Source organism: Diadema antillarum, unplaced genomic scaffold (genome assembly GCF_040938485.1).
Source record: "Diadema antillarum isolate AM-2024a unplaced genomic scaffold, OU_Dant_1.0 scf00000139, whole genome shotgun sequence".
Classification (NCBI taxonomy): Eukaryota; Metazoa; Echinodermata; class Echinoidea; order Diadematoida; family Diadematidae; genus Diadema; species Diadema antillarum.
In genome coordinates, this window is record NW_027271028.1 from 3,651,697 (window position 1) to 3,795,875 (window position 144,179).

Below are 144,179 nucleotides of genomic sequence, written 5' to 3' on the forward strand. Positions count from 1 at the left end.
GAATGTGCTGTTGACGAAATAGGTGCCGCTGGCCACATTGTTGTACTCTAATCTGAGAGTTAGGTCTTCGTCAGGTACATGAAACAGAAAGGAAATGAGAACATTTTTATTGTGCTTATTATGATATCATCCCCAATACGGAAAGCATCTATAATCATTATTGTATAGAAAAGCGATAATTTGTTAATTATAGGCCAATATATCATAAGTGTTTGCCAATACATACATACATACATACATACATGGTCCTATGGATGATATTCAATTCAATTCAATTGTTTCGTTCTTTTTTTCCAACAAAACATAACACAAAATAAGTCAGGATTATATCATAGGCATACATTCGACTGTGCACAGGGTGAATGATCTATAAATATCAAATTATGACATTTTATAAAAATGGTGTATGTAGTGAAAACAAGTCTATATATATATATATATATATATATATATATATGTATGTATTATGTATATATATATATATATATATATATATATATATATATATAGGTATAGAGATGGATATGATTATGAAGTCTCTAACGCATCAATCCTCATTATGCTATATGCGCTCGGTAATATACGGCTCCTCCATAATATAGGAAAAATTTTCCGATCATATAATTATGTACACGCAAATTGTATTGCGTTATCGTCGGTAATATGTTACTTATTCGCGGGGCAGAAATGCCAGGCCAGATGAAGTACGTGCAAACACCATCATAAAGCCAGTGGAAGAGAGAGAGAGGAAAAAAAAATGATGAGACATATTTAACCAGGCCTGTTTGTGCTGCGGGGATGCAATAAAAATACACATATCTATTTGAATCGAGACTTTTTTTCCCCGCTCGTAAATGCAAACACTCCAGCTCGCATTATCGAACCAGGGTCAAAGACCACAGCAGTGCCCTATCATGCACTTTTTCACCCGCTTTGTGTGCCCTTCATAACCTTTTGCAGCTAGAGCTGAAGGGGGGCACAATAAATATCAGTGCGCTCCCATTGTTCACCGCGCCGCTGTGTATACCTGTATCCGCCGCGCTTTTGTCATCGATTTTTTTGTGTGTGTGTATTTTTCCTTTGCGCCGTCTTCGTCGAACCTGGGCCTGCAAACAAATTGCACCACGCTAGCCTGATTTCCGTCTATAGAAAATTACATTGCTGAATGTCAAGTGTGTGATGATTAACGAGCGCCATCGGTGGCTTTGTTGTGACGCCACTTGCCAGTATGTGTGTGTGTGTGTGTGTGTGTGTGTGTGTGTGTGTGTGTGTGTGTGTGTGAGGTTGGGATTGCAAATGGGAAAAGTGTGTATGTATATACATGCATATGTTCGGGTGTGTGAGCATGTGTATAAAAATCAATCGCATTAATAAGCGTATGTAGAGATCATGGTTGTACTGATTGTGGCCAACGGCCTTTTTGTATGGTTCAGTACAATGTATAATTTAAATCCAGAAGACGATTATATTGCGTTTGACTTCAAAAAGTGTAAACGTACAAATACGTTATTTTCTTAGGTTAGGTATAGAATATTATTTTCGCTGTCGAGTTAAAAAGGCATGATTATTGGTTAGGTATTTCATGAACTGCGCATGAATCCGAAAATAGGCTTTCGAATGTTAGCAAATGTATACAGAAAAAAAAAGAGTATACCAAGTCACCCGAAGGGTTTTTTTTTTTCAATTTTATCTAAAAAGGTACATGATTATATTACTCTTGACATTCGGACTGAAAGCGCCAGTGAATATATAAGTCTCTCACATCATGAGTTGTTGATATTGCATATGCATATTCATGGTTGTGGAAACTTTAACGTGATGACGTTTGAACGCCGTCAATTCTCGAAAGAGAAGAACATGACGTCACAAGCGTAAAACACACTATTGTTTTGTGACTGCCATGTCAGTGCCTATGCCTTTGTCTTCTCGAAGGGCGGCGTGTTTTGGTCTTTGATTGGCTCATCAAACCGTGATGTCATGGCACATTCTTCAAGAAAAAGAACAATTGTAATGTCTATTTCTTTCTCTGTTTTGGTAGTAATTCATTTAAAGTCTTATTCTTCATCCTGGTTTGTAACAATCTTAAGCAACAGAGTGAAAGTCGTGGGACCAGAGCGGTTGCTGGAAGGGTCCCAAATGACGCCATGTCAAAATTACCTCATTACTTGTCCGATTTGCCTTAAACTCCACTTTATGTGTTGCTTTGAGTTTCTTACAACGACTTCTGCCTTTGAACTAGAATCTCCCTTTGATTACCGATCCACACCAATTTAAATGTCAAATAAATTGAGTTACACATACCTACCACTGCTAAAGTGATTTCTCCTTCTTCGTGTTTTCGCAGATGCGTGTGGACTCTCAGATGCCGCCCATATTGAAGCTCTTCAGGAGAAGTCGCAGTGTGCTCTGGAGGAATACGTCCGAAGTCAGTACCCGAACCAGCCGAACCGCTTCGGCAAGCTCCTCCTCCGACTCCCCTCCCTTCGGACAGTCTCGTCGCATGTCATCGAACAATTATTCTTCGTTCGGCTCGTCGGCAAGACCCCGATCGAAACTCTCATTCGCGATATGCTGCTCTCGGGCAGTTCCTTTAGCTGGCCCTACATGACCATGCAATGACAATGATGGAAGCAGGGAGCAGCGAACGTGGTGAAAAAAAGAAAATAACAGTTTGTACTGACAGAATCTACTGTACACATGCCAAAAAGTAAATTCATCTATCGTGACTTTGTACGCCCGGCAGAGTGGGGCCGAGTGTTCAAAGTAGAAGTATAACTTGTGTGTATGCGGCCGCGGAGATGAAGAGAACTATCTGACGTAGGCGAAGTTCATTTGCATATTTCCGAGATGACAGTACTGGTGGTAGTCACCATGGTAACGAATTGCAGAGGACATTATATAATACACACCAGAAGAGTTATAAATGAAAGACGTCTCCCCTTGCCGTGTCTGTCCTCTTCATAACTCAAGTGGACAGTCAAAATCAGAGACGGGACATTGGAACGATTAACGTTCAGAGCAGTTGTTTTTATAGTTGTTATAGATCGATTACTATTACCACTTAGTGTTCCGTTAGAGGACCCAGTAATACATTGTACCAAGGACGGATGAAGACTCGCCGAAGATTTGCCCGTGACCTGTGCTGTTACCAGAGGATACGGGACACGGGGAGATCAAGCATTGTTATCTGGCAGAACGCCCGAAAAGAAGAAAAAATGAAACTCGCCCGTCTGATCTTGTTCCTGTATCTCTGTCTTTTCTCTATCTCTCCTTCTATTTCCCTCTTCCACTCTTCCCCGTGGGATGGATAAGATATCTCTCGCCTGACCCAATATTTACTAGCATTATTTCACTCCCCAGATTTGTATCATACGTGTGCATTCCATACTGATTTTACTCTGTTTCTCTCTTTTTTTTATGATATTAGCTGTATTACATATTTTGTAACTCAATAGTAGTATAGGTTGTATGAACGTGTCGAAAAACGAAACTAAGCAACGTACACAAGCTGCCAACAAGTTCATAGTCGTGTGATTTTTTTTTTACAAACTTATGGGGTAAAATATGTTCAAGAGGTCACAAGTCCTAGGAACAAGATCAATTCATGTGGATTCGACATTAAAACCAATCAGGCTGGCGGGGTCGTCCAGTCTCTGTGTTTGTGCACGATTTGAAAACGAACGAACAATCAAACGATGACGATGTATGCTCTAAAGTTCTTCGAGAGTCAGTGAAGTTGTAAAAGAACAAGTTAGGGACGACATGGGAATGATACAAGTAAAATATATATATATATTTATCCAATAAGCAGTGCAGGGGCTCCTATAACGTGTTTTCCAATGACCTCCTCTTAAATTCCCAACCCCTATTCCCAGAATACTGCCACCGTTGAAAACTTTTGGATTAATCAAAAAAGAATGATGTGTCAAACAGGACCAAATCTTTTGACGACAAAGAATTCGACGCGTCAATGTTAACCTTCAATGTTAACTGATGTAACATCGGATGGCACACATCTCAGAGACGTGTCTTTAAATTATCCCTCCAGTGTGGAACCATCCAATACAGAAAACACGTGTCTACACTTTAAATGTCTAAGTACTCACGTTTAATCTCCATGGTAAATAGTTCTGCCATCAAGATTAGGCTAATAGACGTTAATATCAAAGACATGTCACCACTTTTTGTTCTAGTGAACATAGTACACGATAAGCGTCGGAAAACGGTCAGAAACACAATCCATGAAATCCGTTCCCTTTCAATATGTTGTAAAACGTTAGAAAACACTGTTGGTAAATGCAACGTTGACTTTTTAAACATTGTGTATTTAGTGCATTCGTTGTCGTTCAACTTGTTTGTTTTTTTTTATTTGTGTCTTCGTATAGAATATACTTTGAGAAAGGTTTGTTACGTTTTGACTGATTCTAAACTGGCATGATGTTAGTGCCCGCGTCTGCCAGTGCATCTCACCGCAAGTATTCTGCCAATGAAATTACTCGTTTTGCAGCTCGTCTGCAAGCCACGTCCACCGGTATGTTGCGTGGCGATGTAGTCACGTGACCAAGGCGTGTGTATGAAGCCTAAAAACGGGGGAAACAGTCATATTATCAATCATTACATGGTTTTTCTGCATAGTTGAGTGTAGCATGTACATGAATTTTAACAGTTCAAAGTGGTATAGTCTTACGCTTATACTTCGACCGAATCGTGATTCTGTGTAAACAAAACATGTTTCGTTCTTTTAAACAACAAAAATTGCCTCTTAGTACCCAAACTTCTTTTTGTTTTTTCGTGATTCCATATTCTCACAGCTATGACGATACTACTTCTGGTATTTTTTTTTTTAATTGAATGGATATAAAGCTAGGAATTTTTGCCCATCGCGACGTCCCGGTCTCTCTAACAGGCTTGACAAAGACTTTAATGACAATATCGAGAGAGTATGCATCAACGGCATTCACAGGAAATTTTGTATGTAGATTTTTGACTCTAGTATTTGTAAAGCGAGCGTGTACCCCCAAAATGCTGCAGCGTGTTTTGTATTAAGCTTCAAGCTCCCGTATGCGTGATGCAAACGTTTTTTCCACAATATTTAGTGTCGTTTTATATAGATAGATAATCGTATACGTTTGTTATATGAATGATTCACATGGACGTAGCTCAAATTTTTGAGTTACATATTTGTTACTTGTAAATAGATTATGATTGTCATTTTCGTGTGTACTGAAATATATTAGAAAAAATGAAATACTTAAGATACTCAAAGTTTGTTTGAAGTACTATCTATCTATATATAATGTTCATCATGCAATTGTTACAGGAAAAAAAGAAAAATCATTCAAGTACCTTCAACCGTTGCTGCCGTTTTGAAGACCTTTTATGATGATAGTGTGAAACAATTGCCAAATGTAAGGTCCGTTACGCACTGAGGCATGTTAACGCCCAAACAATCACTTTCTTAATCCTGCCAAAGAATTGTTTTTTGTGCCCCTCTCATTTCAAATTACATGAAAAAAAAAAAAAGAATATAAATAATTATGTATATGTCCCGAGAGCTGTTCGTTGCCGTTGAGATACCGCAGAAATCGTTTTGTTTTTAAAGCGAACGATGGAAACCCATATTGAGCCGTTACCTCAGTGCGGACGTAGGAGGAGACAAGGCTCTGTTGCAATATATTTGCTGACTACTAGTATCTCTCAGTTTGCGACTGCGCATTAAATCTCAACATTTCTTTCTGTTCTTCCCTGTTGAAACACTCGACTTGAAATCAACCTAATCTCCTGGGAGCACCTTCCAAGCTGAGAATGAAAAGAAAAAACAAACAAACGATAATATGCTCTCTACGAAAACGAGCAGGTTTCTGGAGTTTAAAATTCCAAAAGTGACTCAAGCCCAGTGCATGGCTCTCGTCGCGTTTGATACAGACTTTCATCATGTGCTATTGTTCAGTAATTCCTGATGTTTCAACGGTCGATAATGATAATGAATTTATGGCAAAATGGTGACATTTTTTTGCGATATATTTTGTCTATCTATCTGTTCCATGCCTGCTGCCTTTGTAGAACGCTTGTATCACGTGTGGATCAATGTTCTCAGTACTTGCCAAAAGTTAGATTAATGCCTGCAGTTGACAAGTGCCACGCCCATCGTTGAAGTTAACAAGTCTTATGATTATCACGTATGGCAAGGCTCTTCTTTTTGGAACACTGTGCAGCTCTTCTCCTGCCTTTTGAAATCGTACTTGAACAGGTTTCTTGTGATGTAGTATTCATGGCTGACCAATGACAAGAAGAAATGCGCGTTTACGATGATTATTACAGTTATTATTGTTGTTATTTTTTTGTTACTCGTATGATGTAATGATTGTTATTTTGAGGCATATGAAAACCGATGTGGTTTACCGCTTTGTCTCTGTGGTTTCACTCTGATGCGGGTACTGTTGAAGAGAAAGAAAGAGTCTAGGTGCGAACCGCACGCATACATAAATGTCACACACACATGCACACACAGACATACACATACCACTCCACACATTTCGCACGCGCGCACATATTACACTGACACAAGCTTCGCATCACTGAATGCGCACGCACGTAGTCCCACGTTTGATGGTAGCGATTATGTGAACCTACTGTCGGACAGGAATCAGTTGTGTGATAGTGATATTCGTCAGTTAACATTCGTTTCCACAAAAACAGTTTCCATGCTTCTTGATCATAACCAGACAAGGCGGGCAGTGTTGATAAAGTTTATCAGTCTCGAAAACAAACAGTGAATTTATCGGTCTTTTGATGATGATGATAATAATAATAGTTGATATTTCTAGAGCGCCTTTTCCACTTGACACAAAGCGCTTTTAAGTCCCGCTGCTCCTCCCCTAGACCACAGCGATCCGACAAATGACATGAATTTTTCCAAAGTATATTATGTGCGTGTTGAGTATTACTATTTATGCAGCTGGATTTATTCATTGCATTCATGCCGTCTCTTGCAAAACTTTTTTTTTTTTTTTTTTTTTTTTTTTTTTTTAGGGGATGGGAAATTACTAGTACATGTGTAATAGATATGGCAGAATAACATTGGTTGGATTATGTTACATTTTTCCTTATAACTTCATTGCGGTTTGTCTTCGTGAATTGCAGTTTCAATCTGGGTCTTTGTTCATATCGCTGTAAACGCCACCGGTTTGGTTTGGTACACTCTCTCAAGAATCTACATCGGTATAAATCCCAAATGATAAAATCAGCTCTAAATGCAGGCTTTCAGCAAGCAGACTGGGTGTAGTCGTAGAATATCTCACAAAAAAAAAAAATTGTCGTGATTGTTATTATTCCCGAGCATTGCTTCTGCAGAGCAGTGTTGATCTTGTCATATTGTTGGTCATACTTCTTATACTTGGTTAATTGTAACTGTTTTTGTATGATTTTGTGTCACGTAATCGTAGATTTCATGCAGCGTATGTGTATTAGTGCTGTTTCTTTTTCCTTGTGTCTATTCTGCGCCCCTAAATACCAGTGTGTGTTGGTTTTTATCTGTGCAAGAAATGTGTAGGAAATGTGTCAGCTGGGAGTGAACTTTCCAAGTTGCATATGACGTATTGTTGTCGCGTTTTTTTTTTTTTCCTTTTTTTTTTAAAACAACCAAAGTGCTCAGTGCAAACCCAGTGACTGAAGTTTTGTCCTCAGAAGACGCCCCAACGGCCACCAACCCACATGTATCCCGTCCTTACAGGCACTTTTTTTTAACAGAACTGACAGAAGACTTTAATACTACATGCAAGAAAACAAAAATAACAATAAACATGTTTGTAATCTTCATCAAACCCTGGAACAGTCTGTATAAAACCCTTTTGGCATGGGTCATGCAATGACAAATCAGTTTTCTAGGTGTGTTTTTTTTCTGCACCTCCTGCGTTTAGTCTCTCTCTCTTTCTGCTTTCATATAAGACGCACTGTGTTAATATCACTCATGCTTGTCCGGTACGCTCAGTAACATAACAGTATCGTCCTTAAGACAAGCAATGAAACCCTACTGCCTATGTAATGTGTCAATCAGGCGAAACAATACTAGTATGAAAAATACTCCCAACATATTTGAATCAAGTTACTTGTAAACGCCACTTTTCATATTTCTTCTTATACAAAACAAGGTTTCTTGTTTTTGCTCTACCAATGCATAAGACAAAGATTCAGCAAGTAAAAGATAATGCAGAGGCTTTATACTCCTTGATACTGTTGGTAACACATACTTAGAAAAAAATTAACATGTGTGCAATAACACAAACGTAAATGTAGGCTTCTCTAGAACTGAGCACTAATTAACTTTCATGGCTAAATGACAACAGTAGGTCATAACTCAAATGATCATACAAGCGGATGAAATTTGACATATCAGAACTTATATGCAAGTACTAATTAACTGCTTGGTGTCCTTTTCATGTTTTAGTTTTCGCCGGTTTATTCACGGTTTCTCTACGAAGAGGGAGAAAACACAGAGAGACCATAAAAAAACTTTTTTTTTCTTCGCACAGCTAAACAGCTATACTTTCTTCTTTCTTTCTGAAGAAAGTACCAGGAGCCCTGTATTAAAATTGAAATAGAGAAAAAAAAAGGAATGTGTTCTGTTCTTAAACAATTGACATGTCTCTGGTTCTTCTTGTGTTTTTTCACACTAAGCACTTTGCGAAAAAAAAAAAGAAACCCAAGAGACTGAAATGTGTTTGTGTGTGTACATTTGACTTTACCATGCACCTTATCACACAATACACCTGTATACAACAACATACCTGCATTCTATTTAAGAGTTGGGCAACCTGATTTATTATTATTATTATCTACTAACTGATCATCATTTAGAAAGAGACAATTGAAGATGAAGAGATTCAGCATCATAAGTTTCGCATCCACGTGCACAAAGCACGTGCACAAAGCACGACCACACACACACACACACACACACACACACACACACACACACACACACACACACACACACACACACACACACACACACACACACACACACACACACGTACGCACGCACCATATAGGCCTACTTACATGTAAGTACATGCACCAACGTCACACACGAATAACGTCTGTCGTGCAGGACTAATGTTAACTGTTATAATTATAATAATAATGATTATTATTATTATCATTATTATTGCGCATCGATGATGGTAATATACCAAAATTTGAAACAAACCATGGCTCATACAAGTCAAGATATGACTTCCATATTTTCCATTCCTTTAAAGCCCCCCCCCCCCCCCTCCCTGAAAAAGAAAGCAATTTCCTCCTATCATAACTGAGACTGCTGTGATTTTCTCGTTGAAGAGAATCAGACACATATTCTCAAAAGTGACATGGTTCATTCAATCATTTTTGTTACCACCAGTTATGCACAGATAAATTCCAACAACTCTTTTCAAAACAGACACCCCCCCCCCGTATTATGTGTATTCGAGTCCGCTAGATAGTCTCAACGCTGTAGCACTTGGTACTGCAATTAAACTTCCCAAATCCCCGTGAAAAAGGCCGCCCATTCCGCTCGTGTTCTGCCAGTATTTTGATTGTAGACTGACTGTTAAACTATAGTGACGAGTCTTGTCTTCATTGAACTGTCCTGTGTCCAAGACACGACGTTGTTGACGTAAAAAAAATATTGAGAAAGTAAGAAAAAATAAAAAAAGTATTTGTACATGAAATAACTTGTGTAGTGAATTTGTTGTGTCTTAATTACAAGTATGGTCTTTGAGAGAATGGTGTGAAACGCTTGTTGTTGTGACATGTTTTCATTTTTTTGAAGACATGAAAAGATGGTACTATCGTCGCATCACTCACAACTTTGCTCGACTATTTCTTAAGCAGAATCACTCTTTAAAAAACATTCAATTCAAAAGAAACAATACAAATCCCCGAGCTAGAGAATAGTCAAACTTTGACGGAGAGATAACATTTATTGAGATGTCCTCTGTAATTCCCCATGAAGCAACGTATTTATAAGCCTACATTATATTCGGAATGGTATCTTCGTGTATGTCGAAATAGGAAATATATATATATATGTGTGTGTGTGTGTGTGTGTGTGTGTGTGTGTGTGTGTATGTATGAGCGAGTGTGTGTGATTTTTTCTTACTTTTTTCCGAGGATGGATTACGTCGATGCAGTTTTAGATGCAGCGATAGATTAAATGACTGTATTATGAGATAAAAGAGATGAAGCAAAAAAGAGAAATTTATTCATTCAATCTTATTTTCATTTCCAAACTATAAACCGGTATATCACAAGAGACGAAATAATAGAACATTCCATGTAACATAATATCATAATACAAAAACACATCTTGTTTCATTGTCAGCAAAAGTATAAGAATAGAAATAGATAAGGGCAAATATAGTTTCGTTCTTTTCAATCTTATACACGTACCTTCAACGTTCATGAACATGAAAAATTCGTTTCAAAATTAGTCTGCCTGCTTTCGGCATCCATTTTTTTTTTTTTGGTAAATTGCAATTGTAGTTCGTTCAAAGGCATAATTTACCATTTGCAGATGAAACAAAAACCCTGCATTAGTGCTTCAAAATAGTTCTAAAATGTGAGTTTATAGGGATAGAAACAACCAATGTAAAATTTGTTAACTATTGTTAAATATACAAAATGTGAACAGTAGTTATAATAAAATGATTTCAGACTAAACCGTCTACAGTTATGGTTTAATGAGAGAAATAGTGATAGCTCCTTAAATTTTAGGTTTTATTGCAAAAAAAAATTATATGGTAGGATGTTTTGTGATACAACTGATCTACACATATGCATCAAAAGTGATATATTGAACATTTTTTAAATCACTGCTCCCAAAAGTAAACAGGACCTTCAAACATGGAGCGATAAAATCACTTTCTTGAGACTGAGAGCTCTGGAGAGCTCTGAAGATAATTATTATCATCATCCAACAGCTTTGTTGAGTTGACTTATTACCTACTTAATGTTTTAATAAAAATCACAGATAAAAAAAAGAACTGAGAAAGGAGAGAGACACAAATAAATGTTCACATATTATTTGAGATGAGATTATAGCAGAACACTACGAAAAGAAAGGCTCAGGAAGTGGGTTTATGAGTGGAGACATAGACCCCATTTACAGTGCAAGGCTCGGCCGCGGCTCGGCCCAGCCCCGCACTGTAAACGGGGTCCAAGCCTACAAATATCAATACCCAGACAGTGAACCCAACAGATACAGTAGTGCTACTAAACAAAATAAAGACCCTCAACGTGTGCAGGATCAGTTTATGATTTATTCTGACGTACATCAACAAATACAACGTGAAAGGGGTGTGTGTGCAGATATTCTAACATATCATGCTTCGACAATTTAAACCCTACCAGTCATTCGCCCCCCTCCCCCCAAGAAAGAAAGAAATGGAAAAACAAGAAAAGCAGTAAACTAGTCTTCAACTGGAGGAGACCCGTCTATAAATTTCTCTGTCTCAGAAATAAGTTTGCCATTGATTTCATGCGTTGAAATACTGCAAAGTCGACTTCCGTTATAAAGGAGTCCTCCGGACCGGCAGTTTTCTTTCGTTTTATCGAAATTTTGTTATAGCCGTACAAAAAGTATATGAGGATATAGTTAAAGATATTTGAGGACCGGAATTTTTAATTCGTTATAACGAGAGTTTCGTTATACCCTTGTACCTTATAACGGGAGTGCACTGTATTGGGCGTTCTTGCCGATATCCAGTTAACGATTATATCGTTTTACAAGGATTACTCATAATTTCGTTGTTTGATGTAGCGCAGGGCTGTAGCGATACATGACATTTTCAAAGACAATCGATTACTCTATGCTGGCATTCTATAATAGATGGCTTAAAGGGGTGGTATAGTATTGATCGAGGTGAGCATTCAACTTTAAAATTTTTGCAAGATACTTAGAAACCACTTTCTGAAATGTTAAAGAGCAAAATCTAAAGAGCAATTCAAAGTCTATTTGATGAAAATCAGTTTGGAAATGGCTGAGATATCCAAAACAAAGTAAAACAAAGCGATCCTAATAAAAGGTGGGTCCCACCAGACCTTTTATTACGATCGCTTTGTTTTAGATACATCAGCCATTTTCAAACCGATTTTCATCAAATAAACTTTGAATTCCTCTTAGAATTACTATATTACTTTTGTATGCTGATTCGTAATTCATGAGGTTTATCATTATCTAAAAAAGAATCATCAATAAAGGTTGTAATCCTGAAACCCAATTTCAACGAAATTGTACTGTCCCTTTAAATGTTGATGGAGACTCCCTAATCACACACACACACACGTCACATCCACACGCCACACACACACACGCTACACACACACACACACACACACACACGTGCGATCACTTGTTATCATTAACAGCTATTTAGGACCAGTCGAAAGCATGGCAAATTGTTGTGGAAAAGTTGAAGTTTTATCCTTTTTTGTTGTTGTTTTATCCTTTTTTGGTGTTGTTTAACCTGGATGAATGAAATTGTCAGTGTTTCTAGGTGCAAACATGGTTAAAAAATATTGATGACAGTGATATAATAATACTGCATCCACTACTCCAAAATAGCATAATATCAATATGAACATTCTTATTTATTGTCATGGTGTTGGTTGTTGGATCGCATAAAGTTGATTACGAGCAATCACTAACTGCATGCCCACACACATTCTATGTCGCGACATTCTCTGGTGTACGCTAATAGTATAGTGACCGTCATTATAAACCGACTCGTAGGGGGGCTTTGACATAACACTTCATTGACGTGGACATGAACCTCGTTATACCAATCACCTAGTCTGCCCATGCAGGCGAGTTTCAAACAGGGATCGTCTTTCCGCCGTATCCAGACCGCCATCATATCTCTACAATGCCCGCTAGAAGGCTTCATACCTACATTTGTATAATCAAATGTATTACGAGCTATCAAGTCGATGGTGATGGGAAGATGGAGGGTAGGGAAATAATGCCATTAATGAAAATGATATCTTTTAGTATTGCAGCCTTTCTTGCAAAAAACTTTTTTTTTTCAAATCGAAAGATATTTTGACTGAAAAGAATACCCTAAATCCAAAACATCAAACGCCAAACCACAAAACCTTGTGCGCACTTTAAAAGAAAGTAGGGTCATTTGCGAGTTAGGGATCTAGAAGATTTGTATTTATCTTTTTTTATTTTATTTATTTAATTTTTTTGCAGCGTGTGAAAGCAGTGATTTAAAAATCGTAATGTAATGCATACAGTCAGTGTACATGTCACTGTTTTCCTACGACAGGCAAACACACAACTTCGCAATTATATGAAAAATGTTAGCATTGATCATCTCAAAATGGTATGAATAACCATTTGGGAAGCCCGACTGCACTGTTGCCTCTGCAACAGTCAGTCGACACAAAGCAGTCGAATAAATTTAATGTGACTTGACGGCAATTGTTTCGAAGTCACTTATCACGAACTCAATCAAAGAAAACCACAGAACAACCGTTACTTGAGTCACGAATCAAGAGTCAGAAATCGTTTCTCTTGCGTCTTTTTATTTTCCATTTTTGTTCCATTCACAATAAAGCCACGCAGATGTAAACCACCTGCAAATAAATCTTTATTGATGTGATGGTATTTCATGTCCTGTCTTTCCTAGTCGCCATGGTGTTTGGACACTTAAAATAATGGGCTTTTTCTTTTCATGCATGATGAGTACGACAAACAATGTGTTCATCTGTCTATCTTCCCATGACACCATAGCTGACATATTATAGGATCACTAGATAAATGTGCGGTCACTTGTAAAATTATGATCTGTTTGATAGCTTGTGGTAAACAACCATGCGACAACGGAGCGGGTGATGTACTGTGAAGATACAAGTAAAACAAAAAACACGCAAAAAAGGAAAAAAAAACACATAGGTCCTATAGGCGTACTCTTCTTAAGGATAATAGAAAGATGGTCGGGTCTTCGCCAAATATTTTTGGCGAAGATATTTTTTTAAAATCTGCAATATAACTCTGGGAGCATCTTGGTAATGAATAAGAGGAAATTGTCAAGAAAGTGGAAATAATTTACAAATCGACGTCTAACTCGGAGAGGATGATCAGCCGGTTGAAAGATTCTTGAAAAGTATTCAAAACGAGAAGAAACGAATTTGACACGGAGAATAATGGTCACATGTTACTCGGATTCCGAACGCTACTCAAACAGCCTGTTATAATATTAAGAGTTAATTGCAGACTCGAGACTATTTAACTATAATCATAAAAACATTCTTGATAGCTCAGCTTTATTCCAAACATTGTTGTTAAAGTCACCCTTCCTAGGGCTAGGTCATAGGAGTTACGACGGTAGCGCGCGTTTGTGCACAATTTTGCGTACGCGCCTGTAAACTAGAATCGGTTTAGTCCGGAGCGGCGTTTGTGGTGTGTGCCGATATCGTCTTGATGATATTGGTATCACTGTTTAGCTGAAAGTATCACCCCGTGGACCACGTTAGGCCCACATAAGTCATAGTCAATTAGGTCAAACTGCAGTTTGCGTTGTCACGTAGCCATGATTGATACGGGACGATGAAGGTGGAGAGTGAGACCAGATCTTTCAGACGATTTGCGAATATAGGATGATTCACGATAGTATCAGCGCTTGTTTCCATGTATCAAATGCAGCTCATCCCCCTCCCCTAACTTTCTCTCTCTCCCTCTGTCTGTCTCTCTGCTGGCAGATTTGACTTTTGAGACACCGTTGTGGCAGAGAGTTTCAGCCTTCCACAATAAATGATTATGGTTATAACCCCGCCCAGTTTGTCCTCGAAGTGATGGCTGACTATAGCCCGGAATTATAGTTACATAAAAAAAATATGTCTATCTTCTTTGCCTTTTCCTCCTTGCCGCCTGCTGATATTCACTCGAGCTCTAATTTCTCATCAATTGGTAATGGAGTTGGCAAATACTAGCTAGGATAAGCTTTGTCACAAAATTAGACATCACTTTTATTTGGCAGATGAGTCCGAAGCTCTGGTACTGGTATACAAGGAGCAAGTCTGAAGAGCAAGACTCGGCCCGGGCCCGCGAATTCAAACGGGAATGATCTATCACATTAATGCCTACCAGCGTGCTATCGCAGGAATGCGTCAGGCATCCCGGGGCGAGACAGGTCTCGACATTAACGCGATAGCACTCTGAACTCTCCCCTCCGACTCGTCGCTTATACAACGTGCCGTCTGCAGATAGCTGGATGGCGGGAAAGAAAAACAGACAACATACTGGCACGAGTTGCAACCTGAGTCGATCGGGGAAGGAGGAGGTAACGGGCGTAGGTCGACGAAAGGCCGGGGAGGAGGAGGAGAACTTAGCAGGGGGAGATGGGAGAGGGAGGTTGCATTACTGGATCCTTAAAGAAACAGTTGGACGGTTACAGTTGTTATTCCGAAGGTCCGTAAATCCGAAAATGAAAAAAGGTTCGTTAATCGAAGGTTCGGTAATTCGAAAACGGGATAACGAACCTTCGGAATGACGAACCTTGTTTCACATTTGAATGAACGAACCTTCGGAATAACGAAAATCACCCAGTGTGACACAATGTGTCTACATTACACCAGAGATTGTAAATAAAGACATACCTTTTCCGTCAGTGTTTCCACACTGTCGAAAATGTCCAAATCGTCACACCGTGACCACGATTTCTCCACTTTGTCACGCTTTCATGATAAAATAGGGAATCCACATCGTCACGCCAAGGTGTGACGACGATGTTTTCACACTATCACACTGTGAGAACAGTGTGTATAGTGTGTCCACACTGTCACGCTGTGAGAACAGTGTGTGAAGTGTGTCCCCACTGTCACGCCGTGAGACCCAACCTCCACTTGTTACGCCTCGAGATGTGGGTGTCAATACTGACATTGATATCTGTTTCGTTCGATGGTCACAATGAAGTGAATAGTAACATACTGTCTCCTTGAGCCTCCACAGTGTTGAATCATGGTGTGTAAATCGTTGACATTGTAAAGATATATTCTCTTTCGCTGATACTGCGAATTTTGCGAATCACTGTTGAGACGCTAATGCAAAAATATTGTAAACCGACAGGCATTGGTGTCAACTAGCGAAAACGTCATTTCTGCAATATGTCTATAACGGCTTTTACAGTATAAACATTGGAAGAGTGGGTGTTCTGAGTTATTTTTCAGAATCCATAAAATCCTTGCTGAAAGGTTTCATTCAGAAATTTAGGTAGACCAAGCAGACATGTCAGATGTTACCGTAGCAAATGTGATGACCATTAGATAATATCGTAGCATAATATGGGGACAAGGGATGTAATTTCTCTTTCGCAGCTCCCCATCTAGCTATAAAACATGGTACTTTTTGCAGCGTTAAGCAAAGTGTTCTTCGAAGACCGAAACTAGCTTCATGAGTAAGCTTACTACATGTAGCATATCATTCAACGTCTTCATTGGCGATCGCCTTTTGAAAATTCGACATCAGGCATTTCGCCCTGATTGTATTAAAGCTTGGTAAGCAAAACATTTCACGTCCATTGTCTTCCTCGACCCCACGCGCAACGAAGCCATTGATATCGGAATCATCATCATTGACGCTGATGTCAACATCGGTATCATTATCGGACGACATCACGATTCAGCGTGGTGTGGTCGTACGTGATATCATTACCATCGAAATCACAATTCGATGTGATCAACAAAAGGTCCCGAGACCGTTATGCCGCTAAGAGCATTACGCTCATCGTCACTGTCAACTGTCATTTCTATTGCATTTCTTTTATTACTTTCAATCTCGTTTGTTTGTTTTATTTCTCATTCAAGCTATTATGCATCTTTTATTCTCTTTAGTACGTCCTATAATCCGTCTTTGTTTCGTATTTCTGATGCTTTTCGTCACCATGCGCCTAAACTCTCCATATCATCGTCAGTCACAGTTTGACAGCATCCCCCTCACGACCAAAGATTGAAGTCCTCCATCTCATCCTCTCTCAGCATCGCTCCCTCTCTCCCCTCCCTGTCTCTCCTTCTCTTTCTCTACCTATCTATCTATCTTTCTCTCTCTCTCTCTCCGACCAACATATGCTACGTGTCATCAAATGACATATTTCCACACGCGAAACATGAGCTGTCCGTGATAGATAGCGCACCGGGAATGAATTTGTCAATGACAGATCACGTGCATCCACGGGAGTGCCGAGGGGAAAAACTCGGCAGACGCGTCCCTGGGATTACAAGAAAACTCCCCTCACCTTGGAATCACCCAAAGCAAATCATCATCAGCATCATCATCTTCATCGTCGTCATCATCACCGCTAAGATGCGGGTCGTGCCTCCCGGTATCCATCACCGGCACACCCTTCGTGGAGGCGCCCTGGTGATGAAGATCACCACAAGTAAACTTTGGTATTTGGGATGGTATCCATTAGAGGATTTTTTTTCTTCTTAAAAACAAAAGTATGACAACTCAGCGCAAGTAGAAGGATTAGGGAACTACTCTGTGAAATTTTGAAGAAAATTGGACAACCCTCTCCAGAGTTAGGCATTTTCAAAATATTGCTGGTTATTCCGCGCGTTGTAACAATATGATGTCACTGTTATCACTGTCATCAGTATTGACTTTCCCTATATAGTTTCCTACTTTCATATCCTTATACAGCCATTGTATAGATATGTTAAACATTACAACGTCAGTTTTAATATATATATATATATATATATATATATGTGTGTGTGTGTGTGTGTGTGTGTGTGTGTTTGTGTGTGTGTGTGTGTGTGTGTGTGTGTGTGTGTGTGTGTGTCCGATTAGAAAGTACGATGAGAAAAATGAGACATAGTACTTCTGTGGCTGACACACGCAGACTAAAGGTCGATGGCTTGGGCATGTAACAAACACATGGACATATCAATTATCATTACTCCCTTTGACGTACCCAGCGATGACATCGAATGTTACCAGCGTGAACGAAAATGTGACCTTTTGATCCACGAATGACACCGCATACTTCCCAGACTTCACGCGGCCATCCGCGCCTGGCATCGGGGCCTACTTGTTGGGTGCGAGGCGGCCGCAGACACTACCCGACAGGAGGGGGAGAAGAAAGGAAATTTAAAAAAAATGGAAGAAAAGTACATCAAGGTAAACAAAAACAAAAACAACGTGAAGATGACGAAGAAAAAAGAAGGAACTGTGGAGGAGAAGAAGGAAAGAAGAAATGGAAGAAAGAGACGAGGAGCAGAAGGCGGAGTGATGGGGAAGAAGAAGGTGCAAAAGAAGAAACAGGACCAGAAGAAAACGGCAAACAAGAAAAACGATTTTGAGGGGCATGAAAGTGGAGAGGAAAGGTCGGGGTCTAAGAAGAATTAAAAGAGGGAGGAGGAGTAGACGACAAAGAAATAGAAGAAGAAAAAGAAGAAAAAAGTTAAGGAATTGGACTGAGGAGTCAGAGGTAAAAGAAGAGGAGAGTATGTCGTAAAAGAATGTAACAACTTTTTAACTGTATTCGTCGGAGCATCCCAGTCATAAACCAGACAAAGTAAAAAAAATAAAAAAATAAAACCAATTAACTATGTAGACTTTCCATGTGTAACTAACTAACTACCTAACTAACTAACTAACTAACTAACTAACTAACTATCTATCTATCTAACTAACTAACTATCTAACTAACTAACTAACTACCTGACTGACTAAAACTTGATATTGAATATAAAGAATTTTCTATAGTTGGTAAGCTGTAGACCTGAATACCTTATGGAGATTATTCTTGAGAACATTTTGGTATTACAGCAAGACATTTATATTCCCAGGTCATGTACACGCCACTTACATCCACGCTTAGCCTGGACAGTACATGTAGTTTCAGTGTCTTATTGGTGCATGCATGTCAGAAGGGCAGGCTTGAAACCACTGAGAGCGACAATTGCTTTATTTTTACGGTTGTCAGGTTATATTCCACAAGTTTGCTCTTTTCCAGAGTATTCTTGGTACACGTATACCTACAACTCTTTCACACTGTCGCGGCCAGACTTGCAAATTTCCACTCCGAAATGTAAAATTTAAAAATCTCGCCCGTTCGAACGCAACTCATTGTGGGATATTACGATGTATTTAAATGGTTAATCGACCAAATGGACACCATCCACTGTCTGTTATCACTCGTCTTATTTTGTTTGACGTACACTGCAACCTCTACATAGCACTTTTCTCACCTGAATATGGGAGGCGTATCTGATTGTATTGTCAAAATATAGATCTTCTCCTTCCCACGCTGTGCATAGGTTTTGGACTACCCAGTAACAACAATTACAGCAACAAAGGGGAAAAAACGCGCGAGAACGTTATCCTAAACCATGTTGCCAAAATTAGCAATCGAATGAAAGCTCTCCTGACCTTCGTATTCACGTACAATGTTGAACAATGAACAATGATAATTATGATCGACTGTTTCAGAGCTTCGGCAACTTCTAAATGGCAACAGCGCATTCAGCGCGCCATCTACGGCGAAACAGAAATATTCCATAGTTGGGAAATAACACCAATCTCTATAGATATTTCCATGTAGAGATCAATGGGAAATAATCATTTAAAGGAGTCGTGTATGTGTTCACTGATCATTGTTGTGCAGTCATGAAGGTATATTACTCATTATCCCATAATTAAAGTATGGATCAATGAATGATCAATTTCATACAGATCGGCCGCATGACACACACACACACACACAAACACTAGTAGTTTTTGGATAGGCCTACTCACCGCTTGTTTTGTAAAAAAAAAAAAATATTTAAACAAATCAGTATGCAAGGGATCGCACAGAAATAAGATTCAGTTTTACTCGATTTCAAACTTCACCCATTAGCTTCCAAGGTATGGGCTAATACTAATAGATGACGGAAGTAAATTCTAATGTCGGTATGGTTCTTTATTCTGATACTAACCACATATAGATGCATTTACTGCAATCTTATAATAATGTTTTGAAGAATCGGCCAATAAATACATAAATAAATAAATAGATAGATAAATAAATAAATAAATAAATAAATAAATAAATAAATAAATAAATAAATAAATAAATAAACCAACAACGAAAGACCAGGCCACTGTACAAGCAGAACAAACGCATCGTACAAAGTGGCGTAAATAGTCAAGTTTGACTGAGAAGCGCCAAAAACTCAACAACAAAAACAACAATCGACCAACATCCAACTCCCACATGGAGACGCTGTGTCTTATCATAATGAGCTCCCTGATGGAGACACTTAATATTATGAGCTCCCTCTTGAGACGTTTTCATTAGCATAATACTATACAAGTAAATGTTTGAGATTCACAATAATCATCTCATTTGATGTCGGTATTGTCTGGGGCAAATCATTATCATTTTTTTTTTAATAAGGCCCCATTTTTAATTTTAAACCACAACAGCAGCAACAACAACAACATTGAGCGTACATCGACAAACTTGGGCTTCCAGTTGATTTGAGGGTTGTTGTTGTTTTTTTTAACGAAAAGGCATGATTATGATTTTGACTCTTCATTCCATTTCCACATCGGCCATGGTTTGAGCTTTAAAGGGATGGTATAGTATTGGTTAAGTTGAGGATTCAGCTTTTAACTTTTTGCGAAATACTTAGAAACCATTTTTTATGAAATGGTAAAGAGCATACAATTCGAAGAGGATTTATTTGATGAAAATCAGTTTTGAAATGGCTGAGATTTCTGAAAACAAAGTAAAACAAATCCATCCTAATAAAAGGTGGGTTCCACATTTTGTTCAGTTCACTTTCTTTGGGATATCTCAGCTATTTCAAAACCAATTTTCATCAAATAAACTTTGGATTATAAATTATGCTCTTTCATATTTCGTAAGAGGTTTCTCATCCCCTAAAAAAAAATCATCATCAAAAAAAGTTGTAAACATGAAGCCCAATCTCAACCGAAACTGTCTCATCCCTTTAATCGCGAAATATTGCCTGACCATAGCGACTTGATCACTTCCGTTCTTGACAGAGATTAAGTGTATAATCAATTATATGTGCACTCATTATATCCCCCTTTTTTCGGGGGGGGGGGGGTCAAATGTAATGAGAATAAGCTAATCGAATCAAGCTTTTATTTTGGTTGTAATTGTCGCTATTGCTGGTGTGTGAGGGAAGTGTGTGGATCGAGAAGTGGAACGGAGGCAACAACTAAAAATGTTTGTGATGCGCTTTTTTTTTTCTCAGGACTTTATTTTCCCCTCGATCAAGAACGGAAACACGGGCACTCTGGCCTTTGTAGTCTCGAGTTTCGAACAGGTAAACATTTTTAGCACCGTCGGGCGGAAATGTCACGGACCTCGCGCGTTCAATGCCAGCCAAACGTATAGTAAAGACAAGTAGAAGAGGAGAAAAAATATAGTCATTGATTTTTGTCTCTTCTTCAGGTCTCTCAAAAGCTTAAACGATTTTTTTTCGTCATGCCAGGAGTACTTTTGGGTAGAGGTGGAGGTTGGGGCATTAACATGTTTAGGCACTGCAGTGAGCAACAAATACTAGTACATTTAAAAGAAACATCATGGGAGGGGACAAGAAAGGGAACGGGACCCTGGCTGACTAAAAATAGTACGGATTTCACTCACAACAATAGTGCAGGTGGATTGGCAGATGAGTGGATAGGTAAACAAGGTAGAAGAGAAGAGGCTGGTCAATTTACCGCGATTGGGGGGGGGGGGGGAGGAGGGAGAGGGAGAGGGGGAGGGGATGGGGTTGGGATGGGGTCTGATAACATGGGAAGAGTGAAAAAATGTCTTTGAAAAGCCTACAGTGTGTGTGTGTGTGTGTGTGTGTGTGTGTGTGCGCGCGCGCGCGTGTGTGTGTGTGTATGTACGTGCATGAAAAAATATGTACGTAGCTCATTGATGTTTGCTTGTTGTTATACTATCAGATCTGTGGCCTCAGAAAAGAGGTGCTGATTACCTATTTTGAATGTACTTCACTGAAACAAATAAATGGGTTCTCTATTCTTAATTCTTTTGCAATCATAGCAATGAACAAAACAAAAACTGCCGTATTTTTTCAGAAAAGAATAATTTGGATGAACGTTCCCTATCCCCATAGAATAATAAAAAAATTAAGAACGATTGATATCTGATAAAATGAAGCACGAAGAGTGCGAATCAAGACATAAATTATGCTTAAGATATATCGTCATAATTACCGGAAGTGTAGAATAATAAATTTTAAAGAATATGACAGAGGAGCAAAACCTCTTGAGCAAACAAAGGAAGACTCCTCAATAGAAATTGATAATGCTTTAAATTACACATACACACGCGCACTCAAACATAATGAGCATGCAAGTGTGCAATGAGCTCATAGGCATTGAAAGAAGAAAACGTCTTTATCTTAGGGTATAAAAAGAAATGGCGTGGATAGATTGATATGGAATAAGCGCTTAGAAATTCGGGGGAGCAACATCAGTTCCGTAATTAATGTCATATTATGCTTGAAGATTCCACATAGAAAAAGTATGGCGTTGTTTCATCGGATAAAGCTCCTATTCCGCGGCTTAATGCTGCAGAGATGAAAGGAGCAGAGCGAGCTCAAAAAATTTGCGACCGGAGAATCCGACGAGGCATCCAAACACAACTTGGCTCGGGAATGTCGCCGGGACGACATCCGAGCCGCACGCGGCTCTTTCCTCTTCCCAACCTCCGACAACTATCCCCCGTGCCCCGGTGACGCGTGTTTGTGCGAGGGGCGGCGCGACCTGCGAGATCGCGTTACCAAGGTCTAGGTCTCGGCCGCGCTTTTCGTCTCGCGCCGATCGATACGGGCTCGGCTTCCGCTCCGCTCGCCCGGCTCGAGTGACGACGGGCTCACACTCGGGCTTTGCGCACCTTAAGCGCATTTGTCACCCCCTTCCCCTCTTCCCCTTCTCCTCTCCAATGCTCCCCCCCCCCCTCCTTTGCTTGACCTCCACCCCTCCTCCTTTCTCTAACTTTCTACCTGCCTTCTCAACTCTCTCCATTTTTCTCTCTCTGTTTGATTTCTCCCCTTCGCCTATTCTTTCCGTCCTTCCTTCTCTCTTGATCTTACCCCTCTTTCTGACCTCTACTCCTCTTTAACCAATCCTCTCCATTTCCTTTCTCTCACGCTCTATATTATTTCTATACAGTTCGCTTTTCTTCGACCTTTCTCGATCGAGATATAGAATGTACGTATGATGCGAGAATTGCATGCATGTATACTTGACCGTGATAGGGTGTGTTTGATGGTACGGAGCTACCGAAAAAGCCTTCACATTAAATCTGTATCATACATGCATAATTATGTTTGTGTCTTGCATGCATGAGATTGCACTGGATTGAAAAACATGAATGCATCTAACAAAGACTGATTAATGCTGCCCTCTAAAGTTCGTATCGGCTAAATTCTACTTATTAGTTTTGCTATTGCCGGGCTGATTTCTTTGTGACAGTAGACCAATTCATTGTACGAGCGAGAGCCTGGTTAATGTTTCGATTAAATCGTTGATCAAAGTGTCACTTTTGACTTCTTCAGAATTGGATTAAAAATGACAGCCATGCAGAATTACAAGCGATACAACCTAGGGTTAGTCTCCAAGCGTTCATTGTAGGGATCATTGTGGCACATAATATTTCTAGTTGCAGTTACAATCATTTCTGGTCATCTGGTTTCGAATCCATTACAATTTATTCCTCTTTAAAAAAAATCATTTCATCCTAGGAGATCACCACTAACAAACATGTCTAATAAAGCTGATGTTGTGCTGCCCAACCTTTTTTGAACCATAGTCAACTTTTGAAGCTCGTGATGAATTCGTCGATTTTGCTACACAAGCATGCATGGTTTTACTTACCTTCATTCTATTCCGTTTACGTTTGTAGGCATAGAATGTTATAAAACATGTTTTCTTTATCCCTTATGTATAATGTTAAAAAAAGAAAACAAAGATAATGTCTAAACAACCACCCCCGCCGTCTAATACCAATATGTGCTTGATTTCTTTCTAGTTTCTTTCGTTTCCTCTCCACACTTCTCTGACCCCAACCCAACTCGATCCTAACTGAGCCACAATTCTTGTGTTACTCCATTGATTCTCTTTGCGATTCTACTCATCTTTACTCAACTCGGAAATCCTTACAATACATTTATCAATCTTTTTATGCTTGTTTTTATACCTTGCCCTCATTTATTTTTATACCTCTGTAAACTCAAAGCTTATCCTACAAGCGTTTACTGATTAATCGTTCCAGTAATTGTCAGAACGGGAATAAACTGAAACAACAAAAAAAGTGATAATAGGTAAAAGAAACAAACAGCAAAACAAATATATTCTAAAAACCTTCGACGGTGCGCTGTTACGAAAACTGCCTGACCCCAACGTGCCCCCGAGACAAATTTGACAAATGTGTTGTAATGAGTGTGCAGCTCCCCCACCCCCAGCACCCCCTCCTTCTCCTCTTCCTCCTCCATCTCCAAAGGTCGGATTATCGGCACGAAGTGTAACGACCGTGACATCGGCCTCATCAACGGGGATCGTGCCCTCGCACCCCGATGTCATCGATGTCACATTGGTCGATTTATTTACCTAGTCTGCTCATTCAGACACGCTCGCAATTTGAAAGCAGGGTTTCCGGAGGTTTTCCAGTGCATAGCTCATGATGTGCAAGAGATGCGCTCATGCATACACATATTCGCAAACTGCTCTTTATCTTAACTTTGTTAAGAGTAGCTGGACATGTATTCTGTATGTACTCTGAATGGAGTAAATCGATGAGTTTATACGATTAATAATCATTCAATTTCATAATATGTCGTTATCGAAATACCTCGAAATTTCGATTTTGGTAGCATTCCTTAGAAGTCTTGTATTATGTATTTTTTTAATGAAACTTTCATCATTTTGACGTCATTTAACGTCATTCAAGGAGACATTGTAAACGTGACTATGCCAGTAGCCATCCATCGTTTTGTCTTTTAAATAAAATATACGCACTCATTTGTTAATTGTTGTTTTCGTGACAACGGGGATGGTGGGCGCAATTACTTACGGTGTGAAATTCACTTGCGTCATGCAATAAGTATAATGTGAAGCGACGTCAACATGCCAAATGCAATGTATGTTTCGGTTGTTTTTTTTTCTTTTTGTGTGTGTGTGATTTTTAGCTCTAGGAAAAAGAAATACATTGTCCAGAGACAATCAAACATAAAACCCCGAACCTCCCCAAGCTATATCCGCGCGGACGAATGGACATAAAAGAGACGAAGAGAGAAACTCTGCACACACACACACACACACACACACACACTCTCTCTCTCTCTCTCTCTCTCTCTATATATATATATATATATATATATATATAATGTGTGTGTGTGTTCGAGTATGTGTGATTGAGTGATATAAGAGAAAGAGAAAGAAAGTGTATATATATATATATATGTTTGTGAGAGAAAGATATCAGAGAGAAAGCGTGTGTATGCGTGTAAGTTGTATGTAAGAATAATGTGTGTTGTGATAGATATGAGAAGAGATATTAGAAGAGAGAGAAAGAGTGTGTGTGTGTGTGTGTGTGTTTGTGCATATGGGCGAGAGACATAGTGAGGTAGGGAGATGGAGAGAGAGAGAGAGAGAGAGAGAGAGAGAATGTCTGATCACATTTATTAACACTACTAGTAGTTCCATATCTACTGCTGATGTGTTTGGTCAAATGTACACAGTATGCACAAGTATAACATGAATACTTCCATTACTGATGAGGCGAGACAATGATCACCAAGTGGCTACCTGTGCATGGCGCACCCATTCAGATAAATCAAACCAGCAAACAATCCCGAACATGGCGAAACCGCGAACTATCTTTTTTTTCCCCTACACAACTGGCGTCCACTTCAAAACGTTCTTCGCTCTGCATACAAGGTATACTAGTAGTTCATCAGTTTTACTTCCTTATTTTCATATAGTCATGGACAAACTTTTTTTCTACTGAATTTCCTGAACTTCCTTATGTTTTGATAGAAAGAAAATGAGTTCATATACGCACGAGCATTTTCACACACCACAAACATAAAACCATTTCGTTCACACGTATACAATACACACATTTTTTACACACCCACACGCACGTCTTCCATCTGTAAATCCCCTACCTCATGCGACCTCCCCAAGTACGCCCTCACTACACACAAACAAATAGAAACACAAACAACAGACTGTCACACACATACGGTTCGATAGTCCGTCTTTCCGTCGTTGTTGACAAGAAGTAAATTCCTGAGGGGTTTGCGGCATCTTTCCGTTCCCTCTGGTTCTCTCGTCGACTACCTGCGAAAACCCCGCGGCCGGCTAACCGCAAGTAATGGCGTGCGATACAGCCCGTGTCAACATCGACCCTTTATTTTTCGCCCACACCACAGTCAAGTTCCGAGGCGATAAAGTGACATGCGTCAAGTTAACCTTCCTATGGGCACGCGGTGAAATATTCCGGTGGGATAGTGGAAGGCGCCTGGCAATTAACACAACTGTAATTCCCACAAACCACCCCTGGTCAGTAGAAGTACCGAGGTTGAGGAATCCGAACAAGAAATGGGAAAGAAAAAGTCAACCGGCAGTTCTTTTTTCCCTCTCTGAGGTATGATTAATAGTTTCGGGCATTACTGAATAGATTACTTCGTTATCTTTTTCGCCATGATGGGACGAACAGTATAAAGATAAAGTAATTGTGGTTTTCATGGGCCGAAGCAAGTTGAGCTGCCTTCGGTGTAGTTTGCATTTACCTGGACATCAATGTGATGATAGTGAAATTGTGAAAAAGCGGCAGAGAGAGAGAAAAAAAAATATTTGCGCTGAACGCACCCCATCTTTCTTTATGTGTGTGTGCGTGTGTGTGTGTGTGTGTGTGTGTGTGTGTGTGTGTGTGTGTGTGTGTGTGTGTGTACCAACTCTGTAACTCAAACGTACGATCAAATCAATACTAGCCTATGCAGAGTCCACAACACGCAGAAAAGATTTTTGACAAATGACTACAATTTGATCCGTTTCTTTGCGTCTGGCATAGTTTCTCGGTGAGCAACTCGATTAAAAAAAGCAATCAAACGCAGGCGATTTGTTCAGTGAGTTCATTTACACTACCCATGGCGAGATCTTGCTTGTGAAATATGTTTAAGTTGTCTCTTTGTTCAGTTCATTTTGACGGTACAACGATTTAGCAACGTAGAGGTCGCTCCGCTGATCGAGATCGACGATGTACGGTTTGTTTTGGTTTGTACAACAAACAAACACACTAATCATAAATCACAGACTCTAAATGATATATTTCTATGAAACAGATATGATATTGACGCACAAAAATAATATAATTGAAAAAAACAAGTCTGATCTTTTTTTAACTGTGATTATTTGAAGACAAACGTATCACTTTTCTTGATTTTTTAGTTTACCTTTCATTTATAGTTCATATTTTTTTTTTAATCAGTAGACAGAGGAAAGGAAAAGAAAACATATCTAAACACCTGTTTGAATGTACAAGTATGTGTAAGTATGTTTCATGTATAACGATTGAGATTCCTATATAAGTGTAGAAAATCTAAATAGAGCAATGCAACATGACTTTTTCGTATTCTTAGATAACTGTAGATTTGCGCATTTTAAATGGACAATGATTTATGAGTTATACTAACTAATTCTTACAACCGTAGATCAACCTGCAATGTTCAGCTGTAAGAACTCTTATTCAGCAAGAATGCTTGTTCGCTTAGAAGTGTGTGAGCGTCGGAATGCTGCAGCAAAACACACTGAAAAACACATCAAATATGAAGTTACGATGCCCATCTAAATCGAGTTACTGTACAGAATGGCAAAGCCGCCATTTCCAAGTAAAAAAAAAGAATCTTGCGAAATCGTATTAGAGAGGAATGAAATAATCGTATTGACGTAAACGTTCAACCGAGGTAATATCAGATATGCAATAGGAACGTTATCGTTTGGTGATTATTATACAGTCTGCGGATAAGGGGATGAAAACAAGGAATGATTTAAGTGGGCACCATCGTGAGTCATCCGCTTTGCTTTTTATATCAGTAAAAAGACACTTTGTTAAAAACACATTTGTAGAATAGAATAATCAGTAACATTTTTAGATTATAATTGTGCTTGTAATTCATTGTAAATCACACATACCTTCCGCAAAGGACTTGTTAAAATAAAGTGTTTGTCCACTTTTTCTTCTTTTGAAGCTCAATAGAATGGCATACATTTTGAAGGTTAATGTGAGGTATTATTTTTTATTTACCGGCCTATAACATGATTATGTAAGTCAACTTAAATGCAGTAGATTACAAGACATCACCAAATTTTCTTCATTTCAAAGCTGGTTATAATTGGTTATAGCACAAATGACTCTTTAAAGGGTTGATTTGGTTGCTAGATCAAAAACAAACGTAAAAACATGAAAGATATGTTAACATTTTATAAACTGAACACAACCGAAGAACAGCCAGATGAAAGTTTCGTTAACTCATCTATTGTACATGTGATAATCACAACTGTCGCTTTTATGCAAACACATATAATACATCATCGTTGTTTTCATTTCTGATTAGATACGACGAAACTGTTGCTACTCTGTCTATTCCCTTTTTGTGTTAAAGGTTGCACGTATTAAACATAAAGCAAGGGCGTCACCTAATATATTGACGTCCAGTATTACTTATCCTCAAATATCTGTAACATAAAGCAAAATAAAAACAACCCTACAATCATGAACCTTTTAGAGAAATTTGATCCTTTTAAGACCCCACTTGATTTCTCTTCAATGATCGAGATAAGATCGAGATCTTATATTGTCATGTTCATAATTCATAAAGAACAGAATTGATTTCAAGATCTTACTGCTCACTTTTAAGGCCATTCATTGTCTGGCCCCAGGATACCTGTCTTCCCTAATTGAGCGACGGCAGCCTCGCCCTGGCCTTCGTTCATCTGGCCTTACTCTCCAGGTGCCCATCACACATCTCAAGGGATACGGAGACCGGGCGTTTTCCTCTATTGCTCCTCGCCTATGGAACTCCCTCCCATCTTTCCTCCGTGAAATTGACAAACTGGATCACTTCAAAGCCTCACTCAAGACTCACATTTTTCACCAGACATTAAGCTAACTGTCTTGGAGGAGTCTGCGCCTTTGAATGTTTCTGTGACAGATATATGGCGCCATACAAATGCTGTGGATCATCATCATCATAATGTATATACTTTGAATTAATTCTATTTGTAAGACAGTATGCTAAGCTTATGCGTCGTGTAATGTTATTTTCTAAATATTTTATGTATTCTTTTGCTATGTGCGATTTGGACAAAGGTAGAAATAAAAAAGCAAACCAAAGATATAATTCATAATCATGTTGTATGGTGAATATGTCGCACCTAAACCATGGATCAAAAGAAAACGAGAACATCAAAGATTCTACCAAAGGTCAAAATACATTTCCCACCTACTTTGTGAGGTCGTGTTTATATGTGTTATTTCGGTTGAACCCTCAAAACGCATAATAGGTATAGTAATAGTTCCAGTAGCACAAACAATGCCAACAGTCTCAGTGTGGTTTGTTCCTTTACACAGTAATAGCACTTGGCACGTCTACCCCCTTCCCTCCCCCCCCCCCTTTCGGAGGTTGCGATTTGCAATGAAAACACCGAGAAAAATCCGATAAAAGGCTAGCACGACCTGCCCCTGGAGATGTCGACTGTGTAAATGACGTCATCAAAGAACCGTCAAAAAAAGTGACTGAATACCTTGGAAACTGTTGCCTTATCGTCTGTTGCCCGGTTGACTTGGTGAGCGGCACATTGTGTTGAAAAGCGGTAGATAGAATTATAAAATAACAAGAAAAATAGAACGCGAACCGCAGACTTATAGGAATCTTCAATGAGTGTAAGATCAGATGTCAGGGAAACTTCTTTTAAAATTCATGTCTAAATGTAGGCCTATATCAAAGATATATATAAGGTTTTTCATGTCCTCCTGGCAACGATACCCTGATGGAACAGTGTTTCCTTATACTTTATCAAAAGTCCTGTAATTAAACAACACGCATCATGCACCCGCGCACACACACGCATAGTATACGTATTTATGTATGTATGAATGTATGTACGTATGTATATATATATATATATATATATATATATATATATATATATACACGATGTATTACATTCAAATGATACATGCATGAATATGCTTGCATAGGTATTGCTTGGAAATATCTTGCTCGATATGACTGATTGACCTACTGACTCTATCCCTTTCATCGTGTATACTTTTTATTGTGTCTTTTCTTTATAGAATAATTTCTATACCGTATCTTATCTCAAGTGTATAGCACAATGTAACCTGCACATTCTAGATTTGTTTTAAAATAAATTTTCTGTCTAAGTAGTCAGATGCGAGGATGTGAAAGTAAGTATAACGTTTCCTTGTCTTTTAGTTACGTTTCGTTTTGTCGTCAAAGTTTTCTGTATCATAAATACTTTGCGTTTCTTGATCATTAATTTTTGTGTACATAATTAATGATCAATGACCTAGCTCAGATAGCAGTACGTTGTATCACGAATGGCGAACAACAGCAACTCAACGCAAAACGCCTTACGATGCATAGATAATGCGGTTCACAAATGCGTACACTGCAAAGAGTCCGGTGTTAAATAGTGAACACCGAGCTGGTGTTAAATTTTCGGTGCTCATTTATGGTGTAAAATTAACACCTCCGGGTGTCATTTCCAAATTTTAAACTGTTTTTTGAAGACTTTCTTAGTAATTGCACTTCTTGTTGATTTTTAATTTAAACAAGACGATCAAGAATTTTACATCAAAATACTAGATTTTTGAAAAAATGTGAAAATAAATTTACACCAAAGTAACACCAGCTGGTGTGGTCTCTTATTGAAGCTGGACGGGTGTTAAACCATTGATATTAACACCAACAAATATCAAATCAACACCATGTGGTGTCATTTTTTAATTAACACCAGTACAGTGTCAAAATAACACCAGGTACAGTGTCAAATTAACACCACGAAGTGTCAGGTGAACACTTTTCAACACCATCACAGTGCATTTTTAACACCTGTAGGTGTGGTCCTTTACTGAAGTTTGATCGGTGTTAGATTTAACACCCGTGGTGTTAAATCTAACACCGATGTTTTTACAGTGTATGACACCTACACTTTCACTCTTCAATTAGTGTACACATCAGTGTACTATCTTATCAGTAGCAGTTTAAATCCATTAAAAAGAGTACGGTCTGCTTAATGACAAAGGATCATCGTACGAGATATGAGTTTTTGACTGCCATCGGCAAAGTAGTTCCAAATTCGTTGTTATCACATGCAGCTTGCCAGGCTAAAAAAAGTAAAGTATGAAGAAAATCTCCATCAAGCAGAGAATCCTTTGATTCTTCGCCGATCCTTAGTATATCACATCGGGAAATCACTCAATTCAATAGATATATATACTCTTGGACTGGGATATCCCTTATTGTTCTGAAAACTCCAGTCCGAAAGACTTTTTATTTATCATTGTTGTTGATTTACGCCCCGCGCCATGAATATAAATTAATCTACAACGACTCTTGTAACGACTCTCATAATGTTCCTCGTTACTGTTTTAAATATTTCGTCAGCATGACAATCAACTGAAATAAATTCAATGTATTTTCAACCAGATTCCATTTTGCTCTGTGACACAATGTCCTCCCCCCCCCCCCCCCCCGTTCTGGGCAATGCTGTTTGATGAGAGTTATATCAAGATAATTTAAACACACATGCAATATTATGAAAAACGAACAAACTAAATGTTATAAGCACAAATACATACACACTTTCATGGTGTATGTGGTTTTTCATGCGTTGTGCTTAAGCATCGTGATCATCCTGATATATAATGTCCGATATATCCAGATAAATCTATAGTTACTATGCACATCAAAGAGTCATTTAATTAATCTATGCCCTGGAATGCGCCGTAGGGAGTACAAAAAGATCTCAAACTTGTTAAATCATGCGATTCTTACACCACAAATTGATATGCGCTTTAATGATTTTGATTATTGTCTTCCACTCACTTGGCTGAGGGGAAAACTTGAATCAACAACCACACACTTCAGTTTTGGCGCCTATAAATGGTAGAACTTTAGGGGAATCAGATTCCTCGATCTCCATTTTTATTTTTGCTGGAATCTCCTATAGATGGAGTTCATGCGCATGGTCCACAACGAAACGTATAATAGCGTAAAACGTCCTGATATGCGAAACAGTTTATTTTTCCTGTCCACACTCCGTTTTCTCTGGCTGAAATTTCCTACCCATTGGCATCAAAAATTCATACTTTAATTTTCAGGGTAGGAGATCACCAATTAGGCTGACTGCGTAGAATAATGAGACTACTAACACATTTTTTTTTTTCAATAGTATAGCTGACGACTTTGAGAATTTCAGGTCACATTTCCTTCATTTTCATGGCTTAGGGATCAAAACTTTGCTCGAATTTCATTTTGATCATTGTGATGTCATCCGGTTATTTTGGTTTAGAACGTTTGAGTTTTATTGTCCTTGTTCTTATTTATCCGTTTTGTGTCCTTTTATATGAGTCCAACAGGTGTATCAGAGAAGTGAAGGGCAACGTTCTCTGTTAGCAGGATGTGATCACAAGGACAGGATAATTATCATTTAATCAGATTGAGCCATTTTCTTCATGCATCTTTACGGGGGCTTTCTTGACTCTGTGAGACCATTATCACAGCGAAGTCTGAAAAGCTCGTGTGAGAAATTGTCATGACTTTTTCGATGACTCTCTCTTTCCATGTTATTCTCTAAAGAGGTGTATTGGTCTGATCGGGGTCTAGTAAAAACCGCATGCAGACTCACATTCGGGTTTGGTTTTTGTTTTTGTTTTGTTTTATAGTCACGATTCATTGCTGGCGATGTCACACGCTCAACGATGCTACTCCTGATAGCTACCGCAAAACAAGGTGGTCGCGTAATGTATTTTCATGCTATTTTCCGAGAGCTATAATCATGATCGTATGGCAATGGTTGTTGTCATAACATTATACGACCACACACACACATACATACATGTACACACACAGGTGCAATGCGAGGGCAGTATTTACGGCAGCTCTTGTCATCATAATGAGGCTGTTCTGATGTGTCTGTCAGGAGTCTAAATTTGGAGCTCTCTGATTTGCATGAGTGCAGATTCCTATGAGACATTCTGTGTGTAATTACTGATGGTCTTATTAATGTTTGGTGTATGATTGACTAACCTACATACGGCTCATTGGATAGAGTGGGTTGACCTAGATATAAACCACGTCTCATATACAGATTATCCCGTGAGCGAACAAGTTGCCCAAAAGAGCATGGTGTCATGCAAGACTACAAATCTTTGCCCAGAGGAAAATGTCTTCCCGAACCATCCGTCTTGCTTTTCAAATAATGCCTTAATAAGACGGTTCCGCCACCAAAGTCTGGCCCATGTTCATGATAAGGATGCCGAGAAAAGTTTAATATCTCCGTATATACGTATAACAAGTCCCCGAAACCAATGCACTTTTCAGGGGACAGTACAGTGGGTACACCTACCCAATTGGAGCTGGATGAAACCTGTATTTGCTTGGGGAATCAGCTCCGACTCCCAGTCTTATTCGCTGCTAACTATTGCCCGCGTGTTGACTGAGCCAAGCAAACGTCGGTCGTTTTGTACCCGGCACGTCTCGCGTTAAAATTTCATCGGAGACCCACTTTTCGCGGCAATGCCAGCCCCTTTGGCTGCCTGCAGCCGAAATCACGAGCTATAGGTCGAATTCTTCACAAAATATCCGGCATTTACCTGCTTCTGTAAACAGGCGTTTGCCAAACACACCGTTTTGCCTCCCATCCTCTCAGAACTCACGCTGTGAGTTGCACTTAATTGTAGCTCTGACTCCTCGCATCCTTTCTGTGAACGGCCGCACCATCCACTCTCCCCTCCATGTCTCTCTCTTTCTCTCCTTCTATATATTTCTCTCCTTCTATATATTTCTCTCCCTCTCTGATACCTCATTTTCTCTCTCCATATTTCTTGCAACGTCAATCAGTTATACCTGTCTCCCTGGGATATCTCTACATTATGAGCATAAAATGCACATCATTCCAACTTCCACATCTCATAATTATCCGTAGAGTCACAATTCGACAATAAGATCTATGAATGACTGTAGATAAAAACAAAAGATGTCATTCTTGAATTCGTATTTTCTTTTCTCTTTTTTTACGTTCAAAATGATGATATTCCCAGTGAGAAGTGTCTGGGGTCAAATTCGGTAAAATATACGATCCTGCTATATGTGATAAGCTCTTCTTGATTTTCATCTCTTCTTTTTTTATGCACATCTGCCTTACCCCATTAGTTTTCTCCAATAGCTCCTGTCTGTGCTCTGCGGTGATCTTTGCAGACGACTGTGTGTGATTGTACAATACACAGCGCTGTTCAGCTTTCAAACCAAGATTGTGAATTACCAGAGACATATTTCTCTTCCATTTGGGCATCGTTTTGTTTTGTTTTTCATATTAACATAATAAGAGCCGTGTATCTATCGAGAACACTTCGCAGAGACGAAGAGTGGTGATGGGGCGGCGGGCTACCGCACGAGCCTCAGCATTATCCCCTAGACGCCACGGTCTCTCGCGGGGTCTAGCGGCCCTCGACATAGATGCACAAAAAAGAGGCTGAAAATATTGCACAAAAGTCTCACCAGGCAGCCCGAAAATGCCATTAATCACGATACTTTGAAATCCGAGCCATCCCCCTTGCGACAGCATCAGCCTCAGCAAACACAACCATAAAATACCCGACGATTTCGGGGGGCCCCCAACGTTTTCCTGATAAAAGGGCGCGCAGTTCTGTTCAAAAACGAAACCCGAGAGTTGAGGCAGGCGCGAACACGATCTCCCGAACCAATCGTATCTTTTGAAGAAAGTTGAAGGCCATGCAAATGATCAAATAGAAATGAGAGAGTCGGAAGAGAGAGCGGGAGAGAAGCACAAAAAGCCAGAGGTTGTTTAAATTAAAGAATTATTTGATCTTGCTCGAGATCTCTTGACATTTTGGTCCGCCATTTTGTTCAAATACTCCTCGGTGTTACGGAGAGGTCAAGCCACTTTCAGCATCAGACAAATAACTTTGGTCAGTTTATGGAGAGTTCCCTGCTCGCGCATTAACATTGGAAATGATCAATTTGTATCTAGGATTTGCAGCAAGCGAGTGCTCAGAGAGAGAAGGAAGAAAGTGCACTTCAAGGTCCCAGACAGGATTGGAATTAAGGTTTCTCAAGATGATTATTACGAGGTTGCATGATGTTGATGAGTGCAGCGATGAATTCCATGAAAATGAGGGCAATAAAATGTTGATGGTAATAACACGTGGTCGTAATTTGATGATGACAATGATTATAGTGATATTGTTATAATTGTCATCGTATTTATTGTGATTCATAATATGAGGATGATTAGGAGAAGACGAACCATGATATTAATGATAATCATCATAGTAAGGGTATATTAGTAGTTAGAGTAGTAGTAGTAGTAGAAGTAGTAGTAGGTAAGCACCTTGGAAATAGAAGTGATAATTATGAAAATATGTTTTTATCATGATATTATGAACTATAAGTTTATGATAATGCCACAATTTTCACTTTACTTTTATTGAAACATCGTTGTTCTGTCTAGACTTTTGACTTGACTGATTTTAAAGCGTGTTTGCGATGACGAAAGAAGTGAAATCCCTTGTAACAAGAGGTGATCTGCATAACAACTCATCACCCATCGACAAACGATATGTTTTTTTTCCCTTTACAATTCATGTTTTATTGTTTTTAAAAGACAAAGATCACAAGAGTAGATATGAATATATTGGCACGTATAACTTGAGTTTGCTAGAGTGGAAAGGCATGGAGATCTGTGATGTTTTAATCGAGGGGTGTCATAAATATTTAATCTATATCACAAAGGGTCATCTGAGAAGAACATTAGAATATCCATTCATTCATTCATTCATTCATTCATTCATCCATTCATTCATTTTCACATCTCCAAAGAAACAGAAATTATTTTTTCACATAAAAAAACGACAAGATATTAACATTATAATGTACAATTAGTTCTCTCAAAACGTAATGAAACATAAAATATGTTGCTTCACGTACTCAACACGGCTACACAAGGCCAACATTGAGAGGCCAATCCTATAAATTCTACCCACATTGAATTAGATCGAATCATTACGTTGAACAATCACGAACCAAGAATTGAAGAGCCCTACTCTTAGACAAACAAACAAACAAACAAACAAACAAACAGACAACGTTCTGTTGTCACTAAATATAGCTAAGTCACTTTCGTTTTTAAACATTTTCAACTATATCTCGGGGAGGAAACAAAACTACAAATGAAAAAAAAAGAATATAACAGCAACAATTATACACAAAACAAAAACACCCCTAATCAAATGCAACCGAAATTATTTGACGCCAAAAAGAAATTATTCTATAGGAAAAGTGTTTTTGTTTTCACCTACACTAAAGTAATGGACAAGGAAGTGACGTCACGTACTGCAACGCGTAATCAAATAAACTACCATCAGATAGATTCTTGGCGTCATCAAAATAATCCAGTTTACTATCAATTTCCCACAGCACAGGACTACACACGCCATACACTAAAAGTAATGTGGAATTCGTTTAAAACTCAATATACATAAGCAATCAAACAGAAAAGGAAAATATAAAAAAGAAAGAAAGAAGTGCGACAATCCTCTGCAAGAGGGATGCACTAACTTGGAAGAAGAAGAAGAAGAAGAAGAAGAAGAAGAAGAAGAAGAAGAAGAAGGAAAGAAACTTAGTCTTTAAGAAGTCTTTGAACATGTACCTTGCTTTCTTCTTCTTCTTCTTCTTCTTCTTCTTCTTTTCTTTCTTGTTATTTTTAATTCTTTTTTGTGTGTATAGTTTGTGCGTCATTCTTGTATCAACTTTATTCACACTGTTACAGTTATATCAGTGCATCCCAGCACAAGTTTCAGTAACTTCTCGAGACATGCTCTCGTTATCACATCACTGTGTAGCTACCATGTTCCATGTCAATGTACCCAGGCTGAATTTTGTTATTGATACGACTGGAATGAATCTAAATGTAAATGTAGGCCTAATGTATAGGCTATGGTGTGAGAAAGAAAGAACGTCGAAAGCAAAAAGGAGCCTGAAAAGTAAAGGAAAGACGTTCAAACACAACCACAACCACCACCACCACCACAACAACAACAACAACAACAACAACAACAACAACAACAACAACAACAACAACAACAACAGCAACAACAACAACAACTGACGACGACGACGACGACGACGACGACGACGACGACGACGACGACGACGACGAAAACAACAACATCAACAACAACAGGAGACACGAGGATTGTTCCATAACGTGTCAGCCCTTCCGAATCCAAATCACTCGCATACAATCCGGGTATACCCGTACCGTACTAGGCATATACCCGAACCATATCCGTACCGTACCGCATGCGTAACCGGCTGGGTCGCTGGCTGCTTTGACAGCATTTTCTTGTGCAGATGAAGACGTGATGTGGCTGGTGGGTGTATTGCGCTGTTGCTGGAGTTGGTATGTTTAAACACGAGAGTAAGTAGCATCTGCACCATTCCATTCATACATGCTGGCGTAATGACTCAGCCCAAAATGGTTAATGATAAATAGAGAAAAGCAGAGCAAGTAGAAGTTCAAGATGTTACCCACTTAGCCTAACCCCGTTGGGTCACCCTTGCTCAGTCCCATATACTGAATTTAATGCTGGACGTACAAACAAGGGTACCGACCTGTATACCCACTGATGAGCTCTGTGTAGCCATCATATTCATAGGAAGATAAATTAGTGTAGGCCTACGGCACGTACTCGAGGACGAAGTTATGAATAAATCAACGTTAATCTTCAATCTGACACACCAGTATTGTATGTTCTGCAATACAACTTGATAAATGTAAATTAAATTTTACAAAGTTTTTTTTTTTTTTTTTTTTTTTTTGCTTATTTGCACAGGATCTGCAGAAGGGAGAAGGGAATTTTAAATGAGGCTCACTGACGCGATATTGAAAATATGTGGACCACCACGTTAATGTGTTCGTAGAGAATTCTAACATTAGGGCCTAATAATTGTGATAGATTTTATAGAAGCCAACCCAGTAATTACTAGAGTTAGGGGTGTACAAATATAGTATTAGTAAATAGATCTACCGTAGTTACGGGTAAACTCGGCCTAGTGGGTAAACTCGGCCCCCAGCGTGCGCATTACGAGTGGCCGAGTTTACCCATAACTATGGTACTCGTAGCTCATTAATGCTCCCTGGTCTTACTTGAATTCTTGTTCTTGTGATATCAACTGCATTTGCAAGCTATTTCATTTCCAGGCCATGGATTTTGAATTTTTTTTTCACATTGTTTTTCAGATCACCAGATTGGATTTCACTCACCTCAGCTTATTGTATTGGGCAAAGTGTTAATGAGACCCCCACTTTGTGAGTAGGAGTGAGGAATACTCTGCAAGAATGGCTGCTAGTGACAGCAAGGAAATGAAAGTGGCACTGAAGCAAGCCAAGGAGGCTGTGAAGGGAAAGAAATATGAACAGGCACTGGAACACTTAAAGGTTTGTGGATCAGTTGTGTGATCAAGATTTACTTGATTTATTTCTGATAATTTCCTCACAACAAAAATGCTCAGTGACTTTTAATATTGCAGGTTTGAAAAAAAAAAATTGCATTTCAGGATATCATTATTTGTACTAATTTTTCCCCCACCAGATTTGGCAAGTGAATCCATACAAAGGCTGCCCCAGGTGGAACAAAAAAAGAAAAATGCAAACAACACAGATCAGATCATCATCTTTTGTGCATACTCAATGCACTGTAAACAGCAACTGCTACACAGATTGCATAATTTCATACTTTAACCTGTCTGCATCATCTGATATTTGAGACAAATCTCTTTATTTTGTGAAGATGAGATCGATGCACTGTAGGATGACTAATGGTATGCACAACTGGATGAGAATTTCTATGTTTACTTGTCTGTTGCAAATTGATTTTTCTTTTTCTCGATGAGCAGGCTGTTTAGAGTGTTGCACCCAGCATTAGTATTTCTTCATTGTAGTCATGTGAATCAATTATTGCTGCTTATGAGGCTCTGTGTAACACTGTTTGAATGCACACTGGCTACTTTTGTTGTTGTTGAGCATATAATTATATGATTTTCTGTCTCTTAGACATGTCATACTTTTTATGATACATTCAGGTTCATTGTCATACATGTAGTTACCCAAACACGTCTTCTATGTTTTCTAGTTCTCTTGAGTAGGTAAACCATGCTCCTTTACTATCAATACAATGTTTTGTTGTTGTTTGTTTGAACTTTGCATGTGTAGGTGGTACTGAGCCATGATCCCAGTCATTACAATGCCTTGATCCTTGTTGGCAAGTCAAGCACTGAAGTGGGACTTGGCACGGAGGCGGAGCAAGCATTCAGGAAAGCAACGGAGGTTGATCCGGGTCAACTTTTGGCTTGGCAGGTCAGGGAGAGAGTCTTTGTGAAAGGGACACTGAAATTAAATTAAAAAGGATATTTTTTTTTTTCAGCCAACACATTCTTTTATTTGTGCTGTCTGTGGCATCAATTAGTGAACTTATCATGCATTAGTTTTTGATCAATTATTTATATAAACAGGCATTGAGGTATCATATCTTCTTGACGAGGTGAGGTTCTGTATACTGCTGTTAGATACAGAGTTAAAGAAAAAGAAGGGATAGAATTTGTGCAGAACTTCTCAATTTCTCTGAGGGAACCAGAAACAAAGTTTTCTATTAGGAAATCATTTGTACATCATCCATAGTGCTTATTAAGACAAAACAGTTTTTATATTTGGGGGAAAATGTAAAGAAAGGTCAGTGTAGGGGAGTATCTTATGACTACCAAGCATATTTCATCTTCCCTGTGATCTAGTAATTTATTGAATAGTTCTATAGAGTTGTAAATAAAGTGTATGTCACATCAGTTTTGCAATTAATCACATGATACTGCATACAGTACATGATGCTGTACATTTCATGTCTATTCCTATCACAGCTATCAGTGAGGGAGAGAAAAAAAATGATGAAAGAACTCCTTAAATTGTAATCGCAAGTTTCTGTGGTGTGCCACATTAATGTGGAAAGACAACAAGATATGACAATATCAAGTATGATATTCTAAGAGGTAGGAAGTGATGCGTTTCTCTCTATTTCTACCCATGGCTTTGTTGTAGGGGTTGTCGCAGCTCTATGAAAAATACAGCACTGATGTGAACCAGAGGCAGCTGCTTGGTGTCTATCAGCGCCTCATGACATTATTCCAGGATGACGCAAAAGTCCTACAGGTTGCTGAGAAGCTCTCTACCTTGCATGAAAAGCTTGACCAGCCAGTAGAGGTAAGATGTATCTTTCACATTAAACCTAACGTAACTGCTTGAGTTTTTGTACAAAATATGTGCAATTCTAAAAATGACCACCATCCGCTATGTCAGCAAGCCATGTTGATATTCATGGATGAAGGTGAAAAGGACATAGAGAAAGAGATAGACAGACTGACAACTAGACAGATACAGAGATAGATAGATGAATAGATATAGACAGATAAAAAAGAAATGGATAGATTGATTGATTGATTGATATAAAGCTGAATGGATAAATAGATATGTAGATCGATTTATAGGTGAATAAAAAGTTGCTAAATGTAGAATTAGATCAATAGATCAATAGAAAGATGAATATATAAATCTAAAGATAGGTGTAGATTTGATAGATGGAAACAGAAATAATTCCCAGAATTAGGGATGAGTGGAATTAGATGAAGGGATGAAATGAGTTGAAATGTAGGAAAGTAGGAGGGAGGGAGGAAGGAGTGAGGATTTCATGAAATAACAAGAGAGGAGTTGAATAAAGGAGACTGCAAGGCTTGGGTGTTGCTGTACATTATGTAATGTGTATGTTTGTGTATTTGTTTGTTCATTTCCATCTGAGAAGATGGCTGGATAGCCCATATTCAGCTACACTAAGCTGGTCTTCCATGGGGTCCAGTTGGATGTGAGGTGGGACCACTTCACCGGGTTAAACACCCTGCTCTTTGCGATGAATCAATGAAGTGGGATCTTTTACGTGCATGAGTTGTGTCTCTCTCATACATGGGACCTCCATTTATGTTCTATCCGAGGGACAGAGTGTTTTGCCTCTTGCTAGAGGGGACGGTATGATTACACACAACATTGCTCAGTCCAGACTCGGGTTTGAACCTGAGCCCTTAGGATCGTGAGGCAGATGCACTTACCGACTGAGCCAACTCACCACCCTATGTAGAGCAGCATACTGGATCATACTCCATGCAGTTAGTGTGATGGTTAAAAGAAAAAGAGTAGGATAGAACAACTAATGACGGATGAAAAAATGTAGAGAGTGCAAAAGGGGTAGACTCAAGTGTACCGCAGGTACACCAAACAAGAGATGAAAAGGTATTAGGGAAATGGATGAAGAAATTAGGTACGAGTAAGGGAATAGAGCACTGATCTTCTTTTTTCCCCCTCTATTTGATTATGTGTTTGTTTCTCATCTTGAACAGGCCTGTGATGTACTACACACAGTCATCCAGAGGTCAGGGGAAGATCCAAACAATGCTAAACGATGGGCAAAGATTGTCCGTCTCTTGTCCAGATTGGAGTCCCTCAACCAGAGTAGTGCAAACTTGGTGAGACTATTTTGTATTTAAATTGTCATCTAGAAGATACTACGTAATGTTTTGCTATGCAGTTCTTGGATAAGTGTATTATTCAATATTAACTTTCTCTCGACCGGGAAATCATGTGAAGAAATTCTGTAAACTCTCAAATAACTTTCTGACAGCAGAGACTCCAACCCCAAGCACCTTCTGATCTGGAGATTCTCGCGCCTGAAACCTCTAGCGAACGGGAGACTCCAACTTGATATGCGCTTAGCGCACATCATGAGCGCGAAGTTCCTTGTGGCCAGAGTCCTGGGTTCTAGATGCTCTCTCATGCTATGTAAGGCTTATTTTTCAAAATACAATGACACTAATTAAGAAATTATTTTAAAGCGGGAGACACAGAGCCAGGGCGGGAGAAATTAAATCTCAAGCGGGAGAACGGGAGATTTTGCAAAAATGGGCTCTCGGCGGGAGATCTCCCATCGAAAGCGGGAGTCTTGGAGTCTCTGCGACAGTTACTCATAGATTCTTCTTCTTGTGGCAGTCCTGTGTCCTTCAGGCTGGAAGATTATTACAGGCATGATTCATGCAGTACTGTTTGTGCTGTGCTTTTGTGAATGTGTAGTTGTATAAAATATCTGAGGATATGAGTAAAAAATCTGTCAGCATGTTACACTCCAATTCCAACCAAGTATATGTCAGATATCTACCTGGTCATCCAAACTGTAACACTAAGCATTACCTCACACTTCCCCACCCTCATATGTTATCTTACTGAAAATACTCTTTGTCATGGAAAGTCACAATGTTACTTTTTCTTGCCTTCAAGTATCTAATATACTACTGATAATTCTTGACAACTCTGATGGCTTCTAAATTTCAGTCCATCCTATCGTTTTACATTAAAGTGTGTATTCCCTGTTGTCTCAAGTGAACAAGACACACATAAGACAAATTGGTATGAGCTCTCAAGTTGCAAATGGCCAATACTTTGTGATGTTTTTCTGTTCCTTCAGCTGAAGCTGTCGTTTGAGACTTTGCTGGCTGCCAGTGATGGTGATGCAGATACCAGATGTCAACATTACCAGCAATACATACAGTTTCTCCTCAAGGTAATGTACAGTACTGTAAAAGTGGATATTTTCACGCGATTAATTTTTCGCGCTCGTCGCAGTAAAAAGAATTTCGCGTGTTTTTAATTCCGCGGAATGAAAATATCAACTACTACTACTAGAACCTATGGCAAGCAAAAACGCTAGTTTCTGGTTGCGCGAAAATTTCCACTTTTACAGTACTCTATCCAACCTTCCTGTAGCAAAGAAAAAGATGATAGAATTTGATAAATTGTTTATATATAGATGCCTATGGGTATGTCGGTAATAACCTAAATAATCATAATTGACTTGATATGGGATCGTGTTTAACGACTGAGGGTCGGGAGTAATGAGTAAAGTCTTACATAATATATGCTCTGTGCACATGAAACGATCATGTATTGTGAGCATGTTGGTCCTGCAAAAAGTTGTGTAGGTCCTTGTAGGAGATGGTCTATGTGATGATAGTCTCCAATGCAAGTGAAGATGGTATTGTTATTTACTTTACTGTTAAATTTCTCTATTTATGTATGAATCATGAGATTTGACATTTTGTTCCACAAAGATGAGCTACAGAAATGGTCTTTATTTTATTTGTTGCAGTATTAAACGCTAGTACCCCTCACTTTGCTGGCTGAGTAGATCTATTACGTAGCAATAAATCAATATTTCATATTTACATTTAAACATTAGATTCAGTAGATCATTCAAAAACATTCATGTAACTGTGTATTTTCTTCATTCTGTGCTTGATTCACTAAATCCACGCTAAGCTTGAAAATGGCGATGTCGACGAGTTGAAGGCGGCCTGCACTGCCATGCACGAAATATTTCCATCAGAAGTGTATCCACTCGAGAAGCTGGCAGAGCTGACCGTGATCCAGACCTATGGTACGGCTGTGTTGTATTTGTTTCTGATCATGATCAGTATCAAATGAGGGAGGATTGTATGCAAGGTCTTGTTAAAGGATGGTTTGTGCGCTATGGCCCAAGGTAGACTGGGGGAGGGGCATTTCATCAAGTGTTTTGTCAGTGATTTTAACTGACGTATTTGCTCTCAGCCAATCAGATGCAAGAATTTCAGTTGCTTAAAGCAGTTGTAAGTGACTGGAAAGTTTCATGAATTGCTGTCCTTGAAACTGTTATCAGAGACTTCACACTAATCCATTGTGGATATTTGATTAGAAAGGGGGTGGAATGGTACAGAGCCACTGCATAAAGGAATTTTGAAACCCAAGAAGGTTATCATTTTGTAGAAAGATGGGTTCATACCTTAAATGCCCTTTTTAGCTCATATACTTTTGTGACTGATTGTCATTAGAGGCTGATAATGACAGCTCATATTAAGGTCTTAAAAAATGATTTCTCCAATGCAGTCGTCTTAAGTAGGCATAAAGGGTACTAACAGTTTTCGAAACTAAAAGTGTCACATGTAACCATGGTACCTTGATAACTTTCTTGCATTGATTTTTAGAAAAGCTAGCAAGCCAAGAAAAAAAAACTGCCAAAAAAGGGGAATCTGTCTGCAAATAAGAAAGTCTGATAAATTTTACTTTACAGATAAATGTTTTCAAAGATCTTTTCACGGCTTGTATACTTGATTGCTAATTCAATCACTTGTTAAGTTTCTGTTTTCAGATTAACTTGAAAGTAAGCAGCAAATTGCAGGAAAACTTTTGTACTCATTGTATCAGCCACATTTAGTGTCATTGAAGCATAACATTTTGCTTGGTGTTGACAGTTTGTGGGCAATGCTTGTCAAGCCTTTGAATTAAGGTAAGAATAGCAATGCAATTCAAATTAGGAGTAGAATTAAATATTTTTTAGCTTGTTTACACACTTTGTATAACATCCACCAGTGTGATAAGGTCTTCTGGTGTGTGGGTAGAATATATTCATCATATACTCAGTAATGATTTGCAAGCTAGTTTGTCAAATTCTGAACTTCTCATTTTGAAACGTAATTCAACAAGGGCTTTTGTCAATATGTGAATGGTCCTTTTGTAGCCATTTTTTTGCATAATTGCAGGAGAAGCAGCTTTCATTATTATTATTATTTTTTTTTTGCTTGAATGTTGACATACTCTATTTTTTATTGATTAAGACTTGATCTAATTACAGTGCTTGCGTTAAACTACATGTAGACATCTTGTTTGCCTTCTCAGAAATGGCAGAGTCTGGTGACTGGTCAGTGTATGACAAACTCCATGAGCTTGACAGCAAGAATGGACTGGCGCTGATCGGTCAAGCTCAGGCCAAACTGGCCGGACACATTTTCGAGAGCGCGAAGGGAGCTGGGCAAGATTTCAAGACTGCCCTCGAAGCTAAACAGTATTTCAAAACAGCAACAGAACTACTGGAGAATGGTTAGTACGATAATGCTGACATTTAGAAGAAAGAAAAGATGGAGCTGTAAAATAATTGTGGTTGAAAATGTAATGAAATGCTTTTAAAAAATTGTGAGGGGCTGGATATTCCATATTCAGACTTCCTGTAGACAGTAGTGTTTGACTGAACCATTCTAAAAATGCTTGTTACCATGGGGATGTATTGGATACATGTATTTGTTCACAGATATCTTGGTAGTAACAGTGTGATTTGATTTTTTTTCACATATTTTCTATTTGAAAGTCATTAGACAGCTCAGTAAGAAAAGAATTGACTTTTTGATTTTTTTTGTGCTTCGTTTTTAAATTGAGCCATGCAATGTCAAACGCTCACTTTGTTCATGCACTATGCATAGTGGAAATCCATTCCAAGTAGTTTAACATTGCAATCTGCTTTCTCTGTCATGTTTTCTCAAATCAGAGAAAAGACACAAGATGTTCCCTTTCTACTGGCTCTTCCTGGCCCAGTGGCAACTGGTCTGCCATGCGGGAGAGAAAGCAGAAATCTCAGCCAAAAATGGTAAGAAGAGTAAAACAAGATTGCTTATCGTTAGATTTGTGTTATTGTTGTCTCCCGTCAAGCAATCCCACATCTTCATCATGAAAATAAGTTTTCTTATGTCTTGTCAGCTCCCCATGATATCCCATCCACTTGGTTTTATCATATGTGACCCGCCACAACAAAAGGATCCTAAAGTCGCTGACGGCTGAGCCAAGAAAATCAAGTTTAAACTCGAAACGATTTCCTAGACCACTCGACATGGTCTCATAAATTCATCAATATCTCTGCAACCAAGTACTTTTATGAGTTGTGGTATATATGAAATTAAAGCGGAAGAGTAAGGGAATAATGTCATATCATTTTCAGAAAAATCAAACTCCCTCGACTTTTGGATCCTTTTGTTGTAGCGGGTCACTTACAAATATGCATACACTGTATACATGTATGTGTATACATATGTGTACACTATATGTGACCATTTAGGGGTAATATTTCAGACATTTGAGAAGTTGTAACTTTTTAACATTTTTATGAAATATTTATAATCTATGGCTTCACTCTGAGTTACTTCAGTTCAAACTACCATTAAGTTGTTTGTGCTGGTGTCATATTCAATTGGTCGCTGTGATATGTTTTTTTATGTACCTTTTTTTGCAATCCATTCCTTGATGTTTACATGATAAGTGAAGTGGAGTGAGTTTTTAAGACAAATTCTCTGTCAAATAAGGTATTAAAAGAAATCTGCCTTTTACTATAGATTTGGATGTTACATTCATTTCTTGTCCATTCATCAGTTGATTTATCTTTTACACAGAAAAATGTCATTCAAGTTCTATCAACTCATGCTTTTCAACTTGCCTCATTTTCCACATATCTTGCTTTCCATGAAAAATCTGTACTATCTGCTCAGGTATCAAGGTATTGAAGAGTTACAAGCATCCCGCGCTGAGCTCAGCTCCAAAGTTGGAGGAGACATTCAGCATACTCAGAGTTCGGGCATGGCTGGTGACTGGCACCGGCGACCTGGCCGTTAGGGCAGTGGAACTCCTCAACAAGGTATTATCCCCTACACCCTTTTTGCACCGAAACATAAACACTGGACTGATAACACTGAACACAAGACTTATAATTTCATGAACCTGTTTCATAAAGAGTTGCGATTGATCTTACGCTGGATTTATTGAGCATAACTCGTTGAATCAAGTGTAAGTTCAATATTGAGGTAAGTCCTGTTTCATAAAGACACTTATGCTTGATTTAAAAAAAAATCAAGTGTAACTTACAATAGATTGAGCGTTACTTGCGATCAATCGCAAAGTTGTTTATGAAATGCAATTGCGATTGATTGCAACTTATGCTCAATTTGTGTGAAACAGGCCCCATGTCTGGTACCAGCCTGTGTTGTACCAGCAACCATAAAAATGTGTTGTTTTTCTCAGATAAATGTCTATGGTGTCCCTGGAAAAAAAAAGAAGAAGAAGAAAGTCTACTTGGGGGTAGTCAAGTCCATTAAATATTTCTAGACCTGACTGTGAGACCACTGGAGGTCCAGAAACATGGACACTTAATGCCAATCCACTGAGCTGTACTAGAGCACTGCATTCATGTATGGCATTTGCAGAGAAGTGCTATGTCATGCTCCCCTGCACCAACTGGTGGTCAAGAGCTGTCATTTGTAATCACTGTTACTGGACTGGCCATGTTGATCCACCTTTTACAGAATTTTGAGCTTCAGGGGTGAGGTAAAGTGTGTATCATGACTAGAGTATTATTATATTTGATGTTTCATTATCAACCCATTGAGGACAAGGCCCAAGTATACTCGGGCAGGTGTCTATGGGAAATGCGTGTTATAGCAAAATCAGTCTGTCATCAACGGGTTCAAATGTGACAACCAAGCTTCCTTTCCACAATTGTTAACACACAGCTGAAGCCTGAAGCCAGGGACAAGACACTACTCTGTCGTCTGCTGGTCATTGCCCACTTAACCTCTGGGGATCTCACCAGTGCCAAAAAGGTATGAAAGAGTGGATGTGGGGTTTTTTTTCTTCATGTCCAAAGTCCAAGCATCATCATATTCCAAGCATGAGGCAAATTTCTCATCTTATTGTAAATCAGTGTCATGTTCATGTTGGTTGAAACAAATTAATGCATGTGCGGCGGGCAGATGTCTCCATTCACATTCTCGCCTTATTTCCATATCTTGCTTTGTTTATGCCATTAACACAACACTATCTAGTGGATTTAAAGGAGCCTGAGTGTGCAATTTTGGCTGCCCAGGTACAAAGATAGGAGTAAGCTGCTCTATTTCTAAATACTTGATGGCTTACTTGTACCTGGTGTGTATTGTTCTTTGAGTGTGAGAGTTACCACATTTCATTATCTTTTTGTAGATACACTTCTAGATTCTGACCATACTTGGCAGTTTCGAGACTGTTGGGAGCTATTTTTTTTTTCCGAACAGATGAAGTTAAAAAATTTTATTTAGAAATGATGTGGTAGGGGAAGGGAGAGGAAAGGACAAGAGTATGTGATATACCTGAACAGCCTATAAAGTGCTTCTATAATTTTAGTCTGCATATGATGATGCAATCATGCACTAATCTCATATTGGGGACTTTTGATTCTCTGCAGAGTTTTTGATGAGATTCCATCCGAGAGCAGAGATTCTTGTGCGGTCCTTGCCCTGGGGGCCTGGCTGATGTTCCATGAGGCTGACCTGAAGGTGCAAAGACAAGGTAAGTTGCCACACCTAGGCCCCTGTCCACCTATAGTGCACCAAAGGTGGGGGGGGGGGGGGGAGATTAAAATATAAACATGCCTTCCTCAGGCCCAACAGACAGTCTACTGTGATTTGCTACAAAAAACATCACATTTTACTTCTGGAGTCTCAGAAAAGAGACTACATAGAGAGACCCGCTTTGTGCATGCGCAGTCCATACATGCATTGCTTTTCTACGCACATGTATTTGGAAGTAACTTCCCTGTCACATGTATTCTCTTCCTACAACTCCCTCGTAAAATAAAAATCAAATTTCAAACCAGGTAAGTTTTCATTTAATCTTTCTATTATGAAGAGCGAGAAGAGCAGAAATTTTTTTTGAAATGTTTACAAACATGTTTGCAATTATTTCTATGATAAGGGACAAGAGACACAAACAAATATAAAAAGCAAAACAATCTCTTCCACCAGAAAGGTAGCATCACAATGTTTCTTGGAATGTGGCTCAGGATTAATGTAATTGTGAGAAACTATACACTGCATTCTTATTTCTGATACTGTAGTACCCTCAAACATAATCATTTTAAGTTAGATCATGGCAGTTAAAGGGGAAGTAGTACAAGGAAAATTGGACAATCTCTTCAAAAGATATGTATTTTTATAGTTTTTGATTAGTAAAGATATATGTGGAAACATTGCTTGATATGAAGACTGTGACAATTTGTGGTGTCACAGTATGGCAGTGATATAAAGAAAATGTAAAGGGAATTCCACAAAATTTACTTTTTTTCAATAAGAAGTATGCATCCGTTTGACTTGTTACTGACATATGTCAAGGGTAATGTTATTGTCTATACTAAAAATCATTGGCTGAGAATGATAAGCGCGTTAAGTTGCCACTAAAGCCATAGTGTGCAAGGCACCTTAACGCCCTTCTCATTCTCAGCCGACAAAATGATTCTGATCAATGATAATTTGTGCTGTCCATCAGGTTGGAGTCTGTTCTTGAGAAGGAAAAGATGGCAGACTATCATTACTGGCTGGGCCGTGTCTACTGGGGCCATGGGAGCTAGGAATAAAGAATGCCTGTATTCAGTCATCAAGGTACTTCCCTTGAGTGCTATATGCTTGTCAATGTGTGACTATAGACTGCGTAACCAATGCATAAAAATTGATATGGATACCTTTGCCACAAAGGTTGCCCGTACAGGCAGTAAACTCACTGACCAAACTGGATTCCATTTTATTGAAATGTGTAGAATAGATAACATAGGAGTAGATCTTTACCATATTCTCTAGGAAAAGAATCCATAGGTTTTTAAACCTATTCTTGAAGTGATCCTTTTCGTTTATGATCCAAAATAGCACTATTCTATTCAGATCCAAAACTGTGCCCATCCTACCCAAAATGTCCGCTGTAACATTAGATCAACTGATTTGAATGCTCTGAGATGACATTATTTGTTTGCAATAGCAAATGCAATATAACCAAACAAAAATCCACTTATTGTACATAATGTCATCCAAACAAAATACTATTCAAGTATAAACAAAGAATGCCTATTTAAAAAGTGATTTGTTTGAATACTTGCATCAATCATGTTCTGGCACTTCAGACTTCTGGCAGATATCTGTCTGACAGGAAGAAAAATGTTATTGTCCCCGCCGACGAGTTCGAGCAGGGGACTATGAAACGGGCTCCGTATGTGTGTGTGTCTGTGTGTCCGTCCGTCTGTGCGTCCGTCCGTCTGTGCGTCCGTGTGTGATCAAAATGTTCAAAATGCTACTCCTTCGCCATTTCTAACCCGATTTTGATTCTGTTTGCTATATATGATAGCACTACATGGGAGCTTTCAAACTTCCATACAGAATTTCAGTTGTGACCTTTGACCTTGACCTTTGACCTATATTGTACATTTTGCTTCAAAATGCTACTCCTTCGCCATTTCTAACCCGATTTTGATTCCGTTTGCTTTATATGATGGCACTAGGTGAGGGCTTCAAAACTTCTACACAGAATTTTGACCTTTGACTTCTTTGACCTTTGAACTTGTTTTTTACCTATATTGTACATTGGCTACAAAATGCTACTCCTTCGCCATTTCTAACCCGATTTCGATTCCGTTTGCTTTATGTGATGGCACTAGGTGTGGGCTTCAAAACTTGTACATAGAATTTTGACCTTTGACCTTGATCTTTTTACCTATATTGTACATTTTGCTACTAAATGCTACTTCCGGCGGGGACATATATTACGCACCGCGTAATTTCTACTTTTCCTTGTTATCTCTGTTTTTATCAACTTTAGGCAACCAAACTGGATGTCTTCCACTCAAATGCATTCCTGTACATGGGCCATTACTTCAAGGAAGTGGATGGTGAGAACAAGTAAGTATTGTAAATCAGGAAGTTTTTTTCACAATGTAGGGGAAAGGGGATAGATTAGTGTGGATGTTGTCAATTGTTGATTGTGGTATTTTGTGACAAGCTTGTGCAGAGACAAGGTTTCAGATTAATTTGTCATCCAATCTGGACAGGAAAAAGATAAACTTGAGTTCTGGCAGCCATATTCTATTCTGATCACTCTTTTTACTTGTGAAAATTTTGGGACCAATGCAACAATAGTTTAAACCTGCACTGAAAGTATATTGTAATGCACCACCCCCTTTTTTTCTTGAAATGGCATTTAGCATTGTTTGTTTCATTTACTCCAAGACAAAACTAAAAGAGTGTTCAGTGTTTTCTGTGCATACACATTTTTTTTTTCTTTTCCTAGAGCTGGGGGAGGACTGGCCTTGCAAAAAGCTGAGTTATTGTCAGGCAATGTAACAAAAGAAGAAATAAATGAAGCAACTTATCATCATCGTCATTCCAAATCTTACAAAGTTCAGAATGGTCCCATAATTCGATGTGTTAAAAAAACAGAAAAAGGCTTACTTGATCGGCATATTCTGTCTGGAATTCAATTCTCCTCCACACTATTTCAGGGTTCCATCAACATTTCTGCCAGTATTTTAAGCTGAGTCTGTAGACTGCAGACTGACACAATTACTACGCACTTTTTCCCCATCATTCTCATTTACCAGGAAAGCCAAGCGTTGCTATGAGACAGCATTTGAATTGAATCCAGCCAATGAGGGCGCTGCAATTGCCCTGGGTGACATGTGCGATACACTGGATGACAAGGTAATGCCGCTTTAATGTTTATTCACTGTGTTGTTTGTTAATGACTTTGTTATCAACTGTGGACCGAACAAAATTTTTTAACCCATTGAGGACGTTTTGATTTTGCTACAACACGCATTTCCCATAGACACCTATCTGAGTATACTTGGGACTTGTCTTCAGAGGGTCAATCAATGTTTGCGATGCCCATTAGATGGAATTCAGTACCAAAATTGTGTGCAGTGTTAGTTTTCTCCCAGTTTCTTTTATGTCTGTATGTATGGCTTTGAATACTGAACAAAAATAGAACAGAATGGAGCAGAAAGATTTACATCAATATTCACTTTGATAAAAGCTCAGAGCATTATAAGCTTTATTATTATGATTACTACATAATCCTTAGTCATTGACACTTAAATTTAGAGCCTTGGTACAAATTTGAAAAGAAATATTAATATCAGATATTCCAAATTTGAAGTAAAGTGCATTAGCAATCAACCCATCGTGTTGTAACACAAGGAATGTTCACATGAATTTTAATTTCGCAAATTTTGTGAGAGCCAAGATTTGCGAAATTAAAATGCACATGAAAGTTCTTGTCTACACTATGCATTGAATGCCAGTGGATATTTGGGAAAATTCTATGCCGCAAAAAAGGCCGGCGGCTCCAATTCCAAAAATTTCATGCCGCGAATATATCGTGTTTTACAGTACACTTCCTCAGCTATTCTCTCGTTATGGATGACCTTTGCAGGAGGGGGCTGTAAGCCTATACCAGAAGGTGACCAGTTTGGTTACTGGGGCCAGGGCCTCGTGGGCGTGGCTTAGATTGGGACTTGCTCAGCTGCGGGCGGGGGATGCTACTGACGCTGCACAAAGGTCTGTTGATCTGAAATAGCATGATTATTTAGCTGTTTTCTGTACCTGCATTGAGTTTGTAATAGTCATCATTATGTGGAAGGATTTGACTGGCTTGGTAATGAGCTCAATTTAAAGTGATCATGTATTGTTGTTTTTAACTTTGTTGGTTATAATGTGTCACTGTGATGATGCATTTGAATGCTTTCGCTGATGCTGTACCATTGATTTCAAAGTTCTTACCATGAGTTATAATCATTTTCCTTTATAACCTGATACTGAAACCCCTAGAGACTATGCACAGCTCTCACCAGGCTCTCACAGTCTATGGGTTTCGTAGGTGCCGTGAAAAACCTGCTGGTTCATGCTGTGAATGGGATCAATTTGAGATCCAGTCATACATCAAAATTTAATTTGAGACTTTTTTGATGATGTCTCTAACATTAAGATGGCACTGAACTCTCTGTTCCAATCAGAACTGTCCAATTTTAACCGAGCACTAGAACTGAGTGGAAGATACAACTGTAGTAGAAGTCTACATGCATTTCTAGCTCATGAGACTGCAACTGGTTGGACACAGAAACTGTCTAGAAAGCAGCAATCAGCCTGGTATGGAGAGCTTCTCCCAGGGGATGCTCATGAATGACAGGTTCTTTGGTGTTTAGTTGCAAGTGTATCAAAATTTAAAGCAATGTAGATATGTCTAATACTATTCATTTTCCCATCACTCCTTTCCTTCCTGCTATTTTGTGTCTTCATGTCTATGCAGTTTCCAGGAGGTTCTTCGGAAAGATCCCAATAATAAGTAAGTGAACAAGTTTCCTTCTTTCATACATTGTCTTATTTTACATTCTGCAACGAGAAAGATAATAATTGTTCAAGCGAAATTATGATCTTCAATAGACCTTAGTCCAATTAGAAAGGACAAGTCAGATAATCATGATAATTTTGTTGCAACTGATTGACAAATTGCCCTACATCGACGTAAATAAGCACTGAATTGATCAGTGTTTAGTAGTAGCCATGATAAAAAATCATGGGCGTACATACTCGAGCAGGATTCGAACCCACGACCTCCTGATCACCGTTTTTTATTTACGTCTTATTTACGTCTTATTTACACTTATTTACGTCGATGTAGGGCAATTTGTCAATCAGTTGCAATGAAAACATCTCGACGGAAGAACTTCATAAATTTGAATAACAAAGCAGTACCCGCTGCATGCTATAAGGATTAGAACCAACACTTGCTGTCGGGCGAAAGCTCGGTGGTCTAGTGGAGATGACGCCTGTTCGGTGATCAGGAGGTCGTGGGTTCGAATCCTGCTCGAGTTTGTACGCCCATGATTTTTTATCATGGCTACTACTAAAAACTGATCAATTCAGTGCTTATTTACGTCGATGTAGGGCAATTTGTCAATCAGTTGCAATGAAAACATCTCGACGGAAGAACTTCATAAATTTGAATGATAATTTTGTATTATAAAAAAAAAAATTATTCTGAAAGTTATATTTGTTCCAGTGTTTGCGATCAGAGCTTAAAAGTCAACTTTATTTCCTCCTTTTATAGGCACTGTCTAGAATGCCTGGCAGAGGCATACCTCAGTGGTGGGAGTTATGAGTCTGCTCATAAGGCCTTCTCAAGAGTTCTGGAGGTGAGGCTGTTCATTCACTTGCCTGGTTTATTCTCATTGTTGTATACTGGAGATGAGGTTGACAATGTGCTCACCTTGTAGCTCATTCTTTAGATATAGGCATGACTTGAAAGCACCATTTTGCTTGCCTTCTAGCTTACCTGTTTAGAGTCAATATGAAGTTGTTACTGTAAAACATGATATATTCGCGGCATGAATTTTTCGCGAATTGGAGCCGACGGCCTTTTATGCGGCATGAAATTTTCGCGAACTGCCACTGGCATTCAATGCATATAGTGTAGACAAGAACTTTCGCGTCCATTTTAATTTCGCGAATCTTGGCGCTCGCGAAATTCGCGAAATTAAAATGCACGCGAAAATTCCTCGTTTTACAGTTATCTATTCAAAGTATATCTTCTTACAGTATTAGATTTGAGGTGAGGTTGGCGATATGTTTATTTTGTAACTCTACATTTCAGAATAGAGGTGTGGTTTCCTATTAGCACATTAAGTTTTTGTTTCAAACTGTAGTTGGTTTTTGTGGTCTTTGTATCTCTTGTGTAGTTCATTAAAGGTTCAAATTGTGTCAGAAATTAGACATTCAAATCAGATATTGCTTCTTTTCCAGTGGTTGGTTGTTTTTCCAAGGCCAGAAGTATGTAGTCAACCATTCAAACAAACAACTGATTGGACATACATATATATTGAGATAGATGATTCATTATGATTTATAACAATAATGTGCTTTTCTGTTTTAATAAAATGATTTGTATTGCATACGAATGTGGTTTAGATTCAAGCATGAGTCCAATCCTAACCATGTTGTCATGCATTCATTTTAATAGATGGATCCAAATTCGACATACTCCATGTTCAAGTAAGTGAGATTGTTTCTCAGATGAAAACTGTACATCAATAGCTTTTTAAAGGTTTGAGAAAGTCTTATTCTAATAATATCCTTCTTTCATTTATCTTATTCTAATCTAGTTTTTTAAGAAAACTGAAGTAAAGTTAAGTAATGCAAGTGAACAGGTTTACAATTTGTAAAGTATTGTGATTATCAGGAAACAAGTGAATGTATCTATAAGGACAGCCATGTGACTTTACTACAAGTCTTTCATTAGTGCATTGTGCACGTCAAAACACTGGGCATTCAATCTCTGTAGTAGGTGAATTACTGTGTGTACGTTTCAGGATTGAGACCTTGTCTGTAGCAAATATTATGTAGTTTATTGTACTATATTCAAGTCCCAAAACTTCCAGACTGTAGATAGATACCAGTATACAGAAAGTGCCATATATTTCATGGGCATACTGTTTTGTGAATTGGGACTTGTGAAATATGCGACTTGGAACCATATCGATTGAATGAGAAATAACCATTATCCCTCTTGAGGAGAAGAGTTAGTGATTTCCCATCCCTCATACAACACATTATATTTTTGTGTGACAGGAGACAATATTCCATGAATTGTTCATTTTGTGTATATTGGTTGCTTTGCACAATTGACAAAAACAGATGCACCGTGAATTAAATGGTGTACACAGTATCAAATTTTTTTTTTTCAAATCTTACATTTGATAGGATTGGCTGTATCAAGCAGACCAGGGGCTTGTACTCAGAAGCAATTACTGTCTACCAGGCCGTCCAGGAACTCTCGCCGGACTATGTCCCAGCGTTGACTGGTGAGGGCAATGTGCAGAATTTTCTTTGCTGCTTTTCACACCCACACATTTTTTGTCCCCTAAAAGGGATTATGTTCTCATCTGCTTGGGAAAATTGTATATTTTATATCCCAAGAACCCAGCTGATCTAGTTATCTCTCATTGACTCTATTTCTTAAATTTGGTAGAATTTGTGGACCCAATGCATTATTATGTAAGTATGCAAAATATGTAATATCATATGTGTTATTTTAGAGAAAGCATTTTGTGATTTTAAATTTGTAAGAGCATTTATAACTGATCGAAGTAAGTACACTGTAAGTGAAAGTGTGTGTGCATGTGTACATGGATACATGTGTGTGAACTAGTAAGTGTGTATACTGGTATCTGTGTGTGCTGGCATTTGTCCTGAATCACACACAGTCAAATTATAAAAGATTGCCATGTTTTTATAACTCTGCATGTCAAATGACATGCTGAAATCAGAGCTTGATGAAGAGTGTTCTATCCACTGTCGCACCATACCATGTACTCTGTAGGTCAGGGTGAGACCCACCTCCTGTTGGCGAGGGCAGGCCTCAGAGAGTTCTTCCATGCCAGGGCTGTATCCCACATTCAGCAGGCTATCGGCGTCCTCACCCGGTGAGTACCTGTAAGGGGTCGACTGGCGACCATCTTGATGTTAACCTGTTGAAGACGAGTCCCAAGTATACTCACGCAGGTGTCGATGGGAAATGCGTGTTGTAGCAAAATCAGCCCGTCCTCAATGGGTTAAGATAATTCAGGGCTGGCAGTCATAGAGTACACCCTCGAATGCTTACCTATGTGTGGCTACTTGAGGATGTCTGCAGCCTAACCGTTGTCATGCTTTGTTTGCTGATGAGCATGGGCACTGGAGTGCTTTCTTTGCTGTATATTGGCACAATATGTCTCAGAAACAAATTGTCAATGAATAGAGATTATCTAATCTCTATTTTGTATATGAATAGAGATTACCTAATCTCTATTTTGTCTCCATGGCCTATCTGTTGGACTGAGGCTTATATTGCTTATACCCGAGTGGGCTTGCTAACCTTTACAATGCAGGTCAAGTTTGGCTTGATCACTGAATGCCAATGAAATGCTTGGTAACTCTAATAGGCTAAGTACAGTAGCTTGGCACATAGAGGTTAAAGTTTCACACTGAAATAGAGAGTTTAAACCTTTGGATTGAATTGGAATATCAGTAGTTCAAGCGTTAAGATGAGGTAAAGAATTCATTTTGATCACAGCTTTTTGACAAATTCCTGTGGCATCTTGTATGGCAGGAACTATGTAACAACATAACATGCGATTTGCAGAAAGACTTTTACTCTGCGAAACACAATGGCCCGAATTCACAAAGTAAATAAGATTGACAGATTGCGTACACCAACAGACGTCCAGTAGCAAATGTGCATTGATAGGCACATGTCAAAGGGACGCCTACATTGTTTCATGCTTATTTTAGACCATGGTCTGAGTTTAAACCACCTTTGTGAATTTGGGCCAATGGGAATATCTAACAGTCAACTGTGAATGGTTCATTGGAGTGATCATTAGGAGTTTGTAAACTTTTGAGTTTTTTTTTTATTTTTTATTGGAGAAAAAACATAATTAGCACACATAAACAAAACAATACATGCATTATCATTTTAGTAATGATGTCACTTGCATAAATACAGCAACATCAACATCTGTGTGGATGTAAGTTCTGTTGCTAAGACAAATTACATTATATGTGGTTATTACACTGGAGAATTTGTATGTAGATAATCATGTTGCAATACCTACTAGATGTGGGCTGTACAGTACACTCTTTGCAACATTTCATTGTACATAAGTTGCAGTTGAAATTGATTTTGTGTATGTTTTCTTTTAGTGCAATTCTCCTGCGACCAGATCTGAGTGGTGTGTGGAAACTTCTCGGAGATGCTTGCACCTTGGTGGCTCCCTTACATGACAACCTCATCAGGTAACGGGTGGAGAAGAGTAGGATGTTATTTTGTGAGTTTGAATAGAAAGTGCAGAAGTAACTTAAAAGTATGTACCTGGTATTCCATCTGCAGCTTTTGATAGAAAGTTTGCATGAGAGATATGTCTTTGTGTCATCGAATCAAGTCTTTACATACCAACTCTGTAAAATACACTCGTTTCCAGCAAAAGTAAAAATTGATAGTAGTGAAGGTTAATGTTTGGTACTGAAGCAGGAATAATTTCTGATTACCAGAGATATATCCCAATTTATGTAGGGCCAGACAAAAACAGCCACTAAACATGCTGATATTTTCGCATATGGTTATTTTAGTGAATGACATTTGTTCAGACATTTTTGTGAGTCTTCTCATTTTCATGATAATTGGAAAAAATAAACAGCCAACAGAGACGATCAGAAGAAAGTTTGACTTCTCGCACAAACTGTTTAAAACATTGTTTGAAATGAGATCAAAGCTCTCAGGAAAAAAAACCCAAAAGTGCCAGTATTCTAAGGATTTGAGCAGGGGGCCTGAAAACATGGTATCAGGATTCTACTAGCAGTGGGGTAGTAACTTGATTTTACAACGCTAGTGTGCTGGCATGGGACAGTATGTGCAGGGCAATTTTTATTTTATTTTATTTCATTTTTAAAGATATTTTTGTGCATAGTTTTTTTTTTAATGGAGAGCCTGTTTGTGAAATTTGTGAGAATAGAACCACAGCAAAAATTTCAGTAAACACTGTATGTTGTCATTGATTATGATAAGTAGAATCCTTTAAGTACCAAGACTGTGCCTTTAATTTGTCCACATTTTCTGCAGCATTTCAGTTGATGGAGCCCTTCAAGGAATGCAGGAGGGGAAGAAAGTGACGGTGGGAAAGGGGAAGCTTCTAGCCTTGGGTGGAAGGTAAGACACAAGCCTTGCTCTAGAGTAATTATCTCTGTGACAGAGTGCCTATTTGCAGCAGGGGCAGTATTACTTGTTGATGAAACTGCTCAATCAGGTGCGAGAGTACTCTCACTTCCCATAGCACGTGCAAGTACAAGTGTAACTCCCGCTTTTGTTCTAAAGTGGGACTGAGCACACTTGACGCTCTTTAGTGCTGTTTTATTGATGAATAAAATTGCCCCTGCCGCAAATAGGCACCCTGCCACAAATAGAAAAAATTACTCTAGAAGACGGTAATATACAGATTAATACCATACAAAGAGGATGGCAGAACTGTCATCAAGATTGGAAATGAAAATGAGAAATTTTATATGGAACTGGAGTGTAGTGTCACAATGTTTTCTCCAAATAGTGATGGGATAGAAGTTGCAACCATGTGTAATACAATTTTAGCTGAGGTAATCACATCTGACATTCAGTAACTCACAACTCTTTCATTGGAATGTGCACAGGGCCACTAGAAATTTATGTCAGACCACCAAATTTTTAAAAAGTTAACTTTCGGTGGCCCGATCGGGTAACTACATGTAAATCCGAATGCATTGTTTCGTATCACTTTATTTTGGGCCAAAACATTCCTTTTCAGTCCACTAAAATGTCAAATCTAAAAATATTTTAGTGGCCTGAATGGGCCACCAGAGAAAAAAGATAGTGTTGAGCCCTGTTGTAGGTATACATTTTTGTGCTTGCTTGTTCTACTAGATGTTACGGCAAGGCCATAAGACACCAGGAGAACTGCTCCAGCCTGTGGCATGACCTGGCAGTCAGCTACCTCCACCAGTATCAGTGGAGGAGAGAGAGGAGGCTGGCAAACAAAGCTCTTCAGGTGAGGCTGGGCCCCCGATATTAACCCACAGTCTCCAAGATTGAGTGATAGTCCACTGAATACATGCCACAGTGCACCTCGTTCCAGTGTTCAATGGGTTAAGCCTGTGTATCATCTCCCTGGCTGTGGCGGGGCAGACAGTAGATGTGGAAAGTGAATCTTCTTCAGATTTTATTTATTTTGTTTCATATTTTGTTTTGTTTGTTTGTTTGTTTTTAGCCTAACAAGTTATCCTGAACACCTTTGAAAAGACAAAATACAGCACTCATGTCTAATTCCATCCTCCATATTGCTTACTGTATAGTGCAGATATGCACAGTCAACCTTGCTTAAAGGGGATGGCTAGTAACTGATCAGTGGGAATCAGTGGGAATGCTGGAGGATGATTGTTCCGATCCTTGTGGGATTCATTTAAGAGTATGTTATATTTCTATTGTTGTGTGAAAATCATTTGCTTCAGTTTATTCTCATATTCAAGTAATGTGCAGTTTAATGTTTCCAGGTTAGCGTGCCTGGTCATTAATTTGCACATTACTTGAATATGAGACAGTTCTGAAGCAAACAATTTTCACACAACAGTAGTATATACTCTTAAATGAATCCCACAAGGATTGGAACAATCATTCCTCAGCATTCCCACTGATTCCCACGTATCGGTTACCAGCCATCCCCTTTAAGTTGACCTTGCATAAGTCAAATAATCGCCTAAGTCTAAGGTCTCTTCAAGTCCTCTTCTCTTTTTATTCTAATGATTTTATTCCTTCATATTAAAGTCAAATTTTCTCTAAGTCAAAGCAATTTCTGTAGTCCAAATAGATTTACCTGAAGCAAGGTTGACTCTAATACAAGTTTTCCTCAGTAACAACCATTGTAACCTCTTCTCTGAGTGCTGTATGTCACTTTTCTCTCATACCATGCAGTGCATCAAGAAAGCCATTTCTCTGGACGCGACAAACTACATCCACTGGACATGTCTGGGGGTCATAGCTGCCCAACCCGGTGAGTCTCGAGAGTTGTAGAGTATCAGAAGGAAGGAGTGCAGTATCGAGCACTGAATCCTTTTCTAGCACTTTGAAGAAACACAGGCTAATGTGTTCCATGTTTATTCCTAAACCTGACATACCCTTCACAGCATGCATTTCCCCACCCCCACCCTAACAGTTCAAACATTTATTTATTTTTTATTATACACTTTGATATGTTTAATAACTTGCATTTGTTGGTTGACTCTCACTTTCATTTTGTTGCCTCTTCTTGGTACATCAGGTTAGGACTCGCTGCTTGGTCAGCCCCCTCCCTCTTGATGTTGCTATTTCACTCTTTTCCTTTCTTTATCCCTCTGTTGTTCCTTATCTTGTTTGATGTTGTCTCCCTATTCATCCTTATCCTTCAAAGGTTGCCCCCATGGTCCTCGGGATAATCACTGACCCTCCTCTGCCTTTTGTCTGTCCACCCTCCTTTAATCCCCCCTCCCTTTACCTGTTGGGCTCCTTGCCCATAACCTCCAACCCTCCCCTTTTGTTTTCTTTGTTCTGTTTCCCTAGCCCTCCCCTGACTGTTCTTGTTGTGTGTAGTCCTTATATATGATTGCTTTCCCTGCCTGTTTGTCATTTGTGACCCTGCACCTCAAAACAAACAAAAAGTCGCCAGACATGAATTTCTAGTTAAGACCATATTCTGAAAGAGCAGACTTTAAGCTTTAAAATGATGTATAACTCAAATCAAATGGACTCTACTAACCTATCTAAATATTGGAAAGAAAGCACAAACTCAGGAAAAGTGTGAACTGAGTAAAGAGGCTCTGAAGTACAGTGTCTATTCAAGCGCTTAATCTTTACCAAACCGTGCTGGCTGTGCGATGAATGGGACAAAAAACAGGAAGTTAACCACCAGAGTAACAACAATGAAGGAATTATCAGATTAAACTGAAATTGAGCATGCCTCATTAACACATTCTGTCCATAATTGATGCCAACTTTCAAAGCAGTAGCATTATCCTTTCAAAAGTTATTAGAGTTGAAAGTGAAGAGTGTGGACAAAGGTTTTCAGAAATGAAAAGGAATTCTAAAGACACACCTAATCACACTATTCTACCAAAAAATGTTCGAGATAAACTGCTAAAAAAAACACACTTTCCTGCCCGTTTTATGATACTAAATTTTAGTATAATGTAAAAGAAGACCTGCTCTTTCAGAAAATATGAAAAAGTCAAGTTCGGCTAGGTTGACCCATTTCATTTATTTTCAGTCCTCACGTAAAATGAGTGTGTGCGACTTTATGTTCGTTTTGAGGTGCACGGTCACATTTTGCCTCTGTCGAACATTCTGCTAGGATTGAAAGCTCATGACCCTTTTGACTCCACAAATTTGAGTTGATACAGAATGGATGCTGGCAGTCCTGTCATGTCTCCGTTCACCATGAAATCCTCATAAAACTTTCAATGATGTATGATTTGTCAAACTCAATTTCAAAAGCCCTCCTACAGTGATTAAAGCTGGCAACCAGATAAATAGGTGAAGATCTGGCTTCAGAGTCTCTATACTGTCAAGCATGTAGGGAAGGGGGGCAATTCAGCATTGACTTGAAGGTCAGTTTAAAACACAATAGATACATCTGTGCATGCAGTTTGGAAAATATAATGTTTAGAATTTATGGGTAAGATGTAGTTCAGTTATCAAACTGTCAATTTTTGTCTCGCCCACCGGAGGTGAAGGCGAGACTATGGGATCCAAATGGCGTCCGTCCGTCGTCCGTCCGTCGTCCGTCCGTCGTCCGTCGTCTGTCACAAATGTTAAAGTTTACCTGCAAGACTCTCTTATGATGCATAACTTGGCAACTGTTACAGCAATGGCAGCCACACTAAGGTGATAGAAGCACTAGGGGTATCTTCATGTTATGGTGTTGTCGGAGGTCATGTGATGATGTCAAAGGTCATTTGAGGTCATATATTAAAGAGTATGTGCAAGACTCTCTTTTCTATGTTAAAATTTACCTGCAAGACTCTCTTTTGACAAATAGCTTCACATAAGTTGCTTGGATTACAACCTAACTTGGGTCATAGATGTACTGGGGGTACCTTCATGTTATGGTGCCGTTGGAGGTCACAGGATAAGGTCAAAGGTCATTTGAGGTCATACGTTAAAGTTTACTTGCAAGACTCTCATATCACACATAACTCGACACATGTTGCTACAATGGCAATCAAACTTGGGTGATGGATGTACTGGGGGTACCTTCATGTTATGGTGCCGTAAGAGGTCACATGATAAGGTCAAAGGTCATTTGAGGTCATACGTTAAAGTTTACTTGCAAGACTCTTATCACACGTAACTTGACACATGTTGCTACAATGGCAATGAAACTTGGGTGATGGATGCACTGGGGGTACCTTCATGTTATGGTGCCGTAAGAGGTCACATAATGAGGTCAAAGGTCATTTGAGGTCATACATTAAAGTTTACTTGCAAGACTCTCTTATCACACGTAACTCAGCACACGTTGCTACAATGGCAATGAAACTTGGGTGATGGTAGATGTCTCTTGGGAAGTTGAAGGTAACCACAAGGTCAAAGGTTACAGACGGGGGTCAATGAACTTTTAGGGCCCAATGTTAAGTTTTTAGGGCGCATTTCATTTATGGCTCATAACTTTTGATCCCTTTGTCCGTTTGTGACCAAACTTGGATGGAAGATGTCCCTTGGGGAGGTGAAGGTCGTCACAAGGTCAAAGGTCACAGACAGGGGTCAACAAACTTTTAGGGCCCAATGTTCTGTTTTTAGGGCGCGTTTTGATTGTGGCTCATAACTTTTGATCCCTATGTCCGTTTGTGACCAAACTTGGACGGTAGATGTCCCTTGGGAAGTTAAAGGTCATCACAAGGTCAAAGGTCACAGAAAGGGGTCAACAAATGTTTATGGCCCAATGTTAAGTTTTTATGGCGCGTTTCGATTATGGCTCATTACTTTTGATCCCTTTGTCCGTTTGTGACCAAACTTGGATGGTAAATGTCCCTTAGGGTGTTGAAGGTCACCACAAGGTCAAAGGTCATAAGCAGGTCAATTAACTTCTGGGAGTTATAAAAAATATTAATTCCTTGTACGCGAATGGGCGAGACACAATTTGGCGATTGCCTTGTGTAAACCAGTAACAAATTTCCTACTTCTCAGTCAAGTGATCTTTTATTCAGAATCATAATCTGAATGTGTGAATTAATGAGGGTATTCTGCTGATTTGGCAAATATTACATATTTCCAGACTGCCACCTGTCATTAATTTACATTTCAAATTTTCAGCCATTGATGATCCTGGCCTGGCACAGCATGCATTCATCAAGTCCATACAGTTAGAGCCAAAGGTAAGATATAATGTATATTTCATATGTTTTGTGATTTGTTGTTGCTACTTTTTGTAATTTACTGAAATTTACAAAATTAAAGACGTGTCAGAATTTTGCTTGAGAATAACTATTGTTGTTCGTGGTTTTTTGACATTCCACGGTCAAAGTTATTGGTTAGGTAATTTTTGTGAAATGAATGTTTCTGCAATGCAATATAAATCCCTTTTTTTTCTGCAAGTAGAGGGAGCATATCTATGGATTAATTTTTCTGCCAACTTCACATTGCACAAGAGAATGGGACATACCCTGGAACTAGAGGCAGCATTACAAATTGATTTCACTACTTGCTATCATTTGCTTTGGTATTCAGAATGCGATGGCTTGGACCAACTTGGGCACCCTCTATTTATCCCATGGCAATCTGGAGCTCGCCAACAGAGCCTTTGGCGTGGCCCAGTCTCGCGATCCAGATTATGTGCAAAGCTGGATTGGTCAGGTAAGTCTGCGTCGCTTTCCCACCAAGAACTATAGACTCCCACACCCCATTTTTATTGCAGAAAAAAGAAAAGAAAAACAAGAAGTGAGCTGCTGGACCCACTTTGAGAGCCCCTGTTAAGAATGAATGGCTATTCTATTATATATGGCCATTTGAAAATTTGTTGTAACCATTTCTGTTGTTGTGGGTTTTGATTGCCCAAGGTTATCCTCATACATCAGTTCATATCCATTTCTCATGACATTGACCTGCATGCTGTATTACCGCATTACACGTTATATACCAGGGGGGTGTTTCATAAAGCTGTTTGTAAAGTTACAAACGACTTACAAGTGACTGGTGATCAGTTCTTGTGCTGATTCATGGAAATTCTGATAAGTATAGCACATCAGAACTGATCACCAGGCGCTCGTAAGTTGTTCGTAACTTTACGAACAGCTTTATGAAACAGGGCCCAGGACATAAAAGACCCAGTAGCATGGGGAGACATGGATGGCCCAATCGAATTGATCTTCATTCGTTGCCCACAAGGGTACACTCAAATAGTGTCTATCAGCAAATATGTACATCGAAGTGTACACTCAATTATAACAGTCAACTCCCATCGAGATTCTTCGGCTATGTGTGTCAAAGACTTTGTACATAGAGATCAGTGATAAAGCCGTACACAGTTGTTACGGGGATTCTTGTATATTCTGAACCAGGCCAACCTTACAACTTCATGGTATCTCCACACTACCAAATTAACCCATTGAGGACGGGCTGATTTTGCTGCAACATGCATTTCCCATAGACACTTTCCTGAGTATACTTGGGACTTGTCCTCAGTGGGTTGAGACCACGTCATCCTGGATAAATCAAAAATATCTGCTTCCAGGTCAAATAGTAAACTGGTCTTGAGATCATGGCCAGCATGTGGCACATTAGTGTCATACCAAAAAAAATGGCTCAGACTATCTCTGAAACCACCTCCCATGGGTGGTCCTAAAGATGGATCTGATGGAAGTTGACCTTTGCTTGAAGATGATCATTCAGAGTTTAATCATGCCACAAGTGATGACAATCAATGGTAGCCGAGAGAGCTAGTTCAAATGGTTCCATGACATTTGCTCCTGCGACAATTACTCCCATGATATATCTGCATGCTAAGCCAAACGTGAATTCAACCCGTAAACATAACCCTAACCCTAATCCTAATTCTCACATCAAACTAAACCTAAAACCCTATCACAACCCTAACCCTAACCCTAAGTCCTTAGAGAAAATAAGACCGGAGCAATTGTCGCAGGAGCAAATGTCGTGTCACCAGTTCAAATATATACTTTGTCAAGGTGTTATTGATATTACTTTTTCTTTTTTAATGTGTTGCTAGGGAATGATTGCTGAGACCATGGGCAGAGAGGAAGCGATGGATCTGTACAGGCACACCACGGAGTTGACAACTCATGTAAGTTAAAGTTAACTTCATAAAAACTGTTGTGTATTTTGAATGCAGAATGTTGGACTTTATAGACTGGAACCCATCAGCAATGCATTACCTCTTTAATGTTATGACATGTAGCATACATTAAAGTAAGCTGCCTATAAAAGATACCATCTTTTGATGAAATCCATCTTCCAAACTCTCGCAGTCAAGCAGGTATGTTGTGACCCTTGACTGCTTAGCCTTTGTAAGAACTGCCATTTATAAATCTTTTGCAGGGCTTTTTCATAGTATATCACAAGCATGGCATTGAGGTATTTAGCTTGTTGTACAGCTGTAGGTATTTTGCTGAGGTGCATCTTTAGCTCATTCATATAGAAATGGCTTCTCATTAGCATTTGTGACCCTGCATCACAAAACCAACAAAAAGTCGCCAGACATGAATTTTTAGTTAAGGACAGATTCTGAAAGAGCAGACTCTGAGCTTTAAAATGATGTATAACTCAATTCAAATGGACTCCCCTAACCTACCTAAATACTGGAAAGAAAGCACACACTCACGACTCAGGAAAAGTGTGAACTGAGAAAAGAGGCTCTGAAGTACAGTGTCTATTCAAGCGCTGAATCTTTCACCAAGCTGCCCTAGCTGTGCGATGAAAGGGACAAAACATAGGATGTCAACCACTGGAGCAACAACAATGAAAGGATTATCAGATTAAGCTTAAATTGAGCATGTTCTATTAATGCATTCTGTCCATAATTATTGCTAACTTTCAAAGCAGTAGCATTAATTTATCTAAAGTTATTAGACTTGAAAGTGCAGAGTGTACAAAGAATTTCAAGAAATGAAAGGGGACCTCTAATACAAACATGTTCATTCTACTCTCCCTAAAAAAGGGGTTGTACAAAAACTGCTGAAAACACACTTAACCATTCATGTTATAATTCCAAACTAAAGAATAAAGTAGAAGAAAGATAGCTCTTTCAGAAAATATGAAAAACTCAAGATTGATTTAGTTGACCCATTTCACCTGTTTTGAGTCCTCACGTAAAATCAAGGGGTGTGACTTTTTGTTTGTTTTGTGATGCACGGTCACATTTAGTTAATCTCGACAAGATATGACATCAATGTAAGGCAGAAAATGCATGTGAGCATAATGCCAAAAGTCACAGTTTGACAAGAAAGCTAAGATGATGTAGTTGGGACTGGAGGAGAGTCTTGTATATTTGTGGACAGTATACATCTGTGCTTGATTACCAACTTCACTCATTTCTGTGCCCAAGCATTTAGCTTAACTTGCCATCCTTTTTGTCAGCATAGAGTAATCCATCCAAACTAGACCTAGTTGTAAAGCTTGCAAGCCCACTCAGGTGTAACAGTGTGCCTCAGTCCAACAAGGAGGCCATGATGACACAGTGGGATTAGTTGGATTAAGTACTCTCTATTCACTGGCAATTAATTTCCAGACATCTATACCAATTAGTGATGAAAACACTCCAGTGTGTGTGTGCCAGTTGGTGAGCAAAGCACAGGAAGTGTTGAGAAAGCAAGGCATTGAATGTGACTGGTGCTCAACCACTGATCTCTATAAAGAAGTATCTGGATATCTCATTGGCAAATCATTTTGAAGCCACAGTGCCGCCATCTTACCATGCACATCGCCCATAGTCTTGTGTATGGAGCTCACATCACATGATCTTGATGACAGTCTCTGCTGGAAAATGCATGCAGGTTCCCATAGATTGTGCTTGGTAACATGGCGGCGTGGTGGCTTCAATTGTTTGTACAGCATGCATGGGCGAATGAGATATCCAGATACTTCCTCATGAGATCAGTGTGCTGAACGCAGTTCTGTGGGAGTTTAATATCATCCATTTTGTTTGGCTGCCACTTGCAGGTGGAAGGGGGCCTGGGCTATGCCGACCTGGTCTGCGGCACCATCCTGGATGCGGCCCTCGACAAGAGATCCGAGCTCTACCGCTTCAACATCACCCAGATGAGGGCTGTTCCCGCAGCAACGGCTGCCGTCGGCAAGGTGGCTGGTACGTTAATTACCCAGAGAGGATGCCACCTGACGATACTTTGCAAAGCAGGCTGAATGTGATGCATTAAATACCCAGTACATTGTATGATATTTTGACAAAGCCCACGGACAAAATGTCATTGCACTGGTGTTGATGTGAGTAGCAGATACGTGTTAATCAATTTTAAGATATAGCGTGTGCCTGCAATGTTTAGATAAAATTCATAACTATTCATCTCACTTGCTTTGGTCAGACCGGGTGCAGATGAGTGCTGAGGCCCACACCCTTCATGGGATCCTGCTGGAGAGAGAGGGACTGCACAGGGCTGCAGAGAGTGCCTTCAAGAGGTAAGGTGCAGGGCGTGACTGTCACTGTGTTGTGGTGTGGGGAAACTATTCACTCTTCAGTGGTATTGCAAATGTGACTTTGTATCCCCAAACCAACAAAAACTTGCCAGATGGATTTCTGAATTTCAGTCAAAAATCTGAAAGAGGAGATCCTTTGCTTTCAACCGCAAGGGTCAGCCGTTGGTGAGAAGAAGTGATTTGTAATTAAGGGCCCATTCATGTGCACTGAGTTACCCTTTCACTGCTACTTCACACATTGCCAATTAACCCTCTCAGGACACTGCTGTAAAATACTATTGATATCTAATGGTGTCAAGTTGGTTCTCGTAGTGATAGGGGATACAGACTGTCATTCATATTGATACACAAAGAAACTGAAGAGACGATACCCATTGTACTTAGACAGTTAAAGCAATGCTTAAATGCTTCTTGGTGTGATAGTTACATCTATTGTTTTGCTTACCAAATCTGACCTGAAGAGTGGAATGTTTAATTCTTTCTTTTTTTCAGAGCTCTAGAGCTGGCGGTAAGTGGAGGAGATGTAAAAGCCATCAACACAGCTTTAGCCAACCATGGAAGAGTCTTAAGGTATCAACAAATTTGCCAATTGATATGTTTTTGTGATATTTAGTTTGTATGTTTTTGCATTCAAAATATGTAAGATATACATTTTTAATTATTATTTATACATTTGAAATGAAAATTTTATGTTTCTGTGCGTCACTACCTTATTGCTCTACAAAGGGTGCAGCTTTTTGTTACAGATAAGCTACTAAAGAGTACTATATGACAATCTGACATATATTTTTTTGATTTAGAAGTCTTAATATTAAAGTCCCCTTTTCATTGGGATTTGATTGAGTAGTTAGGTGCCAATGCCTTTAAAAGATTTTCCAGAAGGCAGTAATAGGTTTTGCATGACTACATTATTCCATGGCTGTTTCATCTGATCACTGACAAAGATTTGAAGTAGTATTGAAAGTGACCAGAAACTTTATGAACACAAACAATCTCTTTCTCCTACTTCTTTGGGCGTTGCCCATCTTCCACCTCACCAGTTCTCTTGGAAGAGTGGAGGAAGCTAAAGAGGAGATGAGACGCATCACCCCTCTCAACGACACTCGTGATATCCTTGCCATGGCCCTGGCTCTCTATAGAAACCAAGAGTGGCCGCAGGCCTGTTTGGGTATGTATGCTACAGGCTCAGAGCTTTCTTTCATGATCACAATGAGTAAGTCAGAAGATGAAAAATATGTGTGTGAAAAATGTCACCAATTTTCAAATCACTGATGTATTCTTGTGTTGCATTTCTTTACTTTTTTGTAAAAAGGAAAAGTTTGCTTTTGAAATTGAAAAAAAAAATGAAATCAGATTCCTCTAAAATGTTACGAAGCATGCTTCGTATGTACCATTTCATCATTAAAAAAAGTGTGTTTGTTTTCTGTGTATTTTCTTAGTGTGTATACAAGGTTGTATGTATGTGCAGAGGATAGCAGCCCTGTGTTCCTACAGCTCTGAAGTTAAATGTTAAAATCTTTGCAGCCAGATAAATTGTGAAAGAAAAAAAAATCATGTTAATCTATGTGAAGGGTCATTAATTGGTTTATTTCAGCAACTGCAGTTACTACAGCTTCATGGTTTGTCAAATCTCATGATTTTCCCTTTTAAAGTTTTTGATAACTTTTGCTTTAGTAATTCAAAGTAATATGTCTTTGCTTTATAGCATAATTATTTGTGATTTGTAGCAAGTTCTCTTCTTCCTTGCTTTTTGTAAGCTGTCAGACAAATTGTGGGTACATTTCATTGTGAGTTATATGCTTTTTGAGTGGTGTGTAATGAGAACCTGATAATTACATGAACAAAATGATTGAATGGCTACGTGTGGTATCTTTGAGCAGCTTACGAGCAGGCTTCAGAGCTGACCACTGATGAGGCTGAACGGTCAGAGATTTTGACCGCCCAAGCCATGGTGTCTGTCCAGTGCGGGGACATCGATACTGCCAAGACGCTCCTCTTCAAGAAGTAAGGCACCGGGAACTACTCAAATCTTCCTCAAAAAAGTTCGCTACTATAAGACCAGAAATTTGTGTGTGCATTTTAATTTCGTAATTTTCGCGAGAGCCATGATTTTCGGAATTTTATTGCGTGCAAAAGTTCTTGTTTACACTATATGCATTGAATGCCAGTGACAAATTGCAAAAATTTCATGCTGCATAAAAGGCAGTCGGCTCCAATTTGTGAAAATTTCACACCGCAAATAATTCTGATTTGACAGTATTGTTACGGGGATGTTTTCCCAAACATATATTGTAATATATATACAATGTAATAATTTATTCATAGTGAATGCAGATAGATCAGCAAAACACTCAGTTAAAGTTTTAGGAATGTCGGATAGTACATTCAAAGGTTGTTAATTTTTCAAAGTTTGGGTTAATTCCATGTGCCACCCTCTGTAATTCATCTCTACAATAATTTATGATGCGCAGTTGTGGAACGATATTGTAGAAAATGAAACAGAATTTGCAAAAATTTATGTTTCTAGAACATCAAGGGAGCACTTGACCTTCAACATTTGCCCTTACATACTGTATCTCCGTAGCAAGTCATTGGAATGTATTTACACATTGAAGACAAGGAAAAAAACTTGGATAGTTTGTGTATGATCATTATCCAAATCCAACCTGGCTACATCTCAGTGAACAGGTTTGGTTGCACTTGTAGGCTTGATATAGCAACATGAAGTCCTCCAAAGATGTAGGATTCTGGCTAATGAGCTACATTGCAGTTCATTCGCTACATCAGACATGCTTTCCGTGAAAAGTTTTGTGCAACTATGTTACTCTTCTGTCTCGCTTCTTGACGTTCTAGCTCCCAGCTGTCGAGACCCTGTATCCGCGGCCTGGTCGCTCTCTGTGCCCTCGGACTGCGCACCGGGGACCTGGTCCTAACCAAGGCGGCCCTGGCAGAGCTGGTGAAGCAGCCAGACCAGCACAAGTGGATCCAGGAATCTGTGGTCCTGACTGCAGCATCAAAAATCCTACAGGTACATGCTCTAACTGATGAGAGAGTACTAAGCTAGCCCTGACTGGCAGTCATATTTGATTGTAGGCTTTTAGCAGGTAATAGAAACACCAAGTTCAGTATGTGGGCCTAATGATGATGATTTTTTACTGGGAAGTTGCATGAACTAAAGATTACCTGTATGCATGTGTTGTATCCAAAATTTCATTTTTCCCTTGATGCTGACTTTACTGTCTGTGTGTCTCATTCTCTCCAGGGTAATGGCGATGAGGCACTAAAATGTTTTATCAAGGGTCTCAAGAAGTAAGTATTCAATTGCCTATTCCTATGGGAGCATGATCAGTCCAATGTAAAGTGTACAGAAGTTTAAGAATCTTGTAGAGAATGGTTCACAAACTTTGTAAGACAAAGGATCAAAAAATCTTAAAATCCCTCTGAACCTGAAAAAATAAAAATCTCAGAAAAGAAAAGTGTTTTTATTTTATCATTTACTGGTTCTTCCAGACTCTAATAGATAATGATCACATCAGATGTGACAACCCATGTAGGCCTCCTGTGTACTTGCAGTCCCCCTCTGCTGATACATATGAAAAATTCTGTCCATTTCATTTTGTGTGTGTGTGTGTGTGTGTGTGTTAAAAAGTAGGGGAAAATATAGATATGATGTGAATTAGCTGAGAACATGACCAGAATTATGTATTTATACTTCCTCCAGTCCAAGACCTACCATACAGTATGTTTACCCCAATAATCCAGAAAAGAAATGTGCTTGATTTCTTACCAATATGTGCAAGAGAATACACAAACTAACACAGTACTCACAATCTGTGAGTGAAGCTCGGCATACAGCTGTATCTATTAATGCAGAAGATATTGGTTCGCTGATTTTAAAATGACCTGTATTTCATTTGGTGTGACCATTTAGGTCAAATTTTGCCAAAACATTACTTTTTGTTTCAACAATAATTTGCCATAATGGAATACCTGTAACAGATGACTTATTTTGGCCTCATAATAGAATTATGTGGATCTACTTCAGTATTTGAAAACTGTTGACATGAAGAATGGCTGTTGAATGTAAACATTTGAACTTTTAACATCTCTTCTCAGCTGTCCCAGTAACACTCCTTTCCGAGCTCTCACAGCTGAGGTGGCTATCCTTCTAGACCCGTCTTCCACCACGGTAAGATTGAAGAAGACTTTTTTCTTAAATGATAGTCATCATTCAGTGATATGTTAGACACATAATTCCCTACTTTACCACAGAACTACCAATATTTGACTTCTTCCTTGACTGCCTTCAGAATATTTCAGGATTTATTCCAGTCCCAGAATTTCTCTGGCCATTATCTGAGTGAGGTAGCAAGTTATACCAGGTAACAAATCTATGTATGTAGATACTCTTTATTATCCTTGATAGCAAAATTGTTGCAATGGTAGTTTAGGAAATGGGACTGAATGTGTTGAACATGAACTCATACATAGACTGATGTATGGCTTGTATCGAAGTAGTTCAGGAAACTGAAGAACTTGATATATAGGTTTTGGTCGTTGATAGTCCCAAACAATTAGGAACCCAGAATTACCGTCACCAATGTAGGGAAGTTTATCTAATGCATCAGCGAATGATGACTTTAAGTCTGTATGATGGTATCCCTGGTTCCATTACATTTGCTCCTGTGACAATTGCTCCCATAAAATATCTGCACACTAAGCCAAATTTAAAACCTACCCACAAACATAACCCTAGCCCTAATCCTAATCCTCACATCAAACTAAACCGTAAGCCCTATCACAACCCTAACCCTTACCCTAAGTCCATGGAGAAAATAAGACCGGAGCAATTGTTGCAGGAGCAAATGTTGTGTCACCGTTATCCCCGCATTCCTGTTCCCTGAATAATCTCTTGACAAAGGTCCATGGGGATATTGGATGTCCCAACCAAATAAAATATGATTATCTGAACTATCCTGAAGTGCAGGGATTAGTGGTATATTTGATATGGAAATGAAAGTGGCTGAATTGAATTGCTGTAAAAGAAATATGATAGGCCATTATATCTTACTGTCCTTCGATTCCACTTACACATGTTTTACATAATTAGTGGTATATAACAGTTTAAAAAAGAGTGTTAAGTTTGTGTTTTTCTCTCTGTACTTCCCCCATAAAATGCCTCCACATATGTCATGTCAAGAGTGGTGATATACATGTATATTCTTATGGAAGTCTTCTGAAATATTCACTTTGCTATCCAGTTTAAAGTTATACTTTTGCATGTCATATCATCGCTGGGGCGACAAGACCTCGTATTGACAAAATGTCAAATGTTCAAGAGAGCCAAGAAACATGACGGCCAAAGCACTATAGCAAATGGGATAGCCTTTCCTTTGACATGCCGTGGTGGCTTCATTTTTGGAATAATGCAGTTGGGATTTGGACAGGACATCACTTAACCCATTATTTGACCAATAATCCAAAAAAGTAATTTTTACCAAAATTTCAGATACAAGGTCTTGTCACCCCAGCGACGATGAGTGTTTGTAGAATTTATTTGTTTCTATTTCCTCATCCTGCAAATTGCTTCTTTTAAACACATTTGAAAGGTTTCAAAGGTTAAAGAATATTTTTGTTTCTGTACAACTCTTTTCTTTCTTTTTATTTTCCAGCTTGCCTCGGCATGCTGTCGCGTTGCACAAAGGCTTGGCTCCACACAAATGGTATAGACATGACACATCGGCAACTTTTTTTCTTTAATAATAGTCTTATTTACCAGTATATATATATATGCACATTGACAAGGGTACACTTGTTTTCTTTAGACCTTGCTTCACTTGTTCCACCATATGTTACCATCGTATTTAATCCTCCATTCTATTCATGATATTGCGTACAAATATACCGAAAGCATACTTAGTAAAACTGCCTATTTATGTTGCTCTACTTTATGTTGCTCTACTTTATGTTACGATGGTTATTGGTGCTTTATTGTGTAAAGCTAGGTTAGATTTATAACAAGTCAATAATGCAGTGGTCCAAAGCTACATGAATAAAACAAATGCTGAAAATGTAGAGGCAGGATTTCAAACAGCATAGACTGGAGCTTTCTGTGTGGACTTGCTATTTTTATTTGAGACATTTTTTCTGCATTTCATCTGTTGCCTTACACAGAGCATACTACAAGTAGATTCATCGACAGACCTTAGCTCTGGTAACCATGGCGACCCTTCTACATGTCGATTGTCTCCTAGCTTGATAGCAGCTCAGAAGGCAGTCCACGCCATGCCCGGTAAAAGATTCTTAACTTTCAAGAAGACATAATATTCAAATGCAACTTGGAAGGTGTTTCTGTTAAATGTTTCTTATTACTCTCTACTGTCAGCTTTACACTGTAAAATCATATAAGATTTGATGTTGGTGCTATCCATAACACACAATGTAACACAGATCTTTGGAATATAAAGTTCCTGCTGGGGGGTGTTTCATAAAGCTGTTCGTAAAGTTACGAACGACTTACGAGTGACTGATGATCAGTTCTTGTGCTGAATTATGGAAATTCTGATAAGTATAGCACATCAGAATTGATCACCAGTCGCTCATAAGCTGTTCGTAACTTTACGAACAGCTTTATGAAACAGGGCCCTGTAGTGTACACAACTTCTTGCATTACTATTTTGCTGTGAGATTCTTTTTATCTTCTGTAGCGATGAGTTTGCCGTAAGTGCTCACTGTGCCAATAAGAATGCTGCAACAATAACGACATGTCTTTTATCTTTTGTGGTACTAGGTGATGTGAACAACTGGGCCCTGCTGGGGGCAGCCTGCTCTGCCCAGACCACTTGGCAGGCCCTCCACCAGAAGGATGCAGCTCTGTTGGATGTCAACCTTCAGATTTCCAAGTTCCTCCTCCAAATGAGTAAGGAATCTTTGTTTGTTCTGAGTGACAGGGGGGTTTGTTTGTCTGAACAGTTAACTCATTGCATCATGGAAGGAATGGCTCACCACGATAAAAGGGAGTTTAGTCCACCTTTTGGGAGCAAAGTGAATTAAGAGGATTGTTCTGATCATTGTGTAGGGTACATTTTCACTGGAGTGTGAAATGAGAGAGTGATCAAGTTTCAGAATGGCAAAATTGCCAATTATTTGCATGTTTACTTTTTGCTACACGTGCAGCTTTTCACTTCCAAGGATTGATCCATTACATCATATCATAAGGGGCAGGAACCATTTATTGTCCCCGCCGAACGAGTTCGAGCAGGGGACTATGAAACGGGCTCCGTACGTGTGTGTGTCCGTGTGTCCGTGTGTCCGTGTGTCCGTCCGTCCGTCCGTGTGTCCGTCCGTGTGTGCGTCCGTGTGTGATCAAAACGTTCAAAATGCTACTCCTTCGCCATTTCTAACCCAATTTTGATTCTGTTTGCTTTATATGATAGCACTACATGGGAGCTTTGAAACTTCTATACAGAATTTCAATTGTGACCTTTGACCTAGACCTTTGACCTATATTGTACATTTTGCTTCAAAATGCTACTCCTTCGCCATTTCTAACCCGATTTTGATTCCGTTTGCTTTATATGATGGCACTAGGTGAGGGCTTCAAAACTTCTACACAGAATTTTGACCTTTGACTTCTTTGACCTTTGACCTTGATTTTTGACCTATATTGTACATTTTGCTACAAAATGCTACTCCTTCGCCATTTGTAACCCGATTTCAATTCCGTTTGCTTTAAGTGATGGCACTAGGTGAGGGCTTCAAAACTTCTACACAGAATTTTGACCTTTGACTTCTTTGACCTTTGACCTTGATTTTTGACCTATATTGCACATTGCCTACAAAATGCTACTCCTTCGCCATTTCTAACCCGATTTTGATTCCGTTTGCTTTATGTGATGGCACTAGGTGAGGGCTTCAAAACTTCTACACAGAATTTTGACCTTTGACTTCTTTGACCTTTGACCTTGATTTTTGACCTATATTGTATGTTTTGCTACAAAATGCTACTCCTTTGCCATTTGTAACCCGATTTCAATTCCGTTTGCTTTAAGTGATGGCACTAGGTGAGGGCTTCAAAACTTCTACACAGAATTTTGACCTTTGACTTCTTTGACCTTTGACCTTGATTTTTGACCTATATTGCACATTGCCTACAAAATGCTACTCCTTCGCCATTTCTAACCCGATTTTGATTCCGTTTGCTTTATGTGATGGCACTAGGTGAGGGCTTCAAAACTTCTACATAGAATTTTGACCTTTGACTTCTTTGACCTTTGACCTTCATCTTTTTACCTATATTGTGCATTTTGCTACTAAATGCTACTTCCGGCGGGGACATATATTACGCACCGCGTAATTTCTACTTTTCCTTGTTTCAAAGAATTTTCTGCATCAGTAGTACAAATCTGATTTGTGTTTTAACATCTCTTTGATGCTCATCCGATATTACCTTCCATTACCTCTCAGACAAGGCAGACTCCAAACTCGCCCCATGGGTCTCCATGCACACAGTATTCTCTATGCTGCAGAGCAAGCAGTGGGACGAAGCCGCCACTCTCTCCAAACGGGTAAGACAGGATCATGCCTCTATTCACATCAGAATGTCTGGTCTGCTTATCCTTCCATCTCAGATTTTTAGGGTTGGGTGGAGGGGACCCTCAGGGAAATTCTGCCGTCAACTTTTGGTTTCTTCGTACTTTTAGTGGTGGATGGTTTCATGGTACGCCTTGTATTCTTTCTTGGATGTTATTGTCCACATTTTGCATCTGGAAAAGAATGTATTGTGTACAGTGACAACATCCACCACTAGATGTCCTACTCTTGTGGAAACTTTCAAAGAATACATTTTCTACAGTGTATATATGCTGTAATTCATCAGCACTGTTTTGTACCTACTACATTTTTATTCATATGCCAATCTAGAGTGATATCAAATTTGATTTTAATTCTATATGAATCGATTTGCTTCATGCAACCCCAAAAGAAGCAATTGATAGCAACCATAAGATCAATTGCCTTTAAAGTTACCTCCAAAGGGTTATAGGCAATGAGGATAAAATGCCTTGCCCATAGAGCACAACAGCTGCAGCCAGGGGAGTCAGACCAGGGACCTCGTCTTCATGCAAAATTGATGTACTCCTACTATCATTAACAGTGATGCTGAAGTATTTGTGTTCTCTTTTATCAAAAGTGTCAGGATGCTTACATTTGATATACACAGTTATGCAAACAAACCGTCGCTTGCCCGGAAGAAGGGAACGAGCACCGAATTTCATCAAAATATTCAATTTTTTAATTTTAACAGAAAATGATAGGGAATGTAAAGAAGTTTTATGAGATGTTACTCAAAATCTCAAAATGAACGTCATTATGACGTAATCAATGAATTGTAGAAGGAAACGAGCTCCCAAAGCCGAAAAGTCTTCCCGGTAAAAGGGAACGAATGCATACGCGCCGTTTTCCCGGTCAACGATAATCGCAGACGTTTCCCTGCAAAACGGCACGAATGCGAGTATTGGCAACAGTTTTAGTCTGCTGTGTTGAGAAAGAACTGGTAAGTTTACCGATAAAAGTTACTCAAGAAGGAATTAAACAATTTGTGTCAGTCGGTCTAGATATCTCTTTCCCAAATTTGCACGAGTCTCTGTAATAAGTAATAAATAATGCCACTTTGATCGCAAGTTTTCTCTACAAAACATAATTTACACGGTATTTCGATCACTGCGAACTACGCTTAGTCCCAAACGCAATATTTTGTGTAGTGCAGTGCAACGTGTTGTGTAAATAATAAACTTTTAAGTTTTATAAAGGGTGATGGAAATTGAACAGGTTAACTTCTAATTCTGAACGCGCAATCACAGCTGCTACTTCTGCTAGATTCTAGACTCATAGTACTAGGAATATGCCTGTCCTCAAGATTCACGATTTGATAAAGAAAAGCATTCCAATAGTCGATAGAAATACAAAAGTCAATAGAATACGAAATCCACACACACCCACAGTGCAATATCAATGCTGTGAAACACTGTACATGTACAAAGTGTATGACACGAGAGATTTTTGTCACAATTTTTTTAAAAAATGTAAACATTTTTATTGTTTAATTTTACATTTTTGAGTACAAGGTCACAAAACTGTTACCAAACAGAGATTTAGTACTTGTATCATTCAAATATTAGTTTTGATTACAAAAATAGTTTAATAAAATGAGAAATTATTTTAGATGCACATTTCAGCTGTCAAGATGCAAGTTTGGTCCTACAGTTTTTCTATGGGTTGCATGTATGTGGTCAGTATATAGCTTGTTATAACTCAACACATATGTAGTAGGTGTGACGAAATCGAAGTCTGATTTTGATTAGCCTAACTTTAAGACTCACTTCTAGTCGTAAGCCTAAGTCTTAGTTATATCCGCCGGGCCCTGTACAGATTTTTGTGAATCACTTGGATTTCGACTTCTTGTGGTAATCAGTCACCTGTCAACAAATAACGGCGAATATATCTCCGTAGCCGAACAAAACATTGGACTGGTTGGCCACTGATCAAAATGTCCGTTTGGCATTTCTACTCGCCGTACGGGCCCCGGAGTGGATCTGTGACTTAGTCTTAGGCATTACTCTTGGATCTGACATTACTCGCGTAAGTACTGGACGTAAGTGCGCGTACTGTCTGGACTAGTGTGAATTAGGAGTTGCAGTTGCTTGCCGTCGATCTATCTGATAGATGTCTAAACTACAGTGAGTCCTTCATTCTCTGAAGTCTTGATCAACGTCAAACAAACAACATGCCAAGGTCTAACTTTAGGTTTAAAATCGGTTTACTCTAGAAATAAAAATATTTAAACTGCGCTTACCCAAACTCTGCAGGCGTATTAAACGCACTTAGGCTTAGATCTAATTAAGTTGGATAATCATAAGATCTCGATCAATTTTAGGTCCACAATAATACTCGATGGATAAGAAATACAAAGAAACAAAAACAAATTAAAGTAAAAAAAATGCTCCAGATCGTTATAATGATTTAGTGACTGTCCAGTCTAGTACTGTTACAGTTTATCTAATAATCTTTAAATGCCGATTTACGCCTTCATTTAATTAGATTAAAATTTCTAGTTGACTGCTCTGACTGAAATGAAAATAGAAATTTAAAACGTGGAAACATTTCTCAGGCTTAATAAGTAGGATTAAATGCAATGAATCGATCGAAGATGGCCCATGGCCATATTTTCAAATTCAAGATCTTACAATTCGTTCAGACTACACTTGTATTTGATCGGATTAAAATTCAAATGTGCTCTTCAGCCCTTGTCGTCAACTTCCGGCATTTCAAATGAAAAAAAAAAAAAAATCATCAACGCTTTTGACTCAAATTTAATTTTTAAATTGAAATTTCTAAGTCTATATCAAAGTTTACAGATGAATGTCATTGTCTGGTATGGTAAATTGAGCTTCAAGTTCTTGGGCTCCACAAATATAAAACACTTTCAAAATAGGCTTTGGCTGATAGACCAGACATAGTACCATTAACTTCTGGTGAATTAAATTGACCTTTACTTAGAAGTCTTAAGTAGTTAATGATGAATAATGATTATTAATTGCCTCATATGCCAATGTTGCTCTATATAGGATCACAGTCTTTCTCTAAGGTCCCAGCTATTTTTTAATACTACATTAGATCTAAAGAGTTTTATGAACTATTTTATACATATATATGCAATAATTTTATGTCCATATAAATGATAAAATATTTCATAAAACTCTTTAGATCTATAAATTGATTAATTAAGTATTCAAAGAAAGATGGGAAAGTAGAGAAAGATTCATATTGATTAAGAGTAAAGATTCCTTTTGTTTTTATTTTGTTAATGATAGATCAATGGACCCAGAAGATCTCATCCTTGTGCAGTGGAAAAGAGATGGCAAAGAAAATACAGTTGCAGTGAAGGACATCATTTGCCCCGATGGACCGCCGCACCCAGGATCCACAATTATCATGGAGTGGAAGACTAGTAAAAAAAAAATGAAATATGGGAAGGCACAGTCCTCCGTGTTCCAGAGGAAAAGGATGAAGGAGAAGAAGAGGAAAGTATGATGGTGGATTCAGAGAGTTCAGAGGAAGAAGATGATAACATTCCGCTTGCCAGATTTTCTGCACAAGTAAGTTCAATTCAAACATAAAATTAATATATTTTTTTAAAAACCGTGAGTACAGTGGTGAGCAAGTTATGGTAACTGAAGTACACATATCTTATCACAATTGGCTGACAAAATTGGCATACTCACAAAATAGGCATCAAAATGTAATATCTTGTATACAGTAGTTATGATAACTCTTCAAAAATTGGAAGAATGGCATTGGGAGGGATTGATCCATTGCCTCATCACTGTTTTGATTTGTTTTATTCATGTATTTCCATAATTAGCACTTCTACCAACTACATGTAGGCCTACAACTTCTTGGTAGTCTACAGCAGATGCAATTAGCTAATAAAAGGCCACTCAAACACTTCATTCTGGGTTTGTGTGTAATTCATGATTTGTGTAATTCGTGATTTAAAGGTACAGGATTCCATCATTATCATGACTTTATTGGAACTTTGCAGTATTGTGAAAGAAATACTGATAGAGAACTGTCATACAAATGATGTAAGCTGGTAATAAGGATATCACTAAATCACTTATAAGAAATAAAGGTTAATTAGAATTTTGTCATGATGTCACATCAAATTCAGAGTAAAGAAAAACAAAAGAAAATCCCTTTTTTTTTGCAGCTTCTTGATCTGTAAAATACTGGTGGCTGAAAATTCTTTTTAAAGCATTGTTCTAAGATCAGCAGTTATCTGAAGAATTTCTTGTGTATATTTGCAGTCACTTGAAATGGGCTACTACTATTAAAATTCAATAATTATGATTTAAAACATGTTACTACATAAAGTTAAATAATGGAATTTGTTTTTAGATCCAGTTGTGTTTGTGTACTTGATTTCTCATTATGAAATTATGTTGTGTTAGGAAACATCTGCAATTTCCAGTTACATTTTATTGCTCTCTTACTTAGCCCATCAAATGTCAGAAGTAATCTGCCTTAGAATACTAATTTTTTACACTTAAAACTGTGAATGGAAAAAAAGGAATTGACCAGAATTCTTAATCATTAGATTTATTAAGCTCTATTGTCATTTTTATATCTTTTCTAAATTGTTTTTTCTTTCTACCTCACATGCATAGGTACCTTCATCAACCAGAAATGATGGGAATTCTTCAGAATCAAGTAAAGAAAATGCACTCCAGTCTGAGGTAAATGCTTGTAATTCATGATGTATTAAATGGCAGTCACAATTAACCAAGAACGTTTAAATGTGAGTAGCATTTGTAAGATTTGCAAAGCAATGGACCAGAATATTTCAACAACAACAAAAAAATACTCATAAAACAACCATTGGATATTCTTTGATATACTATTAAACTATTTATCAGGCCTAATGGTTGAGTGTTTACATTGAATGTTACATTTTAATATCCTCTTAGATACCCCCATCGAATGTCAGAAGTAATCTGCCGTATAATGTATCTGTAACACTTACAACAGCAAATGAAGAAAAAAAGTGATTCACAAGATTTCTGAATTATTATATTTGATTAGCTGTATTGTCAATTTTAGATCTTTTTCACATGCATTCTTCCCTGAACAGGCACCGTCATCAACTGCAAATGATCAGAACTCTTCAAAACCAAGTCAAGAAAAGACTCTCCAGTCTAGGGTAAATACTTGTTATTTGTTATAAAGGCAGAAATCCACCTCAATGCCATGATTATCCAAAAATAATAAAATTTAGGTTGCATTTGTGAAATTTACAAGGTTTAGGTACAGTAATAGTAGGTTTTGAGAAATATCCATAGAACAGCTGTTAGACATTGTTCACTGTACTATACTATAAAGCTTTTGTATCAGGCCTACTGCTGGTGTGTTTACATCGAATGTCAAAAGAAATCTACCTTATGTCGTTGATCTTTAACACAAGTTTGCAACACTGAATGAAACAAAAAAAAAAGGTTATTCACCAGATTTCTGAATTATTAGTTTTGAGTAGCTTTGTTGTCATTTTGATATCTTTTCTAGATGTATTTCCTTTCCATAATACTTGTAGGCACCTTCATCAGCTGCAAATGATCAGAGTTCTTCAAAACCAAGTCAAGAAAAGACTCTACAGTCTGAGGTAAATGCTTATCATTTATTGTAAAGGCAGGAGATTCACCTCAATGCCATAATCAACCAAAAACATTAAAATGTAAGTTGCAATCGTGAAATTTATAAGGTATAGGTTTTGGTAGATTTGGAATTTAAATATCCATATCCAAATGTTCGCTGTACTATTAAGTCTTTGTACCAAACCTAGTGCTGGAGTGTTTACATCAAATGTCAGAAATAATCACCTTATGATTTTTGATCTTCAACACAAGATTAAGACAGTGAATGACAAAAAAAAATGTAATTTACCATATTTCCAAATGATTAGTTTTGAGTAGTTTTGTTGTCATTTCGATATAATTTATCAGTTACCTTCTTTCCATAATAGGCATCGTCATCAACTGCAAATGATCAGGATTCTTCAAAACCAAGTCCAGAAAAGACTCTCCACTCTGAGGTAAATAGTTGTTATTTATGATTTAAAAGCAGGAGATCAAAGTTGCAAATATCCACCTCAATGTCATTAACCAGGAACATTAAAATGTAGGTTCATAAGAGATTGGACTAGATATTTAACAAATATATCTATTAAACAGCCATTAGACATGGTGGCCCGTATTCTCGAAGGAAAACCGTGGTTTAAACCACGATTTATGCAAATTTCATGGTATACCGGAGCGCCACTGCTATAACACACTCTGGCGCGTACATTTAGGTTTAATCATCCCGATGATTAGCGCTCATGTGTTGGCAAAGGACGCAAATTCCACCCTTGTTGCCATGGTTTAGACCACGGTTTATGTAAATTGACGCATAATGAATTTACATAAACCGTGGTCTAAACCATGGCAACAAGCGTGAACTTCGCGCCCTTTGCCAACACATGCGCTTATCATCGGGATGATTGGACCTTAGTGTACGCACCAGAGCGTGTTATAGCAGTGGTGCTCCGGTGTACCATGAAATTTGCATAAACCATGGTTTTAAACCACGGTTTTTTCCTTCGAGAATACGGGCCGGTGTGCTAATCTATAGTCTTTGCATCAGGCCTTGTGATTGAGTGTTTAATCAAATGTCAGAAGTACTTTGCCTTGTAACGTTGATCTTTAGTGAATGAAAAAAAAATATTCATCTACCAGGGGAGCATATCATGAAACTTGCTCGTCACCGACAGTTGTTATAAGCTACTGAAATCCTTGCATCTGATTGGCTAAGAGCACATTAATAAGTGAAATCACTGACAAAAACACTGGATGAAATGCCCACCAGATTGCTAAAATTATTAGATTTGAATAGCTGTATTTTAATTTGATGTCCATGTACATAAATTCTTTTCCATAATAGGCACCTGCATCTACTGAAAATGATGGGAATTCTTTAGATCCAAGTCAAGAAAAGACACTCCAGTCTGAGGCAAATACCGTGTACTTGTAATTTATGATTTAAAGACGAGAGATCTCACTTGCTAATATTTCCAATATACACCTCAATGTCGTAATTAACCAAGAACATTGAAACGTCTGTTACCTTGTGATATTTACAAGGCATCAGGCTAGTAAAGTTTGAAAAATATCCGTGAAACAGCCAGTAGACATTGTTTGCTGTTTTAAAGATTCTTTGTATGAGGCTTAGTGCTGGCATGTTTACATTATATTGGCCTTGAGGTGCCAGAATACTGTTATGGTCATGTGGTCATATTTTGTCTTGCTTCAGTAACAAAGTCACATTGAAAATTCTACTCTGGCCAAATTTGTGACAAAATGTAAATGCAAAAATATATAAATATGCATAAAACTGTTTTGTTACATAGTCTATCAGACCAGAGATGCACCCCTAGGCCTACTATAAAAAAGGGAATTGAACAGTCTTGAATCTCACACTGAGTTTCCAAACCCTTTCCTTTCACATTTTCTTTTATTATGTAAGCATCTCCCACCAAATAAGCCAACACAGTAATCTATGGAGGTGATATTTTAGGTGTTCACTTTTTTTAAGCACTAAATGAAAACAAGGAAGCATAATTTTTTTTCACAGATTCATTTTACACCCCATTACACATTCTGATAGCATGTAGGACCATGCAGCTCCAATTCTTAAATGTGGAAAATGTTAAATTATGGCTTTAAAAGTTTTGCTGTACCTGAATGAAGTTTTGAATTCTAAGTTTATGTTTGTGTCAATTGTATACCATTTGATTGATTGACACTCAACTGGTTAACAATCCTTACTATACTATTCATTCATATGTACATATTTTTAATGCAGCCAATACCGGTATGCGGCCTGTCAAGTACTCGTGTTGGTGAGGACATTCCAAGACTCTCAGAGGTAAAGTTTGTTCATTCTGTTCAGGCATTTGACTAAACGTAGGTCATAGGATCTTACAGATATCTGGTTAACATCTGCAATTAAAAGTTTTGGGCAAATCAAAGCTCTTAAGGTAAAGATCGCAAAAGAGTAATAGAAAGCACCAGATTTCTATCTGGTCTGTCCGTGATTTTGCACATTTCATGGATTATCATGCAGATTGATTACCATGGTAACCAAATTCGGGATACTGCCAATAAACTTAGTGGAACCCTTTACAATAAAACATAAACCAATTCATCACATATCATCCTTTCTTCATGACAGACCTTCAAACTTTGAAAATTTTCAGATTGTCCGTGACAAACTGATCACACTCTTATTTGCTCCCCCCCCCCCCCTGCGTGACACATCATATGCAGTTATTCCTCCTTGATAGGTAAAACTATACTGACTTCCAAACTTAAATGATGTCCCCAGGCTTCAGATCAAAGAGTTCATTATGGCTCATTTGTTTGGCCTCACGTTATGACTTGGGCACACCATGATACGTATGCCCAGCTAAATTGGGTGATAACCAGCCACCTTGCGCATTTGGTGCTCTGTTGCTCTGTATCCAAGAAACCTATGGCCTGTAACCTCATGTGAGACCTGACAACATACAACGGGGCAACCGAAAGCAGACTTGGTTTTGTTCTCCCCCCCCCCCCCCCCCAAGCAATCTCTATAGATGGTTACATATGTTACTGTCTCCTGAGCCTGGTGAAGATGAATAAGGCAGGAACCAACTTCACAAGACCCTCTGTTACCTTGAACCAGAGAAAAAAAGGACATCACTGTTTGTCTGGGTATAGAATGTAAGATTACAATATTGTGGTAATTTATGCTTGTAATTATAAAAAAAAAATTAGGTGGTTATATCACTTCCCCTCCCCCCCCCCCCTCCCCTCCACCACACACACATGCATATTGTATCATTAATAAATTTCTCATATGTTTGTTATTTCAAAGAATGGGAAAGCAAGAAAAAAGACTGCAGATCCGACCAGGTGGAAGCAACACATGCGCAAAGAGCGAAGGAGCCATGGGCTCCCATACAAGGCCAGAGATGGGAAACAGCACCAAGCACGCTGTGTAGGCCCTCCATGCGGAGCTTCTTGTAAAGTTAAGTGTAGTACTAAGATCTCAGTAGATGTAAGGGAGGAGCTGTTTAACAGCTATTGGGAGTGTGGCTCTTACGAGAGGCAAAGAGATTTTATCTGTCAGCATGTAAAGCCAACAAATGTTACAGGTGGAAAAATCCCTCGCAATAAGTACTTCCTTCCTACCACCAATGGGCTGCAAAAAGTATGTCAGAAATTTTTCCTGAGTACCTTTGACATCAAGGCTAAGACGGTGTACTACACCTTAAAAAAGAAAGCTGGTCTTTCCTTCTCCAAAAAAGACCAAAGGGGCAAACAGTCACCTAAAAACAAGACCCCAGAAGAGGCATTAGATGAAATTCGCTCTCATATCAAGAGTTTCAAGGTCATTGATTCCCATTATTGCAGATCTTCCAGCTCCCGCCAGTATCTTCCTACAGAGCTGAGTATCTCAAAAATGTACAATATGTACAAAGAATCATCAACAAACCCACAATCAAGTAAGATCTATCGAAAAGTGTTTAACAACGAGTTTAACCTGGGTTTCTTTGTTCCGAAGAAAGATGAGTGCAAAAGTTGCACAAGGTATGACAATGCCACCCTGGAGGAAAGAGAAGATCTGCAAGAAGAGCACCAGCAGCACTTGCACAACAAGCAGAGGGCGAGAGACGAGAAAGAGCGGGACAAAGCCAGGGCCCAGGCATGTCAAAGTAGTGCTTCATTTACCTTTGATTTGCAACAGGTCCTGAGTTGTCCATCTGCTTTGACATCTGTACTCTACTACAAACGTAAATTATCATCATATAATCTTACGTTCTATAACCAGGCAAACAGTGATGTACTTTGTTTTCTCTGGAGTGAGGTTCAAGGTAACAGAGGGTCTTGTGAAGTTGGTTCCTGCCTTATTCATCTTCTCCAGGCTCTGCCAGAGACAGTAACGCATGTAACCCTCTACAGCGATTGCTGTGGGGGGCAAAACAGAAACAAGTTTGTTTCGGCTGCTCTGATGTATGTTGTTCGGACTTCACACATCAAGGTCATTGATCAGAAGTATCTTGAGAGCGGGCATACGCAAATGGAATGCGATTCAGTTCATAGTGCGATAGAGCGTACAAAACGCAAAGTGGCAGTGTATCACCCAAATCAATGGTCCACAGTTGTCACCATGTCCCGCCAAAAGAAGCCCTATGAGGTTAAACAAATGAGCCATGAAGAGTTCTTTGATCTGAAAGGACTGGCCTCTGAAATCCTCCCGAACACACAGAGAGATGTGGAAGGGAACAAAGTGCAGTGGATGAAACTGAAACACTTGAGGTATGAGAAGGCATCTCCCTTGACCATCAAGTTTCGCTACAGCTTTGACGACGACTTCAGTGAACTCAAGGTTTCTGCCTCTTGTCGCAGAATGAAGGTACCCAAACTTGAGATGTTGTACAAGGACATGTTGAAGATCAGCTCAGCAAAGAAGTCAGATCTCATCAACCTCTGTGACACCCTGGTTATTCCTCGTGTATACCATTCCTTTTACAGAGATCTTCCTGCACATGCTGCTGGCTCACAGGTTGAAGACAATGAGAGCTATGTGGAGCATGCTGAAGAATAGCTCTTCATGATCTTCAGTTTGCTGTAGTGCAAGTCTTCAATGATATTCAGGTTTGCCGGAGAGCAAGTCTTCAATGATATTCACGTTTGATGGAGAGTAAGTCTTCAATGATTTTCAGGTTTGTTAGAGAGCAAGTCTTCAATGATATTCAGGTTTGCTGGAGAGTAAGTCTTCAATGATATTCAGGTTTGCTGGAGAGCAAGTCTTCAATGATATTCAGGTTTGCTGGAGAGCAAGTCTTCAATGATATTCAGGTTTGCTGGAGAGTAAGTCTTCAATTATATTCAGGTTTGCTGGAGAGCAAGTCTTCAATAATATTCATGTTTGCTGTAGTGCAAGTCTTCAATGATTTTCAGGTTTGATGGAGAGTAAGTATTCAATAATATTCAGTTTTGCTGGAGAGCAAGTCTTCAATGATTTTCAGGTTTGCTGGAGAGTGAGTCTTCAATGATATTCAGGTTTGCTGGAGAGCAAGTTTTCAATGATATTCAGGTTTGCTGTAGTGCAAGTCTTCAATGATTTTCAGGTTTGCTGGAGAGCAAGTTTTCTATGATTTTCAGGTTTGCTGTAGTGCAAGTCTTCAATTATTTTTCAGGTTTGCTGGAGAGTAAGTCTTCAATGATATTCAGGTTTGCTGGAGAGTGAGTCTTCAATGATATTCGGGTTTGCTGGAGAGCAAGTTTTCTATGATATTCAGGTTTGCTGGATAGTAAATCTTCAATGATGTTCATGTTTGCTGTAGTGTAAGTCTACAGTGATATTCAGGTTTGCTGGAGAGCAAGTCTTCAGTGATATTGAGGTTTGCCGGAGAGTGAGTTTTCAATGATTTGCATGTTTGCTGTAGTGTAAGTCTACAATGATATTCAGGTTTGCTGGAGAGCAAGTCTTCAGTGATATTGAGGTTTGCTGGAGAGTGAGTTTTCAATGATTTGTAGGTTTGATGGAGAGTATGTCTTCAATGAAATTCAGGTTTGCTGGAGAGTAAGTCTTCAATGATATTCAGGCTTGCTGGAGAGTGAGTCTTCAATGTTTTTCAGATTTCCTGGAGAGTGAGTCTTCAATGTTTTACAGGTTTGCTGGAGAGTGAGTCTTCAATGTTTTACAGGTTTGCTGGAGAGCGAGTCTTCAATGTTTTGTAAGTTTGCTGAAGAGCAAGTAATCTTCAATGTGTGTAGTTGAAGAGAAAATCTTAAATGTTTATCAGATACAATGTATACTGAGAGTATGCCTCCAATAATTTTTTGTTGTGCAGTGGTACATTAAAACTTTAACTTTTTAACGAGTTAAACCAAGGGCTTTTCATCTTAAAGATTTATTTCGGCTGCTCTGATGTATGTTGTTCGGACTTCACGCATCAGTATCATCGATCAGAAGTATCTTGAGAGTGGGCATTTGCTCATGGAATGCAATTCAGTTCTTAGTGTATGAAACACAACGTGGCTGTTGCTAAAGCTAATTTCAACATTTGACATGTGTTGCACTCAGGATTGAAAAAAAAATTAATTAATAAATTAAAATTAATCATTTCTTTAATTTTGAGTTTAGATATAATTTTCTTGTAATGATAATCTACTGTTTATTATTCAAATGATAGTATGACTCAAACTTGAAGCTGTTAACTGGATTGTAAAGTCTGCAAAGTAATTTCTTTGGTCTAATTGGTTTAATTGTGAATGACTGAAATGATGATTGTCATGAAATATACATATTTACCTACTGGTTTTCACTGGAATGAGATGCTCTTTTCCAGGATTGGCTTCCTTAGTGATATATATATATATATGTATATAATTATTTATACTAAACACAGTTGTTTTTAATTCACTAGAATATAATTAAACCTCCTAGACAGTGATGCTGAAACTGTTACTGTTGTATCTTAACTGAAAAAAAAATCTGCTCTAAAAAAAGTTAGATATTGGAAAAAAAAAAAAGCTTGGAGAACATTTTGTAGAAATGATACGACTCAATTTGGCAGGACTGCAGCTCTGTTGACTAAAATAAATTGTAACCACTTGATTCCTGACACACTAGAAATGGAAATTTAGAACTCTTATGGTGTTTTAGGGACATAATTTATTTTATAAAACTGTCTATTTTAGGTATATGAGGAAAGAAAGAGATGATTATATACCCATATAATTTATCATGAAACAATGCTGATGGATTTTAGGAGCTTATATTAAGGTGATGAATATCAAAGATGAAATGTGTACTTTTCATTTAGAAATGTGATCATATTTTGAAGACCATACATATATATTTCTGGAGAATGTTGCATAAATGCCGAAAGAAATGCAGACTCTAGATATCGGGATAATACATGTAGTTACATGAGTAGATCTATGTAAGGCATTCATTTTGGTTACACTGATGTTGCTGTATTTAATGAATAATTTATGAATTGTCTAATTGCTATTGATGAATTCATTTATTACTGTTGTGAATGAAATTCTCTCCATTTTATTTATTTTCAAATAAATATACTATCATACCTTGTAACAAGGAACAACGCAATATCTATTTCCTACTGTCTCAGAGAAGAGCAAGATGTGAGCAGGAATTGTGTGTCTGTGTCTATTTCATTTGATAAGGCTGAAAGGAAATACAGTAGATGAAAGTGAGTGAGAGGTTAAAGGGGGGGGGGGAGATTTATGTTTTGCATATTTCCATTCTCCCTGTACTATTCCTTGTCTGATGAAGTGAGGGTATGGTTGAAGGTCATTAGAAGTAGAAGATAAACGATGAATATTTCATTTACGTGTATGCTCTCTAATTTGTTTTTTTGTTTGTTTTTTATACGTTCTAGATAGGAAGTGTTACAGGCCTCGCCAGCTCTCCAGGCAACAAAAAAAAAAGAAAAAAGAATGTAAGAAAGAAAACACACACACACACACACACACACAAAATAAAAACAACTAATGTACAGGGGTTCACCCCATCCTAGATTGGAAAACAAAATACAAGGAAGAAAACTATTCCCAATTTACAAGAAAAAATAAACCGAAGTTTAATGGTAATTATAGACAGAATCTGTATGCATCCCACCCCAAATTAAAAGTCAATACGGATGTCTCGATTAAGTAGGATGTATAACTATAAGTACATTTACTCAACCCCAAAATAGAAGGCGATAAGGCTCTGTCGATTAATAATATCACGGCTTCACAAATGTTGGGAGGTCATTATTACAATTAATGCGAAGCTGACCAAAATTTTCAGCTCCATGGGAAAAAAATAGATGCTGGATATACTCTACATTTAAATTCATTAAAAAAATTACTTAAAAAGTGAAACAAAAAATAAAATGTAGGCTCTAGCCATAGCTAAAAGTCACAATTTTAAGAACAAGAAGATTTAGTTCCCATTGGAATACAGAATATAGAGGGTCCCATGGCATGAGTCCGCTTTCACGTCAATTATTTGTCACCGTGCTGCATTTCCATACCCGAACGCTGAGAGCCAAAGTTTGGGAACGTGGCTTAAGCCTTTGAATATAAATTTAGAACTCCGATCCTGCCCCAACCTCAGGTCATGGACCATGAACCCTGGGCCTGGCAGCAAGACACATCACGGTAAATAAGGGGGGCGGGGGAACTTGTTGATTTTGCGTTATAGGCCTATTATGTTTCCTAAGTGAAAACCAAAAGAAAAAAACATAGGCCTATTTCATATTGTACCTTAAGGCTCAAGTTAAACCGTAACCTAGACCCCGATCTGTCGAGATCTGGACAATAATTATAGCCTACTAGTAGGCCTACTCTAGTACTTCTAGACTCTACTACTAAGACTCTAATAAGTTAGCCTAAAATAAAGTACTAAAGTAGACTAGGCTAGGCCTAGGACCCTAGACTAGAATGACAGGCTTTACTTAGCCCAGGCCCGAGTTATTACAGTACACGGTTGACCTGCTGCATTTCCCAGATCTAGCTGTATTTCGCCTTGCCTGCTGTGATATGAAATTTTCAATAGCTTAGCCCGCATTTTGTTTTGGGTCCTCAGATGAATTTTTAGTAATCGACCACAGAAAAATGCATACGTGGGTACACAGTGAGCAGTATGTCGTACCGACTCGCGCATTCCACAGAAACCTGTACAAACACATGAATCGTGTCCTTCTACTGGTAACATTGCGCGCGTGTACGCGTCCCGGTAAAAGGGAACGAGTCACTCAGCTCAGCTCCGTTTCCTTTTACTGGGAACACCGCCCGCAAGTTGTGTGCTCGGAAAAAGGGAACGAACGGACATGAGGTAAAATCATAAGCAATATCATAAAATTTGTAGATTATTCATTATAGCCACTTTAGCTAGTACCAAATTGGAATATTATCTGTTCACTTGTGAATTTTCAGCAGTATTGATATTCAAATATCAAAGATATAGTCAATTGAAACTTTAAATTGCGATTTTCTCGAAATCTATTTTTACGCGTATTCGCGCGCTCGTTCCCTTCTTCCGGGCAAGCGACGAAACATGTTTGAAGTGTTTCTTGAGTGGAGTGGATGAAGCTGCCTGTCTCAATTCTGCAGGACAGTGCTCCAAATAAAATGGTTCCATTTCATTTGTTCCTGCGACAATTCCTCCCTTGAAATATCTACACGCTTAGCCAAACATAAATTCTACCCACAAACATAACCTTACATGTAACTCTAATCCTAATCCTCGCATCAAACTAAACCTAAAACCCTATCACAACACTTACCCTAACCCTAAGCCCTTGAAGAAAATAAGATCGGAGCAATTGTCACAGGAGTAAATGTCATATCAACATTCCAAATGCTGGAAGCAACCACATACCAGACTCAAGGTTTAATGTTGGGGTACATGACATGTTTACTCAACGCTGTAACTCACATCCTGGCAGATTGAAATTCTACATTCTTCAAACGATTCACTTTGACAGGTGATTGATTGGTGTGACTACGGAGAGGAGGCAAATGCCAACCTCCATTTGCTCCACTGTCTGAGCGGCTGGATGAAGACTAGGAAGTCATCTGGACTTGGTCAAATCAGAGACGTCGTGGCACAGTCTCGGTCGCTCTGGGCGTGGCAGGTAGGATGATATGAGTGCACTGTTTCTCCAGGCTGTTATACTGTAGATGGCAGACTTTGTCTGTCAGTAGAAGTGGCACAGAAAAAGCATCAATCTGAATTAAGATTTAATTAGCTCCGAAGAACTAAAAGCAAATCCTTTTTCCCCCTTTTTCTGCAAGCATATAGCATACTGTTGATTTATCTTCATGGAATCTTGCCAGTGTTTATCTTTGGTAACTCTTGAATATTACCTTGGGTTGATGTAGTTCTTGTTGGTTTTTACTGTTATTGTTCTTCTCTTTCTTGTGATCATTGTTATCATAACTAGTACTACATGTAGCATCATCATTGTCCCACTATTTTGTTATAATCATTTGTTCTCCTTGTTTGTTTTAATTATTGTCACATTGACTACTACTGATTTTTTTTTTTTTTAATCCTTGTGCATGCACCCATGCAGACCCTGGGCAAGATCTACTCCGAGCGTGGAATGGCACTGGCTGCCGAGGCCTGCTACCGGAACTGCCTGCAGCTAGCCGGGGAAAGGAGGCAGACCACTCTACACCATCAGCGAGCCCACATTGCCCTCATGGGCCTCAGGGTAAACAGAAATATTTAACATGTTTTTTCTGTGCAAAACGGCACCTTAGGATAATGCTGCATATATTGAAAAGCTTAATAATTATGCGAAAATCAAGGCTGTTTCATGATCATGTACCTCAGTGATATGGAGTGAGAAATGAGTTGTATCCTTTTTTTTAGCATTGAAGTTAGGAATGTCCACCTTGGAGACAATATACTGTACATTGTACATTATGTACATTGTATTTGTGTCATGGGAGGCAATATTTTGGCATATTATTGCTAATTTCATGAACATTGGTCAACTCATGAAATAGAAAAAAAAAAACTGCAAAAGATGTGGTGTTTACAGTAGCCTTGGACTTCTCTTGAAAGTTAACATTGTTTTGAATTATGAACACATTTTATTATTTCAATTGCTGTGATAAATTGCCTGGACCCAAACATTGCCTTTGTTACTACAATGCCAAAATATAATGTAATTATTATCTGTTGTCTACAAGAAACCCACCACCCTCAAAACTCATCAGTATAATCATCAACTGGTATTTATGGTATTATCCAGGAAAGTATGATTTTTCTTTTATATATATATATTTTAATAATGTAATCTGATGTAAGCAGGGGGGAACCGATGTGGACCTGTGGACCAACCTCGGCCAGGAAACTCTGGACAAGCTTGATCACCAACCCATCAGTCACCTTTTCAAGGCTCTTATGTTCCAGCTCCTTGGCAAGCATGAAAAGTGAGTTTTTCTGCCTTTTTTTTTCTGTATCTAAGGTCAGCTGGTTGGATGTATACATTCTGTCTATTCCATTTGTGCAGTCAACTTATAACATTTCCCATCTGTTAATTCTGCAATCATTTGGATGCAGATCCCAGGGGCGGATCCAGGAATTCTGTAAAGGGGGGGCGTGACTAATATTTCTGGTGCCACTTCCGGGTTTCATTTCATTGTTTTTCTTTTTATTTCTTTTGTTTTTTACGAAAAATAAAGGGGGGGCGTGCGCCAGTTGCGCCCCCCTCTGGATCCGCCACTTGATCCAAATGATACAATCTAAGTGCATTTCACAAGTTTTTGACATCATCACTCCATTTAGAGTTACCAGTTGGACTAACGTAATGGTCAAATGTTCACAGCACACATGCGGACAGCCTGAGTGGCAAGACAAGCACACACACACACACACACACACACACACCCAAGCAGTCCTGGTACTCACTCTGCAACTGGGCAATGATTATCCCTCTTTATCAAATCGGAAAACTCTTACATTGACTTTAAAACCCATCAATAGTTTTTTGTTTTTTTAAAGTCCACATTATGTTCATTCATCTTCTGTGCCGCATAGAAGCACAAGAGCGGCAATGACTGTTTAACTGTACTAGTGTACAGGTAATCATTGTTTATTTGTGCTCCTACGTGTACAATTTGTGTCCACAATCGTCAGGTTAAATATTGCCATACTCCTAATCCAGCAGCTCAGTTTGGAGTGTGAATTACTGGTTTTCATCTGTATGAACCAGTACAGAGCCACTTGCTTAGAATATTTGTGGAAACTTCATTATAAGGAAGAGAAAAGATGGAGAAAAGAGACAAGAGGATATGATTTTGTGAAGAGCTTCTTATATATCTTGTGTTTGTGTTTTGTTCTGTAGTCCATGAGGTTTAATTATTAGCTGTGTTTCCACATCATCTGAAAGTTGATGCAATGCAAGTATTTGCACTACCAGTCTTTATATAGCAATATGAAGATGTCCTCTCATGCTGATGTTTGCACAGTTTAGTTAATGTATGGTTGGCATCAATCAATGACTTTTAAAAAAATGATATATTCATGGCGATTCTTGCACAAAGTGATGTGTAAACATTCATGCAATGCAATAGTAACAGCCACTGCTTTCTGCCTTGTATTATGTGTACTGAAGAGTGATACGGAAAGAACTCGACCGTGGAATGAAAAGCATCGAAACACCTGGCAGAGGAGGCTACACAGAGTCCATATTGCGCTACCACCTGGTAGAAGTCCTCAGGAAAAAGGACAAGGATGCAGCACAGGTAAGACCTCAGCTGGCAGTGGTAGTCATGTCTCTAGCATTACCATGTGAGTGAACTGTGAGGTATTCCACTGCTTATGGGAACCATCTGTGTCATGCATCAGTTATACAGGAAAATCATGTGAGAGTCAACATTTTTGCTTGAATGTACCTCCTCCTTGTTTATAACCATCCAACATCTGTAGGCTTGAAGAAAACCTTCAAGCACATGATGAGGTATGCTTTGACAGGACTAGGTTAACTGTGAAAAATTCGCGTGATCAAATAACTCAAACACTTTGGAAGACAGAAAATGATCTCACACAACAATTTGTTACCCCATTCAATCACACTTGACCCAAACTTGACTTTAAGCAGGGCTCGACACTAACGGTGGCCCGGTGGCCCGGGGCCACCAAAAATGAAAGTCGGGCCACCAAATTTCAAAAAAGGACAAATTTGTTGGCCCGCTTCGGGCCACCAAAATTTGTTGAAAAATATGTCAATAAATTTGTAACTTTTTGCGCCGGAAATCAGCAGCTAAATTTGTTTAAAGGATGGATGAAAAGGACTGAATGAGTGCCTGAGAGTGAGTGTTGCGAGTTTGTTGAGATTTATTTATGAGTAGATATGTCCAACTTCCAATTCTTACTATGATAAAACTTAAATATTTGATTAATAAAAAAAGAGGACTTTTAATGTTCTTTATTGGGTTTTTTTGCGGGGCCACCAAATTTTTCTCTCGGGCCACCAAAAATTTGAAATTGAGGATTTTGGTGGCCCAATGGGGCCACCAAACAAAAAAGTTAGTGTGGAGCCCTGCTTTAAGGATGTGCTGTTTTCATTTGTAGCCAATGTATTACTGATATGGAATTTGTTCAACCTTTTAAAACTTGAAAAAAAATAAATGAATGTTTGGATCAAATATAAAGTTTGGAGAAATGAAAGACAAATTATTAGTTTAATGTCTGCTTCTCTTCACAGGCTCTGGTTGATGATGCCATCAAGGCAGAGGACCCTCTCTGTATGAGGTTGCAGGAGCTGATACGATGAACTGTAGGAGGCAGATGGAATCAAGCGTCATCAAAAAATCTGATAGTGTTAGCGTCAACCACAATGCCATGATGTGATAGAGCCAAATTTTTCAAGAGCTCCTACTGGAACCTTTTGTTTCAAAGGAAGAAATCATGAAATCAAAAACAGATTTTAATAGATATACTAAATAAATTATGTACTAAGGATGTTGAAACTGCTTGTGAAAGGGCTGCCGTAGTACTTTTTGTTTTGAAGAAAGACAAAATGAAATTACATGTGTGCTGAAAGAATATAATGTATCATCTCACTGTGGTAAAGTCTTGTTTCTGTTTTTATGTTTTGTTGAAAAAGTCTGAAATGAAACTCTGAACTCTCACATCTCTGATGCAGAGAGCTAGCAAGAGAAGGGATTTGATTGGTGTATCTGCAGATACAGCCTTTTGACATCAAGATGATGTGACACTTGCCAGGTTTTAGTGGCAGAAGGGTGTATCTAGAACAGACTCTAAGACTGGTAAGCAGTAGCTTTATTAAAGAATAAGATATGTTAAATAATTTTTGAAATGTAAGTAAACCCCAACAAACTCCATCATCCAAAATTTATTCCCGTGGCTTTTAGGGCAAATGTAAATGGCCAAACTTTAAAGCCTCATTTCTCAATCTATTTCACCTAGTGGAGAACTCAGATACACCCTCTTGCCATATTATAGCTGGACTGCTTGCCATTGGTTATAGCAGAGTTAAATGATTTCCTGATACATGTATGTTCAGGAGTTCATTTGCAATTGTGTTCCATGAAAAATGGATGGATATCAATAGCATTAACATTTGAATAATGAACTTCACTTTCACATTTGAAGTTGTATTTTGCTCAGAAAATTTCTCCTCGTAGCTGTGACTAGGAGTGTGGCAGTGACAATATGTCTATACAAATCATGTGAAACGTGAAATCAAGGGGAAAAAAAAGAAAATTCAAAAAGTAGAAATTACGCGGTGCGTAAAATATGTCCCCGCCGGAAGTAGCATTTAGTATCAAAATGTACTATATAGGTCAAAAGATCAAGGTCAAAGGTCAAAGAAGTCAAAGGTCAACATTCTGTGTAGAAGTTTTGAAGCCCTCACCTAGTGCCATCACATAAAGCAAACGGAATTGAAATCCGGTTAGAAATGGCGAAGGAGTAGCATTTTGTAGCCAATGTACAATATAGGTAAAAAATCAAGGTCAAAGGTCAAAGAAGCCAAAGGTCAAAATTCTGTGTAGAAGTTTTGAAGCCCTCACCTAGTGCCATCACATAAAGCAAACGGAATCGAAATCGGGTTAGAAATGGCGAAGGAGTAGCATTTTGTAGCAAAATGTACAATACAGGTCAAAAAATCAAGGTCAAAGGTCAAAGAAGTCAAAGGTCAAAATTCTGTGTAGAAGTGTTGAAGCCCTCACCTAGTGCCATCACATAAAGCAAACGGAATCGAAATCGGGTTAGAAATGGCGAAGGAGTAGCATTTTGTAGCAAAATGTACAATATAGGTCAAAAAATCAAGGTCAAAGGTCAAAGAAGTCAAAGGTCAAAATTCTGTGTAGAAGTTTTGAAGCCCTCACCTAGTGCCATCACATAAAGCAAACGGAATCGAAATCGGGTTAGAAATGGCGAAGGAGTAGCATTTTGTAGCAAAATGTACAATATAGGTCAAAAATCAAGGTCAAAGGTCAAAGAAGTCAAAGGTCAAAATTCTGTGTAGAACTTTTGAAGCCCTCACCTAGTGCCATCACATAAAGCAAACGGAATCAAAATCGGGTTAGAAATGGCGAAGGAGTAGCGTTTTGTAGCAAAATGTACATTATAGGTCAAAGGTCAAGGTCAAAGGTCACGACTGAAATTCTTTGTAGAAGTTTCAAAGCTCCCATGTAGTGCTATCATATAAAGCAAACAGAATCAAAATTGGCTCATAAATGACAGAGAAGTAGCAAATTGAAGATTTTGATCACACACAGACGCACAGACGGAGGGACGGACACACGGACACACACACGTACGGAGCCCGTTTCATAGTCCCCTGCTCGAACTCGTTCGGCGGGGACAAAAACTGTTCTTTACTGATTACAATACAAACTTTACAATGTATTGAATTAAATTCTACCAACCTAGATCTTTATTATTATTATCATTTTTTAAAGGGGCTACTGTGTCTCCTTTCTTACACTTTGTAGCTAACAGGGTGAATACATGTACCAGATTACCAGTAGCCCTATCCTGCAGGAAAATCTACTACAAGGGAACCCTGGTATAACACTTAATACGAGCTTTCATTATTAAAGGAGTTTCCCCAAAAAAGCGATTAAAAAAAAAACAACACTTCTCAATGGAACAACTCAATCGATCTTTCTTTGGTGCATTTGCTGCATGGGCAATACAATTATGAATAATGTTGAGACAGTGTCAATCTCTTTCTTTCAAATGCAAACACACACACAAGCCAAAATGATACAAAGTTACAATGTAGACCCACAGTGTAGTTCATATTACATATGAGATTTAATGTCCATGTCAAAAGCAATGGGAGTAGTATTATATCAATTTCACGGTACAACGGAAGAACATAATTATGACATACACTGCATTTCTTTGTGCCAAGTACATCCAGCTCTTTGTTATGTTACAACTGGACAACTGACAGCATTGAAGAAACATATATTAATGTGGGATCTGCCATGAAAAATGTTCAAATAAGTTCATTGAAAGCATAGAATGTAAAGTCAATTACCAAATGAAACACTGAACACCAATTGGTAATCACATACAATGCTCATTGCTGTGTATTGTCAGTTAAAAAAAAACAAACAAACAAACAAAACAAGGTTGAGCCTGGGCTCCAGCAATATTTGTATGGTATGGTGCATCTTGCTACAAGGCACTTCTGGTCTCTTTCCAAATCAATCACATATTTTTGAGTTATGATAGTTCAATTTATCCTAAAAGGAAATTACTATAAATGAAATTTTTCAAAATCTTCAAAATGAAAGTGAAATCTGACGAAATGATGTAGATGTCATGACCATTTTGATATCAGAATATATATGTGTATGTGTGATGTGATGCCTGTGATGACATCCCCTTTTGCTCATGCAGTCATGATGCATGTTAATTGCATAGAACAATTACATGTATTTTCCAAGTGCTTTGTACGTATCGTAAGTGAATAAAAGCCTACAAAACAAGTATTTATAGTGTGTGTGTGTGTGTGTGTGTGTGTACATTGTGTATATATATATATCATGAGTTTGTATGAAAAAGATGCAGTATTGATAAAATATGTCTAGGAAGATGCCTTGGAACAAGCCAGCAACTTTATCATGTTGGGATTTGTATCTTTAATTGAAGTGCATGTCTCTTTTAAGAGAGAATCATAGCATGAAGGGTGAAGAAATGGCAATGATAAGGAGAAATGCACTCTGATGAGAGTGCAGACCTCCGCCAAGGAGTTTTCCACCTATCCACCCGAGCTGAAAATCATCCAATTTCCCACTATAGAATCCTTTTGTTTACAGCGTACGTCATCAGCTTCCAGCTGCACGGCACCTCGCCCAAGCAGAGCACGCACTTTGGAGCACATATGCAAACCTCAAATACGCTCAGCTTGAACTTCCAGGTTCATTGACCCTGTCTGCAAAAACATCAAAAATCTTTCAAAGATCCATAAAAATTCCCGGATCACTACCAAAATTTAATCATCTCTAATTTGTGTCACTATCAACTTTTCCTGCAAGTTTCATCCAAATCGGTCAAAACTTTTGAGTTATTTTGCAGACAGACAGACAAACAAACAAACAAACCAATGCTGATGAAAACATAACCTCCTTCCTTGGCGGAGGTAATAAATAGCCACATATTTTTGGCTTGAGCTTGAGACACACAGTCAATGCGATTTTTGTCCAGACCAAGCACCAGATGGAGTGGGAGAAAAGTGAAAGAAAGAGAGATAAAGAAGTGGAGCTAGAGAGGAGAGAGAAGATACTGAATATGCGATGTTTGCTGTGCATTCCATAAACGTATCACTGTTCATAATTTGAGTTGGACACCAGACACTTGTTTCTTCTTTTTCTTCTTCTCCTTCAGTCCCTGTACTTGTGTCACGACTTCCTCCTGCAGCTTGCTGAAGAAAGCTTTGGAGGATTTCAAATTCCCTCTGGCACTGTCCGTATCCTGGATGATGAAATTCAGAGAGGGGAAACACATTTTACATAATTGAAGGAAATTGTATGCTTTCGGGAAATGACCGCACTTGATTTGATAATGAACTTTAATTTTTCTGCTAAAGCTGATTACATCTTGACACAAAATGAATCTCTAAACCATTTATATAATGAAGTCAAGTCATTGGAGAATTTACTCTCTGATCGCATTGTAATCAGACAAAAATATATCTACACAGTATTTAGGTACCTTGTAGAGTCGCAAAGACTTACATCAGTAACCCGATTTTGAACATACAGTCAACCTTGCTCAAGTTGACCTCGCATAAGTCAAATAATCACCTAAGTCGAAGGTTTTCTCAAGTCCTCTTCTCTTTGTATTCCTTTGATTTTAATCCCTCATAAGTAAAATTTTCTTTTAAGTTGATGCTATTTCTTCAGTCCAAATAGATTCGACTTCATAGGCAAGGTTGACTGTACATTGTTTCACCATGACCACAGGGTGTCAACGGACGCACATCAACTATGATATTTCAGTTATGCCAAAAGTTGCTCCTTCTATAACATGTGGAGGACTTGCATCCTCAACACCACTGCGTATTCTTCAAAGTCCCTTACACTGTTCTCAGAATCATTTCTGTCTGCAATTTGTATATCCTGCTGAGCCATACATCATCCATCCTCAAATGTTGGTCCACCTTTCCACCTATGAGGGGGTTCACTGAGGGATCAAGCTTAAGTATGTAAAGTATACTTGTATACTTATCCAATAGTGACAAGCCAGTGGAGTAAAATGTAGACAAAAGGGGCCTGAGCTTATGATCCTAGCAGAATCTTCATCAGAGGCAAAATGACATGTAATTATGGACTACACAAAGCAAGCACAATCTGAGGAGGGCTTCTGCTAGGGACACAGAACAATGGAAACAAAGGGGCAGGTTAGAAGTCAAAGGTAGTTAGCCAAACAGTTAAGGAAGGGGGATTAAAGCAGGGGGGTGAAGAGACAAAGGCAGAGGTGAGCCAGTGATGATCCCAAGGATCATAGGGGTAACCTGTGAAGGGTAAAGATAAATAGAGAGGCAAGATAAGGAACAACACATGGATAAAGAATAGGAACAGAGTGAAATGGAAGAGGGCCCTTAACCTGGTGTACAAAGATGTGGCAAAAAAAGAAAGAGAGAGAGAGAGCCAACCAACAAATAAAAAGTGCAAAACATATCAATGTATATCAAAAATGGTGCTTTACTCTCTTAGGATGTACCCACCTTGATAACAGTCGTGTTGCTGGAGGGCATCTTGCTGTTCTTTTCCAGCCGAGCGAGGGCAGCCTTTTTGCTGTACTTGTTCCCCATGCCGGGATTCAACTTCTGCACCGCCTTCTCGCGCTTCAGCCGCTCCTGGGCCCTCGCCCGCTGCTGCTGCTTCTTCCGGCGCAGCTCGCGCTTCTTGTCCGTCAGCGTCTTCTCCGCCTTTCCTTTCAGCTCCCCTTTCTCCTTGCCCTGAGGATGGCAAACGTTGTGAAGTCATTTTCAAAGTGTGTAAATACTAATTACCACCAGGGATGTGAATACAAAATCTGAGAGTCAACCAATCTTAGATAACATCATGGGGGGGGGGGGGGGGGGGAATAAAATATTGTAAGATGAGATTGCTTGCCATATTCGTTATATCAACATACTTCTCTATCTGCAGCTTGTAGTGCCTGAAATGTTACCACAATAAAAATCCCCAATACACACATTTTATATCTTTAATACAGACAGAATCTATTAACTCTTAATGTGCCAGGCCCAAAACCCCTAATGTGCCAGAGGTTTTTACCTAACGCCAGAACGTTTCGAAACTGGACTGACAATGAAATTTATAACCGCTATATCTCTGAAACTATTGACTGTTCTGAATTGAGTTCTACACAACATATATCAAGAAATGTTTGTTCTTTCATGTCATGCAGTCAGTTTGCCACAATATCTATCTGAACCTGAAATATTGCAGAAATAATTGATACATCAAAAAAATTAGAAGAAATATTTGTGTAGTATGAAAAAAAGAGTCAGTCATGTTTTTTTCTTCAATGAAACGCTCCCTTGACTCTGTGAGAAAGTTTTAGAGCAACATCTCCTCTTTCAAATGATAACAAAATTGCCTTCTAGAATTGTATGATTCCAAAGATACTAGCAGTTTATTTTGTCTTGGCAATTTCTCTTTCTGCCTCAGTAATTCATTCCCAAATCTGAGTCCTTTAGTCCCAGATCCTGTATTTGAAACTAAAGTAATTGTCCCGGGCCCTGGAATAGTGTCTTTTGTCCACCTGAGAAGGAAGAACCTGCTAATCCTCCTTTTGTCTAAGCGGAATGCGGGAGGGCGTACTCTATTGAAATCGGCAGGCCTTTGTCCACGCGCAATTCCTATGCTAGCGTGGGGACGATTAGTGACGTTCACCAAAACAAAAGGATGAAAGACTTGACTGACAAACGAAAGCTGACCCTCTCTGAGGGACAAAGTCAAAGCAGCTTCCGGCAGGACAGTAGGCCAAGCGGAACAATGCGAGTGGAACTGCATAGACAATACACGCAGATTCAATAGCATACACACGCGTGGTTTACCTATGAGACTTTTGATCCTTACACATCTCGCATCTAGCTGAAAAATTGTGTATTTACTCAAAATTTTCCAATGTAAGCATGCTCATATTTTTAGTGGAAACGATGGCTATGTTAATCAGCTACCAGTACATATCATTGGCAGTTGCTTGGTGTAACACATTATGGTACCAAGGAACTTAAATGATGAACGCTTTTCTTGCTCTTCTTAGTCGCCGATCGGCGACCATGGCACGTCAGGACTAAGGTCGCCGTTCGGCAACCATGGCACGTTAAGAGTTAAAAGTATGTTAATCCTAAGTTTTATATATAGAGAGAAAGAGCCGGGGACTACAGGAGGTCACCTGAATTTCTTCTGGAGCCAGGAGGGAGGATTCAGTGACAGTGAGGGGGATGACCTCTTCCATGGAGATGGCCGGGGTGTTGGTGATGACCTTGACCTCTGGCCGGACAGGCTTGGGTGTGAAGTGGTGTTGGGAGAGTGCGTCCAGCTTCATGAAGAGAGATTTCATCGACCTCTTGATGTCAGCATGCATCGGGTCCTCCTTCTCTTCTGTTTGTCCTTGCTAGATCATATAAAAGTCGGAAGAAAACAAAAATAAAGCAAAAGGAAATGGTGAATCTCATATTTTCCTTTCTTCTGCTTCCTCGAGTGTGGCAGTGTATGTTTCGGGATGTTGCTCAAAGGAAGACCTTATTCTACAAATCAGTAGCGGAGGACTTGAATGAATCCTTTTATTTGTGCTAATGATGTACCATTCAGTGAAGAAGTCTACTGCTCTTGACTAAGAGGAGCATGGAAAGAAAATCAAGCAAGTTTTTTTCACTCTTTATGCACAAATCTTCAGAGACCGTTGCACTCATGATTGGTTTCATTCTACTCTGCCACTTGCAATTTTATAGAAAAGTGGGGGAAGGAGGTCCTTTAAGAGCTACATGCTAAAATTCCCGTATCCATGCATGCCATGTGGACATTGTCTATATGGGGAATTAAAGTTCATGCTGTCTTGCCATTAGAGGGCATTCTAAAGGAATTAGATGCATGCTACCATAGGCAAAGCCAAGGTAATGAATATGTCAATAAAAGTCTAAAGAAAACAGAGCCATTTATGCACAAGCAAAGCTTTAGGCACCCCTCTGTGTGGACCCATTTATGGAACCGGGGGGTGTTTCATAAAGCTGTTCGTAAAGTTACGAACAACTTACGAGCGACTGGTGATCGGTGCTTGTGCTGAATTATGGAAATTCTGGTAAGTATAGCACATCAGAACTGATCACCAGTCGCTCGTAAGTTGTTCGTAACTTTACGAACAGCTTTATGAAACCGGGCCCGGGAATCTGAGACAGATGCTGTACCTGGGTCTGTTTGATGAACTCTTGCTCGTAGATCTCCCCGAGGCTGAGCTTGCTCTTCTCCTGGTCCAGTGTGATGCGCTTCTTGAACTCGTAGGCCTCCTCCTTGGGCTTGGTCTTGCGGTGGACGTCGTCCCAGGCCTGGTCCAGGACCCGCTGCTTGATGATGTCCTCCAGGGTCCGGGTGGTCTCCTCCGTGATGATGGGAGCTGAGTGATGGCCAGATTAGAAAAAAGGATCTTCAGAAATTTCTTGATGGGAATATTGCACAAGAAAAGCCTTCTGAAAGAATGCCTGAATGCTCAAGCTATGCCTTCAAATAAGCCAGTTCGTAATTCCACTTTGCGCATGAGCAGAAAAAGGTCTTTTGTACCAACAGGCATGTTGGTTTGTAAATTCTCTATTAAAGAAAGGCATCTGTGATGTGATGATTATTTATGTGATCCTTACAAATAATGCTTTCTAACACATCAACCAGACAGTAAGCCTGGTATTTGGCAGTATTAAACGAGAAAAATATATATCATTACACGTATATCAGGGGAAAACAATGAAATACACACTTCCCCAGGTATTGATTAACAGATCATTCTTGTCACCTGCCCTGCGCAAGTTTATTCTTTGTTTCAACATGAATTCTATAAATTGTTATGTCAGGCAAGCTCATGCATTATGCTGCTTTCAAAACAAGTGAAGTGCCTAGCCAACTGAAAAAAAAAAAGAGCGGTCATTTATACCAATGTACACATGAGCTAATTATGAACTGGCTTTGGATAGTCATACAATGCCTGTATACAACAAGAAGTTGGCATTGCCACGTGCAAGATTTACAGAGTAAAGAAAAAGACCGGTGAATTAGAGCTCACTGGTTCTATGAAGTTGGTATTTTTTCCTCCCCACATAAAGCGTCATCCCCTAAGTTACTGAATAAAGCTGTGCTGAAGGTCAAACAAAAGTACAATTGTAATGCATCATAGCACTGAGATGATTTCCGGGATGCCATCCTACCCGGCCTTGTTGCCACGTCAAAATCCAGATTCTCCTCCAAGAGACTGTTCTCCGGCCTCTTTGCAGCTCCGACCTCCCCACCAAGCTGCCAGGACTTCTCGGCAATGTTACCCTGCTCCAGTTCACTGATTCTCTGTCGCAACTGTGTATAGTAAATGTCACAGACGGTGTGATATGGGGTGAAATGCAATGCATTTAGACTTAATTTTCAACATTTGCCTAACGCTGACCTGTTTCATAAACAGCTTTGATATTATTGTATGTTGCAGTAACTTCAGTTACCATGGCAGCAGCCAGGAAACAACTAATCAGTTGAAAGCACTCTGGCCATTGCCACCATATCTTGACCTGCTGCAACTTATAGTAACCGCAAACATCTTTATGAAACAGCCCTCAGTGCTACTGAGACAGGCCTAGTACGACTAAATGATATTATCAAGACACAATGATGTATGTAGAACATGAAGATAATTCAAATTGTATGTAGGTTTACACAAGACATAACTTAGTACAAATCAATCATGGCTCCTCCTGTTTCAATCTTTTCACACACTGGTCAGTTTATCACCAGTCTTTTCAAAATTTGTTGCCCTGTTTGGTAACACAAGAGTTGTTTCACAATTGTCACTTCATCTTGGCTTGAAGAGGACAAAAGTCTCTGTTTAACAAGGCAAGTGCCATAATGTGTCTCGCCCATTCGCGCACAAGAAATTGTATGCGAATGGGATATAACAGATAAAAAAAACAGATATAACAGATAAAAAAAGATATAAGAGTAAAATTTTATAGCAAAAAAGAAATGTGCCATAAAAACTTAACATTGAGCCCTTAAAGTCCACCATCCACTCCCCAAGGGACATCTACCATCCAAGTTTGGTAACAAATGGACCTATGGATCAAAAGTTATGACCTACAGAAACGCGCCATAAAAACTTAACATTGGGATCTAAAAGTTCGTTGACCCATGCTTGTGACCATTGACCTTGTGGTGACCATCCACTCCCCAAGGGACATCTACCATCCAAGTTTGGTCACAAATGGAGTTACATGTATGTATCAAAAGTTATGACCCATAATAGAAACGCGCCATAAAAACTTAACATTGGGCCCTTAAAGTTTGTTGACCCCTGCCTGTGACCTTTGACCTTGTGGTGACCATCCACTCCCCAAGGGACATCTACCATCCAGGTTTGGTGACAAACGGACCTATGGATCAAAAGTTATGACCCATAATAGAAACGCGCCATAAAAACTTAACATTGAGCTCTAAAAGTTCATTGACCCATGCTTGTGACCTTTGACCTTGTGGTGACCATCCACTCCCCAAGGGACATCTACCATCCAAGTTTGGTAACAAACGGAGTTATGGATCAAAAGTTATGACCCATAATAGAAACGCGCCATAAAAACTAAGCATTAGGCCCTAAAGTTCATTGACCCCTGCCTGTGAGCTTTGACCTTGAGGTGACCTTCATAATTATGGTAAAATGTGAAACTTTGTATGACCCCTCTTCCCTCGAAGTTTGATTGCAATTGAAGCCCAGAGTAAAGAGTTATTGAAGTTTTTGTAGCGTTTCGGACAGACGACGGAAGAACGGACGACGGACGGACAGACGCCGCAGGCAATCCCTTAGTCTCCCCTCACCTCCGGTGGGCTCGACAAAAACCCTAAAATGTCAAGCCTGAATCAACTTCACTCCACGTCTTCTCGAAAGCTTGTTCAAGATCACTACAACCAAAACAAAAGAGCTCAAATACAATGTATGCTTAAAATCCAGCTGGCACTAACCTAAAACCTGCTGCAGAATAAGTCAGAGGCTTCACTGCAGCACTGATTTGGGATAGCATTCATTTCAACATCAGTCAATCCCCCCCACAGGAAGTGATACACACATTTATTGGAACAGACAGCGGGGTAATTTTTCTAAACTTCTGACTGATACCAACTGATATCACATCAAAATGAGAGTGCCATTAACTTGATCCAACGTCAAATGTAGCAACCTTAGAGGAATCTACATTTACGATTACATACTAATTACAGACAGCATGTTTAGAGGTAGCCTATAATCTAGGCGGAGGATGCAGCTATTGTCTTTGCTAAGTGATACGTCTGACGTGGCGAGACTGAACAGTGGATGCCTGTGAAGCATCCACCGCCTATATCCACTCGTCTGGCTTTAGTCATTGGTTTCTTATTATCGACTATGAATCAGTTGGCAGTTTTTCGTACAAAAACTGCCAAGACTAAAGCCCGATGAGTGGATATACAGTGTAGGCGGTGGATGCTTCCACTGTTCGTAAAGACGTAGTCTTGCTGCATCAGACATATCACGTAGCAAAGGCAATATTCTCACTGCATCAGATGTTTAATCGCGTTACAGCAAAGACAAAAGCTGCATACTCCGCCTACATTACAGGCTACTTTAGAGGCTGTCCATCAATACTCTTGACACACGCAGCAGGTTCAGATACCAGTCACCAATGTATTTTTGACAAAGCAGGTTTAGATGCTGTTCATTGATACCTTTTCTTGACGCTTTTCAAAGGAAGACTGCTCCCCTCCATCTTTTCTCTTCTTCTGAGGCCCTCCCAAGATGTCTCCATAGTCCTCCCCCTCACTCTCACTGCTTCCTCCAAATAAGTTGTCCTTGTTCCCAGTGGCTGAGGACTTCCTCAGCTCCTCCAATAAGTCCTCATCTGCATCTTCAAAGCTTGATGATTGCGAGTGAAAATGGAATAGGGGCTTGAGGTGTATAAACATTCATGGGCCTCACGATATGTTTCGACATACACATTGACAGCATGAGAAAATGACCACGATACCAATTCCCCTTGTGAGCATTAGTGTAGTAAGTCTTGGATGATAGCTCAAAGAGGTAAATAACTTTGTCGACCTAAGAAAGCCCAGACAGCATCACACACAAATGTAATACTGTCTGTGATTTTAAGATGTCAGATATGTGTGCCAAATCACTTCTGGTATACATGAGTAGACCTCATGAGATAACACAACTTGCTAGTAAGTTTTTGTCTCCCAGACATTAAAACATAAATTACAGTCAAACCTGTCTCTAGCAGCCACCCAAGGACTTCACAGACAAAAAAGTGGTTGTTACAGACAGGTGGCCAATATAGACAGATATTTAACATGTTTTTTTCTCTCAGAGGGAATTGTTTTTAGTGGTCATATATGGCAAGTGACCGCCATAGACAGGTGGTTGCAAAGAGAGGTTTGATTGTACCATAATTTTGTTGTGAACAAGCAATGCCTTCAATGGATGAACAAACAATACACAAGTTCTACAACTTGCCTCACAAAACATAACTGACACAAAGAAATATAGGAACCCTAGTTCATACAAGCATTTTGCAATTGTAGTTTTAGCAAAATACAGAATTGACACAATACCTTTCCTCATCAAAATCTTTCTCCTTTTCTTGGCCACCATGTATATCCTCTTCCTCGTCTTTGTCTTCCTTATCCTCTTCTTCAAGGAAATGTACTTTCTTCTTCGTTGGCATATTCTGGACTTGAGTTCCTGGCTCACTGAAGAAATCACTGTACATGAAGTCCCTTGAACTCTTTTTCTGTTCAGTCAGAAAAAAAATAAAACAAAAAGGCATAAACAATATACAAATGCTACTCCAAACAGGCAGAGCCATCATCTTTTGATATTCATGCACACACTGATCTAGGCCACGAAAGACAAGCATGCAAAACACGCTATCCCATTCCCCCTTGCTCAAATTTGGGTTCACGGACAGATTTCATCTGCTGGACTTTGACAGACTTCCCTTATATCTTGCTGGGATTAAAATAACACCATGACTTGCAAATATAAATGTATTTATGAACAGATAAAACAGTTTATGAATAATAAATTAATGAACAAATAAATGAACAAATGAACAAATGAATGAATAATTCATAAATCAATGGGAAAAAATATGAGGCAGAATATTCCAAATCCTTGAAGGAAAATGCTTTCAGACAGATCATAATTATTCTGGTTGTGAAAACTGATTGCAACCCATTGATGGGCTAAATGACAGTGAATCATTCAAAGTTCACTCGTCAGTCCTTTGCACGGATCTCACATAACAAAAACTGCATGCAGATCCATCATACACTGAAAATGCACATATTTACAGTTGAACCTCTCGTATCCGGACAAGTCGGGACCGGGGCTCATCCGGATAAGGGATTTGGCCGGATACGGGAGACTCAATGCTTTATACATGTACATATACATACACATGTACTGATTTAGCCCATTGTAGTACCACATGTAGTAATGTGTATACTGCAACCTTTTCATTGTTACACTCAGTAACAGACCCCAAAATAGAGGTTCGTGTTTGCAAGAATGAAATCATTTTCTTTTATAAATTCTTGGGATGATTTACCTAAATAATTATTAAGAAATGTATCAAGTATATGTAATACATTGTGTTTGTGTAGGAGATCTCAAGGAGTTGGGAATCCCCCTTTCCTCCCGTAATTATTAAAAAAAAAATCACGGCGAGATTGCGTCCGTATAATAGAGAGATCCAGATAAAGGGAGGCCGGATAAGAGAGGTTCAACTGTACATGTACACTGTACCTTTCCTGCTGCTATCTGACGTTCGTCTTCGTCTGACGATGCATCATCAAAATAGTCCACCATTTCATCGTCGTCTTCCTCCCCCTCACCCTCCTCCCCCTCCTCATCATCACCACCAGTCTTCCCTCCCGCTTCTCTCCGCTCCATCTGTCGCAGGCGTTTTGCCTCTCTGGCGTCCTCCATCTCCAGAAACCTCTCCATGTCATCAAGTTTGAAAAACATGTCATCCACAACTGAAGACTTAGTCCTTCCCTTACCACTATGTGCAGAGTCCTCTTTCACTGAAACTTTTCCTCTAAGTTTAGTCCTGGATTGCAGCGAATCTATGTCGAAATTGGTGTCGGACTCGTCACTATCGTCGAAATCCTCACCATCCTTTTTGTGTCCAGTTCTTTGAATGTCCGCGTCGGACACGTCAGGATCTTCTTCACCATCATCCTGATCATCTGAGTGTTCATCCTCATCCTCTGTATGGTCACTCTCATCCGTTTCTCCCTCCTCGCCTTGTGACACCATTTCTTGCCTTCGTGCATGTCGCTGACTGCTGCTTCCTGCCACGGACTTGGCGACACGCTTCAGAAGACTGTTAATGCACGGTTCATTCTGCAGCTCCAGCTCCTGCCATATCTGCTCCTCGTCGAAGCCTTCTGTGATGAGCTCGGAGAGTGGGTTTGACGAACCAATGGTCTCCCGGTCATGACTTGCAGCCTCGTCAAACAGGGACTTGGTGCAGGATGTGAGAACAGCTTCATGCTTTGGCTGACAACTGTAATCATATCAATTATATAGTACATAAGGTTATTGTGATTGCCTATATTATACAGTGTGTATAGACTACGCACAAGCAGTATTGTAAATCATAAATTTGAAAGCACTGATTAACTGATATGACATTGCTGACGCAGGTTTGTGAAACATAATCATTATTACATAGCCTATTACAAGCAGCATCACTGTCTAGGATCTTAAAACTAACATATTTCTAGTTTTCAGCAACACTGCTATCACACACTGAAAAACAGAAATTGTAATTTAAGAGTAAGCCCTTCTTCTTCTTCTAAATCTACAAAAGGGCTTTGTAGCCCATCACAAAGATCAACTTGACCTGCATACTGTAAAATGAGGAATGTTTGCGTGCATTCTAATTTTGTGAGAGCCAAGATTCGTGAAATTAAAATGCATGCGAAGTCTCTTGTCTACACTATACGCATTGAATGCCAGAGCCAGAGGCACTTCACAAATATTTCATGTCAGGAAAAAGGCAGTTGGCTCCAATTCGCGAAAATTACAGTACCTGGTGGGAGCTGGTACTTCTTGTTTTTGAGGAGGAACGTATTCCTGCTCATGCTACGTCCCTTCTATCTAGGGACAGTGGTTTAACATCCCTCCCCCCCCCCCCCCCCTTCACAGCGGTGTCCATGAGTATGAGTCTATGACACATTGGCTGCAGATCTCCAGAGGAGAATCGTAAATTGATAAATGCAACTCAAAAAATGTGTGCAAAAAATATTATAAAACTCCTCCAGCAGACAGACTGATTTTTTCTGTCTATATTATTGTCTAATCTTGTCGGTACTGCACCTACCGCCGCTGCTGGGCTATAAATGTGCAGTCCCTCATGCATACAGTTGCAGGACTTTAAAATCTTGTTTTAGACAAACAAGATTTAAAATTAAAGGACAAGTTCACCTTCATTGACATGTGGGTTGAGTGAATGCAGCAATATTAGTAGAACACATCAGTGAGAGTTTGAGGAAAATCCGACAATCCGTTCAAAAGTTATGAATTTTTAAAGTTTCTGCTCAGTCATGGCTGGATGAGAAGACTACTGTAGCTTGTGATGTCACACGAGTACAACGGTATAAAAAAGTATAAAGAAAATTCACCTTATTTTCACTTTTCTCGCATAACAAAAGAACACTCGATGTCTCTCTTTCAGAAGGCAAGGGGAATAATATTATCCTTAACATACATCAGTAGCAAGTCCAAGAAATGTGCACTTGAGTCTTTATTCAAAAGTAAAATTTTGTGAAATTCTCTTTGTATTTTCATTATATCGTTGCACGCATGTGACATCACACACTGTAGTAGTCTTCTCATCCAGCAGTAATTGCGCAGATACTTTAAAAATTCATAACTTTTGAACGGATTTTCCTCAAACTTTCACTGATGTGTTCTACTAATTGTTGCATTCACTCAATCCACATGTACATGAAGGTGAACTTGTCCTTTAAAGTATCGATATTGATTGCAGATTTTGTTTCAGCTGGCAGTGTGTTCCAAATTGGGATTGTCCTTGGGTAAAGTGAGTGATGACAACAATCTTTGTTGGTCTGAATAGTGTTGTAATTCAAGGATTGATTTGACCTTGTTGCTGGTCGACTTCTGGCATTCCTTTTTTAGCTGTTAACATGGTTAAGAAGATTTATGTTTGACGGAATTACACTCGAGTAACACTAACAGTTGAAGTTAGGTTCTAAATTTACACCGCGGCGTAGAGTAGGCGCAGCAGTCAATGTCAAGCTACTCTACTACTAGTAAATTAGTTTCAATTTACTCTAGATCTACTAGAAACCCTAACATTATATGATTATAATTTACGAGACACGCGACACAACAGCAAGTGCATGTGTACAACACATTTTTATATACATGGGACTACACGTGCAGGTAGAGAGGCATGTCGGCACTTAAAATACATTAATCTAATTCTATCAACAGTCTTCATACTTCATAAAAATAGGTAATGATACCACATTACGTTCTTACCTTATGTAGTTTTCTGGAACCTTGGTGGCACCTTCAAAAGAACGTAAAACGGCGCGTAGCTTTTTGTTATTTGCCATTTTCGCGACAGCAACATGCTTTCACACACACGTGTGTACAGTATCCGCTTATCGGTAATGCCGCTGGTGTGTGCACAACACAAGCAAGCGCTTGCAGCGAGCCGCGCCGAGGGGGCCGCGCTTATCGGTTTCCCCGATCCAGCTACGTGGCTATCTGCATCATCCTGCCCCTGCTGGTGGCGTATGGTCAGTCCCGTGTATAGCCAGTGTCGATTGATTGATTGATGGATTGATTAATATTGATTGATTGATTGATTGATTGATTGATTGATTGATTGATTGATTGATTGATTGATTGATTGATTGATTTGAATGATTTGCTAAAAGAAATTATACAATATATAGTAAGACCCCTTACTCACATTTATAATTTGTCCATCGTTTGTGGTATTGTGCACGATAAAATGAAAATCGCAAAAGTTGTTCCTATTCTTAAAAAAAGGAAATCGTACAGAAATAGGTAATTATCGACCTATATCTTTACTTACAGTTTTTTCTAAAATTCTTGAAAAACTTGTATACCGGTACTCTAGACTTATTGCATTTCTTAAGTCATGTAATATTTTTTCTACTTCTCAATTTGGTTTCCGTGAAAGGCACACAACATCTCATGCTATCTTGTGTTTAGTAGAGAAAATAGCATCTGCCCTAGATAATCATCTTCATACTATTGGTATATATTTAGACTATTCCAAAGCGTTCGACACTGTCAATCATGATATCTTGTTGCATAAGCTCTATTATTATGGTATTAGTAAGAGGATCAGCACTTGAATGGTTTAAAAGTTATCTTAGAAACAGACAACAGTTTGTACAACTAAATGGTACTGGTTCTAGTATGCAGTCTGTCACCTGTGGAGTACCCCAAGGGTCTCTTCTAGGACCGCTGTTATTTATTCTCTATGTAAATGACTTTCAAAAATCATCAAGTGTCTTTTCTTTCTTGATATTTGCAGATGACACTAGTATTTTTTGCTCTAACAAAGACCTGCGTGTCCTGTTGGAGACATGAAATATGGAATTACATGGATTAACTAATTGGATTCATGCCAATAAGTTATCCTTGAATCTGCTTAAAACAAAATACATGTTATTTAGTAATACAGACACCTTAATGCCTGGTCCTGTAATTTTTGATAATGTTCAGATTGAAAGAGTTATATCAACCAAATTTCTTGGTATCCATATTGATGATAAGTTGAATTGGAAAAGGCATACAACTCACCTTTGTAATCTTCTCTCTAGAAATGTAGGTATGATGAACAAACTAAAGTCTTTTCTTCCAAATAGAATTTTGGCCATGCTATATTCATCTTTGATTTTGCCTTACTTAAACTATGGTGTATTAGCTTGGGGTGCTACAGCCAAAATTCGCTTAGAAAAAATTTTGCTTCTTCAAAAGAGAGCTGTTAGGATTATGTCATCAGCAAATACACATGCTCATACTGATACGCTGTTTTATGGGAATAATGTTTTGAAAATACAAGATATTTATTTATTGTATTTGGCATCCCTCATGTATCAGATCAATAATGGTAATGTGCCCCACGCAATAGCGTCCATGTTTGTTAAGAATGATAGAATACACAATTATTGTACAAGACAGGCTGCTTTATATCATTTCACATCAGTCAGAACCCAACTCAGAAATAATACTGTCGCATTGGCAGGCCCAAAATACTGGAAATCCTCTTTTAGACAGGCCATTAGCCTATCTGGATTTAAACGTAAGATGAAATCTTATCTTCTTGACAGATACAATTAATCCTGATGTTTTGTTGTTGTTTTTTTGTATTACTGTACTTCAGATGAAATAACTTGCATAGTTATAAATATGCATGTTTGTGCATAATGTGAGTCTGTTTTATGAATGGCAATTGGAGTCCTTTTTCAAATTGTTGTTTATGAGGTCCTGCTGTACAAAATATTTGTGTGACATACAACTTGTGTCAAATATTTTGACCTTGCTTCTGTGTATTGAAATTTGAACCTGTATATTTCTTTGTTTATTATTTTTTTACACTCTGAAATTTGTCAGAGGGAATACATACATGTGTTACCACTGTTGATAAAGTTCCATAAATTGTAATTTTTAAATCGGGCTGAGTGTTAAATTCACATCTTTATGAATAATTAGATATATGTAGGCTTTTTGATATAATCTGCTTTATTGGTTTAAAATTTGTTTTTTCATTGATTAATGCTGAGCTACATCTTAGTTAAGCACTGGATATCTTGTAAGTCATTGCCTTTATTTTCACCCTCTTTACTCTTGTCCCTGTAACTGTGTGTCCAAGTCCAAGTTATTTTTTTTTCTCCTTCCCATTATTCAATCCCCTATTCTGTTTAAATACATTTTTTCTTTTAACATCCGTTAGTGTGCTTTCTCTCCCCCCCCCATAATCATCATTTCATTTTCGCATATTGTATGTATATATTGTACATAGTTTTCAGGCTGAATTTTCCAGTCTTGTGTATCTGGTGTGTTTTTTTTTTGTTTTGTTGTTGTTTTGTTTTGTATCTGTAAATAGGAGTTTCTGCAATTTGCAAGCTGTGCTTCTCAGCAGGACTCCTACATCTTTTCCACTTCATGTATATGTTAACTCTTTTTAGCTATCTGTCATATTTTGTGTAATCATTGATTTCTTGTCTTCACCCAATATTACAATTTCTGTACTTTGTTTTCTTGGTGGAATTGAACAAATAAATTGAATTGAATTGAATTGAATTGAATTGATTGATTGATTGATTGATTGATTGATTGAGGTTTATAACATTCCTAAGTGAGATAATGAGAAACATCAATTTTTAAGAAAGGAGATAAAAGTAATCCAGGTAATTATAGGTAATTATTATGGTAATTATAGACCAATTTCGATTTTACCGATAATAAGTAAATTATTTGAAAAGTTAATCAATAAACGTGTTGTAGACTTTTTGGAAAAATATGAAATTTTATACAAACATCAATATGGATTCAGGCATGGATAGGCCTACAGTACCGGTACCAAACTTTCACTTATAAATCTAATTAATCAAATTACAAATAGTACTGATGAAGGGCAGTCAACGATCGGAGTTTTCATTGATTTTGCAAAAGCTTTTGATACGATAAATCATACAATTCTTCTTAAAAGCTTGAACATTACGGAATCCGAGGTTTAGCTTTACAATGGTTTAGGAACTATTTAAAAGACAGGCAACAATTTATATGTTATTATGACTGCATATCTTCAAATGAATTAATCTCGTGTGGTGTTCCTCAAGGATCTGTTTTGGGTCCAACTCTTTTTCTCATCTATATTGATGATTTGCCCAATTCAACTTCATATTTTGATTTTAGATTATTTGCCGATGATTCTAATCTTTTTCATACTTTCAATACAAATGAGCACAATATAAACTTAGCAGATATTAGTAAGAATATAAAAGATGTGATTGCATGGTGTAATTCAAACAAGCTAACAGTTAATATCAATAAATCTAAGTACAATATAAATTATTTTTAAAAGCAGGCATAAAAAAAATTGAAATCCGTTTTAGAGTCAGTTGATTCAATATCTTTTCTCGGAATCCGTATTGATGAAAACTTAAATTGGTAGAAACACATCAATAATGTATGCACTGTTTTAAGCAAAAATAGGACTTTTGTACAGAATACGACACTTCGTCTCTAAACAAATACTACTACTGTTATACAATGCTTTTATTCTACCTCACATAACCTACAGATTGGAGGTCTGGGGCGGAACAAACAAAACTTTCTTAAATCCTATTCTAATTCTACAAAAGAGAATGTCAAGAGTGATAACATTCCAAAGTTTCAGGCATCACTCAGCACATTTATTGTATGAACTAAAATTATTGGGTGTATTCAAGGAACATAGATACCTAATTGGAATATTTATCTATGATCTATTGAATGATAACCTACCTCATAAAGCATCGTATTATTTTTCTCATATTGACCATACATACGAAACAAGAAACAAAGAAATGTGCAATTTTAAACTAAAAACTGTCAGAACAGAATTAGGGAAGCGATCAATAGCATATTCAGGTGTTCGTAAAATATGGAACAATCTTTCAACTGATTTACGTTATACATCCTCTCGTAAAAAAGTTTTGTTAAGTCTTCAAGAAGAATTTATTGGAAGAATACACATAATTTGAATAAATTTGTTTATTGTAATCCACAAAGCAAAAACTTCAATTCTAGTAATGTAAGTATTGTAAGTATAATATCAATGTCAAAATGTTGATCTTGTACATAGTGTAAATACACTTGTTTATAATATAAATAATTTTATTGTTTAATTTATATATTCTTCTTCTGTATTCAAGGGCCAACGTCCACTAGCGTTGCTATTTGTTGGACCCTTTTACCAAATTTGTAAATATGTTTGTACTTTCATATTCATATTGTTGATAAGTTTGATTCTATACTTTCATGTCTTGTATTCCTGTTAATTGTATTATTATTATTGTATTCTCCATGATTGTATATCTGTGATTGTAAACTTGTAAACTTGAACTTAAATTTGGTAATAAAAATCATTCATTCATTCATTCTTATGAAATATGAAAGAGCATGTAATTTTAAGAAGGATTCAACGTTTATATGATGAAAATTAGTTTTCAAATGGCTGAGATATCCAAAAAAAGTGATGATAATAAAAGGCGACAGGCCACGCCTTTTATTAGGATCTCTTTGTTTCACTTTGTTTTTGGATATCTCAGCCATTTCCAAACCGATTTTCATCAAATAAACTTTTGATACCCCTCAGAATTGCATGCTTTTTGACACTGTTTCTAAATATCTCGCAAAACGTTAAAAGCAAAAAATCCTCACCTCAACCAGAACTGTACACACCCTTTAATTGATTAAATGGTTGATTGATTGATTGATAGATTGATTTTGTTTTAATCTTTTTCTTTTGAGCCAAATAAAAGACAGAGCTAAAAGTTACTGCTATGAAGACATTAATGACTGTATAATAGGCCTACGTATGTTCAAGCGTGCTTATGGAGGATCCAGTGGTGTCCTGCGCACGGGGCCGGGAGTGGGGGATGGGGTTAAAGATAATATGAAGTTTTGGTACCTTTACAAAGTTTCCCTGAGATTGCCTTGTCTTAGTTTGTGTTTCAGGTTAAAGTACCTTTCATATAACCAACACAGTGAGACTTACTCGCCCCAAAGTGCTCTCATATCTTAGTAATCATGCAATAATGGTTTCGGATATTATCGACGCTGTACAACGTCAATAAATACTAACGGCTCGTTCGAATCGTTCGAATCTTTATATAGCTCCCTCAACGATCATTCTGCGTGTAACTCGTGAGAACCGGATCGCCAGCACAGAACTTGTGTAGAGTTCTGTGACCGCCAGTTATCCGGGCAGTGCCGCAGCGCTAACACTCCTCTGAAGCTGTTTGTGCGATGCGGTAATGCGTGCATGCATGCGAGCGGTATGTACAGTGCCGACAATGCGTGATCACAGATTATGGTACATGAGGCGAGGATGTACGACTAGGACTAGTAGTATGGTACACGAAGACGGGTTTGACATAGAACAGCCATTGCAGGAGGGAAACAAAAACAAATACGAAGACCATAAACAGTGGTCAATCCTGCCGGAGGGGAAAAAAAGACGAGTATAGCTGCGGCAACTTTGAGGCGATCAGATATGCATCAGTATACTTTGTATACTACTAGGCGCTGCGTTTTACTCACCACCGGCCACCCTGGTTAGATCGAGGCTCGTTATGCAGCGAAGCACGGATTATACATACAGATTGTACGCGCACACAACTTGACAACACTGCGGTGGTGAGAAGTGACTTGCTGTGCTGCCAAATAAGACAGTAGTTCCTACATGATATTTTAATGTAGTTAGATATTTTTAATATTGTTTGAATTCATATGTTGGTAAACTCTCGTGATTTTAGAGGCTCCACCACAGTGCTAGACTATCACGCGGACTTGCTATGAGATAGATGACATCTACCTTGTAAGCAGCCTTAGCATGCCCTGTTCAGCAGTCGATCGTTTTACCAGGGAGGTGGTTTACCGGGGAGACGGGAACTTTCTATTCATTCAGTACTGTACATGAAGGAAGACATTACCTCAACCAGCTCCCAGCCCGACCAGATGCATGCATGAATGCAATACCCGCTCGCGCTGGTTTACGTTTGGAACAGCAACACACACACACACACACACACACACACACTCACATGCACACACTCACATACACACACAGTACACACACACACACACACACATACTCACAAGCACACTGACACCAGGGAGTGTTCCAGTCCACCTGTCTTGACACGGGTACAGAAATAGATCGAACGTTTATTGACCTTGAGTCGGGTCAGACTCACAAAAAAAAGAGGAAGAAGAAACCACGCCAGAGATGGAGTGATCAGATTGCAGGGAGAGAGAGAGAGAGAGAGAGAGAGGAAGAGGGAAAGACACATTTTCACAAACCTGCCTCGTTATGACGCAATCGTGGAGAACAGTGCCAGTAGCTCCATGATACAGTCGAGGATGGAATCAGAGCTTGAAGCTCCTTGATGGAATAAAGCCCATCCCATACTCACGACTATAGGACTGACAGAGTTTGGATCCTGAACAAGTCACAGCAGCTTCAGCATAAACGAGTTGTTTTTTGTTTTGTTTTGTTTTTTCAAATCCAAAGTCGGTCAGTCATAGTCGTGAGTCGTATTCCAATAGTGTGCGGCGGGCTTAGGATATGTAGGTCACTCTTTGGCCTTTAGTTCGGCCTGCACTAATTCATTCATTTATTTATTTCATTTTATTTTTTTTATATTGTATTTCAAAGTTACGTTGGTGTTTTCATTATGCAGATGGTGCATTATAGTAGGCCTATGATAAGTGGCCTATTGGCCCCAAAACATGATTTTAGACTGAAAATAATCCGAGTTACGTGTTTGTTTTTTTATTTTTTATTTTTACATACAGATTATATTCAGATTGACAGTGTAAATCATTAATCGATTGATTTTCAAGGAAAATGGACTTACCGGATTATTTTTTTCTTTCGAACACGCTCTTCTTCCTTCAGAGAAACACAAAACCTCCACATTCAACTCCAAAGGGAGGAAAATCAAGCTGCGCATACCGAGGTTGAGGTAACATAAGTAAATCCAAGTTCTGTGAGTTTCAGAGGAATATCGCAAGATCTTGTGGGTGGTATACTAGTACTTTAGTAAGCTTCAGTTTGATTGTAGTTATGAACTACCTATTTACGACGCCAGTGTAGCCACGGGTATGAGCATGTCGCTGTAATAATATTGTGCGACACAACAGAAGCCTGCAACATTGTGTGCGACATCCTCGAGAATTGGCGACATGCATGTTCTAACTATATAAGTGTTATCAAATTTGTGAAAAACACGTGTAAAACTTGTGGGACGACAAACTCATATGTTGGCTGAACTCTATTTCATTTTTTTTTAAAGAATATTTTATTCTCCATCAATGGTATTTCGTTTATGCATCGATACAAGGTACTCCATCATCTCTTTATTGTTTTAGGGGGTTTCGTGTTGACAAAGTCGAGTATTTGGCTGCAAAAATTGCGGTGAGCTACCTGTGGTGTATGGCTGGTGCGTGTTCCACGTGTTTATAGGGCATAGTGAAAATTCAAGGAAAAAAAAAAACCTACAACCCAAACGAATTGAAACAGAACGCGCAGTGGTACGGGGAAAAGACACTGCGTGCGAACATCTTTATTAAAAAAAAAATAAATAAATAAAAATAAAAAATGTCGCTACGGCGACAGGTGTATGCCTCCGCAATAATGCAGGTCTATAGTACAATGTCTTGACCATGTGTGATGACAGTTTCACACAATTGGCAAGATATTAAAATGACAGGTTTGCCACAAATGTGCTGAATGTTCACTTTCCTAGAACTATCAATTGGATGAATGATTAAAACGTCAGAGTGCAGGTATTTGGGGGAACTGATGATTTTTACTGGACTTTTGACCCTTTTATAAGTTTATGCATTGAGTAATTTTCAAGGTATTGAGAAAAAATATAAATTCAGTATCAAATGGTAAAATATTATTATCTAAACCTGGCCTTTGACCTTTGACCTCACAGTTCCAAAGAGAATCACTGTTAGGTAGAACATGCATAAATATGTAAGTTTCATGATAATACCTTGAGTTACTTTTGAGATATGGAGGAAGAAGTGCAATTTAGCACTTTCACTTGACCTTTGACCTTTTGGCACGAAACTCCCCGCAGAATATATATTGGGTTATACATGCATACATCAAGTTAAAAAAATCCTCCAGGCATTGCATGAATATAAGAAAAGTAGTGATATTTTGAGGAGTTGACCTTGAACTTTGACCCCTGACCTTTGACCCATGATCCCCAACTTCCCTAGATAATCACTGCCCATCGGTTCATATATATACTAAGTTCCATGAAGATACCTTGAACCATTTGCGAGATATGGAGAAAAACATGAAATTTCAACCTTTTTTCACAAAATAACCTGTGACCTTTGACCTTTGACCCCGTGACCCTAAAATCCAAACAAAGTATTATCCCCCAGGATATACCCTCATACCAAGTTTGATGCAAAACCACCTCACGGTTCTTGAGATATTGACAAAAACAAAACGGGACGGACGTACGGACGGACGGACGCCCCGAAAACAATGCCTCCGGCCACTTCGTTGGCGGAGAAAAGAGAAAAGAGCAAAATCCCACGATAGCAAGGTGCCACAGACTTGGCAAAGAGGGGGGGGGGGGGGGAGGGGAGGGGGAGGGGGAGGGGGGAGGGCGGGGGGGTAAACCACAAATCCGCGCGGTGGCGCATTCCTGCTGAGGTCATAAACAGTCTGGGGCCTGCGGGAATGAAAAGGATGTTTCGAAGCGAGCTCAAGTCGAAGACTCCGGGGAAGACCACTGGCAGGATTGCAATCGTTACCTGATTCTACATTTCTTTCAATCAATTGACGTAAAATAATGTCATTTTTTCTATTTTCTTTATATCTTTCCTGAAATATATCCCACTGCCCTCCAAAGGGGGAAGATTCTCTATCATTATTCTTTCTTTTCTGACGGTGACTCAGAGGTGCTTGATTATAAAAAGGGAAAATCATGTTACTGTTCGTCACTCTGCAAGTTCGTTGTTCTGAGAGAGAAACACTTTCGTTATTTTTATGGTTCCTTGATTCGAACACGGGTGTTCGTTCATCCTGAAACGAAATAAATTTCGTACCACGTATAGGACCTAATTCGTTTTCAGAATAAAAATGTTCGGATTATAACTAACGCCTTCATATTCGGAGCAACAAATGGATCTGGAACAGGAATTTGGGGACCCGGATTGACGAACCTTATACATGACGTGTACTTATCCCCCAAAGTAATGGATACCGTGCAAAGAAATTAACGATGTCAAAAAGGGAGATTAGTTTCCCGCCAATTCCCCCTTCCGTCAATACTAAGGCTCCTACTTCGGAAGTATAGGTCTGTCTCTCGTTGCTCGATAAAGAAAAAGAAAAAGAAATGAACAACGTCAAAATAAACAAGAACAGAATAAACGCATGTTCGCCTATCGTGGGGCATCTATGCAATACTGTTACCTTGGATGATATCCTCACCCTCACCATCGTGTAATTCCTATATAAGAAAGCAATTAATAATTATGTTTTGCACTGGATGTTATGAAAATGTATGTGATCTGGTATCCCGACGTAATGTAAATGATTATGTTACATGAAGAGGGCTGTTCGTGGGTGGTATTCGAATACTGTTTTGTATAATTATGATTTCGTTATGTGTAGATTATGTGCGTATAATAAGAGTTTCATTTTAAATGGAGTTTCAATCAATTTTATTATTCATGTCAAATTGGATTCCTCGGAAGACCATCACGACCATGAATGCCGAGTTGCGAGCAGGGCAATCCATACGTTTACCTTTGGTTATAATACCATGTTATTATAGTTGAAATGTATCATTGTTACCTTGGGACTTTACGGTGAATCATTTATTAACAGACAATCAAATATCTCCCACTGCCCAAGGGGAAACATATCAAACTAAGAATGACATTCATTTTTGCTTTTAAGATTTCCCCTCCCGTCTGACAATAATTTTCTGAAACATCCACCAGTGCCGGATGTAGAATGTTTATTCCGAAGGTGATATCCGACAATGAAGTACAAAGGCTTGATACTCCGATGAATTAGAATCACAAGCTTACGCAATGCTATTTTACGAAGAACACTCTTCGGATATATGTTGAAGATTTAGTGCCTAAACATTACCTATAAACCAAAACAATCGTAGCATATGTATACTAGCTAGGCCTTCTAAATAACCAATAAAACATTTAAACGAATTAATAATTGCCTATAAATAATCGGCAGCACCCCTCAAGTATTTCAAGAAACAACTATATGTCTTGTGCAAAACAATTCCTGCATATTTTTTGAATGTGGCAAGATATAATGCGAACATGAGATTGTGAGTTATAAGAACAATTTCAATATTGAGCTGAGTTCAGCAGATGTCATAAAATATCTTCGGATCTCGTTCATGAGGACATGCCAGCAGAATTTGGGTAAATGAAATGCAGCCATTTCCACTGGAACTAATGGTAGATCAATGTTATTGCCGTATCCTTGGAGTAAAATGTCGCCGGGGCGCGGGACAATTCATTGTGGTGTCTTCGAAGGAAACATCACCGGAGCAAGTGTTGGTGGTTCAGTCGTCGGCGGAGCAATCATTGTCGACGGAGCAGATGTCGTTGGGGTGATGTTGTGGAGCACATTCTCGCGGAGCGAATTAATGTCAGTGGAGCATAAAGACTGACCTCTCTTTGATACATACGTATACTCATGGACACAAAAGAAACATTAGCCAATGGTATAAAGGGTATAGTGGTCGGACATTTCCATCGCCTTGATGTTACCATTTTGCAAAGAATCTACAAATTTTAGTAACATACATTCACCAAAATTAATGTCATACCGTACATTTCTGGATGCTGAAAATAATTAGAAGCTGACCTATTTCACTCAGCGTGACAAAGGTGAAAAGTTTACGTTTTCTCTGTTGTTCCGGATTAAAGAAAAACAAAATAACGTCACCATGATTAATTTCCTATTATGACAATGTGTGGGAAGGGATAATGTGTTATTCATATTTTTTGCGGTACATCAATGATCATTGATGCGACTTGACTTGACATCATCTTGAAGTTCATCAGGACGTGTTTCCAGTGACGTTCATTTACTGGTGCTATATAGGGACAGCATGTCATGTTTTTACGGAGCGTTGTTCAATCTGTTAAAAACAATATAAAAAACATACATAACGATATGTGCACAGGAAATTACAATCCTCTGATAATTTATGACAATAATAATGAGATGTGATGTTTATGGCTTATTTGCAATACATTGCACTCCCGTTACAACGAACACGGTAATAACGAAGCAAAACTTCTGTTCCCAAAATGTTCGCCATTAAAGTCTGTGTTAAAAAGATTCGCTTATAACGAACACGTTTATAGCGAAATTTTCGTTATAACGAAGTCTTTTCCGAGCGCCACTGACAAAGAAAAACAAAAGAAATGTGCTCTGTTATAACGAAATGCGGATCGCTTCCGAAAATACGTAGCGGAACAAGCATTTATAGCGTCTCTGCGTGGGCGAATGCTTCACAATACTGCGTTTTCGATCCGTGTGTCACGCACAAGTTTTCGAGGAGAACTTGCATTATTGTTAAACAATCTGACAATAATCTGAAATTGAGTAAGGTTCCTTATTACAAAACACAAAGATTCTGATACACCTAAATGTCCGTTAGTTCGGAAATGAAACAGTGTTTGTTCACGAACATTTTGGCGTTATTCCAAAGATTCGTTATTCCGAAAAAAAAATAAAAATATGGTTCTTATTACGACGGTGCGTTTGTCCGAAAATGATAGGAATTCCAAACATTCATTAATTGGAACATTAAAAAAACAACAACCTAAAACAACAACAAAACAAAAAAAAAACCCAAAACAAACAAACAAACAAAAAACGTTTCGTTAATCCAGAAAAGAAAAGGTAAGTCCACTAACAAATCTTAGGAATTGCAAACCTTATAATCGTCTTATAAGAAAACTGAACCTTCGAAATACGTAACCTGTGTCATTTTTTTTTTAATTTTCAACAAACCTTCCACGGAATGACAAACTTTATTACATTTTCGGATTAAAAAACCTTCGCAACAACGAACCTTCGGAATAGTGATCCTTTCTCAGTTAGTAAATTACAAACCTTTGGAATGACGAACCTGATCATTTTAATTTCCGATCGACGAACCTTCGGACATTACAAACAACTTTATGCTCTCTTTTAATTGTAATATTCAAACGAAATTTAAAAGGTCCCATTCCATTTTACATAGCTTTCCAGTGTATTCAGCAAACAGAACATCATAATTTATATGCGTGGTTTCCTTGTTTTCGTGTAATATTGTATTTGTTCGGTTATAACGAAACTTCGTTATAACGAAAGAAAACTGCCCCCATGCCCCCTATAGGGTATAGTTAGTTCTCTTTTCTTTTAAAATGTATATCATCAAGGTTCTGCAGTGACCACGGGTATATTATTTTTTGATATTTGTTTTTAGGAAGGAAACAACCCCGTAACGAGGGGGCATTGGTGGCACGAGAAACTGAAGGGGAAAAAATGCATGGGGAGCCTTTTTTTCCTATTCAGCCGATTAATCCCGAGTGGGGCACCAGAAAGAAATAAAAAAGAAAGGATGCAATATATATATCTTATATATATATATACGTGTGATACATACCTGATGGCATACGTGTAGAGCTGTCCACCGTTGCTTGTTATACCGGTCGAACACGAAGCCACCTCGATCACTACTGATTATAGCTTACTATAACACGAAGCCCCCTCGATCTCCATTGGGATTGTGTTATGTGAAAGAGATTGCATAAGATTATGCTCTTGTCATGACATTTGTCATCATGAAAAAAGGGAAAAGACGGTCGCACAATCACAGATGGAAGAGGTCTTTGATTTGCTTTGTTGTTGTTGTTGTTGACAAAATTGTCTCACAGAATCACCTGATAAGCAAACAAACCAGTCCTCTTCACATTAATTTTTTTCTGCCAATTCTCTCCACAAAATTGGCCGCTAAGCAAAAACAACAACAAAAAATAATACAAACAGAACCAGCACATGACTGTGGTAATCAATTCCATCAAATCACCTGCCCAAACAACAAGCAAACATGTTATACATAAAACGCATATTAGGCCCTACTAATTGTACAAACAAACAGTCAGTAAAACAACTAGAAAACATAACATTTCGGAATACGTCTTTCTTGGTCAATCAGGCCTGCGCATACTACGCTACGAAAAAAAAAAAAATAAGAAAAAAATGTCCGGCATAAAATGCTACATGCCAAGCGTCAATATCCATGATAGGCCTATGCCTACTCTGATGGCAACGTTGACCATGTAGATAATCGTCATTAACAATCGGATTTTCTATATTATGTTAGTTAGCGATTTTTTTTTCTTTTTGACTAGACAGCCCATTCATTGTCAGAATGAGCAAAAAAAAAAAAAAAAAGGCTGTGAAGACTTTTTTTAAAAATAATTTCTTTCATTTTTTTGTTTAAATCTTGACCTGACAGCACATATGTCGAGAGAAGTGTTTTTCTTCGATAAGCATATAAACATGGCAATTGAACATTATTCTAGAAGAACGCTACATGTATACCATCTTGCAGCACAGTTCCATTACACACTCTTTGACTGCACACAGTACATAGGTACCACGTGAATGGAGCAATGAAGCAAAAACAAACAAAAACGAAAACAAAAACCCGAAAACAATAATAATCTAAACAGGATTAGCATTTCTGTACAATCTGTCGACAAATCATCTGCTCAAACAAAAAACATTGTCGCGTTCTGCACAAAACGCATATAGGCCCTACTAAATCTGTAAAACAACAACAACAAAATAAATAACCCGAACCTTTCGGAATCCATATAATTCTTTGACACTCAGACCTATGCTATTTACGCTAAGAAAAAATGGACAAATGGAAAAATGTCAAGCATAAATGCTACGTTGCAACTGATATACGTCGATGTAGGGCAATTTGTCAATCAGCTGCAATGAAAACATCTCGACGGAAGAATTTCATGAATTTGAATAAAATTAATGCTTCGTGCCAAGCGTCATGTACTGCACCAACTCTGGCAACGTATAGTGTATAGACGATCATCAGTAACAACCGAGCTGGGTTTGTTTTTGTTGTTGTTGGTTTGTTGTTGATGTTTTAGTTAGGTTTAGTCGGCGATTGTTTTCTTTTTTTTACTTGACAGCTGATTTATCGACATAATCGGCCAAAAAAAGGAAAAAAAAAGTGCAGACAATTTTTGATTTCAAACAACAAAACCCAAAATAATATTAATAGTAATCAAAACAGGATTAGTGGTCATCAATATTATTCTGTCAACAGATCGCCTGACAAAACAAAACAAAACAAAACGAAAACACAATTAAACACGTCTTCCATAAAACGCATATAGGCCCAACTAATTTGAAAAACAATCAGTAAAAGTACGCTGAGAAAAAAAGAAGAAAAGGAATGAAATTAAGAAAGAAATGCTCAGCATATACAGGCTGAAGCGTCAACTATGGCAACGTTGACCGTGTGTAGATCATCAAGCTGTTTTTACTTCTGTAGGTTTAGTTGACGATATTTAGTGCATTTTTTTTTATTGGACTGCTCATTTAGGCTATGGACAGAGTTGGCAAAAACGATGCAAAGATTGTTATTGATTTTTTGATTTGGCTTGTCAGCACTTACGGCGAGAGAATTGCTTTTCTTTCATGATAAATGATATAGTGTAAAAACCATGGCAAATTGAACAAGACCCTGTCGCCATTACACGCCGGCCGCAGTAACTACGCACAGAACACAGGTAGGCCCTACCATGCTGGACAAACAAATCAAAAAAAAAAAAACAAACAAACAAGAAAACCCTAAAACGACAATAACACAAACAGGATTAGCAAATTTGGTTGTCAGTTCTCTCGACAAATCACCTGACCAACAACAAACATGTCCTACAATCGCAAAACGTATCTCAATAGGCCCCACTAATTTGAAAATCACAAACAATCAGTAAAAAAAAAAACAAACAGAAAAAAGGCAAAACAAAAATCCTTTCGATTTCGGATTATGTCTTTCTCTGACAATCAGGCCTATGCAACTAAAAAATTAAATAAAAAAATTAAGATTAGAAATGAACAGCATGTGGTACGTGCGGAAGCGTCAACATCTACCGACTGCATGGCAACTTTGGCTGTGTAGATGATCATCAGTAATAAATACATGAGAGCTGTTGTTCTTTCTTAGGTTTACTTGGCATTTTTTCTTTACTTGATTGTGTGATCATGTATCGTCACTAACAAAAGGATCGTTTCCCTCATTTCAGTCTTGTTTTGCAGATGTGCCTTTTTCAGACAGAAATGTCTTTGAATAGATACAGATGATGAGGAGCAGCAATACCTGAGATCATGAGAAATTTTGTGTCAATCATGCACGGCCACCTGTAGGCCTACATCTCAAAAGCGTCTCAAAGACAGTTTTAGCATGCTTTAGGGTACTGCTTTGATCCCATGATTGTCACCGCAAGCAAGCCGGGAGAAGAACAAGATGGAGATTCGATAAATCTAAAACTATATGCGCAGAAGAAAATAACGCAGAAAAATCAAATGAAGTGAATGTGCAGTCTTGAGGTGTATGTTAGGAAATCATACCTCAAAGCAAACACTTTCGCTAGGGAAAAGCAGGCAGTTTTTAAAAGAAATGATGGAAGAATGATTGTCACTTGTGATCTCAATATTTCACTTTTCCGTAGCATATTCCAGAGCACAAAAAAAAAGAAGGAAAAAGAAAAAAGGGATCGGTATTCGTAGAGGACAGGTATATCCTGTAGGGAAGGTATTATGCGTGTGCAAAAATGTGTACGATGAATGTCCTTGTACTAGTAGGCCTATATTAGGTCCATGGCCTGTCAACAAATCACCCGACGAACAACAAACATGTCCTTCACAAAACGTACAGGCCCACTATTGTTTACTCTTTTTTTTTTTTTTTACTTGGAAGCTCATTTATCGACAGAATAACAAAAACAAGAAAAATGGGAGGGCTACCTTTGATTGTTTGTTTCAGTTATTTTATCTGTTCTTGTCAACACATGATATGGCGAGAGAATCTTATTGTTTATTATAGCATGAAAACATGGCAATTGAACATGCATTTCGGACCGCCTCTATATAGATCTGCAGAACAGTCCACTAACACGCAGCTCGCAGCTGGTCGTATGAATACTAACAGTACCCAAGTACATAATACGTGTAATACGTTAGTAGCTTGCAACGGGGCGAACGAACGAAGCCAGCTCGCTTGCCATGGCCACGCATGTACCATCCACTAGTACAGTGATTGGCATTGTCATAGCGAACGGAAGCCAGTACGATATCGCCACGGACTACATTGTTCAGTGGACTGAATCCACTCTTTGGTGGAAGCATGACTAGCAAAGAGTATCGACTTTTTGGTGGAAGCAGGGAGGTCTCACCTCCCTGGTGGAAGGCAAAGAGTGGGGAAAGCGCGTGGGGCATGTGTACAATATGGGTACTAGATAGCATGCTCATGGCCACCCACGTGCACAGTATACGGTTGGCCCATCCATGCCCCCATGATACGTACACACAACATACACCGCACAGGGGTATCGTTCGATTGTACACTACTGGACGTCGGACATAAAACGCACACAGTGGCTATACACACAATGTACGCAGTTGTCGACAGCTTGCTCTGCTATAAACGGATCGCGGATCGTAGCCTCTGGGATGCGGTCACGCTTCTGTACAGTACACTTCAGTAGTATATCACAGAGCTCTCTCAGACTTCTGTAAGTAGTATAGTATCAGTAGTATCCGAAAACCGACTTTCTTCTCGGGACCGCAAGGGGGCGTTGTGAATCATGCGCTCGAGACCAAATCCTTCCGTTTTAAACGAGCCGTTATTTTGCGAGAGTCACTACTGCAGTTCTCATCTAAATTGACGTTCTAGTAATCAAACATGAGTTATAATGCTCCCTAAGCATCATACTGACTAGCAGTTATATCCTGATACTTTGAATCATGGTTTCACTCGGTGAAATGCACCTTAACAGGAACTCCATTTTATCTGATTTGCAGTTCCTTCTTGAAGACCCTATGAGAAAATATTTGTCACAAACGTGGTAGGTAGCATCCTTATAGGGTAATAGAAACTCATTTTGTTAGAAGGGGCACCAAGTCCGGTGGAGGGGGGGGGGGGGCAAAGGGATGGTTAGAAAGAAAATCGAACTATAAGAAGTGACGACAGACAAGAGATTTCCCATCAGACCCTATACGTGTTCATGCAAGTCAGATGAAATTATGATGCCGTTGAAGCTCAAAATCATTCCCTCTCCTGCATAAATCCTCATTATTTTTATTATTTTTATTTTTATTATTTATTTTTTTTTTTGCTGATGTGAACAGACAGGTTCTGTAAATGTATTCCGATTTCTTGCATACTAGTACTTTGTTCACAAAAGTTGCCCTTAACAACCACAAAGCTTGTCGGAGGCTTTCCTATACCTAGCAACAACTAAGTAAATTCCAGTCTACATAAGAAGGAGCACGTGAATGAAATGCTTCGTTACTATAGGCTGTAGGAAACGAAACATCCATTGTAGTTGTAATACATTGAAACGGCCCCTATTGGACGTTGGGAAAATATCAAATCCTTCACTTCACTTTTTTTCTTTCGACGAATTTGAAGGTAAAGGAGACATATTTACAATATTGGTTTCCAGTATTGGTATCGATTGCGGGAAAGTTGGTTATAACAACTGTCATAATTATTTTTGTCTCTTACAGATTTACATAGGTTATTCATCCAGTCTACCACGGCAGCATGCTGAGCACCCGATGACGTGTAACCATGCGAGACTCGTCAACGCCCAGACGCCCACAGAACTGAACCATCTTTGACAACAAAGGCGTCCCCTCTCCGCACTTTTTCGCATTGGTCAACATTATCGTGCAGACGACTTCACGATTCTTGGTAACGTATTTATAAAGGTCGCGTAACACTAGATCATATCAAGCCAACGCATGCCCAACGAATTCGAATATTTGAAGATATGTTCAAATCCCTTGCTAATACTATAATAGTTCGTAACATGTTTGACGTTCTTTGTATCCGTTAGCTCTTCGGTTTTTTTTTTTTTTCGTCTTGTTCAAAATAAAACATCGGCTCCAGAGAATCTCTACGAATCGCGATGTTGCGAAATTTTCTATCATTCATGGTATTAGCACCCGATGAAAACTTTCAAATTTGTTGGTCATTCGTTGGCTCAATGTTCCGAGTGTGACGATGCATTAAACAGAGCGACGTCTTAAACTCCCTCAACTCCATCCAATATAACTTTCTACCTTGTGATGGAAATGTAAAATAAAGGATGAATAACGATCTAAAGGACAAACAAAAACGGACCATTTTCACTTGTCATCACATTTACGTAGGGCTTCTGTTGAAATAAACAGAGCGACGTCTTATAAACTCCCTCAACTCCATCCAATATAACTTTCTACCTTCTGATGGAAATGTGAAATAAAGGATGAATAACGATCTAAAGGACAAACAAAAACGGACCATTTTCACTTGTCATCACATTTACGTAGGGCTTCTGTTGGAATAATTTGCACGGTTTTCATGTAGGCAATATTCAAACTTACGTTCCACTATCGATTTGGGCATTTCCTAATAGACGATGTAAATCTGACATATTGGAAGTTAAGACTGGATGAAAAACGGCTCTCCGAGCATAGACCTGTCTCTTCATTGGTTGTGATTCTGTTCCCCAGAAACCAACAAAACGAACTGGCGACGTGTTTTGTGATGCAAGGTCACGAACAGCTAATGGCGAACTTAAGATGTGCGACGCAAATGCTAAGACCACGCTAATTCGTCGGCGTTTTCACGAACCGACGCTATTTCGTTTTTGAGCGAAAATGCAATTCTGAGAAAATCGCGTTTAAAGATCTCACAAGTTTTAGACAACGTTTTCAATGACTTTTCCTGTCTTGTGTGTGAAAATTTTGACAGGGTGATGAGAGTGGAAGTTGTTCTTCCTATCCATAGTGTAATTTTAGTGTGAATTCAAAAAATTTACGATATTTCTGTCTTCAAACTCACTGCGTCGGTTCGTAAATCCATCGTTTCTTGCGCGCACCATAGGTTATGTACTTAAGCGCGGGTCTCACGAACCGACGTAAGTTGTATTACGCCGGTTCGTGAGACCCGCGCTGTAGGGCCTGTACAATAGGTAACGTGCAATACGCGTGTATTCACGAACCGTCGCTATTTCATTTTCGTATGTGTTTACATACAAATACTATTAGGGCTATACCTGCTTATCAACAATAACCTTATTAATTGAAATTAATTGTCATGTAATGATTGTTGTGATGATTACAATACATTTAGTGATAATTAAGATGATAATACAAGCCAGTTTCTCTTAATTGTTCTAAAAAGAGTGTTGTCATTGTTTTCATCTTCATTTAGTACACGCATGTATTGTTATTATAGCTGTGGTTGATCGTTCCAAAGATTTCTTTGCCCCCCCCCCTTTTTTGTGGATATATTATCATTTAACACTTTTGCATTTGGACATCTATCATTTGGTAATACATGTACTCGGTATACTGTGTTTCATATTTTTTACTTTTTACTGTTTTTTTTTTTTACTTTATTAACTTACTTTTTCATTTTTTCACATTATTTTTAATTCAAATTCAGTTCACTTCTTTCATAATAATCATGAATGTTTGTTCTAAGATGAAGGATACCACTAAATCTTGGGGAAAAGACGTGCCAGTCAGTAATAATTACTTGTATTTACTCATCTTTCATACTCATGCATGCACTCTGTTATTTCTTTCTCTGAAATAAGATATTATTTTTTTATTTCTTATTATTCCACATATTTGTGACATTTACTTTGTCACAATTTTTATCAGTGTCATTATTGTCATTTGGCTCGCATGCGAATTCACTCATAATTCCTCATTTTCCATCTTTCTCTTTCCTGCTCAACAGATTCTATGATAGCTGCACCTGATCATATAAAAACATAAAACTCATCCTGCATGCACTCTTCGAAACTGATAAACTCCTAAAAATACATAAATATCAACACTATCAGAATTTCAAGCTTCATTTTAAATATATAATAATGGTCATGTTTTATTATGCCTTTTGCAGCAATATACTGAAGAGGTACATTATGTAATCGAAGAAACATAGGTCCTCAATAAAATATCAAATTTGAATTATTCAGAGATGAGTAATGACAATGGGAAGGATAACAATTGTGGAAGAGCTCTATAAATCAATACATATCTAATGGCAAATGGAGATGGAATCAAGATTCAAGAATATGTGTAATTCAAGTTCATTATTATATCAGTTTTTGTGTGTTCACAAAAAGAGGAACACAGTTCGAACATGCACACCAAATCTTACATTGTACATTTACATCTATAGAGTGCGGACGGAACATATACAAGAGAAAGAATAACATTCTCAAATTAATATATCAAGCATAACTATGTATATGAACACACAAAGATGTTGCTGCATATGCATGAAGCTTGAGAGTGCTGCAACACCCATATGCTCAGATAAAAACTTGATGTATATCATACAAAAGAGAAGAGGTACTGCATGTACATGTAGTTACACTATTCACAGGACAGTAGAGAAAAAGCACGAGAGAGAGAAGGAAATGGGTGTCTAAAATAGGTCGATGTAAGGAGTGCAAAGCCAATTAAGTCTCTAATAGAAGTCATACATATATAAGGAAACAAATTAATCACAACATAAATGATCATGCTCATGTTAACCAATAATTAGCATCTAAAAATGTGTGTAGAAAGCCCATAATATCAGCCTTTCGCCCCGTAGGCTTGTTACATATGAGAAAAGAGAAATTTTGGCCACCCCCCCCCCCCCCCTCCCTGTGAATCCTTAATCCACCAGTACTATAAACACATTCTGAGAATGTGTTTTAGTACATGTACTAGCAAATTCACAAGAGGGGTGGGGAAATTCAGCCAAAATTGTGTGTGGCTAAAATAATTAAAAAGAAAGGTCATCAGCAAAACTACGGGGTGGATGCAGACGAATTTTCATGTGATGACTAAAAAAAATGCAGCTAAAGGGAAAAAAAAGACGGCGGAGAGGGGCCAAGGCTAATTTGACTCCCCTCCCCCCCCCCCCCACCAAAAAACAAACAAACAAACAAACACCACTGTTTTACAGCACCTTTAAAGGACTCTTAATTTTTTGTTTGTTAAAAACAAATGTCTCGAAGTAAAGAATTCCATATTGTAGGCGAAATGTAGACCGATACAGTGTATAAAGTGTACATCCCAGGCTATTAAAGAAAAAAAAAAGCAGATTATGAATATCATTTAAAGTAAGAATTTCAGTGTGTTTAATCATCTTTAGTTGAGTTGCAAATGACATGTACATATTTAATAAGAGCAGTAAACTTCGAAGCGCCCCCAAGCCCTTCTATACTTAATTATTCATGTGTAAAGGTAGCGCCAGGGCACTCCGGTGGTCTAGTGGTTATGACGCTGGTCTAGTAATTCAGAGGTCGTGGGTTCGAATCCTGCTTGGGCTGCCTGTGATTTTTTTTTTTTTTTTCACAGCAGCCTGCAAACTGCACACTGCAGTTGCGTGCGTTACTACGGATGGAGACAAATGAATAATCTATTATTTTAATATACAATGTTTGACATCCTTATTGCAATCACTTTCTTTAATTGTAAATTTAGAGACATAATGAATTATTATTAAAAGAAATCAAATTTCTGTATTTTGTTGTGAGTTTGCATGGGAACATACACGTATCATAATTTACAATTTTAGTTAGATAAAGAACATCTTATAACAGAACTGTCTAGTGATGGTTGAATAATTATGTCAATTTGTTATAAGTCCTATCAGTTACATGGAGTGCATGTTCCCATGTTTATAAGAATCATACGTGACACATTCAAAGTGGGTTGAAGACAACAAAATAATAAATAAAAGAATAAAGGAGAATAGAACTTAATCTGATTACAGCATCATCTAAATATTGCCAATGTGCACTTAGAAATCTATCAAGATTTATCACAAGGTTATGATTACCACACAAAACCTTATTATTATTATCATGAAATACACACCAATGAACACTTTAAAAAATCTAACATTCCATATCAACATGAAGCTTTCCTTGATATAAATGTCTCTCTGTAGTGTTATTAAAGTGTAGCAAAATTGTAATTACGACATCACAGAATGGAATGCATTGTTTTCACCTTCAATCTTAGGATCTCCTTTCATGTTTCCACTTTACAATCACATTTCACTGTAGATATACCGTCCTTATGTTGTCGCCCTTCATCCCAATTTCTCCCTTCTATCCTATCTGTAGATTGTCTTCTTTCCTAAGCCATTGTATTCACATTCCTTGATGATCAGCACGATGCTGTACTTTTTTCTTCTTCTCTGAAACAGTCCAGCTCTTCGCTACTGCATGGCATCAGTCATCTGAAAGAAAAGACAGAAATTAAGAACTTTCGATTAAAATCAAACATCATGATACAAGATACAACTTTCATTTTGAGAAAAAGAAATCAGCCAACTAAACAGTAGTTGAAATTATTTTGCTCTATTTACATTAAACTTAAAACAAAACGGTATACAGGATCAAAGAATGTCAAAAAAATACTGCTGTTCGTCTTTGATGCATATTCAAATTGTCTCGCCTTTTACATATTTTAATGATGCAAGATCTTATGTCTAGCACTTAGTAAGTCTCATGTAGAATTTAAATTATTATTTACATGAATAAATCTGCATGTCCTTGTAAACAAGGCATTGCTTTGAAAAAGCTGAATATTACTAATTGCATTTGGGAAACAGTCTACGACAATCAAACTTGTTTATTATCAGAGACTTTAACATCTTAATTAGACCTAGACTCTACATTACCATTGTATTCACATCCGTTGGTGATGTACACGACCCTGTACTTTTCCTTTTCTTTTCTGAGACAGTCCAGTTCTTCGCTACTACATGGCACCAGTCATCTGAAAGAAAAGAAAGAAATTCAGAACTTTTGATTAAAATCAAACATCATGGCACAAGATACAACTTTAATTTTGAGAAGAAAAAAAAATCAGCCAACAAAACTGAAGTTGAAATTATTTTGCTCTATTTATATCAAACATAAAACAAAATGGTAGGCCTATGCAGGATCAAAGAATGTCAAAAAATGCTGCTGTTCGTATTTGATGCATATTCAAATTGTCTCGTCATTTACACATTTTACTGATGCAAGATATTATGTTTAGCACTTAGTATGTCTCATGTAGAAATTGAATTATCATTCACATGAATATAAATCTACATGTATTCGTAAACAAGGCATTGCATTGAAATAGCTGAATATTACTACATGTATCTGCATTTGGGAAACAGTCTATGACAATCACACCTGTTTCTTATCAGAGACTGTAACATCTTAATTAGACCTAGCCTCTACATTATCATGCAGCTTTTAAAGGTACATGTATTAACCATTCACCTATAAAACACTGGCATTGTCATGTGCATCATATTTCTTTGATACTGCACATATTTTCATGAAGTCTGCACAAGAATGCAAATGAAACACGTCTGCTGTTTGGTATTTATGAAAAAAAAAAATCACTAACCCGGAAGTCCTTGGCCTTAGGAATAACACGTGGCGAGTTAGTAGGAATTGACGTTAAAATAGAATAAGAATAGATCTACTAAATAGGCCTTTGCCTCATGAATGTCTGGTCTAATTATAGACTAAGTGAAGTCTAGACCTTTCACTTTTAAGTTACCAGTGGTTCACAAGATTTATATTATAGATCTAGACTACATCTAGATCTAGACATCTAATACACCATGTACTATTAGATCTTGGCAACTTTTGTCTTTGTGACACGAAATTAACACGTCACGGATGATATTGCGGCGATATCCAACAGGATGACAGTACCACTATTACTGAATCAGTAAGTTGACATAGGTAACTAACATCAACTTGTTAACGTACGTTAGAGATGGCACCATATACAATAACCGGTGACACTGACACTGACAGATCTAACGACTACGTTTAGACTAACGTTAAAGAGTTAGACTCGCCATCTCAGTAAGTCGGCCAAAGACAAAGTCAATACAGGGCTAAGTCAGTGTTACTGTTATGTTAGGCCTAACAAATGTTAACGGTTACTCGGTTAGGTTAGGTTTACCAGGACTCAAGAGTCCTGGTTAAATCAGTCGAGGGACATTTCTTAGAAGTTCTTCGATTCCAAGAATATAAAGGGTGAAAGAACAAAGGGAAAAAAGGAAAGAAGAAAGGACAAAAGATTATGTATGGCTGCTGTGGAAATCGACAGCGCTACTGTATCACTATCAATCACGCGTAAATATGTAAACGCCATTTGGTTGGGCCGCATTCACAAGTTTTAGGGAAAAAAAGCCCCACCGCTGTGCTTCAAAGGTACTCCACTCGAACTAACGTTAGACATAATGTCACATATCTACACACAGTACGGTACTAGGGCTGAATTCACAAGTACCGTAAAACGGGGTGAATAGGGACAAATTTAAAGTTCTTATGATTGTATTTTTTTTCATGCAGCCCAGAGACTCAATCTTATGTGGCTATTTTATGTCCACCTAAAATACCTTTAATTTGGTATTGTGAAAAAAATAAATATTTGGGGGAAAAGTATGTTTTTTGATAAAATGACGCTGTCCCTATTGACCCCAAATTTGGGGTCAACAGGGACAATACTATTTTTTATCCAAAAAAAGCTGTTTGGAGGCATTTTTTTCAATCCATCCAATGAATTGGATTAAGGGAACAACTACAGAGTTTAAAAATGATATACAAACATTTAAGAGTAATCTATTCCATTGATAAATCAATCTTTAACAAAAATTGCAACAGCCCAACAAAATGAGCTGATATAAAAAAATGTGACCCATCAGGTCAGAGGTTAAGATTGAAAAGTAAGTCAAAACTTTACTAATCCATTGAATTGCACTCAAGTATTAACCCACTTCTTCTTCTAGTGGCAAATCATGATGTACAATCTTATTCATACACTCTAAATTCAGTGTAACTTGACTCTTATGATGTCGGGGATATTTTGGGAGTTCTTACAGCAATTATAAGCTGGCACCTATAGTATGGGTCTGACCCAAACAGATGTGTTATTGGCATTAAAACATGCAGAAGACAGAGAAAAGGGTCATGAAATACAAGTGGAAAAGTCCTAGCCTGTCTTAGGCAGTGAAAAACATTCCCAAGAGGGTGGGTGGGGCCGGAGTTCCCAGACCCTTCCTCCCCAAGTTAGGGTTAAGACAGCAAAGTTCACTCTCATCTATGTATACGAAAGTGAAGCCACATATCCAAAGATCTTCTTGCTCTCTTGTCAAGAGATTTAGAATAAAAATTCACACTTTTGGAAATAGCTGGACATAACAAACATTTCAGAGCAATTCATGACATTGTAATAGTTAATCACACAAAAAATTTAAAGGGCCAATCAAATGACACCATGGTGTCCCTATTCACCCCAGTCTAACTGATTTTTTGCCCAAGAGAAGAAAAAATGTGCTGTCACAAATTCCTGTAGGAATAATTATTTCATATTTAAAGGTGTGTTGTAGGACCTAATAGGCTAGATTCATGAACATTTTCAGCGAATTTCATTAATCAATGGCCACAGGAGCAGAAAAGTTTTGACCGCCCTGATTTTTTTGTGATTTTTTGAAAACTTTTTATTTGGACCTCCTGTACCCTTTAAAAAATTTTTCACATCAGGAGGACCACTTTCTGGACACTGTTGGATGGTCCTTCCATCCTGTGATAAAAGTAAGAAAAAAAGTTCAAGCAAATATGAAACATGCACATTCAAAAAACTTTTCTCGGTTTTGTCCCTATTCACCTCGCCGTCCCTATTCACCCCGTTTTACGGTATACTATAACACTGCACTGTACAGGAAAGCCACCTAACCTGTAGAGTACTACTCGTAGTGTTTAGGTAGTATCACTAGACCACATACTGTCATAGATGACATCTACACCAACGCTGCACACTGGCACTGGTCCGACGGTCCCTGACCAGGAAAAATCACTGTTGGACACTGACCAGTAACTTTTTCAGGAATGGACCAGTAAAAATTGGGGGAAAAAATGGGTGGACTCTACCTACTATTACCACTAGTCTAGATGTAGATCTAGAGCTAGACTATAGACTCTGTGTTAATTTGACTTGGTCTTAGACTTCAGCTGATCTTAGTTTTAGTAACTGGCATTACAAGTAAAGTCTTAACTTAGACTTAATAGTTGAACTTTAAAGTTAAAGTCTAACATGTCTAACTTTATTCTTTACTCTTCCTTTGAGTTTTACTTTTAGACTTTTTACTTTTTTTTAAGTTTAGTAGGCCTACTTTGTCAATCTCATGATTTCATTTTCAACTCAAGTCAAGGCATAGCCATGACTGGCATGAGTGTCTTCGAGACTTTGACATCTTGCATGTCTTGCACACAGACGTTACGACTACAGTACTCAGTAGTCTCAGAAGTAACGACATAAGTTGAAAAGAAACTATAAATGATATGATTTGGGATCTAATTTGAAATTGGATGGCGTTTACAGACTAGGCTTCATAAGCATCACGCGATTGAATACATGGGACTACACTCTACCGCAATTAATGGTTATGGTAGTCCAACTGAAACTGTTATTTTGAGCATGATTTTAATAGGATTATAGCTTACCATTCACTTCACTCGTGGACAGTGGGCTGGCTTAGGTCGTCATTCATCTTTCAGAAGGTTTGGTTCTCACTCTGAGATCTGGATTAGGGCCAAAACCTAATTCTAGGCCAGTAAGTTGAACAAAGCTCAAAATAATGCAACTGCGACGGTTCGTAAAACCCGCATTGCTCTTCACCCTTGCAATTCGGGTTTCACGAACCGGCGTATCTTTACTGCGTCGGTTCGTGAAACCCCTTTTTCTCAATTTCTCGATATTTCGAGTACCGTCGTTTTTTTCTTTCTTTGATAAAATTAAGAATAATTAATTTTGTGATCTAAAATTTTGGGATTTGGTAGAGTTTTGAAAGCACTTTCATTTGGTACCAATATCTCGATTTTGAAAATTTTGACCAAAATCGAAATAGCGTCGGTTCGTGAAAACACCGACGAATTATAGACCCCCCCCCCCCAAAAAAAAAAAAGTGATAGTGTTCTGCACATGCTCTATACAACTGTTTCTATTGTCCAACCCTGGAAGTAGCGTCGTCTTAGCGTTCGCGTCCCAGATCTAAAGCTCGCTAACAATGACATGTTTTCAGATTATCTTCTGTCAGGTTCTTATCCACCCGCCTGAATCCGTGATTGCCTGGAGACGTTTAGCTGAACAACGCAGAAGAACGAGAAGCACCCACGAATGACTACAGCTTCATCCTTGAGGTCCCGTCAAACTATAGAGCAAATGTCCAACGATTTCGAAAATTTGAAAATACGGTCGCATCCATCGCTTACGATAGAGTAGTGCGTAAAGTTTAACTTTCTTTAATTCATTAGGTATATGGATTCACAGAGATACGATAGCTGGTGTGGGTGGTTTTTTTTTTTATGGATACTTTCAAAAAGTGTGACGGGGCCTTAAATGGCTGAAATTGGCCAACATCTGATGTACATCTTTACAGCAGTGTTCCATTTTATCAATCCCTGGTCAGGCATCAAGTCTTTGGTAGCATGGATTGCTTCGTGGACTTCGTGTAGACGTACTATGGCATTATTGATTGCAATAAAGGAAAACAAGTTACAAATTAAAGTTCACTGTATATAAAGAACCTCTTCAGTCTTGTAATTTGTGTGCAGGTTCTGCTATTCTACAGTGCGTATGAAAAAAAAAACGCAACAAGATTTGATTTCAAATTTGTGAAGATTGTGTTAACTTTTCTACACCAAAGTGAGTAGCAGCATCTTAAAACCACATTGTCTCCTCTTTCCAATGATATCTTATTTATTCATACACGGTCATGGATGGCTGAGTAAGCATTCTTTTTGGACAATGGGTCAAATTGGACTTGGGACCAAGTTTAGACACTATACAAGAATCAATGCACCTTATTAGAAATTAACTTAACAAATGGAATAATGAAATTAATACTCGCAACTTACCATTGTCTTCTTTCGGATATCTCTTTTTAACATTACATCCCATGCCCCTCCACATGGCCACCATTCCTTTCCACACAGAGATTAGCTCTTTTCTCCATCTCATTCTCACGCACAGCCCTGCGGCGAATCATTGGGGCTTGGTGGCGTAGAGCTTCAAACTCATTAGAGTTGCAATGTCAGGTGGAGGGGTAATGAACACTTTGCTCTTGAGATAACCCCAAGGAAAAAGTCACAACAAGTCAGATCCGGATATCGTGGTGGCCTCTCCACATCACGATACAAGGCAATCACCCAATTTTCAAATACCTCAGCCAATCTGTTTCTTACTGCACAGTGCAACTATAGTCGATGGGCTGGTGCGCCATCCTGTGCCCACCATAGGCGTCTGAACACAACCCTTTGTTGCACATGTTCATTTAAAATTTGTAAGTATCCATTTCCGTTCATGTTGTTTTCAAAGAAGAAGGGCCCTAGGAGCAAACCGTTTCCACAAAGTCCAGCCCAGACATTCAGCGTTTCTCATACGAAAATCGACGTCATAGTTAAATGCAGAAACTGAAACTTGGTCCCAAGTCCAATTTCACCCATTGTCCAAAAAGAATGATTACTCAGCCATCCATGACCGTGTAAGAATAATTAAGATATCATTGGAAAGAGGAGATAAGATGTTGCTACTCACTTTGGTGTAAAGTTAACACAATCTTCACAAATTCGAAATCAAATCTTGTTACGTTTTTTTTTTTGATACGCAGTGTATATTATGTTTGTGTGCAGCCATTTCATTTTGTATACAGGGTAACAAAATGAAATGAAAGTAAAGTCTATTTTGGCCAGTCTTGTAATTTCAGGAGTGTCGTGTGAAGATGCAGAGTATCCCATTTCATTTATATACAGAGTTTACAAAATGAAATGAATGGGACAGTCTTATCCTCCGACTTGTACAGTGCAGAGTGTAAAAATGTGACACCCATTTCATTGTGTATACAGAGTATACACAATGAAATGGATGGGAAAAACGTCTTATCATTCGACTTGTACAGTGCAGGGTGTAAAAATGTGACACCTATTTCTTTGTGTATACAGAGTATACACAATGAAATGGATGGGAAAAACGACTTATCCTCCAACTTGTACAGTGCAGGGTGTAAAATGTGACAAGAGTGTGCCAGACCCAGGGGGTGTGGTGTGGTGTGGTGTGGTGTGGTGTGGCAAGAGTGTGCCAGACCCAGGGGGTGTGGTGTGGTGTGGTGTGGTGTGGCAAGAGTGTGCCAGACCCAGGGGGTGTGGTGTCAACCTCCTCTTGTGCTGGTGGGGGGGGGGGGGGGGAGAACTTCCTTGGGGGTGGGGGAATATTGTTATGGTGGGGGTGGTGTGGGGGAACATCCTCGTTGTGGGGGTGGGGGAATATAATTATGGTGGGGTGGGGTGGGGGAATATCCCCGTTGTGGGGGTGGGGTGGGAGAATATCCTCGTATGGGGTGGGGGAATATCCTCGTGGTGGGGGGGGGGGAGAACATCCTCACGGGTGTAGTATGGGGAAAATATCCTCACGATTGGGATTGTGGGGGTGAGAACATCCTCATGGTGGGGTGGCTGCGATAATATCCTCGTGGTTGGTGCACAGGTGGGGGCGAGAACAGAGTCATGGTGGGGTGGGATGGGATGGGGGCGAGAACATCCTCATGGCTGGATGGGGTGGGGACGAGAACATCCGCATGGTTGGTGGTTGGGGCGAGAACAGCCTCATTTTGGGGGGGGGGGATGGGGCGAGAACTTCCTTAGGGGTGGGCAAGAACATCCTCACTGGGAGGGCAAAAACATTCTCATTCACATTTCTGTGAATATTCATTTTTGATAGGAGAAAATCCAAAAATTTGACCCAAAGTGCGCACCAGGTCACTGATTTTCAGGTCTAAAAATACAAAATCTCCCTTGTGTGGGAGGGGGGATACCTGGCCTCTGCCCCCTTGCAATGCACCCCCTCCCCAGCTCCCTCGCACATTTGTAAGTTTTGCCTCCAAATGTCATCATCCTTGTTTAGTGTATTGCGTTTAGGGGTTTTTAGAGTATTGATCTATTTTATGGCATTACCTATATATTTATGTACTTCATGATGTAAAATTATATCGATCGTCTGGAATGCCCCTTTAATTATCATTCTTGTAATCCTTACAAATTGCGCTTGCCAACACATCCACTAGCAGCAAACCTGGTATACAATATTGATAGAAAAAAAAGCCGATATTACATTCAATGCGATAGCGCTAATCGGCAATGGCATAATAAACGGCAGTAAATTAAAGTGGTGATACATTTGATATATCAATTGTTATTTCCCTGCCTTCTGAAAGAGACCTGTACGTCTAGTGCTCTTTCCTTAAGCTGAAAAATCAAATTATTTTGAAATCATCTTTATACCGTTGCTCTACATGCTTCGAGTAAACCGAGATGATTTACACTAGAAAGCAAATTTCAGCGTCGCGAAAATCAGTCTAAAATCAATGACAATAACGATGATGATAATGACGACTGCTGCTGGAAAAAGATGAAACAAAAGGAAGAAATGACGAAAGAAGGAAGAGAGTGGTATATTAGTAGATTTGTAAACATAAAAATTATTCATTCACTGTATATTCCAAAGAAACCGCTGAACTATCTGGTATAAAATGACCAACACACATTAATGTCCGACATATATCATTAAAACGTCGTAGCTATGTCATTGCTCCATCTCTTAGCATCTGGAAATGAAATGCGCGCGTGTGTGTGTGTGGAGGTTGGGATGTACTTCAGCCCATTCTTATACGGTAACATGTTCGATCTTTTGTTGTTTTTACTGTGTCCCTTTTACTTTCCGCTG

The 144,179-nt window shown here is 38.6% G+C and overlaps 3 protein-coding genes across 4 annotated transcripts in view; 2 read left to right on the plus strand and 1 right to left on the minus strand.

The window, feature by feature from the left end:
* The window catches only part of LOC139721198 (nuclear receptor subfamily 2 group F member 1-B-like), a 154,911-nt gene extending 149,766 nt beyond the window's left edge, over nucleotides 1-5,145 (plus strand). For both annotated transcript variants that reach the window (XM_071632525.1, XM_071632527.1), the window contains one exon: nucleotides 2,345-5,145. In XM_071632525.1, coding sequence (XP_071488626.1) covers nucleotides 2,345-2,619 — 275 coding nt within the window. In that variant the 3' untranslated portion in view covers nucleotides 2,620-5,145. The remainder of the gene's footprint in view (nucleotides 1-2,344) is intronic.
* A 32,540-nt stretch (nucleotides 5,146-37,685) lies between these two features.
* Nucleotides 37,686-96,761, plus strand: LOC139721149 (superkiller complex protein 3-like). The gene is made up of 45 exons (XM_071632480.1): nucleotides 37,686-37,768; nucleotides 38,591-38,788; nucleotides 39,563-39,706; nucleotides 40,439-40,600; nucleotides 41,785-41,910; nucleotides 42,903-42,998; nucleotides 43,754-43,871; nucleotides 45,146-45,346; nucleotides 45,789-45,887; nucleotides 46,780-46,925; nucleotides 47,797-47,886; nucleotides 48,529-48,607; nucleotides 49,583-49,695; nucleotides 50,900-50,979; nucleotides 51,678-51,777; nucleotides 52,511-52,635; nucleotides 53,384-53,419; nucleotides 54,185-54,269; nucleotides 55,094-55,125; nucleotides 55,834-55,934; nucleotides 56,453-56,555; nucleotides 57,814-57,906; nucleotides 58,730-58,816; nucleotides 59,561-59,684; nucleotides 60,605-60,683; nucleotides 63,977-64,038; nucleotides 64,391-64,516; nucleotides 65,889-65,963; nucleotides 67,838-67,982; nucleotides 68,218-68,311; nucleotides 68,822-68,899; nucleotides 69,370-69,497; nucleotides 70,210-70,333; nucleotides 71,183-71,357; nucleotides 71,592-71,638; nucleotides 72,446-72,518; nucleotides 74,002-74,052; nucleotides 74,504-74,621; nucleotides 75,120-75,248; nucleotides 76,796-76,896; nucleotides 92,472-92,621; nucleotides 93,063-93,203; nucleotides 93,806-93,930; nucleotides 95,115-95,244; nucleotides 96,207-96,761. Exons 2-45 carry the CDS (start codon nucleotides 38,690-38,692, stop codon nucleotides 96,273-96,275), a joined length of 4,659 nt encoding a protein of 1,552 aa, XP_071488581.1. The 5' UTR covers nucleotides 37,686-37,768; nucleotides 38,591-38,689; the 3' UTR covers nucleotides 96,276-96,761.
* A 3,551-nt stretch (nucleotides 96,762-100,312) lies between these two features.
* On the minus strand, nucleotides 100,313-112,902 carry LOC139721185 (U3 small nucleolar ribonucleoprotein protein MPP10-like). The gene is made up of 9 exons (XM_071632512.1): nucleotides 112,787-112,902; nucleotides 110,018-110,783; nucleotides 108,823-108,995; nucleotides 107,938-108,124; nucleotides 105,411-105,552; nucleotides 104,406-104,611; nucleotides 103,394-103,615; nucleotides 101,712-101,945; nucleotides 100,313-100,456 (listed from the first exon to the last, which is right to left on the minus strand). The coding sequence occupies exons 1-9, from the start codon at nucleotides 112,861-112,863 to the stop codon at nucleotides 100,313-100,315; spliced, it is 2,151 nt and encodes a 716-aa protein (XP_071488613.1). The 5' UTR covers nucleotides 112,864-112,902.
* Between the last annotated feature and the right edge of the window lie 31,277 nt (nucleotides 112,903-144,179).

Coding starts and splice junctions, on each gene's coding strand:
- LOC139721149 (XM_071632480.1), top strand. CDS start 38,690: ATGGCTGCTAGTGACAGCAAGGAAATGAAAGTGGCACTGAAGCAAGCC. Junction 51,778..52,510: donor GCGATACACTGGATGACAAG/GTAATGCCGCTT, acceptor TGACCTTTGCAG/GAGGGGGCTGTAAGCCTATA. Junction 67,983..68,217: donor TGCCGTCGGCAAGGTGGCTG/GTACGTTAATTA, acceptor TGCTTTGGTCAG/ACCGGGTGCAGATGAGTGCT.
- LOC139721185 (XM_071632512.1), bottom strand. CDS start 112,863: ATGGCAAATAACAAAAAGCTACGCGCCGTTTTACGTTCTTTTGAAGGT. Junction 110,784..112,786: donor GTTCCAGAAAACTACATAAG/GTAAGAACGTAA, acceptor ATATGATTACAG/TTGTCAGCCAAAGCATGAAG. Junction 100,457..101,711: donor GCAACACGACTGTTATCAAG/GTGGGTACATCC, acceptor TTCATCATCCAG/GATACGGACAGTGCCAGAGG.